Source organism: Polypterus senegalus, chromosome 11 (genome assembly GCF_016835505.1).
Source record: "Polypterus senegalus isolate Bchr_013 chromosome 11, ASM1683550v1, whole genome shotgun sequence".
Lineage (NCBI taxonomy): Eukaryota > Metazoa > Chordata > Cladistia > Polypteriformes > Polypteridae > Polypterus > Polypterus senegalus.
Genome location: NC_053164.1, coordinates 40,731,245 through 40,875,423, shown reverse-complemented (window position 1 = coordinate 40,875,423; position 144,179 = coordinate 40,731,245). Strand labels below are relative to the sequence as shown.

Sequence of the window (144,179 nt, the reverse complement as noted above, 5' to 3'; positions counted from 1 at the left end):
TTCATGATGTCGTCCCGTCGGATGAGGCCTAGCAACCATCTTCATTTCAAAGGCATGAAGGACCTGCTCATGCTTCACATTCACTGGCCAGCATTTACATCCATAAAGGATGAATGGATGGAGTAATGGAATAAAAATCAAATGTGGCAGTACAGGCCAAAACAGAAATGAAACAGAGATGGACAAGAGGAGCATGGAAATAAGTGGACATCAAGGAAACGGGACAACTCTCAATGGAAAGAGACTGATCAAACTGGACAATTAACAAAGCAGGAGGATTACTGGGAAGAGTCTATAGTCTCCATTTTAAATCAATGAAGCCTGTGCAGAGAATGGCAGAAAAACTACATGAATGTTTGTCAAGAGGCAATGGATCATTGAGAAAGCCACCCTTAGCAAACTCATGATTTGACAGTTGTTTAAACTCATAGCAAATTTCTACAGATGATTCAATAAAAGAAGACAGTGCAGTGTAGCCAGTTGGGGTGTAGTAAGGCATAGCAGAGGGCCAAGGAGTGTTGGCAAATCTTCAGTGTCTCCGAGTAGGATGGTGGCAGGCCTGCAATGTATGGTCAGGACCTCAGACCTGGTGATGGGTCATTTGTTTCAGTTAAGCAGGGGATTTTGACAGGTCTCACGGGGCAGAGCTAGCACTATACCCTGCTAAAAAATAATAAGAATGCTGAGGTGAAACCAAGGGATGGGGAGACATCCACAAAGTCTGAATGATCTGGGTGAAGTCAGATTGCAATTACACTAAATTTAGCGGGTGCTATGGAAGTAAATCTCATGACCGTCAGAGGACATTTTATAAAGAGTAAAGAAGGTAAGAAGATGGATGAACTTTTGGGCACAGCAGGCAAGAGAGGGGTCAGAAGTAGGGTCGGGGCCTGAGCTGTGAATGGACTGGGACACAATGTGACCTAAAGGTAGGCAACCCTGGGTGGGACTCCACCATCATGACAACACTGCATTACATAAAGTAATCAACAAGTTAGATTGAATTGCAGGTGATCTACAAATGACAAAGACGCACTCCTGGGTGTTACGTGACCCCTGAAGAGGAAATGATGGCAACATCAATAGCGGCACATAAACACAGAGATGTAGGTGGGTAGCACTCAGCAGCCTTAACGCTTATTCCTTCACTGCAATAAAAATCACAGGGTCCTTTAGAACCACGTCACTTATGTTGGGGGCAGCCGTGGAAAATCCAACATCTCTGCTTAATTACCCAGCTGTCTTGTCTTGGCGGGGGTAGCTGGTTTGCAAACTCAACAAGCGACGACAGAATATAAACTTATTATTGTAATTAACACTGACAAGCTAACGCGCGGCTTGCAGCTGAAATGTGCTAATGATCTAATTATTCACTAATTAAGTCATCTCGTGTTATAATACGCAGCCGGGAATCTGAGCCCACAGGAGAGCAGGCCTAATGGGCCTCTGATAGTAAAGCTCACCTCATGACCATGGGCCAAAGTCGACGTCTTCACATCTTTGGATCTCATCAACCTCTGTCCATCTTCTCACGTGCTAGTGGGCCTGCCAAGACACGTCTAGACATCCTCCTCCTCCTCCTCCTCCTCCTCAAGTCTTCTGCCATCTGGCTCTTAGTAACTTGTGTCACCTACAGACACCGATTAGCTCTGCTTTTCAGCCTGCAACCCATTTGCCAGTGTCTTCTGAGTGCCACCCAGATGCCGGCTCCTTGTACATTAGCATTGATTGTCTTATTCTCTTAATACTGCTGATTTCTGCCCAATTTCCCACATCCTCTATTTTCTCCTAAATTCGCAGTTTCTCATGCCTTTTGGATCCTCAAGACTTCTCCATTTCATAACATTGACCTATCTCCTGCCTGTTTTCTGTCCAGTTGTTACGTTTCTTTTGACTTTGCTCGGCCACGTCCCTCACATTCGGTTTCTTCAGTCTTCCACCCAGTTCTATTTGCCTAGTTTAGTTTCCCAGGTCTGCCCCAACTCCCCATTACTTCTGACCTTCGCCCAGTCCTGCATGTCCACTGACTTCCCCAGTTCCTCTATTCCTATGCTTCCTGTCCCTTTCTTCAACTTTTCTGCCCAGTTCTATCAAAGTTTGGTTGCCTTTTTCAATTTCTCACTCTTCTTCCCAGATCACCAAGTTTTCTGACTTCTCCCCCAATTGTATTCTGTCTTCCTGTCCACAGTTTTCCTCTTATCCATCCTCCTGGTTGTTTTGAGCTGCTCCTCCTTCTCTTTATGTCTCCTGATCTTCTGATTGACTGCCAGACTGAGTGCATTTCCTGTGCCACAACAATTTCAGATTTTGCCAAATATGTGGAGTTTTGAAATTCAGATAGATAGATACTTTATTAATCCAACCATCCATTATCCAACCCGCTATATCCTAACTACAGGGTCATGGGGGTCTGCTGAAGCCACTCCCAGCCAACACAGGGTGCAAGGCAGGAAACAAACCCCAGGCAGGGTGCCAGCCCACTGCAGGGCACACACCCACACACACCAAGCACAATTTAGAATCGCCAATGCACCTAATCTGCATGTCTTTGGACTGTGGGAGGAAACCAGAGTACCGGGAGGAAACCCATGCAGACACGTGGAGAACATGCAAATGCCACACAGGACCTGGGAAGCGAACCCGGGTCTTCTAACTGTGCCGTGCCGCCCCACTTTATTAATCCATCCATTTGCCAACCCGCTGAATCCAAACACAGGGTCACGGGGGTCTGCTGGAGCCAATCCCAGCCAACACAGGGCACAAGGCAGGAACCAATCCTGGGCAGGGTGCCAACCCACCACAGGACACACACAAACACACCCGCACACCAAGCACACACTAAGGCCAATTTAGAATCGCCAATCCACCTAACCTGCATGTCTTTGGACTGTGGGAGGAAACCCACGCAGACACGGGGAGAACATGCAAACTCCACGCAGGGAGGACCCGGGAAGCGAACCCGGGTCTCCTAACTGCGAGGCAGCAGCGCTACCACTGCGCCACCGTGCCGCCACAATTTATTAATCCCAAGGGGAAATTCACATACTCCAGCAGCAGCATACTGATAAAAAAAAAAACTATTAAAGAGTGATAAAAATGCAGGTATAACAGACAATAACTTTGTATAGTGTTAACGTTTACCACCCCGGGTGGAATTGAAGAGTTGCATTGTGTGGGGGAGGAACGATCTCCTCAGTCTGTCAGTGGAGCAGGACAGTGACAAAAGTCTGTCACTGAAGCTACTCCTCTGTCTGGAGATGACACTGTTAAGTGGATTCTCCAAGATTGACAGGAGCCTGCTCAGCGCCCGTCGCTCTGCCACAGATGTTAAACTGTCCAGATCCGTGCCTACAATAGAGCCTGCCTTCCTCACCAGTTTGTCCAGGTGTAAGACATCCTTCATCTTTATGCTGCCTCCCCAGCACACCATCACATAGAAGAGGGCGCTTACCACAACCATCTGGTAGAATACCTGCAGCATCTTATTGCTGATGTTGAAGGATGCCAGTCTTCTAAGGAAGTATAGTCAGCTCTGTCCTCTCTTACACAGAGCATCAGTATTGGCAGTCAAGTCCAATTTATCATCCAGCTGCACTCCCAGGTATTTATAGGTCTGTACCCTCTGCACACAGTCACCTCTGATGATCACGGGGTCCATGAGGGACTCATGAGAATTAATAAAATTAGTAAAAGTGATCAGATTTTCCTAAGTCCCAAAAAGTAATTGCAGTTTAAAATCATTTCTGCATTGGCTAACGGCACCTTGTGTCTGCTTTGCCTCATAGCGGATATCAAATGAAATTCACAAAGTCTTACTGCTCACCGCTGACCTCATATAATATCTCATATCTACAGAAAGAAATGAAAAATGATAAGTTTGTGAGGGGAAGCAAAAGTTCAATGAATGAAAACTAAGGATCGGCAAGTGAATAAAATTAGTAGAAATCTGGAGCCATCCAGGGAAGGTGACACGGTCTAAGTCATGGCGCACGAGACGAATCACTCAAGACAAGTAAACCGCCATGCTCTCCACTACAGCTGCTGGCCTGATCTCTCACATGATGTGGAATCGACACAGTCCAGGTCAGGGTGCTCAGACCTGCTCCAGCAGGAGAGCGTGCAAGGCCAACTCGGGACAGCTTACCAGGCCTTTGTAGGTCCAACTTACCAAAAAAAACAACAAAAATTGACATTTGGATCTTTGGGAAGTGGAGGGAATACCGGAGTATCAGGAGGAAAGGCCACAGAGACACAGGGAGAACATGCACACGCCACACAGACGACATCAACAATATATATATAGCAGACTTTTATACACCGGATGTAGCTGAAAGCGCTTTACAAGATGTGAAAGAAATAGTTACAAATAAAAAAAAAATAATTAAAAATAATAGCAAATAACATTAATACAAGCTTACATAATATCGATATACAATTAGTACAAAAGTAGATTCCTTATTTATAATACCATATTCTTAGTCTCTAAAGGTGAGTCCGATGTGAAGGTCAGATGGTCAGATGACGATGCGGGTTCACTCCATTATTCCCATCTGCCTTGAACCCGACACCGTCGGTAATGTCACTGATGAGCTGGGCAGTGAGGCACAAACATTAAAGCAAGGGGATGCTGCAAAAAGCGCAAAGTGCTTTTATTTCAAAACAGCAAACAAAACAGTGTTCAAATAAATAGGTGCAGTGTTTCAAATCTTCAATAAATAAATAATCCATTAAAATGAGTGAAATCGTGGAGGTTAAAACAATAAATAAATCCTTTAAAAACGGCGAAGTTAAAACAATGGCTGGAAACAGTCTCTTTAAAAACACAAAGCACGGTGCCTTCTTTTACTGGTGACTCCCCTGCTTCTCCCATCCAGGCTATGCACCAGGGGAGTCACCCTACATGCAGCTGACCTTCTTCTGCTCAACTGGTCTGGTGGCCCCCCGATCCCTGGCTTTGTTCAGCCCCTACCAGACCGAGACTTGGCTTCCCCCAACGGCCAGGACGCTCACACTGGAGATTCTACTCCAAATCTCTCACTCCTGCTGCCTTCGCTGTGGCGAGTCAACCTGCTCCTGGTCACTCCTGCTCCCAAGAAGCACTCAGCAGGAGCGGCCACTGCGGTCGGCCCTCGGGTGTCGGCCAAACACCCCACTCGGACTCGCCTCTCCCAGCTGCTTGTTATCAGCGCGAGCCTGCGCTTGGTTGTTCTCCTTCTCTCCTGCACCAGCTTTCTCCCTCCTGCTTCCTGTCGCCTTCTTCACCTTCTTCTATCCATCTTTCTTTCTTTCTTTCTTTCTTTCTTTCTCTACCCTAGCTGCCTCGCGTTTCTATTTATTACGGGGATGTGGATCAGCAGCTCCCAGGAACAATTACGGATGCGGACGACTCCTCACCTGTGCACTTAAGTTAGAACCGCTCAGCCACACACAAGTGCGGCGATTATTTAGTTTAAGAAGTGGCCTTTTGACATGAGCTGTGGACCCGCTACACCACAGGACTGGACCAAAAAAAAAAAAAAAGTCCAGGTAAGCTGCAGGGGTTTCATGGCCAAAAGACCACCCAGTCCCCCACTGGGCATTCAACCTAACATAAATGTTCTTACGTCATTCCTCATTGTTCCCAGGTAACAACTGGGTATGGCATTTGAATTAAGGACTGTGGACCTTAAGGTGGCAGCACTAACTAATGGGCCAGCGCCCAGCCCGTGGACTTGTAGTGCTATTTGATTGGCTCTCGTATAGCACCTTGTGATGATGTAAGCACTTAAACAGTAAAAGCAAACCAACTTCTGAGTGCATCCCAGATTTTCAAATATCCATCCATCCATCCAGCCATTTTTTTTTATTTTAGTGTTGTGGAGGGACAGGAACCAACCTCAGTAGCATCAGACTTGAGCAGGAACCAACCCAGGACTGGGTGACAGTCCATCATCACAGGGCATAAAAAATCAGTGATGGCCGATTATGGGTTGCCAATCCAGCCTAAACTGCGCTGTTTAAGTAGCGGGAAAATAGCCCACATGAACCTTGGAGACATAGAAATTTCACACAAAACTAGCCAATTTATGCATATTATATCCATACATGTACAGTATGTGAACAGTGCATTCACTCTCTGTACACTGTACATTTAATCTTAAATTGATAAAGTGTGCCATTTTTGCCCAGCAGCCTGTACTCAATAGCCCATAATGACAAAGTGAAAACATGTTTTCAGAAAGGTTTGCAAATGTATTAAAAGTCCAAAACTAAAGTGTCAGATTTATGCAAGTGCTCAGAGCCTTTGCTGTTGCTCCAGTCAGGTCCATCCCGTTTGCTTTAATTCTCCTCGAGGTTGTAGCGTAGCCAACATTTAAAGTGTGGCACTTTGATCTGTAAAGTTTTTTTCACTCTATCTGATTTTATTCATATTTAGGTGAGATAGCCGATAGGAAAACGACATGTGTCTCTCACATAACACACGGGGCAGGGAGCTGAGATGAGTCAAGTGTGGCACAAGGTGCCCTGTTTGGCCAGGGTCAACAGCTATTTCAAGGGTCTCCAAGCAAGCAAATAACTGCACCTATGTTTGGAGGTTGCATGTTTAAAGAGAATAAAAATCAAACAACTGCACAGAACTCCAGAGCTCACCAGTGGATGGATGGAAGACGTCGTTCTTGGCCGTTTCTAGGACACAATTCTTTCCTGCACTCTCTCTCAAAGACTGGACAAGCGCTGATCGCAGGAAACCTCAAGTGCATCGTGCTTTGCTCAAGTACCGCTCTCCTTTGACTATTGTTTAATTGTGAATGTTAAGCCGATAATTAAATGAAACTAAAATATCCATCCATCCCGCTATATCCTAACTACAGGGTCACAGGAGCCAATCCCAGCCAACACAGGGCGCAAGGCAGGAAACAAATCCCAGGCAGGGTGCCAGCCCACCACAGGGCACACACACGGGACAATTTTAGGAACACCAATGCACCTAACCTGCATGTCTTTGGACTGTGGGAGGAAACCCACGCTGACACTGGGAGGACTCGGAAAGCAAACCTGGGTCTCCTTACTGCGAGGCAGCAGCGGTACCCACTGTGCCACCGTGCCGCCTGAGACTAAAATATAATCTTCCTTTAGTGTTACTGATTTTTTCTTCCCTTTAGAATCACCGCCGCACCACTAGGGAATGATATTCCACTTTATTTTAGATATTTTTATGTAAATTAGTGGTATAGTAAAGGCTGCAGTCTCTAACGAAACCTCTTCCTAGGAAGCATGCGCCCCCTGCTGGATACAGAGGTGTGTCCAAAACCTGACTGGAGTCCAAACTGAATTTCATTTAGAAAGGTACACAAGTGCGCATGGAAGGATATGCAGTTCACGCTGCATGTCAGGACAAAAACCAATGAAGTCCGAGGAACTCCCACTGTGTGATCAGACCGTTGTGAAGTGTAAATCATGGTGAGGGGGCACAGTGACCTCAATAACTGTGACACCATCAGGTTCATTCCTGGAATTTGTTGTTTGGCCAAACTGAGCAACTGGGCAAGAAGAGCCTTGGTCAGGGAGGTGACCAAGAACCCAATGGTCACTCTAACAGAGCTCCAGAAGTCCTCTGTTGAGATGGGAAGACCCGGCAGAAGGACGACCAGCAGCACCCCATCAATCAGGCATTTGTGACAGTGTGACTAGATGGAAGACACTCTGGAGCAAATCACACATGACAGCCTGCTTGGAGTGCTTGAGGGAAAAGATTCTCCGGTCTGACGAGACAAAAAGTGAACTCGTCGCACAGAACTCCAAGCACAACGTGCAGCAAAGACCGGGTGCTGCTCATCGCCAGCATGGTGGTGGCAGCACCATGCAATTGAGGGGCATCTCAGTGGCAGGAACCGGAGAGACTGGTCAGAATTGAAGGAAGAAGTGCATGTGACCTCAAACTGCAGTGGCGGTTCAGCTTTCAGCAGGACAATGACCCAAAGCATACAGTCAATACAATGCTGGAGTGGCTTTGGGACAAGTCTCTTACTGCGCTTGGGTAGTCCGACCACAGCCCACACTTAAACTTCATAGACCATCAGTGGAGAGAGCTGACGATTGCGGTTTACAGACGCTTCCCATCCAATCTAATGGAGCTTGAGAGGAACAGCCAGGGAGAATGGGATAAACTGCCCAAATCCAGGTGTGCAAAGCTTCTAGAGACATAGCCAAGAAGACTCAAAGCTGTTCATTGCTGACAAAGGGGCTTCTGCATCATATTGAATTAAGGGTCTGAACACTTACAGGGATGAGAGATTTCAGTTTTTGATTTTTTATACATTTGCAAAACTGTTTTCAGTTTGTCATCATCGGTTGTTGAGTGCAGATCTATGAGTAAAAATGGCAAATGTACTGTGGATTTAATTTTAAATGGATACAACACAGTAGAGTGTAGGGTCTGAATACTTTCTGGATCCACTGTAGATAAACATATAAATATACAGATAAATGTAAAATCAAAACTACTCAATCCAATTCAGAACTTTGGGGGCCAAAGCTCACTCCAGTAGCACATCGGCTCACTCTATTGAGGATCAGCCAGGGTTGTTGTCCTTGACCTTGAAGTTTATTTGTTTTGTTAATATAGTTTTTTTTGTTATTATTAAATAGAATTATTCCTATTACTGTAGATTATTCATTCAGTTTTTGGTTTTGTCTTTGTTTTTTATAATACTTGGTTGGCTTCACCCCCTGCTTGCTTCGCTCGCCAAACCCCATTTTTGTTTTTCCGGATACACACTTTTAAGATTTTATTTTTTCTTTGAATTGTTGCTATTTCATTACTTTCACTTTTATTGCAGAACTTCTGTAAAAACAATTTTTGGAATCTTTCTAATGAGGTCAGTGAGACGTGTTTAATGATTCAGGATAGGTTTCTCTGTTAAACAATCGACATCATCAGCAGTTAATAATTTTTTTTTGCAAAGTAACCAATAAACGCATGTGAGGTAAACTCCATTTTTGAAATTCTCTTGACTTAAACTTCAATATTTACATACTTCTGACATATCACCTACTCTATGTCCATTGAGAAGGACAGGCAGGTCCCATGCCCGGCAGGGACGCCCCTGCTGCTTATGTTCCGGGGGAGCCGCCATGGGCAGTCCAATACCTCCCCCGGGATGCTTGGTGGCAGCCTCCCTGGCCAACAATGCTTTCCCAACCACTTGCAGTGCTCCATGGGAGATGGAGTCCTCCACAGCTTGGTTGGGGCCCGGGGTGGCCACTAGGGGGGGGCTGTCTGCTTCCAACAGCCCGGCTGGACGAGTCTTCAGCCCCTCCCGGAAGTGCAATCAGGACCAGGTGGTGGTCAATCACCTGGAATGCTTCCGGGTGGGCTATAAAAGGGCCCAGCCACCACCACTCGAGGAGCCAGAGCTGGGAAGAAGGAGACGAAGCTTGAGGAGGAGTGGTGGTAAAGGAAGAAGGGTGGTATTGCCTGTGGGTGACAGGGAAGATGTGAGCCCACGGGTGAAGAAAAAGAAAAGTTTGGGTATTTTTATACGTGCTTCCGTGTCCATCTGTGTCGAGTCAGGTGCCTATATAGCGCCTTTGTTACACCACATATTCGATCTCTATTCGCCTTTTCGTTATTTCTCCGAGTAATAATTTCTCTTTCTTTGCGCTAATGCGATGTTTACTTTCTTTGTTCTGACACTGTCGTTTCTTGCTGCTTTCATATTCTATATCTTGCTCTGCATGTGTTTCATTCCTACATTTTTTTTTGAGTCTTTTGAATTCCAGTTTTCAAATCTCTAACCTGCTCTGCATGTGTTTGGCCCCCTTGTTTTTTAACCTCTTTATGTCGTTTTACTTTGTTTTCTACTCTGTCGTTTATTTCTGACCTCGCTTTATCCTGCTTTTGTTTCAATGACACCTGGTCCGTGGTGATTATTTTCCCTTTTTCGAGTAATAATTTACGCTACTGCGATCTTTACTTTCTTCTTTTTATACTTTCTAATTTTCCTACTTTCATATTCTTTAACTTTCTCCACATGTGTATCATGCCAACGTTTTTTTTTTTTTTTTTAAATTCCACTGCTTTCATAATCTCTAACCTGCTCTGCATGTGTATAGCGCCAACTTCAGGATTGGACGTGCTTTTTTTTTCAATTCCACTTGTTCTGGGCTGATAATTACTTTCCTTATTTTCTGAATTTGCACCTAGATTATTCTTTTTCTTTTGTCTCTCCATCACTTTTGAGTCTCTTTTTTCTCTGCGCTGCTTTCTGCTTCGCTTGGTCATCGATGTTTCATTTATAACGTATTGTCCGTACACTTTATATGCGTAGAGACCCCTGGACCTGTGTGTGCTCCAATCCACACGACTGAGTGTGTTGCTGCCTGTGCTCTTATTCGGTTGTAAGTAGAGCGTGTCTTGCAAGAATCTCATGTTCTACGTCATCGCGAGACAGTCCTGGGTCAATCCCTTGGCAGAAAGTCTCATGTTTAAGGTCCCCGCGAGACGCTCCGTGGCCAATCTCTTTAGTCTCGTTGGTCTTTTAAGTGTCTTCCATGATCTTAACATGAAGATCACGTCTTGTCGCCCTACTGTTTCTCTCCAGGATTTTTTTAAATAGAGAGATCATGTTTTTCTTTGTCATTGTGTTTATTGATTATTTTGCTATTGCATGTCTTGTTAAGTTTCTGTGTAGTGTTTTTTGTTATTTGTCCTGTCTCCTGTTTGTGGAGCCACCTGATTGTGCACCGGGTGGTCTGACCCCGCAAGTATTTAAGGAGAGGCCTCTCACTTTTGGCTTTGAGCAAACCCCCCCACCCCGTTTCTTATATAAGGTATCTTTTTTGAATTTGTGTCCGAATTTGCTCACCTTAGGTTTTGCCTTTGGACAAATACATGTTTTGTAGAGTGATATTCTTTGATTATAACAGAATTTAATTAATTTGTATTTGAAATGTCATGGTTTTCCTCTTTTACATTTTCTGTGACATTCTGGTTCTTTTAGACTTTTCTTTCTGGGCATGTGCAGGCCAAAGCCTGCCTTATTAGTAGAGTTCAGGCTGCCTAGGGTGAGGCCTAGCCGGGGCCCACACCTAAATTAAAATGTCTGGTCTTTTGGGTGGCTTTATGGAGGCCTGCTCCCAGCAACCTTCAAGAAGTCACTTCACCTGCCATTATGCCCAGCTGAGCCAATGTGAAACCATCCTCCACCCTTAAAGTGCCTTTGAGTGGTGCAAACGTCACTGTATACTGTAGGGTAAAGGGTGGTGTGCCTACTTGAGGTCAGTTTTGTCAGAGCATAAACTACAGCTTATGACTCAGTTTGTGCAAAACTGCAAGCTACACCACCTGCCAGGCAAACTGTTCTGCAGACCTGTGATGTTAATAATGTGTGCCAAATAAAAAATAAGAAATTCAAATAGCAGTATGGTGTGGTAGTCATTCTGTGGCCCAGCATCTTGGGTTCAAACCCTGCACCTGCCTATGTCTGTGCAGAATATGCCTGCATTATGGGAATTCCTCCAAGTAACCTACTCACATATTGGCCCACTTGATCTAAATTGGCCTTGTGTGTGTGTGTGTGTGTGTGTGTGTGTCCTTCCAATGGACTGGTGTCGTCACATCTAGAGTTGCGACTGCCTGTCACCCAGTTGTGTTTGGAAAGGCTCCAGCGAGTTTGAAAACTGCTCGGTTAAATTCAAATATCCTGCAGATTGTGATTAATATGGGATGTGCTTGGGCTTTGAAATGTCTTGTCTCTCAGCACTCCAGTTCTGCATGATGGCTGCCAGCACTGGGGAGTTATTTGGAATTCACTTTTGTAACATTTTCTAGAACATTTAATCCTGGAATGTTAGTGATTTTCCACACCCTGGTAATGTTCATAGATAAATTGGACATTATGTTATCCATTATCTCAGGAATTAAGCTCAAAATGAGATTTTCTTTTAAGTGCTTAATTTCCGATCTTCAATTAAGCAGCACAAAGGAGCGGGGTAGTGACATCTGCCTCGCCAGGGACTGACTAACAGTTGGCCTTTATTTAATGTGAGAGTCACCAGCCGTAGCACAACGAAACGGTTCAAATCCTCGCACCCACACGTTACTCTCTCTGTTCATGGGGGGAGACTCCTTATTCAGCAGCAGGGGACTTGACAGTGGTGTGTGTGGGGCTTGTACATTAATAGTCTCGATGTGCCTGAGACCCTGTACTGTGAAAGGCGCTATAGAAAGAAGAGAATTCAGTTTGGCCGGGGGCTGTCATGTTCAATTGTGTTTAGCACTCTTCACCGAGTTTGATGTGACAATGTGCTCTCCCTGTCTTTCTGTCACGATGTCTCCCACCGTCCCACAGTAGGCCATGTGGCTTGCTCTAAAATTAGAGGCGTTGTGTCCTGTGATGGACTGCTGTCCTGTTCAAAGCCATCTGTGGCATTCCTATCACCAACAAATTTTACCAAATCTCTGCAATAATGGCAAGTCCTGGTCTTGGCTAAACCGTGACACTGATTTGTCAGGCACTTATGATAGACCTGCAGCAGTTTACCAACTCACTAACTCAGTTCGAGGTAAACATAAACTGGGGTCCATCCCAGAAGTACTGGCACATGGCAAGAACACAAGAAGAATATAAGAAATTTAACAAAGAGGAGACCATTCAGTCCATCAAGTTCATTTGTTTAGCTAGTAACTAAGCTGTCCCAATATGTCATTCAGATCCTTCCTAAAAGATTGTCAAGGTTTCTTGTTCAACTACATGTCTCGATAGTCAGACCCTCACACCACTTTGAGTAAAGAAGTGCTTCCTGACTTCAGTGTTAAATGCATGTCCCCTTAATTTCCACCGATGTCCTCGAGTATGTGAGTTACTGTTAAGATAAGAGAATTCTGCTGGGTCTACTTTATCAATGCCTTTGAGAAGTTTGAAGACCTTCATGAGGTCCCCACATGGTGTCCTCAGCTCAACACTAAACGGGCTGTCACAGTAGGACATGCCCTTGAGTCCTGGGATACACTTGGTTGCTCTCCACAGCTTCACGTGCTGCTATGTCTTTATTATAGTGGGGTGATCAAGGGTCTCATTTATAAAACCTTGTGTGGATTTGAGTGTGAAAATGTGTTCATCAAAAAACTTGGAAATACACACAAAGAAAATCTGATGTATAAAACCTGCCAAACGCACGTTTTTTAATGCACAGCTTCAAGTGCTGCTATGTCTTTATTGTAGTGGGGTGACCAAGGGTTTCACTTATAAAACTTTGCGTGGATTGGAGTATGAAAATGTTTTCATTGAAAACCTGGAAAATACACAATATGCACGTTTATACTCCATTTACTAAATCACAATAACCTCGTTAATGTGCGTACAAGAACGTGGCTGTAACTCCACTCGGCCGTCACCCTGAGACAACCCTATCTGGACTATGCTAATCAGCCTCATAGATATGCAATCTCGGCACCGCAGGCCTTCACTGGCCGGTTCAGCAAACTCCCACCGGACGCATCCTATGCTGCGCTCCACATCTGATCATGTGCGCTATTGTCGCACGTCTCCTCTGCATTCTGGGGGCCAGGGAAAGGCACCAGCATTTTAGTGGGTAGCTGCTATCACTTGGCACATATAATGACTTTATTAGAACACTGCAGACGAGAAGAGGCCATTCAGCCCAACAAAGCTCGCCAGTCCTATCCACTTAATTCTTCTAAAATATCATCAAGTTGAGTTTTGAAAGTCCCTAAAGTCCTATTGTGCACCACACTACTTGGTAGCATATTTCAGTTTTCTGTATAAAGAAATGTATGTGAAATTTGGCCCCTAATAAGTTTACCGTATTGCTGTTACAATGCATAGTGCAGGTCACGTGAACAACTGAGGGTTCTGGCAGCTACCTTACAAACAAGAGGGACACCACGTACAACACCGTCACGTCTGTCACAGTTACACTGCCTCAAATTGAATGAAACGTGGGTTGACCCAGGCCACCAAGCTGTCACGACGTTATGATTACAGTTAACTAAAACAGTTTCATTCTCACTAGATGCCCTTATTACAATATGAATGCAGTCGATTGCTCCAATTACGTTAGGAGAACCGGACACGGCTGCTAACTGCCTTTTTGTGTTGGTAAATAAACTTGCTATGTTTTATGTATGTGCACTCGCACCATATGAGAACCGAATGTAGTGCCTAGCCAGTCGGTTAACGGCTTCCAACACAGTGGGTAGTATAGAGTGACACTTGGCTGAGATATTCCTGACCTGCCAGCCAGTTCCACGAGAAATGACAACATAGAGCCGATACAAACTGAAAAAAACCAAAATCGCTCTTCAGTGCAGATACGCAGAACTGAAATGGAGACTGTATATTATATTCATCTCTTTTAAGGTTTAATATGTTTTGCCATCACTGCACATTATAATAACGCCTCAGTGATATGCATTTTTACATTTAGCTGGTTTGGCTGCATTTCCCTACTTTATCATGGGTGCCGTCATTATTTCCAGCTTCCATTGAAATGCTGAGTACAAGAGTTGAGTTGCTGTAAATGTAGACAAGTTCAGCCATCAACTTTTCTTTCATAAATTCCAGCTTTTGTGTTGAAAATCATGTAGGCACATTTTGGCCTTCTTTTTGTGTGTATGCACATTTTATCAATCTGACCCCAGAACTGTATGAACAGTTAAGAAATTGACAAGTTTTACGCACTGAATGGCCTCCTCTCATTTGTCAGATTTCTTAGTTGTTCTACATGTTCCACAGTAGTCTTAAGGTCTCTAACATGCTCCCTGAAGAGCTCTCATTGTTCACCTATGTAGATGGCTGTACTCTTCCTGCTACAAATGCAGAAAATAGGCAAGAGGTCCACTGTTTGATATTAAATTTACCTAAAGGATCAGACACAAATGTATTGTTGGTGACATATTTGCAAGTGACACAGTGGCTCCTGTTACAGCTCAAAGTGCCTGCTGGGGCATGTTACTCTCCTCTGTGAAGTGAGCTGTGAACAAGAAGTTTGGGTAGGCTAGCTGATAAACACAGGCAGGTCAAGGGTTAGGAAAAAAGGCTCCTGTGGAAGGATCAGTCTACAAAATGGAGAAAGTTTGTTTGATGTCCTGTGAGAGGGAGCGAGTGTTAGGGTGGAATGGAGGGACCAGTGGGATGTGGGTGTCATTATCTGGGTCTATGTCACAACGTCTGCTCTTGGGTTGATTGAGTACCCTGTCCACAATATGTCCTCTCATCAGTGAAGAAACTCCTCCTTCTGAGTGCTTGGCGTCAGAGGCCATCCTTATCACTTCAGACGCGGAGGAGCCTAAGGAACGGTGAAAGAGGAGGAGAGATTTTAGTGTGCTAGGGATGGACAGAGCTGGAGAGAAGGTAACTGAGTGGGCCACTTGGCTTGTAATACACAGAGCTGATTAATAGACTGGTATCTAAACATGGCACAGGAAACCTGGATTGATCCGCGATGTGCTGAGTCGACCGCGTCTCTTTAGCGGTAGTGTGGACAGTGGAGGAGTGGCAACAATTTGTTCTACAAGCTGGCATGTAAAGTTGGCTTGAGATACAGTTTCACCAGCTTTTTGCTTGTATAACACGAATGCAATCCAAATGCACCATTCCATCAGATGACGAAATATCTTTTTGTATTATTTGTTTTGTTGCCTCCCCATAGCGGGACTGAAAGCCAATTCTTGATCCACACGATCTACGCCGACCATTGTGCTATTGTAGTCGACCACAGCACAAGGCTTTGTAATCTGCTTGTTGCCTTTTGCCTGTACAGTGACCATAGTTGAATTACTTAAATTGCTAAGAAGACAAACATCTTTCTTGTCTTTCCATTTCTCCTTTTTGCCAAGACATTAGCGCACATCGCTGTAATCAAGCTCTGTCAAAGTCTTCAGGCATGCCATGATGGTTACAACGCACTGTCCCATATGTGTTAAGTCTTTCTTTGCAGCAAGATGTCAAATAGCTCTGGCGAAGTATAAAAATTGTAACCTTGATACAGCAGAGCATCTATCAAAGTCAGCACAGATGAAATAGCAATGCCGTACTGATTGTATTTTGGACAAAACACGGTCCATTTCCCTGTGTACAGAACCAAATTCCAAATGTATCCTGTTTTAGATTCACGAAGCTCGTAAAACTTGATGCCAAATCTTGCTCTTTTTGACGCGATGTACTCTATCCATGACAGTCTGCCGTTATAAGCAATGAGACTTTCATCGACGTTGACATCACGGTCCAGAACGTAAATGCTCTAACCTTTTGCTGCAATGACCTGGTATATCTCCCAAATTTTCTTCATTTTGGGTGTTGGATGAGTATTCTCATCAAAGTCTTCATTGTTGGATAAGTGCAGATATTTCATAATTAGTGAAAACCTGCACTCAGAAATGATTTTTGCAAAGAACGGCAGCATTGACAGCACTGTGATTCTCAGTCCTGACGCTTACACAAGACTCATCTGCACATTTGCCCGAGTGACAATTGGGACTAACACTTTTAGCACAGTTTTCACAGCCCGAGTAACACTCCGGTCTAACGCTAAGGAGGCTACGGCCCTGTCACATTGCAAGTACTCAGTCATGACAAGAATGACAGCTAAAGCCTATGTCACAATAGACATCCATTCCAGCATTTTTCAGTCTAATCTTAGCCAGACGGAGGTAGCCAATGGCACACTCCCATGAAGCCCTTTGTCTAATGCGACACACCTAACGACTGAGACCAACTAGTCTGTGATCAGCAAGGACAAAATTAAACAGGCTTGACTTTCTCTTTAGTTAAGGTGGCAAACACCTTACGTGTAAAATGTGAGACCCACGGAGTGTTAAGCCAGCGGTATAATACATAGAACACTACGACAAGGAGGCAGAACACACCATTGCTATCAACTCTCCACACAGCACTGGTACGGTGCCAACTCCATCAGGCAGCACGGGGGCTGTGGACCACACAAAGAGAAGAGAAGCTCATCTGTTTGATGTCTGGCATCTAACGTAACATTGCAGATTTGACAAAAAGAAATAAAGGGCAGAGATTGCAGCTGCCAAGCCGAGCAGATGTTAACACTTCGTAAAGTGGCAGCGCACAACTGGCCGTCAGTAAAAGGGGCGAACACGACTGTGCTGGAAGATCAGTCAGTAAGTGTGACGAGGGATGCAAATTCCAGTCATGGAATTTGACACAGTGCACCAACGGGATATAAAGAAATGCAAATCTGACAAAGTCCACGATAAAAAGTCGCATAACGCAACATCGGCTTAAGTGCTCGACTACTTGAAAGCAATGAATGATTCATTTACTTGTTGCCACTTCTTAATGTTCTGATGACAACCATGAAACGGCAGAAGTTTGGTTGGACTCTTTGTGCAGCGTCTCTCAGGGTCATACCATGGCTTACGATAATATACTTGCAGATCACTTCTCCTGAAGATAATTCAGGGCATGATTTTACCGTATAATTTCCTGTACTTTATAATGTCGGTCGTATAAGTCGAATGCAGAAAACTCACACTATTGGTCCAAGAGATTATGATATGCTAATGCCCACCTGAGAGAGTAACCACGGAGCACACTGCCTTTTTTTCTTCTATGTTTTGTGCCTACATGACCACACGGTAATACCTGAACTATTCCAAATCAACGTTTGCACTGTTTTGCGTTTTTTGTATCTCACACCCTCAGACACCTTTATCGAAAGAGCATCCCTTATCTATGATGGAGCATTTGATCAGAAGAAAATATGAAGCTGGTTTTAAATTAAACGTTGTTGAAGTAGCAAAAGAAATCGGTAACTGCGCTGCTGCAAAAAAATTCAATGCGTTTGAGAAACTGGTGCGAGATTGGAAGAGGCAAGATGTAAAAGAAAAAAAAAATTAAGCGTCGCATTTTTGAATGGGCGTACAAGTCGGGGTCTGATTTTATGATTGAATTTTCGGGTTTCAAGACCCGACTTATATGTGAGTATACACGGTAATATGATAAAGGCGCCTTTTGGACCTTCTTCTTCCCCTTCATCCCCTCTCCCTGTCTTGTGCAGTAACGCTTTTTGCCATTTCTGCTACTGTCCAACTGTAGTATTAGTGCTAACAATCTGTCCGCTAATTGACTCTCCTGGTAACAATGAAGTGTTTTGGATTTCTTGAACAGCAAGAGAATACCAACCAGGGACACCCAAAAAAGTGTAAGGAACTGCTGACTTTCTGGATATTACTTTCATAAAATCAGCCACCGTATCTGTACACACATATTGAGAAGCTTGTGACACCAGAGCCACCGGGCTGCTAGCAACCCAAAAAGACAATTAACATTCTAACAGAAATAAATAATTAAAGGACCTTTGCAATGCAAGATAAATGAAAGGAGCCGCAAGCAGGACCTGCATAATAAGTGCAGCTATCCTGCTGACTCAGCAACCAAGGGTCCCTTCATAGATCTTTACACAAAAAAATATATATCTATATCACCGGTGCTGGCACCTCAGATGTCTTTGGGAGGGTGTTGCAGGATACCTTGTTAGTGGGGAGGACTCATTAAGCCCACATTGTCCTGTCATCCTTTAGCCCTCCATAAGTAACAGTGCTTCAGGCGGCCAGCTTGGACTATGAAGGAAAATGCGGGTCCACAGCGGTAATAGGACAGCAATGGGTAGAAATAGAAGACAGCAGCAGAAGTAAAAGGAAACTTCTGTTACCAGTCTGCTGTACAGCCTTGTAGATTGGATGGGGTTCTCTTAAGCTGCCCCAATCCAAAATATGCCAACACCAGATGCTATACAAAGCAAATGGGTTTAATAAAACAAAAACACCAGCCACGAAAATCAAGGGAGAAGGTTAATAATGACAGAAGACGAGAGTAAAGTAAGAAACCTATGCCTCTGTGGGCCTGACCCCTAACTCCATAGTAGGGAAGGCCCCATTATCCTTCCTTCCTTTTGCCTGGTCACTCTCTTTTAGCTTCCTCCCATCACCAACCCTTAGAACTCAACAGACCACACTTGACTAAGCCCAATATGTGTGCTTGGAAGTAGCCACATACAATGGATTCAGAATTCATTCAGACTCCTTCACTCTTTTCACATTTTGTTAAGTTGCAGCTTATGCTAAACTCATTTCATTTCCTTTTTTCCTCCATCATCAAGTAGAATGTCAAACTGAAAACAGGATTTTTAGAAAGTTTAATAAATCTCTCTAATTAATAAAAAAAAATCTTGTAATGATACGTGATCTTTGGAAGAGAGACAGAGAGACACTTTCACATCCCGCAAGACGGTCAAGTCATGTCATACTTACAACCTTTGGAAGCAAGACCCATGATACACATGCAGAGCAGGTTAGAGATAATGGAAGTAGGAAAATTAGAAAGTCTTGAAAAAATGAGAGTAAAGATAGCATTGGCGCAAACAAATGAAAAATATTATTCGGTTAAATAACGGAACAGTGAAAAGAGATCGAATAGTGTTTGAGGATGTCGGGGGACAAGAGAGACAAGGCAGTGAGACAAAAGGACAGCTGCTGTACAGGCTTTTAAAAGTTTGCAGCACTGCACGAAATGCAGATCATGCGGCACGGCAGCAGCTGATCGAGCAAAGAGGAGGTAAAACAAAACAACTGTTATTTGTTTCCCATTGTATCACCATTTAAGAGGGGTTTTGGAGGCATATGTTTACTAAAAATAATAACGGAAAAAATCCCATTGACACGCATTTTCAGACCCTTTTGCTATGACCCTTGAAATTTGGCTCGGGTTCATCCCATTCTGTTTATCATTGAGATGTTTCTACTCCTTGTTTGGAGCCCACCTGTGGTCAATTCAATTGACTGGACACAACTAGAGTGGTGGGACACTCCTGTGATGGAAGGACCAGGGGAGAGGAAATATTCAGGGCAATACCTCCAATGGAACACGAGAGGGCAAGCCCCTTGGCACACAACTGGGCCAATGGCCATCGCCAGGGGGTGCCTGGACAGTTCCTGAGCCCTGGGATGCAGCACCTCTGCCACACCCAGAAGTGCTGCCAGAAGAGGGTTTGGGAATTACCTGGAGCACTTCCGGGTGCCTCATAAAAGGATCCAGCAGTCACTACTAATGAAGCCAGAGTCAGGAGGAGTGGAGGAGGAAATAGAGTGGAGAAGAAGAGAGAAATAAAGAAGCGTATTGTGCTGTGAGCTGTAACTCTGTTGTGCTTACGGGAAACAGGGAAAGATGATTAGCATGAAAGAAAAGGAAAAATATGTGTGCCTGTCTGTGTCGAGTTGGGCGGCGGTGAGCCCGCCTGGTAGTCCGTTCAAGGAAGGCACAAAACTATCTATATGAATTCCCAGACTTGGCAATGCGTATCAGAACAAAGAACAAGCCATGAAGCGGAAGGATTTACCTGCAGAGCTTAAAGGCACACATCTGGGGTAGGCTACAAAAAATGTCTGCAGCACTGAAGGTTCCCAAAAGCACCGTGACCTCCATAATTCTTAAATAGAACAGAGGTTTGGAGCTGGCTGCCTATCCAAACTGAGCAGTCAGGGCAAAGGGACCTGGCAAAAGGTGACCAAGAACCCAAAGGTCACTTTGGCTGAGCTCAGGAGAGCCAGCGTAGAGATAAAGAACCTTCCAGAAAGATAACCGTCAAAGTAAAACTCCACCAATCTGGGCTTTATGACAGAGTGGCCAGAGAGAAGCCAAGGCACATGGAAGGCCGCTTGGAGTTTGCAGAAATGAACCTTAAAAGACTCTCAGACTCTTAAGAAAAACAATTCACTGGTCTGATGAAACCAATATTAGCATCATGTCCTGAGGAAACCAGGCACAATGCCATTTCAACAGTGAAGGATGGCAATGGCCACATCATGCTGTGGGCTTGTTTAAAAGCTGCCAGGACTGGTGGACTAGCCAGGGTTGAGAGAAAGTTAAATGGAGCAAAGTACAGAAATATGTTTAATAAAAACCTGCTCCACAGCACTCAGGACCTTAGACCGAGATGAATTAGACAATGACCCTAACACAACACAAAGGCTTTACAGTGTGCTTGCTCGTCTGGCACCCACCAATACCACTCAAACACTTGGCTCTATTGCCTGGCAATGTGAATGAAACAGTAGTTACATTATGGGTGGAAGAGGGTAACAAAAAGGAGCTCTGGCATGTTCTGTTAGGAACTGGGAAGGCACCTTTCATCTGTGGAAACTTTATCATTGATACTTCTGCGTTTACTTATTTTTCTCATGTTTGTGAGCCTGCCTACTTCCACGTGGATTTTTCATGTGTACCACTGTTTTGTTTACAGTGCCTGTTGTTATATGGTCGCCAGCATCGTAACCTTATTTAAGACAGCAGGGCCCCAGTCTCAGACAAAAACAAAAGAAATATTAGTGCTGGTCGGGAAAGAATCCTGTGTTAGTGTAGGCTCGTCTGGTCATTTTTCATTTTTATTTCAGGTTATTTTGGTTGCAGTGAAAGATTCATTAGATTTAATTTTGATTAGCTACAATTCATGCCTGCTGCACTTAGATTTTCACATCCTTGTTAATTGCTAAATCTCCTTGTGGTAAGTTTGTTTCAAAATGTCTGGAATTATTCTGAGTTGGCAGGAGAAAGATAAATCACTTTCAAATGTTTTGAACTTTTAAGAAAGGGTTTTAAATGTCAGATGGTTTAGGCATAGAGGGCCTAGCTAATCTAAATTCACTGACAGCTACTTCAGTATGTACTGTATAAATTCAAATTATACAGATTAAAAATACGAGTACTAAATAATGTATGGCCATTCTCTGCCTTAAAATAACAACTGTGGCATTATACGCAAGTCCAGAACCAACAATGAACTGGAATAAATATCCTGGAGGCAGTATATTTAGAGTCACCGGTCACCTTTACATGCACATCTTTGGATTGAGTAAAGATAATTGGGAAACTTACAGAATCCCATTCAGATACGGAAAACATGTTAATCGAATATGGAGTTACAAAGTAAGGATTGAATGGGGGGCTGCTGAAGCTGACTGCAGTGCTAATTATATTCCATTACATAATTGTTATTGGTTCACTCTCAATTAATACTTAAGTAGAGAAGTACTTTATGTCTAAAGTGGCATTACACATTCTTCTAGCTTTTAGTGCTAGGCATATGCTTCCTCAGGTTTGCTCTTTTAAGATGAAAGACTTTAGAAGTGTCACATCCAGCTTTGTCATGGTCCTCCCTGTTCATCACTGTGTGTTTCACCACTTGGGCCTGACATGACTTTAAGGCTTAATTATTGCACTCTCTAGATCAATATTAGTGGATCATACAGAGCCAAACCTTACAGCACTTGGTCTCAAGTCCGACTCGCAGCTCAACACACACCTAACAGACAATTCCGAGCCTCCGTTCTACCTAACCTTTGCGATGTTGGAAGAAAATCATCATGCTGTGTGAATCAAATCACACACAGACACTGGGAGAACATGAATGATGATCTGTGAGACATGGCGCATTTAACTGCCAAAGGTTGCAGATTGGGCTATATTTGTACCTTATGCAAAAAATACAGTCTGTCTCAAAAATTGAAGAATATCTGTGAAATTGTTTGCTTAAGCCTGTAGCAGTGCTACCACTGGAAGGATGTCTTGAAATGGGTGCAGGGGCTGCTGGGGACAAGAAGGGCCAGCGGGAAACTTGAGAAGGGGCCAACGAAGCAGCAAGAGGGAAAGCTGTGCTTCTGTGTAACCCGTCCATTGTAACTACATTTGTACCCTGGATCATTGCTTGCAAGGATGAACTGACTGTCTCCTGCCTACCTGTTGTGTGCATAGTGGTGGATCAGTCATTGTGCGTCTTCAGAGGGAGTGCTCCCAAAAATCTCACTGGTCGCCGGTCAGGACTACTGTTAGGACTATTTCATTCATTCATTCATTATGGAAGCTGTTCCCAGGATCGTCATCTTTACACCATACCATTTAATCAGTTGCTGCTGCATTGGAACTGTGATAAGGACACTGACGTGAGTGCTTATTGTCGGGATTGATTGCTGTGTAAAAATTGGATCGCTGAAGGGAAGTCCGATTTTTGTTGTTTGTATTTGATTTTCCATTTAATGTATTATTTATTCATTTGTTTCGTGTCTCTGCAAGTGTGTGCGGGTCAGGCCAAGGCTGGGTGCGTTCCCGGAATCCCCACTGAAAAATTAAATAAGTCACCATCTGAGTGGCACCAGACCGCCAAAGGTCTTTTGCTATTTAGTATTTTCTTCCTTAATAAGAATGTGTGGTTTTGCCATAAGTTGGTCCAATCAATCGACTCTTGCCAAACCTCCTCTTACCATAACATTACCAGCAAAATTCTCTTTGTTTACAGAAATACTGTTGGCCACTGTGATGTAAAATCCACACAAAGTATCTCAGGATTTGAACCCAATCTTCTGGATCAGTGAGATAACAACAAAAAACATTTTTGGCATTCAACTGACAATCATCAGACAAAACTAAACTAATACCTGATGACTCTCAAATGGACTAGTGTCCCACCTAGGGTTGGTTCCTACCTTGCATCACATGCTGCTGGGATAGACTCCAACCTCATCACCTCACTACATTGGACAATGTTTTGTTATGTCACAAATGTTATTTGTTGAATAATGTAGTTTTACAGTATGTCACGCTGTTACATTATGTAATGTGTGAGCACTATGTAGTGCTATGTTATGAACTGGATTAAATCAATAGGAGTCTGCTTTTTAATTCAATTGGTTTTACTAAACAGCACCTTAAACATTTAATTCCTCTAATTGCCCTTTCTAATATTCATTAAAATAAAGACGTAACAATTCTTGATTGTTAAACTCATATACAGACAAGTCAGCTATCTTTTCTGGGAGAATGTATGTGCGAAGAGCAGATGCTGTGATCCTCATCTTGGTCAAGCCTGATAACTTCAGTCAACAGTTCTGAAAAGCCTACCACACATGAAGTAAGGGCACCACCTTGTGTCTGAAGCAAGAAGTACATGCACACAATTAAAAATCACAAATTTCCAGCAAAATTTGCATCTTATTATTTTTAAGCTGAAGAAAATACAAACAATTAAGGATTTTGAATTTTAGGAGGCAAGTTAATAAAATGAAGTATGTTCAAGAAGTAGGTTAAATTAGCAGCAGTAACTGAATATTAAGAAAGTGACTGGAACAAAAACCTGCAACCGCTGCTGGCCTCCAGTATTTGAGTTTAATACTCCTGGACCTACACTGTCACATTCTGCTTAATAAACGGCTTCCTTCAATGATGACCAGACTTCTGTTCTAGTTGCAACTTTAAAAGTTTGCCTTTAGGAAGACACTCACACTAAAATATATATGTTTAATAAGTGATTGGGTTTTTAGGGTACAGTAGAAATACAGATGAAGACTTAAAATATGTTAAGTCAATAAACACTGTTGTGGGACAAATACTTCACAATAAAGAAAATTACGACATAGACCTCCCCCAGACTTTGTCCAGTCCAGGCTGTACGTGTACAGTACTAAACACTGAAATAAAACACTGCTCAGTCTTGGTTACATCAGGTGTTTCATGAGACATACACATCTTATTTTTACTTTATAGAACATTAATACTATGCAAATATTTTAAATGGGGGAGAGGGGTAAAGAAACCAATTACATTAAATATCTGCTTAATACATCTCAAGAAAATGACAGAAATGTAAAACCAGGGTGAATAATTGAGAATAGTAAAATAGCTATTATATTCACAAAATGAAAAAAAAAAACAACTTTTTAACTTAAATATAAAATGTTCAGTATTAAATGAAGTGTCTGTCAGGTGAAATGGGACAGTATATGCATGTAGAGCAAGGCAGTTCCTTATAGCCACACCCTGTAAAACAGTGAATATTTAAGTGAATTAATTCAATGTCTTTCTTCTCAGAAACAGACTACAAAAATTATTCAAAGCTTGTCACCTTTGTTTAAAACTAAATATGTTCCTGACATACACTTCACAACTCTCAAATCAAACTAAAACAGCAAGCAATAGACTGCAGTTTTCTACCACCCGCATTAAAGGATGTGTCTGGAGGTTTAATTTCCTTTGGCTACATTCATCATTGTAGTAGAAGGTTCTGTTATCTGCAAGCTTTATTTATGATTATTTTGCCAGTGCAGACTGTTGCTGTGGATTTAAAAGCTTCAAGCATATATCTTCTAAAAGAACTAGTAAGGATAAGACAAAACAGGTTTTGGAATTGCACAGATCCGAAGCAAATGCTCTAAGTTGGCAGGGGAAGATAAATCACTTTCAGTTTTGTTTTAACTTTTTTAAGGAAAGGTTTTAAATGTGAAATGAATTAGGCATACAGGGTCTAGCTGATCTAAATTCACTGACAACTACTTCAGTATGTACTTAAAATTCAAGTTATGCAGATTAAAAATAAGAATACTAAGTAATGTACATCCTTTCTCTGTATTTTAAAATGACAACTGTAGCATTATACACAAGTCAGGAACCTACACTGAACTGGAGTAGCACTTCACTGCAGGCAATACTCATTCATAGGCAGTATATTTAGAGTCTCCAGGCTTTACAAGCATATCTTTGGGTCGAATAAGGAAAAACGGGATATTTGCAGAATCCCATACAGAAATGAAAAAATCATGCAATTGTATATGGAGTTATGAAGTAAGGATTGAATCTGGGCTACTGAAGCCGACAGCAGTGCTAACCATAGCAGCAATTAAGATACTTACATTCTGTTACGTGTTATTGTTTCACTCTTAAAAAACACCTATTAAGTACATAAGTACTTTATATCTAAAGAGGCATTACATGTATTTCTTTGACTCCTAGACATATGTTCAAAAGCAAGTTGTTCCCTAACCACACAAATATCACTAGGAATTGCTAAGCTGGGGCTTGGCAAGGCAACGGCCAATTGGTGTTCACTGATGCTGAGCTAAGCAGGTATTTGGGATTCATGTTTTAGGTGGCTTCATCTATGCTGTATACTGGTCACACTATTTTACTGACACAAAGTTGGTGAAAATTCATTCCACCAAAAAATGCCTTGCAATTATGTCATAAAATTAACTATGATATTTTAGGACTTGGATCAACACAATTTCCAATTGCTTTCCATGTCATCAACTGTGTTAATGTCCAGTTATTTGCAATGAATACACAATTGCTTTTAAAGCTAGCACCAGCTACCAAACAGGAAAAGAGTTACCTGAAATTACTATGCAGCTGGGACCAATATATTGCATTACTTAAAATATATATTCTGAATTATGCAGTGTAAGTTGGGATAATTTTAAGACAGACTTTAAAAGTATAAATATGCTTATTCTCACAGACATTACCCTGAGGTAAACCAAATCTGTTGTAGAGCAGTAATTCAGTTAAATGACTGGCTAACAGTACTTACCTCTCAAGTAGGAAAAAGTGCACAAATGATAAAAAATAGACCATTTTGATAATTTTGAGAGATTCTGAACTATCAAACAAACTGCATCAAAAAAGAACAATACAACATAATTCTGTGCAGAGCAACATACATTCAATTAAACAAACACTGGGAGAAAATACTCTTTCCTATTATAGCAGCAATACACATGGGAACAAGAGACGATTGATTCAAACCTACCAAGGGATACCAACTAAAAACCCAGAACATTTTGTTTTTTAAAACAGAGGAAGAGAAAATCTAACAATGAGATCAACAGATCAAAATGCTAGTACCTTGCCTTGCATTTAAAAAATAAAACTGTGATCCATCTTAATAGATTATGCCAGTTACAAAACAACCAGTCAAGAGCTGAAAATTCGAAATGAGTTTCATGATAAAATAGTTAGATCCTCATGGTATAGTAAGTCTTGAAAGAAAAATGATTCTGTGAATCAGAACTGAAAAATCATTAGCCCTCTTCTTTTCTGTAACAGTAAATGGACTAAGGAAGCAGACAGTGAAGTTCATAATACAGACATACTATACACAGCTATATGTATCTCAACCCCGAATCTGGATAGACCTTTCTCAGTTAAAGTAAGAAGATTCAGTTTTCAATGAAACATCTATGACCTAGCACACATTCTGGTGTGCTCATGAACACTAAAGGAATCTAAATGTGAAAACCAGGGACTCAGCCAACTACTAAGGATTATAAAGCAACTAACCCTGCAGGACGCATAACAATACATGGAAGCAGAGGCACCATCTGACACAGTCTAAATTACCACACTATCCGGGCAAAATAGAAATAAAATGGGTAAATTACAGGTAACTCAAACTCAGCTTCTTTTTATTTTCTTCTATATTATTAATGTGGGTTTACTTCAGAATTATTAAGAGCCCAGTATTTCAAAACCATGTATGGCCAACTGGCAAGTGTGTGGGGAAAACAAAAAAAAAAAAAATCAGTAACATGATTATGAAAAGCTGTGCTTCCTCGGATAGAGGAGATACAAAGTATGGAATAGAAACAGTTTAGTCATGTACTGAAGAACCAAAGGAGCTAAGGGTGCTCAAAATGCTGATCTCAGTGGAGAGAAATACCAGTGACTGCTGGACAAAGCTCTACAGTGTGCTCAGCACAAGCTGGCTGCACCATATATTCCACATGTCCATTGTGCAGATGTCCATATTCAAAGCGGAGGCGGAGTTCCCCAATCTTGGATTGAGGCAGGATGTCAGGGATCCACTCTATTACAAATGGTGTGGGGTCCTTCTGATCAGGAGTAGTGTTCCCTAAAGAGCACATAAAACAGTTGATAATTTAAGGATTTAAGGATATCAGAAACTATAACAACATCATTGCTTGTTCATTTAACTCACCAACTTTAAGAAATGTCTTCAGTTCTAGCGGTCGAATGGCGGGCTGCTTGTCAACTCGACCATAAGGATCTGTAATAGATTCAACCTGTACTTCTGGACAGCGGAACAATTCAAATGTGCCATCACGATTCTTAATGAAACTCTGAGTTACTTCTAAGGGCATCTGAGGCAAAGAATAAACAGAAAAATTAAAGTGATACAAGAACTCGACAAATTATGTACAATAATTTCTCTACCATTCTCAGACCACAGATTTCCAAAACAAAGTTGTTCAAAATTAGCATGTGTCCTTTAATGGTGAATACAAATCACTATTATTAATTACTTTATCATATTTTACATCTTTTGTATTTTTCCCCTACAAGCCTAATGTTTAGAGTAACTGTGCTTGCTGGTACACAACAAAAACTTTTCAGATAAGGCAGGTGTTTCTTTTCATACTGACTCTTCTAATATAAAACAAAGTTATGTGCTGCACTATATGGATACATAAACTTGGTAATGCCATGGGGACACGAGGCAGCACCATCAGGTCATTCCTGAAACAACACCAAGGAAGGAAGGATGATTAAAGATAGAATACTGTGTGCAAAATAAACCTACCGATAAAAAAAGTCTTGCATCTCATGCATCAGTTGGATTGGCTAGCCACTCATTTACCACAAAGTACAGCAGTAAAACACTTGCCTGTCACCTCCTATACTTCTCTTCAAATACAATATTTCATAATACTAAATAATAGTGAAAGCCTTGTCTAAACTAAGCTCCCAACTTCAAGTTCAATGGGTGCCCAACCTGGGATCCACTTCCCATTAAACATTTCAGACACTTTAGGGGCTAAGTCTTTACACTAAAAAGCCTGGAGCCATCCTGCTAGAATCCTGTCTATAAGCTCTAGATCCTCTTTCCATTCTATTCACCTTCTCTTTACTTTAAAACGGCAGTCAGATACCTTATTTTACCTATACATATAGCAGACATTCACATATAACATAGATGACACCTCTAGCAGTACAGGTGGGTAGACTGAGGATGTGTGGCTAATTTTAAGTTCCTTTTCAACTCTTGTCCTTTACCTAATTTGTGCCCCAAAGCTATTATTTCAAGGGTACTCATTTTAGACATTGGACTCAACACACTATGACTTGCTTCGTTCCTAATATCCAACACCATGCTTTAGCATACACTCCAATGTTAAATACTGTACACTTTGGCAGTCACATTCTGTAGAAGAAAGATTTCTGCAATATTCTTTGTGACTGATGATAGGCACTAGGTGCAGCTTGGGAAAGACCTATCAAAACTATATTCTTCTTTTTACTTTTTCTGTAGTTTTAATTTTTGCTGCATCCATGAGTAGATAATATATTGGAATTCTGTTTTCTCTTTTAAACATCCTGTGAGGATGTATGTGACTAATGTCACTTGTGATGGTTGGCCCAATCAAGGGAGGATGAGGAAACAAATGGTGAAACTTCAATGTGAAATATGCCAAGTATATGTGCTAGGTGCTCCCACAACCAATTGAATCTTCAATGCTCTCCAACCATTTTACATCTGAGATGCCAGGAGTGATCAACCCCCGTTTCAGAACAAGACTAAGAGGGGGAATACCAGAATACCTGGCCACCAAAGGCCACAAGCTAGAAACTTTGTACAATACAATGTTGTCACTCTGAGCTGAAGAGCTTTCCTGAAGCAATTTAAGGGCAACTAAATACTAAAGGATGCAGGATGAAGAACTAATTTAATTATTTGTTAGTAGGTACACATTTTTAGTCTTATGTGTCACAGTAGGAGATTAAAGAATAAAAAATGTGAGAGTAAAATAAGTATTTAAAATGTTTTCTTTTACTTGGACAAGACACACAGATACACTACCAGTGACCTAAAATAATCAGTTTAAGCAACATCTCACTATTTTAGTAAATGTATCAGGTACCAAATACAGCAGACCATTAAATGATAAAGACACCAGGAAGAAATTCTGTCAGGCCATTAGGTGTATTTATTTTGCATGTTGGCCAAAGTAGATAAAGTTAAAGTTAGTGATTTTAAAGTCATTAAAATAACAAAAAGAAAATTTGTCATATGGTTATAATTATCCATTGAAGTTGACGAGAATGCAAGCTACTTGCTGCTTGCTTGTTATGAAAGTATTTAAAGGTTTTAGTACAGAATAGACACAAGACAGATATGTCTATGAACAAACTATACTGATATCCACAAATACAATTAAATGGTCAAAAACTGTTTGGATTTTATTAGTCAGGATGTTCAATGACATAACACGATGTCTAGAAAACAGTTTTACTTCATTTAGAAAGTATTTTGTTGACAGCAGAATTTGTAAATTCAATGTAAATACAACATTTCCATATATTTAAATAATATCACATCACATAATTGAGAAGCCAAAGACCCTAAGAGCAAAAGGAGTGGTGGATGAGCTTAAACCAACCAAGCAAGTAAAAGGACGTTGAGATATCTGATACCTCAGCTCAGAAGTACTGTCAGACCTTTTTTTTAATGCACAAGTGTTCACTACTCCAATGACAGCTGCGAGCTTGTCTGTGGAATTCATTTTGCAACATCATATCAGCCCGACACATCAAAGATAAGTGGCAACATTCAGTCTTTATTTCTTCAGAAATTCAGAATTTTCTGAACTGATGCTTCAGTCTTAAGCAATAAAATGATTTCAATCATTTAATTTAGCAGAAATATAGTCAATGTGTTCTGTAGGGGTTTAACACACTTAACTGCAATGCCAACATTGCTAATCTACGGACTAACATGAAAAATTGGCCATTATTCACAAACTCTCTGGTCAGCAGTATATGTTGAAAAATCCCAAAAAAGTCAGTCTCTCTTATCAATATAGACAGAAGGACAAAACTTAACGATAGACTACAGATAATACTTTAGTTTATAGGAATGAAGAGAACAGACGTAAGAAGGTTTTATGTAGAGGCAGGACAAATCCTTTTAGAAAACAGGTGGAAACAGTGTGTGTATTCCTCTAGTGCTGGGTTACCAGGAGCCAACAGGAGTTTAAGCTGCGCATCTCTGGTGCCTGAAAGCCAGAACACCTTGACCAAGAAAAGGTAAAAAGCTATAGAAAGCCAACCACATCCACATAATCTCTGCAAAAGCATACAATGCAACTCAGTGGTAAACTACTGCTTTGTACCTTCGACTCCTCTGTCAAAGGCTAAGCCCACTGAAAACTGTGGAAAACTACTGTCTTGTAGTTAAACAGTTTAGCAAAAGGCTAGGGTCACTAGAAAAAACTTTAATTTCAGCAAGGATATACGGTCATAAAACCTGACACCAAACTGTAAGTCAAGACAGCAGATAGCAGCATTACAAATGTAATGGTGTTCCCTGTAGTTTAGACACACCCAGATTTCCCTACCAGCATGAAAGGTGGACTGGGGTACCAAAAAGAACACAGCTATGATTAAGGAAACAAGTGAAAGAGTAAAGTTAGCTTGGAGTGTATGGTCCATGATGGGTAAGTCAAGGACAGGAGCAGATGTACTTTGAATGCAGAAAACAAGGTGAAACTAAGTGAATTCTAGTTAGTTAGGGTATTACTTTAAATTAGTTTAAACAAACTGAATATTAGTAAAAACTGTTCCAATGTATCATTTTGTGAACACTCACCCTTAAATCATTTCCACAATAGTCCTTACATATAAATACAAGCCTCCTTTGTTGAATACCCTGATGACTAGTTAAATCAAGCACTCCTGTCTCAGATGCATGTTTATACAAATGATGCTAAACAAAGCAACCTGCCCAGAGCCTCTTCACACTCCACATTGACATTACAATTAAAAAAAAAATGCTCACGAAAGCTACTTCAAACCTAAAATGCACCTTTGCTCAATTTTTTCCCTACATCATTCTCTCTCTTTCCATTTTTTCTGTTTTCCCTTAAGAAAAGGAAGCATGTAATTGGCTAGTTAACCATTTACTTCATTATGACTTGTACAGAACAGAACAATTTGCAGTCTTCATTAATATGAACCAAACTGACCAACCAAAAAAAAATAATGTAAGCTTAAAATTGAAATTTGTTTAAAAATCTGCTTTTACAATAAGGGTAGGTCCAAGAGTGCATTGTTAAGGATTGTATTTAAGAAACAGAAGGCTGGGCTGCCTAGTTTACTAAAGAAGATACAAGCTAACCATTCAAAACATAAATATGCTGATCCTGTAAGGTATGTGCGAAAACAGACCTGTGAATTACCACAATACTGCACAGAGTCTGGTGTAATACAATAGCTAAATTAGTGAGAGGGAAAACAAAAAGTTCATTTATATTCTAATGTTACTTTTTGCCTTTGACTACAATTTATTAAACATGTATTCAATTTCACAGTTTTAACTGAGATGGTATGACCCATGCAGAAATGAGGGACAATGGTAGAAAATTCAGAGGAGTCACAGGCTCAGTTGATGGGACTGTGTTGGGAGGAACATGAGACAGAAGAGGTCTGGGGTGGAAGATGTGCTAAGATGGCAGAGATTCATCAAGGCAACTGACCCCTAGCAAAGGCATAGTACATAAGGCGAAAAAGACAATAACAACGAAGAAGAAGAAGTCAGCTGTGTGCAGAAGAAGGGCTACAGAAGGTGCATTTGGGAAATCTCTTGGCTGGCAGAAGGAAAAAAAGTGTTTAAAGAGACAGACACAGGAGATGAAAACTGTTAGGCAGGCAGGCAAACTAGGATACTTTCTGTTAATTTTACAGTTTGTCTTATTTCCAGTGTTGAAACCCCCTCGTGCATATGTTACTCATTAGGACCCATTATTTTTTATATATTTTGGTGTCTTTGGCATTATTCTGAGTATAAGATGGTACGAGAGGACTTGACCCCACTACACAGTATACAGTATTAACACTGAATAACTTGACAGTGTTAAACAGAATGTAAATAAACATATCAACAGAACAGTTTGCCAGATATCAAAATATAAGCAATTTTAAAAAATAACAATTCAGTAGGAATTACAGAAACCTAGTAATTAATAGATCAGTGTTAGATTTACACATTATAGAATTATTAACAATTAATACTACAATATATTTTTAATTGCCCAGAAAAGTGTGGAAGACATTTTTCATTGCGATTAGCTTTTACAGAATTCATTCAACATGCTTGTAAAATGCAAAATATCCTGACTGCATTTATACTACAATGTCTCTTGTCATTTTTAAAAGCCCTGTACCAACGAGGACAAAAGCACACGACACCTTTTTGTACCAATCTGAATCCTGTACTTGCAGCCACTTCTTGACTAATCTCATCTTCCCTGCCAATTTTGTACCCAAGGATAACATTTTTATTGGCTCCAAAGAATGAGAAATCTGAGTTTTATGACTGTTACGTTTAAAACATAAAACACCACATAATGCCTTTTAGAGGGCCAACTGTGAACGGACTTGGAAACAAAATGTTTTATGGCACTGCATTAACAAGTGTCATGTTGTAAATTAGCCACAGAATAAGTTGCAGTCATTTTTTGTAAATGTTTGTTCAGAAAGTGTTGCAAATTTTTGATACTGGTAAAAGTTTCGATCAAAGTGTGCTACAAACAGTTTATGGAGCTATGAAATTTTGGAACATAAAATGAGTGTTGTATATATTACAGGAATATACAGTATATACCAATCCATGACTTGGATTTGACTAATTAGGATTCACAATCATTTAACTTACCTCTGGAGTATCAAATATCTGCTTCACCTGCAAAATATTGGTGATATGCCACGTATATTTTGAAAATGTGCCTAGTGGTAGAGCATCTTTTCTAACAAATGCTGCAGCAGAAAAAACAGAATGAAGAAAAAACACATTTAGTCACAATTTGTTACATGCATATGCACAGAAAAACAAACAAAATGAAAACAAAATGAACTAAACAAATATTGCAGTCACTCAATATATTTAAACTCTTCTAAGTAAAATAGAATTCTGGCACCATGAGGGCATGAATTATGTTGAGTTAGCAGAACATTCAGACTATAGGATGGGATGGTTAATTAAAATAAACCTTAAAACATAATGAATTTTATATCACATACAAATAAAAAATTTAAAAAACAACAGTTTTTATATCACAACTTTCATACAGTAAAATATTTATTTAAAAAAAGCACAAACTTTAAATAAAAGCTTTCCAATATAAGGAAGCATTATTTGAAAAAAATAATGAACATGTGTTGCACTTGCACCTAATCTATGGATATCTACAACCTCCCCAAAATATAAGAAAAGCTTTTCCTGAGGTTAGACTTGAAGGTAACCTGAAATGACTTGTGGGTTCTAGCCATGTAATCACTCAGACAATTTAAAGGGGAATTCACAATTAGTACAAACTTTCCTGACAGTGTTACAGACTTCTGAGAAAACATATTAAAATCCCATAAGGCAGCAATAACCTGGCAAACTTTTTGGGGGTGCTAAAGTTAGCTGATAAATTTAACCTGATACAGCTGAAGACCTGACAAATAATAACATATATTGGGCAAAAGTACCTAAGCATCATTCATTTTGATACAAAATACCTTGTTTTTGCGAGTGTGTAGATTTTGCCATTCTTTCTGCAAAGTTGCAGCTCCCCAAGCCAACATATAACTGATTTTTTCCTTAACACTGTGGTGTCTTTATTTACACAAGTAACTACTCTTAATAGTTAATATAATTAGTATGTTATCTAAGAATATTCATAACTGGTAACAAGATATGTATATAAAATATATTAAATACATTTTATCACTGTGCCCCTTATACAACAAATATGTCTGTGCATTTCAGCTTGACAGTCACTCATACATGGAAACATGTTTTACCATTAAGCTAACACCTGCATATTGATGTATTTTCAAAACTGTATATAGTTTTTAATTATGAGTAAGACAAGATGTCAATGGAGTTATCAGTGTCAACGGATGTACTTTGCAAATGTGTTTCACTGACTTCATACTAACCACATACTATACCCCTTTCATTCTATGCTGCAACCAACTGACAGATACAGGTATTTGCTAATTAATAATGTTTTGTAGTTATTTGCTTGTAACTGTTGTACAGTGTGATTACATTTCTTTGTTTTAAAAAACACATGTACACATGTGATGAGCCTTAAATTACTAAAATATGTCCATCTGATAAATAAATATTCTATTCAACTTGGGTCTTATTTGTCTACCTTAATAGGGATTATGATGTTTTGCAATAGACATGGCAGTTGAATGCACAGTTTGTTCAATAATACAGTAGTATAAAAGCGAGGTTTAATTAATAGAAGGAGGAGGCAATCTATTAGCTATATTTCACACTATATTTATAATTGTAAGAAAAAAAGTGAGTACAGTTTCCCCCAAAAACTTGTAGTCTTGTTTGATTTTTGCTTTAATGGAGTCAAGCTTGCAAGAAAAACTGACCGCTACTCCAGATATTCAATTAAGAGTTACTTAACTTTTGGACAGAGCTATTCAATTACAATTACAGTTGGGCCAGACACTTTCAGCAGCGGTAAGCAGCAGGTAACAATAATTTTAAATCAACACAAATGAATGTATTTAAAAACTAGTAATGTTTATTGATTGTTTCCCTTTTATATTAGGTCTCATCTGGCACAGGCACATCAAAAATGTATTAAAAAAACAACAAAAACGCTATAACTGAACAGAATCTGAGGTAGTAACAATACTTTTTTTCCACTAATGAAATAAAAGGAAATTAACATTTTGCTCATATCTGACCCGGGTAGTACATAAAACCAAAAAAAGTACACAGTATTAGCAATAACATTTGTTTCCCTTCTGAAATATGAGATCCTCCCCCAATTTAAATGGGTGGTTATGACAGGCAAGGGATTTCTTTTTTCATAGAACTTAAACTATTGCATTCACACAGTTTTAATCACTCATATGACAGAGGTTATGTTTGCATTACACAACAAAGCCTTTCCTGTTGAAATAGTTTCCCCGCCCCCAGAAACAGAACTACCTGAGTAAATGTTTAAGAGCAAGGCACCATGTATGGCGTGAAAGTTGATTGGTATATCTGTTTTAATGATTTGTCTTTAAAATGTCTTTGTACAGATTTCTTGGGTGTCAAGTAATGAATTTTTAATTATAATTATTACTATTTATTTATTTTACTAAATCTTATTTTCCATGTTTCTTTGTTGATGAATTCCTGTTGAAGAATTTATTGGTAACAGAACATATAGTGCGCACACCAAAACAACTGAAGTAACAACTAACAAAGTGACATTTTTGATACCATTTTAACAAAGTTCACTGTCCACCATCAATCATAGAGCAGCCTGGTAAAATTACTTAAAATGCAGCCTTCTTCACATCACTGTGCAAGATGAAACACTGGGCAGACGACTGCTCATACATGTTTACTGACGGACAGGCCAATATTTTGCATGGAGGATGTGTTAAATCAAAACAGAAGCAGTATGCAAAGATGTGCAAACACAAGGAGATTTGTGACAACATCACCTTAGTGTGCCACACCAAATCAGAAGAAACAACTGTATTCCACAAGGCACAGATACATTCATAACAGGGAACCTAGATAGACAGATAGACATTTTGTTATGTTACAGCCTTATTCCAAATGGATTAAATTCATTTTTTTCCTCAGAATTCTACACACAGCACCCCATACAACATGAAAAAAGTTTACTTGAGGTTTTTGCAAATTTATTAAAAATAAAAAAACTGAGAAATCACATGTACATAAGTATTGACAGCCTTTGCTCAATACTTTGTCGATGCACCTTTGGCAGCAATTACAGCCTCAATTCTTTTTGAATATGATGCAACAAGCTTGGCACACCTATCCTTGGCCAGTTTTGCCCATTCCTCTTTGCAGCACCTCTCGAACTTCATCAGGTTGAATGGGAAGCGTCGGTGCACAGCCATTTTAAGATCTCTCCAGAGATGTTCAATCGGATTAAAGTCTGGGTTCTGGCTGGGCCACTCAAGGACATTAACAGAGTTGTCCTGAAGCCACTCCTTTGATATCTTGGCTGTGTGCTTAGGGTCGTTGTCCTGCTGAAAGATGAACCGTCGCCCCATTCTGAGGTCAAGAGCGCTCTGGAGTAGGTTTTCATCCAGGATGTCCCTGTACATTGCTGCAGTCATCTTTCCCTTTATCCTGACTAGTCTCCCAGTTCCTGCTGCTGAAAAACATCCCCACAGCATGATGCTGCCACCACCATGCTTCACTGTAGGGATGGTATTGGCCTGGTGATGAGTGGTGCCTGGTTTCCTCCAAACGTGACACCTGGCATTCACACCAAAGAGTTCAATCTTTGTCTCATCAGACCAGAGAATTTTATTTCTAATGGTCTGAGAGTCCTTCAGGTGCCTTTTGGCAAACTCCAGGCAGGCTGCCATGTGCCTTTTACTAAGGAGTGTCTTCCGTCTGGCCACTCTACCATGCAGGCCTGATAGGTGGATTGCTGCAGAGATAGTTGTCCTTCTGGAAGGTTCTCCTCTCTACACAGAGCACGTCATGAGCTCTGACAGAGTGATCATCGGGTTCTTGGTCACCTCCCTGATTAAGGCCCTTCTCCCCCGATCGCTCAGTTTAGATGGCCGGCCAGCTCTAGGAAGAGTCCCGGTGGTTTAGAACTTCTTCCACTTACGGATGATGGAGGCCACTGGGCACATTGGGACCTTCAAAGCAGCAGAAACTTTTCTGTATCCTTCCCCAGATTTGAGCCTCGAGACAATCCTGTCTCAGAGGTCTACAGACAATTCCTTTGACTTCATGCTTGGTTTGTGCTCTGACATGAACTGTCAACTGTGGGACCTTATATAGACAGGTGTGTGCCTTTCCAAATCATGTCCAATCAACTGAATTTACCACAGGTGGACTCCAATTAAGTTGCAGAAACATCTCAAGGATGATCAGGGGAAACAGGAGGCACCTGAGCTCAATTTTGAGCTTCATGGCAAAGGCTGTGAATACTTATGTACATGTGATTTCTCAATTTTTTTATTTGTAATAAATTTGCAAAAACCTCAAGTAAACTTTTTTCACATTGTCATTATGGGGTGTAGTGTGTAGAATTCTGAGGAAAAAAATGAATTTAATTAATTTTGGAATAAGGCGGTAACATAACAAAATGTGGAAAAAGTGATGCACTGTGAATACTTTCCGGATGCACTGTAGATCGATAGATCGATAGACACTTTATTAATCTCAATAGGAAATTCACATGAGTGGGGACATCTTGATTTAATACAACTACTGGAAGCTCTGCAATACCAGGATCAGGCCTTCGTCCAATGATGTGAACGTCACACAGCAGGACCAGAATTCCCAAATATCTGCTTAATATTGAAAAGACAACCTCAGACGAGAAAGTCAATGAGATATCAAACTGACCGGAATAAGACCGCATATATAACTGCAAGCCAGTAAACACCAAGATGCAAGATTAATGGGCAGAGGAATTTCAAATGTTTTGCATGCCTACCTTTTGTTTTGATGACCTGTTGCGTCATATTCAGTACTTCGTTCATTATTCTGGCACAAGCGTAACCACCATTGTTGAAATTCACCATTTGGAATTTACGACCATCCCGTCAGCAGCTCCATGTACTTAGAAATATTTTCCCACGCACGTCTCCACGTCTGACTTGATTTTCACATTAATGCCTCTCCAGAAAATGCAAGGGGGAGCCCTACCGACACACATGTTAACGGCACATCCGCTTAACAATAAAAAAAAAAAAATGGCCTTTTGCATCTGTTACAATATAATTAGTTAACACTAGAATTACCAGAGCCTACGAAAAAACTCGTAAATGCGTCCCACCTTAAATCGCTTCTTAAAATCGTTCACAGCTCTCCACCAGCGTCTTTTGTCATCTAAATGCGCTGATAAAAATCAGGCTGCAAAGCAGCCGGCTATTCCATCCCCCCACCGACTTAGAACGTGCACAAACTTCTCCCAGATCATGCCTTGATTGATTTTCTGGGAGTAAAGTGGAATTTTAGAGTGGAAATAATAGATCGCATTTCATGTCTGTTCTGTTTCTACAGTAATCTGTGTAAACACATTTTTAAAACAGAAACGTCTTTTATATTCTACTAGTAGATGACAAAATGTAGGCATAAACTATATAATGTATGAAGCCTGAAGTATCACACAAATACTTTCACAAAAGCTACAAATCTAACACAGCAATTGCACTTTTATTTAAAAATATAACTGCAGAAACAAAAAGCCGCCTTAACATGCGACATTGACACCTGTTTATTATGACTGCCCCCATAGTGCAATAGAATCAGCCGCCAACTGGGAATCAAAACGTTGTGAGTTCGATCCTGCACCACTCCGTTTTGAGAAGTAAACTGCTCTTAGTCTTACTATTTTAGAATAAAAACATACATTTGATTTCAGTCTGTAACAGCTGGTGTACTTGTGATGATACTTGTAAAGGTTAGCTTTGTTTTTTTAGTCAGTTTTATTATCCCAGCCACGTTCACGAGCCCAAACACACCCCACCCCCGCATCTGATACTGCTGTTTTCACATAGACGCGCTGTAACAGAGGTAAACTCAGCTCCTTCTACATCGGAGCAAGAATGCACATACCATTGCTTGCATACTAAAGTGTCAGCAGGCACTTTTCGTGGCATTACACACAGTTTTGAGCATGCCCTCTGCACACTACTTGCGACTTTAGGCTTTAGGAAGTAAGTAAATAAATAAAGGTAAGTCATGGGGGGATGGAATAGCCGGCTACTTGCAGCTTTTCTTTTATCAGCACATTTAGATTAACAAAAGACGCTGGCGGAGAGGTGAGAATGGTTTTAAGAAGCGATTTAAGGAGGGACGGATTTACGAGTTTTTTCGTAGGCTCTGGTAATTCTAGTGTTAAACGTTTCACTGATTTCACTCGCAACTGGCGAACTAAGTAGAAAAGGTAATCATCAAAGCCTATTTTTGGTTATATTTGAGACAATTTTAGTTGCTGTCTGGAGCCCTGGTAGGACCACGGGCTGGGCCACTTGGAGGTTGCATAGGCCTACTTTAGGACATAATTGTTCTGTGTTATAATAGAGGACTTAAAGGTTTGCCGAAATATCCTACAAAACAATGGGAGTTTACCACAAAATGGGGTGGGAGGAGACATCAGTTCGAAAACCTAAGCACATCTGGGTTATAATCAGATTTAAGCACAAGATAAAACATGCACAATATCCACTGGAATCTAGCTCAACTTCAGAGGAGTCCAATAATACAACTCTGATATGCATGAAGTACTAGTCTGGTCTTTGGAACCTTACAGGGACACCTCTAAAACCACCTCCAAAAAAACCAAAGTACTTATTGAACAAGAATAACACAAGTTTGCTTCAGCGGCAAGGAATGTTATATGGCCTATTGCTTTTCAAACAAATGGGTGGACTCCCTGTGTACAGATGAGCTTCCTTCCAGAAGAGGGGTGGATCTTACTGTCACTGACAGTTGCACCAAATGACAAAGATAAAGCCTTGCTGCCAGAACAAGTAGAAAGAATTTTGTGATAAGCTTAAAAGAGCTAAAAAGACGATATACTCTGATGTTCTATCTCCACAGTGTACCATGAAAGATAAGATTGAGTAGATCTGAGGATTTACTGTGAGGGGAAAACCATGGCATACGATAAAGGGGTAAATTCTTTTTTGTTTTGAGACATTAGGGAATCTTTTGGAACTAATGAAATATATACCTTCAGAACATGTTGCATTTGAGCAACACTGACACTTGGTTAGATGAGGATGTTTAAAGTATGGATGGGGTAGGAAATTTAGCACAGGGAAAGTTAAAATGTTAATTTCTGGAACTATATAGTAATATTGAAAAAAAAAATGATCACCTATTATTATTAGTTTAGGACAAAGTGAACACTATCCCATTTTGCTAAACCTTCAGTGGGTATAAGACCTTTTAAGAACACAGGCTTAACAAGACTGCAAAAAGCCAGCGGCAACCATATATCACCCCCAACATACATTCCAAAAAAAAAATAACTCTGAAGTACTACAAACAGTTTGTCAGCTGGTTCTCAGTGCTTTTGTGTAACGCATTCAAATCAACAAAAAGAATTGTAACCTCTATGCAAAATACGTGACATACTGTATTAAAAAGAGAGATGCTGTATGAAGTGAGGCGCATTTGGGAGTTCATGAGTAGATTATTGCTTTGATGTGGCATATGGTGTGGCACACAATGGAAGTGGCTATGAAGAGTAATGCAGTGTGAAGTGAGTTTCCCCATCTTCACTGATAACTCTGCAAAGTCCAACCTACTAAGAGATTTGTAAGATGGCACCAGTGCTTGTGGTCAACCAATCAGTATAATTCATCACCTGATACTCACCCATAATAAGTCCAAGTTGAAAAAAAAGAACATAAACTGGATTAGGACCTAAAAAAAGGATAGTCATGACTCGATTTACATTGTCCTGACTAACGATGTTGCACTTTAATGACAGAGCTTACAAAGAGATACAATAAATGAAAACTAATAGCATTGAAACGCTAACATCAATATTGGTATTAATGAATTATTACTACTCTATTTCAATAATTATGAATTTATGTGATGTATGTATAATGCTAATGTTAGGTTAGGGTAGGTTATGTCAGGTCAGGTGTATACTTACATCAATGGCAACAAATTACAAGGCATGTCCCTGTGTGTTGCTGCTGCATAGCTTGTTTTTTGCTGTGCATAGAAAGCAATGATGCATGCAGTATCCAAAGTCAGTGCAGCAAAAATATCATCAGACATGAAGGCACATTTCTGCCTCCTTAATATATGTCAACACGATAAAAAACAAAATCGGCTAATAATGCACTGGTTGGAACCATATGCGGCATTAAGCGAGACACGGCTATACTAGGAACTACCCTAATAGGAGCTAAAACATGGCCCCAACTTCCTGCAATGAGAATGCTCCAAAAGTTCTTGGTTTCCTAAAATGTCTCTGATTCTTGTAAAATGTTAATGCGGTTGGAAAGCCCCTAAAGATGAGCTGACACATCTGCAAAGACTCTTATAGACAAAAGTCCTCAAAAATGCATTACTTTGTAGTTATAAGTGCAAGCTGAGATTTGAGCCAAATGTACAGTAACATTAAGCATGCACTGGATCTGTAATTGTGACAACACCTAACTTTACTGACTAGGAGCATATGCTTTTCCATTCTCATTGTTGAGGAAGCTGAAAATCTATTTGTAACAGGAAAAGTGTCTATCCTTTTTGGAACAAGAAAGAACTTTCTTTGCGCCAAAAAAGCTAATCTCCACAGACCCTTGGATGCCCTGATTTAGCTATAAGATCTATTCCTCCAAAGTGTGTGCTTGTCACTTGCCCCATTTTGAGAAGGCTAAGAAAGGAATGACAGTGTCTTGACTACACTGTTCCTACACTAGACAACAGGTAACAGGAAAATATGGAATCAGTAACAGACTGGAAATGCATTGCATTAGTGCTGGAAATATTAAAAATGAAAGAACTAGAGTTATAAGTAACAGCATATAAATACAACTTTGCTGAATACTGAGAAAGTACACAGTAAGTCATACACTGTATGTTATTTAGAGAGGCAAACAAGTGAAAAGGTAGAGGAGTTTTTCATTTAAACTGGAAAGAATTTAAATACAACCTTGCTTCAAACAAGAAGGTAAAGCCAAATCTTTTTGGGGATATTTTTTAAAACAGAAAGCTGCAAGGATAAAGGCATGACACTGGGAGCATAATTACAGAATGCTGAAAAAGTGTCAATATGCTATTACAATACCAAAAAACCAAACCTTTTGATAGAATTATTACAGTAACATAGTGCTTAAATTACCCAAATGCATTTTGGAAAATTCCTGCAAACAGAGGGGTAAAGGAACAGGGCTTTACAGTAATCAGTCACTGGTGTAACCTACTATGTCAAAATGCCAATATTCTGTAATAATCAAGACAAAATACAGAACTTATTAAAACATTAGGATCTAGAAATCATAATACAATGGGTTTCAGTACAGTGACACAGAATGTACTCAAAAAGTAATACTATTAAATTTTAGTAAAGCGACTTTTGAGTAGATGCTTTAAAGTCTTCAAAAACAAACCGGAGTCCACTTTAAAGTATAAAAAGTAGTGTTGCTAGGGTTATACTTTTTAGCAATTAAAGTTGTAATATCTAATGTGTCATTGTCTTTTTGAGTACCTATTGTGGTGAAAATATTATACACCTTATCCAAATTAACAAAGTAAACATACCTTAACATTTTGCAAAGTAACAAAGTATCTTGAGGTCCTTGGTGTGTATATAAAATGCTCAAAAAAATTAAAGGAACACTTTGAAAACACATCAGATCTCAATAGGAAAAAAAATCATGCTGAATATCTATAATGATATGGACTGGGTAATGTGTTAGAAATGAAAGGATGCCACATTGCTTGATGGAAATGAAAATTATCAACCTACAGAGGGCTGAATTCAAAGACACCCCGAAAATCAAAGTGAAAAAATGATGTGGCAGGCTAGTCCATTTTGCCAAAATTTCATTGCATCAACTCAAAATCATACTCAGTAGTTTGTATGGCCCCCCCAACGTGCTAGTATGCATGTTTGACAGTTTGTTGGGGATGGATGGGGGTTTCATGCTCCTAATGAGATGACGGATGGTGTCCTGGGAGATCTCCTCCCAGATCTGTACCAGGGCATCACTGAGCTCCTGGACAGTCTGAGGTGCAATCTGGAGGCGTCAGATGGATCGAAACATAATGTCCCAGAGGTGTTCTATTGGATTTAGGTCAGGCGAGCGTGGGGGCCAGTCATTGGTATCAATTCCTTCATCATCCTGGAACTGTCTGCATACTCTCACCACATGAGGCCGGGCATTGCCGTGCACCAGGAGGAACCCAGGACACACTGCACCAGCACAGGGTCTGACAATGGGTCCAAGGATTTCATCCCAATACCTAATGGCAGTCAAGGTGCCATCATCTAGCCTGTAGAGGTCTGTGCGTCCCTCCATGGATATGCTTCCCCAAACCATCACTGATCCACCACCAAACCAGTCATGCTGAACAATGTTACAGGCAGCATAACATCAGGGTGAACCTGCTCACATATGGGAAAAGCACAGGGCGCCAGTGGAGGACCTGCCAATTCTGGTATTCTATGGCAAATGCCAATCGAGGTCCACGGTGCTGGGCAGTGAGCACAGGGCCCACTTGAGGACATCAGACCCTCAGGAAGTCTGTTTCTGATTGTTTGGTCTGAGACATTCACACTAGTGGCCTGCTGGAGGTCATTTTGCAGGGCTCTGGCAGTGCTCATCCTTTTCCTCCATGCCCAAAGGAGCAGATACTGGTCCTTTTGATTGGTTAAGGACCTTCTATGGTCCTGTCCAGCTCTCCTACAGCAACTGCCTCCATGCCCTTGAGACTATGCTGGGAGACGCAGAAAACCTTCTGGCAATGGCACGTATTGATGCTCCATCCTGGAGAAGCTGGACTACCTGTGCAACCTCTGTCGGGTCCAGGTATCACCTCATGCTAACTACCAGTAGTGACACTGACCGTAGCCAAATGCAAAACTAATGAGAAAACAGTCAGAAAAGATGAGGAGGGAAAAATGTCAGTGGCCTCCACCTGTTAAACCATTCCTGTTTTGGGGGTTGTCTCAAGGTTGCCCCCTCTAGTGCACCTGTTGTTAATTTCAATAACACCAAAGTAGCTGAAACTGATTAACAACCCCCTCTGCTACCTAACTGACCAGCTCAATAGCTCAGAGGTTTCATTGACTTGATGCTATACTCTGATTAAAAAGTGTTCCTGTAATTTTTTTAAGAGTATAATAACCACCTAATATCGTTAAGACTTTTAGGTTTCATTTTCAAAAAAAAAAAAGCTTAGGAAAAGAAAGAATCCAGGGGATTCCAGGTAAGGTCCTTGGTTTTCTAGTAATATTTATTGATCATGGAAAATTCTTAGTGGATTAGTAAAGAATTTGGAAAGAAATGGGCAAGAGAAGTCTAAAACATATAGACAAATTATTCAACATGACAAATAAATGTGACCAAAAGTTAAAAGTAATTAGGATTGGTCTTTTTATTTATTTAACATTTATCTGTTAAAGTACAGTACTACTTCTTAAACCATCCTTTCATTCAGTTGACCTGCTTTATTTCAGTGAGTGTAACCTGCCAACTCCACAGTAGATGTACCTTTAATATACTGTAGATATTTAATTTTAGCAACATGTAGTGGAAACACATATTACAAATTTAGTGTTTTTATTTGAAAACATTTATTTAAGTAAGATCTCAAATTTATATTGCTTTACCTATCTTCATCTTTTTCGGTGGTTTTGCAGCCTCCTCTTTCAAATACTTACAGCTTGGTTCTTACATTTTCTCACAACAAACATCATTAGCAGATTTGTTTGTCTCATTCTGCAATTTTTCTACATACATTTTTCAAATATCCTTAATCTCTGCTACTAGCAATCATAAGGCTCATTCAGCATTTTTCAAGCTATTCAACCTACTACATGTGTTTGGTTTTTTGCATCTGCTTTGCAGTCTTGCACACATTTCTCTTTACTTCTTCACCTCTTCATCTCACTTGTAATACCTCATCTTTTGGCTTCTTGAGCTCTCACAACTCCTTTTAGTGTTACTCAGTGACATGTTAAATACCATTACTATTATTATTTTACAACTGAAATAATCATCAAATGTACGACAGAATTTCTTCATTTTGCTAAAAGAACCTTTATCAGGCAGTTTTTAAAACACTCTATATGAAAGAAACTGGATAATGTTAACAATTATATAATACAAGTTGACACTCATATAAATTTATAGCTCACCCGTGGTAGAATTGGGCAGTCTTTTTTTCCTGCTTCCAGAAGATATTCTTTGCTGGAGGGCTTCAAAAAAGCTCTGTGGAATATGAAACACCAGGGGTTCTGGTTTTCCTAAGAGGGTAGTATACATTTTTATAAATAGTTTATCCAGTTTTCCTTTGGCTGCTTTATAGAATTAATCTGTTCATTTTTTTTGCACTACTCTTTAGTACAATGCAAAGATATCTTACCATCAAACTGGAAATGCATGGTCTGGTGGATTCTCTCTGTAACACTAGAAAGCCACTGATGGAATGGCAGAGTGATATGGGATTCATCCACTGTTTGGCTACTTCCTATAAGAAAATACACCTACACAATGAAAATGGCCAGTGTTACATGTTGAAAATACTACAGACAACTTAAACATTTGGAAAAGCTGTTTGTCAATGAATTCATAATCTAATGTAAAATGTTTATGTTACAGTTTTATTCAGAAATGAGCATTATGCATTTAGCAATTTTTTTCTTGTTTTAGTTTTAATCAATGATTTCTTACATGTAATAAACAATGTACACCTAATAAAACATGCAAAATCTAATTTTAAAAGATACTGAAGCAAGGGCACTTATTTACCCAACAATTACATTACAGAGCAAGGATGTTAATAATTGCCGAAAGCAACTTATCACTGTCAGTTTATCACTAAATATATCCTCTCTTCAGATTTTAAAGTTAAAATGGACACCTTTTTTGTTTTTTCCTAAATGAAAGAGAATGCTAGTGTGAGTTTCACCTAATTATGGGTGTTTTGTTGTCAGCAGTCATAGACACACCATTACTGGCTCAGTTCTCATACCAACACATCTCTTGGTACAGCAGTGCCAGCAATGGCTGCGAAAACAGCAAAAGCTAGCCATTCGGCTTTTTCTTTCACCTTCTTGACCTAATCACGTACAGCTGACAAACTGTTTGCTATCTTCCATAACAAAATGCGATGCATACACTAGTAACTAGTACATTCATTTTTTCAGTTTTAATACCATGAGTCATCTCTCAAATATATTTTTATTGTTGGTGATGCAGACAACTTGTGCACAAAGTATATGCATGCTATTTCACTTTTACTTATGAATGTAAACCATCAAGGTAGACAAATGCGATCAGAGTAAAAAATCGGAATTGAGCAATGAAGGTTTTGATTTGAACGCAGTGATAGTGTGCTGTATTATAGCATTTGTCAAGTTGTGCTTCTGTGTATGGGAAGAAATCACTGCTCATGTTGCACTTGTACAAAATGCCATACTATGGCCCTATGGATGGGACTCTAGTCCATCAAAAAAGCAGTCAAATGTTAAAGTAAAATGTAAATTTTTGGCTATAAAAAGGATAAAGAAAAAATACATCTAGGCAAACCTATTAACTGTAATTCAAAACATTTCAGTGACATGATATAAACAAAACGTATGGAATATGCACATATTTTAAATGCGAAAACTCACCTTGTCTCTTCAGCACTGAAGAGAAAGCATTTTTTTTAGAAGTCGACTTTCTTAGATTGGTGTTTACCCCCTCTTGTCCAGAAAGAGCATGACTGCTTGCTGTAATCAAAAAAATGAAAATATGTTTATACTGTACACCTGTATTAATATAAAACACTGTACACCGCACTTAAATTAAGCATTTTATTAGAAATAACATGAATATTCATTTTAAAATGACATTTTAAAATGTATTTTCTGGTTACTTTGCTAAAACAATTACTTGAGCAGTAATTTTATAAATAATAAAGCAAAATCTAGGGCTTTGTGCCTTTACAGTTATCTTTAGAGAAAAATGGCTAGAATCTAGAGACTGACTGAAATTTTATTCATTTATTTTGTTTTGTTTACCCCTAACCCTGAAAATTAGCTGGAACCTTAACTACTACACACTTCTGGGTAGGTCAAGGATGCTTATACTTGGTAAAAATGCATACATGGCAGAGAAAGTTTAATCTACAACTAATTCTGTCATTGATTATTAGTTACAATTACCAATGTACAGTTGATTTGCGAAGGGAAATAAGTCAGCCTACTAGGCTTCTAATTAGTAACTGTTACAGTTTGAAATACACAGCGAAGTACAGAGAACCTACCTGCACCTCAGCCAACCTAAAATTCAATTAGTAGGATTAGGTCTTTAAACAGGAATATCTGTTATGAACCAGATCAGAAAGGGCTATCTAAAGAAGGGTGAATCTGCAATATACAAAACAGTAATATCTCATGAAATGTACAATTTTGCTCATTCTTTATTATTTTTTTTCAAACACAATCATAAAAGTGCAGATTTAAATGTAGATTATTGAAAGTTACTATTAAAGTAAATATAATTACACATTTTCATATTCTGAATAAATTAATCACTCTCTTGCACTCTTAATCTGGAGCCCAGCCACTCTTATTCCTGCCAAGGAACTCTCTCCTCACTTCATCCAGGCTATAGAGTAGGAGAGTTTAAAACCCACGCCACCTCCCAATGGAGGCAGTCTGTCATGGGACCTCCCTAGACACCCCTGGATATCCACAGTACTTACAAGGCCATGCTTGTAAGTCAGTTTATGAGCGGTCTTTCTTAACAGGACCAAAAGGTCATACTCTTTCAGCACAGGGAGCACCCACTACAACCTGACAGGCCTTATTCTTAAACGGACAATATAGTCCTACTGCTCCTACTCTTGACATGCTCTTTGTTGTCATGTTCTCCCACACTGCATAACCTTCCTACAGCTTTGCTTTCAAAACTGTAATTGAATCCAGACTGTTCACCAACCTCTTTGACATAAGTCTCAGTGCCTCTTTGTGTAACTGGATATCTCAGACCCCAGCACATACAGACTGATAAGCACACCTCCTCCACACTAATCCTAAACTCTGGCACCCCTCAGGGCAGTGCACTAAGACCCCTGCTATACTCTATGTCCGTCCATGACTGTATGGCCAGAAAAAGTTCCAATACTTTCAAATATTTTCTGAGAATTTCTCCATTATAAGCTTTATCACAGACAATGACGTGACAGTCTACCAAGAGAAGATTAGTCCCCTATCAGAGTGGTGCAATAACTTCTCTCTGTTTATAAGCAAGAATAAGGAGATGTTCATTGGTTTCAGGAAGCCGGGGGTAATGATCATATTTGAACTGAACACACTACAGAAGTTATCAAGCTGAACAGAACACACCACAGTGGTCATCCAGATGGTCCATCAGCAGGTGTACTTTCTCAAACTTTGTTGAAGGCCATAATGTCTTCAGATGCACACACTAACTTTTTTGTCCATCCTAACAAGCTGCATGGTGCAGAGGGTGTTAAAAGCAGCACAGATAATCACTGGCACATGAATACTCTGCAGGGCATATTTGCTAAGCACCAGTGTTAATTTTTTTTAATAAAAACTTGGAAGAAAACTACTCATCAACGACATTTTTTCTATGATGAAAACATAACAAAAACTAAATAAAAATGTGCCTTTAATGAGGAAAACTAAAACAAATGTTTTTAAAATCATAGTTGATGAAAAATAAAGAAAATGTTACAAACAGACAACTAGATAATGAGCGATGTGAAGCTTTTTGCACATCTCTGTCAAACATGACACAGCATGTATATAGCGGTGCAATATATAAAACTTGTATGCACTTTTGTAATTGGATAACACTAGTTTGGATGCCATTAGGAAATCAACCAGACACTCCTCTACAGGGAGTGCAGAATTATTAGGCAAGTTGTATTTTTGAGGATTAATTTTAATATGGAACAAACACAGTGCTATCAGTCAATCCAAAATGTTAATAAACCTGAAACCTGAATGTTTCACAACGGAAATGTGAGTGTGAACATCATCAGGGGAATACATATGTGCGCACAATTATTAGGCAACTATTAGTGTGCAGATTTATTATGCAACTAAAGGAAAAATGAAAATTTTCCCATCTCACTTGTTTATTTTCATCTGTTATAGTGAGAATAATAAACAAACACCTCAAAATTTACAAATAAACATCTCTGACATTTCAAAAAAAATAAATCAATCAATCAATGACCAATATAGCCACCCTTCTTTCCAATAACAGTCATAAGCCTTTCCATTCATGGAGTCTGTCAGTTTCTTGATCTGTTGACGATCAGCTTTTTGTGGAGCAGTGACTACAGCCTCCCAGACACTCTTCAGAGAGGTGTATTGTTTTTCTCCCCCGTAAATCTAGCGTTTAAGAAGTGCCCACAAGTTCTCGATAGGGTTTAGGTCAGACGAGGAAGGGGGGCCATGTCATTATTCCTTAATCTTTAAGGCCTTTACTGGCTGGCCACGCAGTGGAGAACTTCGATGCAAGTGATGGAGCATTGGCCTGCATAAAAATCATGGTCTTTTTCCTGTATCACTGTTTGAAGAAAGTGTCTTCGAAAAACTGGCAGTAGGTTTGGGAGTTGATTTTGAGTTCATCTTCAATGCAAAAAGGTCCAACTAGCTCATCTTTAAAAATACCAGCTCATACCAGTACCCCACCTCCACGTTGGAGTGGAGCTCTGTGCCCATTACTGATCCACAGGTCCATCCATCTGGTCCATCAAGAGTCACTCTCATCTCATCGGTCCATAAAACCTTTGAAAAAAATCTGCCTTCAGATATTTCTTGGCCCAGTTTTGACGTTTCAACTTATGTTTCTTGTTCAGTGGTGGTTGGGTTTCAGCCCTCCTTACCTTGGCCATGTCTTTGAGCACTGAACACCTTGTACTTCTGGGCACTCCAGGTAGGTTGCAGCTCTGGAATATGAAAGTACTGGTCTCGTCCGATGCGAGAGATGGACGTCTGAAGTGGAGCTCCGCTAGCAGTGGTGCTATTTTTCATATTATTTGCTTATTATTCTGAGATATCCTGTATTTATTCAACCCGAGAGGGACCGCTACAGTATATGTAAACACATATAAACATGGCCAACAAGAAGGGGGGTCCGAAAGAATCAAGACTAAAGCTACATCCAAGCTGCGATCAGCAAGCCCTAGTTCGAGATACGGCCTCTCAGAGACAGACCTGGATCAGATGGGCGAAAGTACAGACTCCTCGGGACCACGGTCCGCTACATCGTCGCCTGCTGAGAGCGAAAAGGGGAGCGAAGGTGCGATCGTGAGTGCAGATGTGGATAGCTCGCCGATTGGAGAGGATTACCTGAAACTGGAAAAGGCGGGAGGTCCGCGGCTTCAGTTACGCAATCACGCGGGACTGGAGCAGCGGGACACCGGCTTCAGCAGAGTCTGCTGCTTCATCTACGGTACAAGAAGGCACATTTGAGCTATCTGAACTGAAAGTGTTGCTCGCTGACCTCAGGCAAGATATAAAGAAAAGCGAGAAGGCTAATGAGAAAGCAACGGCAAAGGCACATGAGAGACTGAAACAGGAGATGAAACAGGCCAATGAATGTCTGCGACAGGAAATCCAACAGGCAAATGAAAGGCTTCGTCAAGAGGTACAGCTTGAACTTCGACAGGTGCTGGGTAAAATTGAAGAGCGCATTGAGAAAAACTCGCTAAACTGAGCACGCTTGCTGATCGATTGGAGCATCTTAGTGAGACATTCACGAATCGGATCGAAATAGCCGAACATCTAGCTGCCAGTGCCGAGGAAAGAGCAGTAAATGTCAGTTCGGAATGTAAAAAACTCGGAGAAAAACTTGGAGACAGACTGGCTGCTTTAGAAGATGGGAATAGAAGGTATAATGTCAGAATTGAAGGCTTGCCGGAGAATCGAGAAAGTTTAAACCCGGTGAAATTCGCAACTGAACTTTTTTCTAAAATAATCGGGGCGACTTTAAAGCAGAATCTGAGATAGCAGCGGCTTACAGCGTCGCGGATCAAACACCGTCAGACCCGACCAAGATCTTTTATAGTCCGTTTTGAGCGATTATCATTTAAGTTAGAGGTGATGGAACTCCTCAGGAAAAAAAGGAAGATATTATATATGAAGATTGCCAATTCGCGTCTTCCCTGACTTCTCTCCAGCAACAGCTATCAAACGCCGCCTTCTATAATATTAAACAGCGCTACGGAAGCCAATGTCAAATCGGCCTCCTGTATCCGGCAAAACTGAAAGTGGAATGGCAGGGCATTTCTATGTTTTCGCTAGCAAGGAGGAGGCAGAAAATGAGTTAAGAAAGCTGATCCCGGGACTATTCTGATACATAATTGTGAGTCATGGCGGTAAATGATAAAGCTAGGATTAATAATCTACTGTCTGATCTATTTGTTTTAAAATACGGGTTTTTATCAGCATATATTCTCATATTCTTATATTATTATTACTTACTTATTACTTATCATTACTTAGTATTACTAGGGCCCTAAATGTTTGTGTTTTATTGTGCTTAATTCCGTTTTCCTCCTTTTTTTTTTTTTTTCTTTTCTAATTATTTCATGTGTACCCTAAATGAGACTGTTCAATATCATACCCTTGGTTTGCTGTTATTGCTATTACTGCATTAAGACTTGTTATGCTTGTTTTGGACACATCTTTAACACCATCACCTGGGTTTATTATCTGGGGATATCATCTTAATGCACTAAAATTGATGAAGATTATATGTATGTATGTATGTATATATATATGTGTATATATGTATATATATATATATATGTATATTAAGTGCAAAATTCTTTTCTTTTTTTTTTCTTTTCCTCTTTTAAAGACTATATTGGTAACAGATATCTCTATCTTTTAACCTTAAAGCGCCACTGCATGGGGGCTTGATGTGCTTTGGGCGTGCTCTGTCTCTGGGTATGTCAGAGGACTGGGACTGCATGAAGTGGGTTTTAGCCTCACCTGGGGAGGCAAAAGGGAGGGTGGGGGTTAAGGGGGGAAGAGAAAGAGAGCAGGCTTGATCTATATCTAATCTATCATCTCAATCTTTATAATTATAACTATCAACGTAATAATAAGCTGCATGGCAACAACTCTTGGGGAATAGGAAATTAAGACCTAAACTATTTCACTTCCAGTTAAGACTATAATATGACACCAAAAACTCAGAATCAGTGTCTCCATGATGGGACAGTTAACCGTAAGCTGGAATGTTAAAGGCCTGAATCACGAATTAAAGAGAAAGAAAGTACTTTCTCACCTAACAGGTCTAAATGCTAAAATAGTATTTTTACAGGAAACCCACTTACTAAGTAAGGATCAGTTCCGGCTGCAAAAAGACTGGTCTGGCCAAATGTTCCATTCTAGTTTTACAAAGAAAACTAGAGGGGTGGGAATTCTCATACATAGAACAGTACCATTTGTAGCATCAGATGTAGTATTGGATCCTGAAGGGAGATATGTGATGGTCATGGGAGACTTATCTAACTGTAAAATGATTTTGATAAATGTTTATGCACCTAATGTTGATGATAAGGAATTTATACAAAATTTATTTGCATCCATTCCCAATCTGAACACTCATAAACTTATAATGGCTGGGGACTTTAATTGTGTTCTAAATCCACTTTTAGATAAGACTTCCTCCACAGGGGAACGCAACTAACACCGCAAAGATAATTACAAAGTTTATAACTGATCACAACTTATCAGATCCCTGGAGGTTTTTAAACCCAAATTCAAGAACATATTCTTTCTACTCACCAGTACATCATTGCTACTCAAGGATTGATTACTTCTTTATAGATAATAACTTCTTGCCTAAGATTAAATCTTGTAAATACGATGCTATTGTTATTTCAGACCATGCTCCGATGATCTTGGAGCTGAAATTACTAAGCCCCATACACTCACCCGCAGATGGCGTCTCAATCCGCTTCTATTAGCTGACGAGAATTGTACTGAATTTATATCCAAACAAATTGAATTCTTTCTAGAGACAAATACATCCCCTGAGATCTCTGCAGGAACACTCTGGGAAACTCTTAAGGCCTTCTTAAGAGGACAGATTATCTCATATCTTTCCCACAGAAATAAATCCGAAGCGAAGAAAGTAGCAGAGATAAAAGCGAAATTACTAAAATAGATGAAGAACATGCCAGACTACCAAGCGAGACTCTACATAAGAGGAGGCAGGCTCTACATTCAGAATTAAACCTCTTGACAACTAAAGAAACCGAACAACTAATTTACAAATCCAGACATCATTATTATGAACATGGAGAGAAAGCTAATAAGCTTTTAGCGCAACAAATTCACAAGCAAGAAGTGCGCAACGCAATCTCGGTAATTACTAACACGAATGGAGATAAAATCATCGAACACAAAAATATAATGTGCACTTTTAGAGACTACTATAAATCCCTATATACTACTGAGTTTAAAGAAGACAATATACAATCTAATGCATTTCTGGATAAATTACAGATACCACAAATTGACGCTATTAGTGTGGAGGAGCTCGATAAACCTCTGTCATTATCAGAATTACTGGATGCTATAAAGTCACTCCAAGGTGGAAAAGCAGCAGGCCCTGATGGCTACCCTGCAGAGTTTTACAAGAAATTCTCCGCTCAGCTAGCTCCCCTCCTATTAGCAACATTTACAGAAGCCAGAGATAACCAATCTCTTCCACAAACCTTTCGCCAAGCACTAATCACTGTCTTTCCAAAACAAAATAAGGACTTATTACAATGTGCATCATACAGACCAATTTCACTTCTGAATAACGACGTTAAAATACTCTCTAAAATCATAGCTAGAAGGATGGAGAAAGTGCTCCCTCAATAATATCACAAGACCAAACTGGATTTATTAGGGGCCGACACTTATCTTCAAATCTTGACGCCTGTTTAATGTAATATACTCACCAACTAAATCAAACACCCCAGAAATATTATTATCATTGGATGCAGAAAAAGCATTGACATGATTGAATGGAAATACCTTTTACTATTTTGGAGAAGTTTGGGTTTGGCCCGAACATTTGTGCATGGATTAAATTACTGTATACTAACCCAGAAGCTTCAGTTTGCATCAATAACATTTGCTCAGACTACTTTAAACTAGAACGTGGCACAAGACAAGGATGCCCTTTGTCACCACTGCTGTTTGCAATTGCCATTGAACCACTGGCAATACATTGTCGAAATACTGATCAGATAAAGGGGATTAGCAGAGAAGGACTGGAACAGAAAATCTCATTATATGCAGATGACATGGTACTGTATATATCGGACCCAGAAAATTCTGTGCCTGCAGTCTTAGCAGCACTCACAGAATTTCAAAAGCTCTCTGGTCTCAGAATTAATCTGAATAAAAGTGTACTCTTTCCGGTGAATTCAAGCATATAATATTAGATTAGACACCCTTCCTTTTATCATTGCAGAACAGTTTAAATACCTCGGGTAAACATCACAAGTAAACATAAAGCTCTTTATCAAAAAATTTCGTGTCTGTATGGAAAAAATTAAACAAGACTTGCATAGATGGTCAACCCTTCATCTCACACTAGCTGGAAGAATTAACACTGTTAAGATGAATATTCTTCCTAAGCTCCTTTTTATTTCAAAACATACCAATATACATTAATAAATCGTTCTTTAAGCAATTAGATTCAACAATAACCTCATTTATTTGGAATTCTAAACATCCACGCATCAAAAGAGCGACCCTACAAAGACAAAAGGCAGAAGGCGGCATGGCTCTACCTAACTTCCAGTTTTATTACTGGGCGGCAAATATACAGTCGATAAGAACCTGGACACAAATAGAAGAACATACACAGGCATGGACCGCAATAGAAGTAAAATCCTGCAGTACTTCTTTGTATTCCTTGCTTTGTGCTCCAATAAACACACGTTATCGGCAATACACTAATAACCCAATTGTGCTCCACTCACTTAGAATCTGGAACCAATGTAGAAAGCATTTTAAGACGGAGAAGCTTCTTTCTGTGGCACCCTTGCAAAAGAACCACCTCTTTCAACCCTCACAAACATATGCAGTTTTAATATCTGGAAAAATTTGGAATTAACTTGCTTAGAGACTTTATATAGACAACGTCTTTGCATCCTATGAACAATTACGTTCCAAATTTAACATTCCAGCTACAAATTTCTTTCACTATCTTCAAATCAGGAACTTTGTTAAACAGAACCTTCCAGATTTTCCTCATCTTGCACCCTCATCCACGCTGGAAAAATTATTGCTCAATTTCAAGGAGTTAGACTCCATCTCTACAATATATAAAATCCTTTTACAATCCCTTCCTTTCAAAGATCCAAGAGGACACTGGGAAAATGACCTCTCAATTAATATATCAGAAAAGGAGTGGAAAGTAGCAATGCAGAGAATTCACTCAAGCTCCATATGCGCAAAGCATACAATTATACAACTCAAAATTATATATCGAGCACATCTGTCTCGACTAAAACTCTCCAAAATGTTTCCAGGGCATGATCCAACCTGCGAGCGTTGCAACCAAGCCCCAGCCTCACTAGGTCACATGTTCTGGGCCTGCTCCAAATTAACATTATTCTGGACAAAAATTTTTAATTACCTCTCAGACAGTCTTGGACTCACAATCCCTCCTAACCCATTAACAGCTGTGTTTGGGGTTCTTCCAGAGGGTCTTAAAGTGGAGAAAGACAAACAAACTGTGATTGCATTCACTACACTGTTGGCACGCAGACTTATTCTGATAAACTGGAAGAACCCAAACTCTCCTCTTTAAGTCAGTGGGAAACTGATGTGTTATATTATTTAAAATTGGAAAAAATCAAATACTCAGTTAGAGGATCTGTGCAGACTTTTTCAAAACATGGCAGGATCTAATCAGTAATATTTTGAAATGATTTTATAAAGCACAGAGAATTTGTTGATTTAGGTATTTTTAAAAGCCTTAAATTTTACACCGTTTGGCTTGCTCTCTCTCTCAAGGGTGGGGATCGATCTGTTCTTAGCATAATTCTTTTTTTTTGTAAAAACTTGATTGCTATGTATTGTAATAAAATTAATAAATAAATAAAAAAAAAAAAAAAGAAAGTACTGGAGGATAATGGGTTCCTGGTAGCTTCACGTTTGATTCTTCTCAAATCTTTGGCAGCTAATTTGCGTCTTTTGTTCTCAACACGTTTCTTGCGACCCTGTTGACTATTTGCAACAAAATGTTTGATGGTTCTGTGATCACACACCAATATCTTAGCAATTCCAAAAGTGCTGCATCCCTCTGAAAGACTTTTTAAAATTTTTGACTTTTCAGAGTCAGTTAAATCTCTTTTTTGGCTCATTTTGCCTGAGGAAAACTAGCTGCCTAATAGTTCTGCACACCTTGATATAGGGTGTTGATCTCCTTAGGCCACACCCTCCCTCATTACACAAATACACATCACCTGACGTGCTTAAATCCAATAAGCATTCAAGTTAATACAGCTTGGAGTTGGAATATACGCATTAAAAATGATGATATGGTCAAAATACTCACTTGCCTAATAATTCTGCACTCCCTGTATGTGTGCCAACATGATTCTCAGATGAAAAAAGTGGTCAGACATGTGGACCAACTTTAATTACAATGCTGACAAAAATAAAACCCTGTGTAAATTATGTGGAATGAAGCTCACAGGAAAGAACATCGTCTTGAGGCACGTCATCTTAAGATTCATGACAAGGTATGCAACATTACCTAGGTGGTGACTTGCCAGACACTAAGAACGCTACCACCGGTTCTATTTCACCCCGCTAATACTAATGCGTCAAATGTTATTGTGGAAAACGTGCTCATTAATGGGGAAAAAAACAGCACACAGACACACACAGGATTCTGTTGTGCCAATTTTATCCCTTTAGAAGTTGCTCAAGAAACAGATTTGTGCAGCTTTAAAAGCGCAATCAGATGTGCTCAGCCTCAAATGTAAGTTGTAACAGTTTAGCGTGTAGTGTCACACATTTGTAACAGCAGACGAAATGTAAGGGAGATTAATCGCTTTTAATACAGTGTCATACACAATCCCGATAAAGGAACAGAATCTTTGCATTTGTTCTTTGATAGTAATGTGCATGTGCATACATGTTTGTCCGCACATCCATCCATTTTGTAACTTACACTTCAGGAGTGCAGACGACACCACTTTACATGCATCCACTTACACATATGGGCACAGTGGAATTGACAAAACAGGCGTAGCAATTAAAAATCGAGTTTCAAACAAAGTAACATTTTGGCGTGTCTGCATCAGCGATGAATTGAGCTTCCCCATGTGTTAATACTAACATAAAATGAATTTAAGATTTTAATGTTTGAAGTGCATCTACCAATTAATATGATATATACATGTACGGTAAAACAGCACTGCTTCATGCCTGAAACGAATCTGCAAAAACAAAATTTGTTTTATTCATTTGGTTTTTGAAGGAAAACTAATTTTTACAAGCATAACCATTAAAATGTGAAGAACGTAGTAAAAGCACTTATGTCATATATTAGAATGGTACATTAGCAATTGTGATGCAGTATCCCAGTTAGGACTAATTAACTACAAGTAGCTTTTTTAATCGTAGATTTGCACAGATGCTAAGCAATAACAAAATCTATTAACTTATGTGACACAATTTGGAAAAAGCACAACAAAGGCTCTTTTACAAGAGTTCTGAAATTCTGGATTAATGTAAAAAATTGACTCATCCGTTAAATGTTACTCTTTAGTGAGTTTTTAAAATGCTAATGATGTAAATATAAATCTTACAATAGCAAATGTTGCAAACCTAACAGAGCGATTCTCTGACAAAACAGATTTTAAAAGTATTTTATTACAAAAACAACTTTTAAGGGTTTGTTTAAATGTAAATTACCTACATTTTGGAATTCACCTATTCAACAGTACAGACATAACAATGTTTGAATTTTTACTTTGTTAAGTGTTATTTTAATCAGTATTTTTTAGTTGTTATAGAAAAACTATCAGAGAGGAAATTTAAAATGTATACCTGGTCAGATAAATCTGATAGACCATGATGATCTCATTATTTCTAAACCCTATGCAGAAATTAAATGTGTACTGCTTAGTCTAGCCTTTTTAGGTAAAATCTTAGAGCAGCATAACTAAGGCATGTCGAAGGCCAGAAAACTGTGGTGACAGACCAGAACTGCAATTATCTGACCAAGATCTTTTGGAGTAAATCCTTTCTACAGCTACTTTTCATTTTATGTTCAATAATCACTACATGGGATTTTGCTCATTAGTGTACATGTTAGTATAATAGTTTAGAGGTACAATATAGTCTGTGCATACTCATATGTTAAACAAGATATCCATTTGATTTTAAGTGTTTGAGTAATTTACTTTTAATTTTAGTCGACTAAAACAGATTTACTTTTCCTCAACTAAATAAATTTTTTGTTGACCAAAACTAGACTAAAAATAATAATTAAATGACTAAAATGTGACTAAAACTAAAATGCAATTTAGTCAGAAGATTAAGACCAAAACTAAATCAAAATATATTGTCAAAATTAACACTGCTAAGCACTGTCTGGTAAAGGTAAAACAGATCATGAAGGACCCCAGTCACATTTTTCTCCCTCCTCTCATCAGTCAGGCACAACAGAACTATTAAAACCAGAACTGTGAGATTTGACAACAGATTCTACATCCAGGTAATAAGGCTGCGCAACTGTCATATGTGACAAACTGTCTGTAATGAGCTAAGCGAATCAAGTACAAATGTTGTGTGATTCAACAGTATGCAATGTAGTATTTAGTGTTATTTACTGTGATTATTATGTTAGATTTAAGTTTGACATGTTTTTGAGCCTGATATTTTATGTTGCTTATTGTGTTTGCAAGCAACATTACACAAGTATGAGTTTCACCGTACATGTGACAATAAAAAGACTTTGATCTTCCGTGTCTAGTAATATTAAAAGACTTTAAACCTTTGGCCATCAAATGCCACATTTATATCTGACACTAGATGCAGTAGCTTAATCACAAATTCAGAGTTTAAAGAATTCAACTGCCCACTTTACACAGTAATTCCAGGCAACTTTTTTTGCACTCGTCAATATGCTCGTCACAACATTCCCAAGTCAAGCAAAACATGCACCCCCACTCTTCAGATGATTCACCAATAAAAAAAAGCATTTGCTACAGCCCGCCTGCTTATCTTTGACAAGTGAAAGTGTTAGTTTTAAATTCAACCTGTACTTCATGTTGCATTCAGAGGAATATTACTGATAAAATTAACTAAATAAGCAAACAACCAAAAACATATTCCATGACATTTATTTACAACCACATTTCTACTCTTTTTCTTTACTTATTGTCATATTCCACAGTACTTATTTGCACATTTATTTATTTCATTTAATCTTGTCCAAAATATTCCTCCACTTTTGCCATTATATTTATGGTGCAGAAAAAATGAACTCTGAATATATTTTGCTAAATTTAGCTTACACTTTTCCTTTTAGTGTTTAACTTTCAGTTTGTGACGCTCATATCAACACAAAGTTTGAAAAACCATCAATGGCAAAAGCAAGCAATTTGTATGTTGGAAGCAAAAAAAATTAATTTAGAACTACAGAACATTAAGTTATACACCACTTGATGCATGGTTCATAATAGAACCAATCCCAGTGTAAATTACAGCTATTGCATCATATTAATCAAACTCACCAAATCTCTACAGATTATATAAATGCCCTAGGGTGAACATTCCAAGTTGCCCATTACTACCCAAATATATAAAATATCATACAAAGGGTTTGATGGCTTTCTGGTTTCCAATACCCCATATTTATCCTCTATTACTGGATTATCATTATTTACCCATTCTGTATGACTGTGTTGATTATATTTAAATTTTGTTATATTTTTCATTGATTCTTCAAATTGTACCATGACGTGGGGTATAGTATCATGGACAAATGGCTATATATAAAGTTAAGTTTAATTATTTGTTTTAAGCAGAAAAAACATTCACAGTAAACAAAAATATAACTGCCTAGAAAGCTATTAAAATATTTTGGTACAAATGGGCATGTACATTTACATTCAGATCAAAATTTTAATACTACACACACTTTCCTGTAGTATTTGACACATTAGCATATATTAACTGAGGGCTCACATACACTTTTGCCAAGGAACCTAGTATCATTTTCGTAGGTTATTTCTGACATAACTAGTAATTATAAAATTAATAAAAATTAATATAAAAGCATAAAATACTATTTTCTAAACACACTTAATCCTCAACAGGTTTGCAGGGAGCTGGAGTCTATCCCAGCAAGCATAAGGTAAAAAGCAGGAACAATGCCTGGTTAGGACACCAGTCCACTGCAGGGATACACACTCACACACATGCACAAATAACTGGTAATTATTATTTTCTTAATTCTGATTAATTTTATGTTTTCCAAGTTTTTACAACACTATTGTACTCTAAAAGATGTTTATTTTTTATGATTTAATCTTTGTGACATTATCAGACCTGCTCTTGTGAAAGAACACTGTGTTACAACTGCACCCTCTGTACAATAAAACAGATAGTTTTTGATTATCATGAACCTGACAAAACAAGTGTACAAAACACAACAAGATATATTTAATTATATTCAAGATTCACTGTGAAACACACATTCCCAGGATCTTACGTAAGGGAGAAGAGCCAATAATAATTTGCACAATCCAAATTTTGCACAATGGTCCGTCAGAATACTGTACAAGGTGTGACAATTTAATTCCTGAAATGCCACACTTATTTTTAATACATATTCATTATGGAAATTAAATTGTTACACCTTGTATTTATGAATGACATTTATCATCTAAAATGCAAAAATGTTTTAGGACTCTTATAATACTCACTTATGCAGCCTTCTTTTTTGACTTTCTTTGAATAAGCAGGAATGCAGGACTTTGTGAGCATAACAGCATTAGGAAAGCTTAGTTCAGCTTCTGGCTTTACTTGCAAACCTATAAAAAATATCAAAGTTAACTTCTTTATTATTAAAACAGACTGGCAAAAATGTACTGCTGTTGCCCTTCAACAGATAAATTAGGCGACAATACAACACTTATTTTAAAGCCATGATTAGAAATGATTCTTCATGTATTATCAGCATAATGTTTTTGATAAGAATGCAGACTAAGCATCCCTTATCCAAAATGTCTGGTATAAGAAGTATTTTGGAATATTTCCATACACATAATGAGATATCTTAGGGAAGGGACCCATGTGTAAAAATGAACTTTACTAAATTTCATACACAACTTAATACACATAGCCTAAGGGTTATTTTATAAAATATTTTTAATAATTGTGTACGTGAAACAGTGTTTGTGCACAGTAGCATACCTATGTCAGCTGTTAACAACAGCAAAAACAAGCAACATTAGGCTTTCAGACTCTACGTATGATGCTGTATTTTGATGAAACGGTTACTCTAAACAGAAAATAGGCAAAAAAAAAAACCACCACAGCGAGTAATGTATTTAGGTCCGGGGGTAATAATGGCTGATAACGAACTGGCAGCATCAGAGTGTCAGAGCCTATGTTCCCTCTTAGCTGCATGGGTGCACAGCCACACACCTTTTCTCAGTGTGTCGCACAGCACTTCTGAACTGCCACACAGGTGTTATTTTACTGCTCCCTCAAAAAGAGCAGTCTGCAAGTGCTGTGCAGATGTTACCGCACCTTTTACCCTTTGTTAATGAACCCATGGGTCCCGAAACTCCAACTACACTCTGCTCGTGCAATAGTGCTTCACACCAAAGGGTGATTGAGGAAATCAGTCGTAAACTGTATATAACAGCTCATGTGATATTTATTCTATTATATTATATATTATTCTATTGCAAGTACAGGTATAGGCAATGTTTCATATTGAGGAAAGAAAGGTAGAATGAATTGAAATGGGTGTTTTCATACTGTGAGTAATAAACAGGTAAACCATTTGCTTTAGTGAGTCTACAGTGTCTGCTAAATGAAGGTCTCACTACACTTTCCTCTAAGGGTGCTGCACAATAAAAATACACTGCATGAAAGGATTAGCCTGTTTGCAGTGAATTACTTAGCTTACAAGAAGGTTAAGTAGTGTTAATTGATTATAAAGATTTGAAGAATACTACCTTTTAGCCATTCATCCTAAAATTAATTTTGGCATTATAAAATTTCAAAATAAGGTAGCTAACCATATATAGCAGTGTTTCCCAGAAAATTACAAGAAAATAATTACTCAATTTTTATTATCATCGATAATCGAGTAACTTAAGTTTCCCCAAATTCCCAATCAAACCTTCAAATTTTATACTATAATTCTTACAATCAACAAAAGATGCAAGACAAAATATTTTTTTCTGCTGTATTTAAATATACTAATTATATTTACTAAGATCCATGCACACAATTTTCTGATTCTTTTTGTTTTTTTCTTTCAGTGTTTAAACTATGTAGTGTTTCTTTTCCTTCGTTTTTAATTTCTATGTATGAACATGAAAGAACACTTTTTTCTGAAATATTGCAGAAAATTGGGCATTAGGCATTTTTCAAATTTTTGTTTGCCTTTTCGTACAAATCTGAATGTAAATCTTAGTTCTTAGTTGAGATTCCATTTCTCCTCTTCAAGTTGATAAATGTATTATCTCATTATAGAACTATGCATGTATATTCTTACTAATTTTAAAATTAAAATTTTATTCTGTGAAAAGTGGATACTTTATGAATAATTAAACTTTTTTAATGTTATTATTTGTTTCTATAAAATAAACTTTAATAATATGGTAGTATGTATTGCTCATTTTTTGTGTTAAATCTTATAATTTTTAATAGGGATTTAATAGGGATTCTGCATGCATTCTTCAAAATGAATTGGCTGTATTAAAAAGACTATTGAATCTATAAATTCAGCACTAGAAGTATAGCGCACCTAATAAAACTAGTGGAACAATTGTCTATAGAAGTCTCACTTTCATTTTAACAGATCTGCAGGTGCAAACCATGTTCTTACGTTAATCACAGATACTCTATGGTAAATCTCACAGCTGCTAATAAAAACAAAACCATGAAAACAAAGAAGCTAAAATCCATCTCTCAGAAAAACATGTATCTTGTGACCTGCACACATCCTGGAAAACCCTGTGGTATCAGCATTAGGTAGAAACGGGTGTCTTTTAAATATCAGAATTCCAATGACAGCAGCACTAATCATTCTTACACAATGGTAAAGAATTAATGTCTATTACTAGGGGGATTTGCAAATATGGAGCACATGGGAGAAAGCCAAGACCAGGGATTCATTCTGGGGCATTTATCTGGATTAAACTTTACTGGCATTTAACCCAAATTGACTCTAAGGCACCAGTATCAAATGCATAAGTGCAATGCCATATGTTTGGGATAGGATTATGCAAATAGGAAACATTGCATTACCTACATTAGATAGTGAAGACAGAAACCAAAATGAACAAAGCCAAGATAAGAGGAACTCTACATGGAAGCTTGTTGTGTTCTGCTTTGACACGGGATTTCAAGAAAAACTTCAAAACATTTACTTAAAACAACACCTGAATAACTTAAATGCCACGTGTTAATATTCTGGAGTAAGCCACTTTAGTCCAACAATAAACAAACTGCACAGTGAGAGTGGAGTTCAAAACTTCTCTTTAACAATGGTATCATTTATAAGAAACATATGACATCAGATGGGCAATGTTTGCAGGGACTGATCTTTAAATACTCAATCCATACATTAAACCATATTCTGAACTTCAGTTTTCCACTGTAATGACAGCACCTCAACTAGGAAGTGATGTCAAAGATCCATTCATAAATCAATACCACCCACCCTGCTAAAAGACTTCTGCCTGTAACTTACACCCGAGGTAATTTTAACAAACATTGATTCGTCGTGGGGTGAATACATGAGTTTTCAGTTATTTACTTTTTAAGTTTATATTTGATTTCACTTTAACATTAATGTAGGCAACAAATACTGATTTATATTAGATCCAACATTGTTTCACAATAAAATGTAAAAAGTCTAAATGGGAGGTAAATACTTTTATACCCAATGTTGATTTAGTGCTCAGTCCAAAATAAAACCATTAAAATGACTTCTGTATTGTATGTTTAAACCCTTAGGAGCTCCAATCTGATTCTTGAAAACTTACATTAGTCAGATGATATTACATGATCTCCACATGACAGGTTTCAAGTAATATATTGGTTGTATTAATTTCAATAGTACATCCTAAATATCTAATGAAAACATTACAACTTGGGCACAGCTACAGTCCAAGAGGACACTGCATGATACTCCTGTAAGGTTTTGACCTATAATGCAAAGAAATGCATTATATATGGTTAATGGTTCCATATGAGTATGTATGGTTGCGTGAATGAGTGTAACCTTTGATGGGCTTATACCCAATACTGCCAAAACATTTTACAGGGACTAAACAAAATTATAAAATTATCATTAGAAAGTACTCAGGTTTAACCAAAAAAAAATGGTTTGCCATGTCTGCAACTGTTGAAAACTGTCTTGTTAGACGGCCTGACCCAGAGTTGTTACATCTGGTTGTGAGCAAGCACTTATGATATACGATGCTGAGTTGGTTTTGTGCTTACACCAGCGTCTATCCTGCAACCCTGACAAGACACTCGAGGTATACATTGTAGTGTAAAATCATAAATTCTGTAGGTTGTTCAATGCTTCAACAGACTTTTGAAGGCTTTGATTTGTACAGGCCTTATCAACGTTCTGTCTTCCACTTTTTGATATTGCTCAAGAAAACAAAGCCAGGAAAAACATTCTTTTTCTTTTTTTGTAATGTGACCCAATGTCCACTAATCTGGTCCTCTGAACATGTCGATCAGCACAACTTAACCAAATTTCTGGAAATGAAATTTATATGAATAATGCAATAGATTATATGACAATTATTTCAGATGTATTATTCTACATGAATTATATGGAAATGCATTATTCCAACAATTAAATTGTTACAAGTAACTATCTCATGCAAATTTAAGTAAACTTTTGAAAATTGACATAATCAAGAAATCTTGAGGCGACAGAAGAATTCATACCGTTTGTGCTATAGTTGATAAACCCAGAGAACTCTTCTGCCAGTTGTTCATCACTGGCAAATGCACAGATGCAGGCATAAAAGTGAATGCAGTGCTGCTGTGGAGCACTGTCTCCCTCTTCAAGGCCACCTACCAAAGACAGGCCTATAGAGCCTGTCTTGCCAGTTTTAGAAATGTTACATGGGCACTGAAACCTGAGTTCCATTACTTCCTTGGCCTTACTCCTTTCACTGAATGAGACATGGAGATAACCAAGCAAGTGTTTGTCACTGACTTTGCATTTCACCACCATAACATTTTTAGAAATTCTCTGCACCAGTGGTCCAGTGGATTCAGTGGCTAGCTGCCATATTGTTTGCTTTGTTTCCGGAGTGATCTGGAGAGAGCTCAGGACAGAGCTTTTCAAAGTCAAAGGGGTAGCTTCACTTTGGCATTCCATAGCAGTCTTCATGTGCAAACAAGGACTTTCTGGATTTGCCCTTCTTGTAGCTTTACCACAGGATGACACAAAGCAGTGTCCTGAGCTGATCTGGGTAATTAATGTGCCATCAGCAGTCTCAATGCTTGTTTCTGTTGTGCTTAACTCTACAAATCCCCTGTACTCTGGACCTCGGTCCCTGTGACGCACAGAGAACACCTGAGCATCTGAGCCAGTCAAGATCTTAACAGCATCCATGCATGGCTGCGGTTTGCGAGCCCCATCTCGAAAAACAGCCCCACATGTCTTGTTTTTGCAACTGAGACCCCGAGTACCATTATACATTCCACATTTGGGGCACTTTCGGATGCCTCGCAGGGTTGGCTTGCCCAGGTTTGAGAGAAAAGATGGGGTTTTTGTCTTGTCTCTCATCAAGGCTGACACTGTAGCAGCAGTTATGACAGCTGAGCTGGTGTCCATCTTGTGCTCTACAAAAGAAACAAATGAAAATAACTGATTTTAAGCACTGGGAGAGTCAGAGACAGCCCTTTCAAGTTCCTTCTGAAATTGTATTGCTAACATACACAAAGAGTACCAAACGTTTAGAACCCTAAAAATATATAGTGTATGCAATGTTTTTTTCAATTACATTGACAAATTTTAATGTTTGTTGAAATACTTCACTTCATGACCGGTGGGGGATTTGAGGTTATCTGTGAAAACCCTAAAACTGAAGCGTTAAGGGCATTTCACATTATGTGACCTTTAGAGAGATTTTCAGTTGCAGCCTTTACTTACATTATTCTAGGGAGTCAGAAGCAGTCATGGGGCAGGCTCTGTGTTCATGACAGCTGAAACCCAATAAACACTTCACATTAAAATACAATGCATATGATGCAGCAGCAAGGAATAATGAGGAAAATAGAAAAAAGGGCAGAGATTGCAGCTGAACTCACAGCAGCAGTTAATCCTTTCAGGCAACACATTTTTGGTAGTCAGAAAAACGGGTGAACACAACTGTGACAGAAGGTGGCACTCAGTCTTTAAATGTAAAATAGATATTTGCAGTCATTTTAGTTGACATGGCCTGGCGACAAGATCAGCAAATGCAGTCGGCAAGTCTGACACATCCCATGACTTAACATTGTGTAATGTGACATCTTCTTAAATGGACCTTGCAATATAAACGCAAAACACTCAAGCAAATCCACAAAAGAATGGGCCAAAAACAAGAAATGGAGGTTAATGCAATTGCCAAATAAAATCTCAAACCTCAACCCCCTAGAAAAATTGTAAAGGGGGTGCTTGAGGTGGGCAGTACATTCAAGAAACTCCTCAAGAATTACATAGTTGAAGGAGTTGGAATTGGCAAAAATTTCTCATAGACGATGTAGGAAACTAATAAGACTATCACAAGAAATGTTTACAAGAAGGTATTTCTCCCAAAGGAAACAACAGCAGCTGTGTATGTGTGTTCACCGTCTGATGGGCTGGTGTCTTATCCAGATGTTGTTCTCTTCAGGCACTCTATGCTTTCTGGGATATGTTCCAGCTGCTCCACAACCCTGCTCAGGTTAGGTGGGTTTGGAAAAATGACAGATGGAGAATTGTTTTAACAATACATTTTTTCCCACATTTCCCTTTTAGTAATACTCAGGTGGGAAATGTGCTTGAAAGGAAGCAAAATGATTAACTTTTTTAATTATATATCCATTTTTATTTGTCTCTTTATGACTCCACCTTCATTATGATAATAATCCTCATCTTGGGTCCCAATATGGCACTGATTTTCTAATTTTCTAAAGCTTAATGACTCCTGCTTTACAGCAATATGTCCAAAATAATATCCAGTTTCCATTTTGTCTCTCTATGACTCTGCAGTCATTATGATATAGATAATAATCCTTCTCTTGAATCGCAGTACGGTACCAAAGTTGGTTCTTCAAATTAGAACATTTAAGAATCCCTGACATACAGTAATATGTAACAAATAATTTCCAATATTTTATATATTAAATTAGCACAAGCCAAATGGTATTACAGTACACACACAATTTATACTACGTGACCATCATCATCAGGTCCTTCCATGAAAACCCTAAATACAAAGAGGACTGTTTGATTTATGTTAGGTAGATTGCCCAGAGGGGACTGGGCGGTCTGGTCTCATGGTCTGGAACTCCTACAGATTTTATTTTTTTTCTCCAGCTCTTGGATTTTTTTTTTTTCTGTCCACCCTGGCCATCGGACCTTACTTATTCTATGTTAATTAATGTTGACTTATGTTTATTTTTTATTGTGTCTTCTATTTTTCTATTCATTTTGTAAAGCACTTTGAGCTACATTTTTTTGTATGAATATGTGCTATATAAATAAATGTTGATTGATTCAAACAGAATTCTAATAAAGATGCTTTCTTTTTTCCAGCATATAGGAACAAGCCAGACCTCATTTGGGTTTTCATGAGCTCAGATTGGAAGCTCATGGCTCAAATATTGTTTCACAGTTCAAATTTTATTTTTCTTTTTTCCAACTATAAAAATGTAAAAACTCTTTACAAAGTTCTTGTTATTTATAAACCCTCTTAGCATCAGCTACTACACACTGGAACATGATAGTTTACTTCTGGCCACCTGTCTGTTTAACAGATCACGTATCTTTTCTATTTAACACCTCTCTTCTTTATGAAGCTGTGCTTTTGAGAGCTTACACTCTGACTAGCATGTACCACTGCCACATCACAGCTCGACAGGAAGCCTGTTTAAAGTCGATGCTAGGATGTCACCTTTGTGGCATTTATGTTTGCCAAAGTTAACACCCTTGGTTTTCGATCACAGGGTTCGAAGAACTGCGCTTAAAACTGACTAAATGGGAGAGTGGAGTGGGATTTTGCCCTTTGACAGACCGTACACCTTATGTGACAACTACTCAAATATATATTTTGTGAAAAACATTATAAATAAGGCGCAAACTTAAAAGGTTCAAAACGTCTTTTTTGCATTTAAACTTGTACTAGACAAAACATTAGCTTATTAGTTAGTTTTATTGGAAAAAGGCGCTCTTAGACTGGGGGTTGCGAATATTTTTTGCAACTGGATTAAAGCAGGGAATTTTCACAGGGAAATATCCCAAAGAAATGTTTTATTGCAATGTCGTAATCTGTTTAATTTATAAAGGGGGGTCGAGCACTTCCATAGCACGGGCCTCAAGATCAAAAGTCAGCAAAGCAGTCGTTTTACAGTTTATTTTACGGTGTTTCTGAGCCGTCGGCACCAACTTCCCGTTCACACACTGCTCTTCAGTTTAGCTTACTGCTTACATTTCTTTAATGCAAATAAACCATGGTTTCCTCGCGACTGCCTATGTCGCTTAACTGACCTGGCTCTTCTGTACCACCTGGCTCGTACCTGAAGTTTCGCCCCACCCGTTCCCCCCGTCTTGACTCCGTTCGGCCCGTCACCATTGAGTAGCATTGATTCTCACAGCGTCGCCATTATTGTTGCTACCAGCCCCAGCAGTGCGCATGTCATTGGTCAACAGCAGTCACCTGACAGAGTGGATAAGAATTCTGGATGTTGAAGTCTTTTCCACATGATTATATATAGCAAGGTGCTTAAACTTCTTAAACCGAGGACCCAAATAAGACAGAGTATGCCTTACTGAGACTCAAGAATACGATTAATACCATAATAACAGCAGAGATATACATAGACAAATAACAATGGCCATACAACAAAAAATATATATTTTATTTCTATTCAAGCACATTTCTCACATGAATATTAATGAAAGAGAAAAGTGGAAAGCAAACATGTTTAAAAAAACAATAATTATCATTCAAAATATGGCAGAGATCTCTTCCAGTGTAAATGCTTAGTGTATGGTTTAGTTAAGCTCAAAGAATGTACTTCTTTCTAACAGGTACAAGATGAGGAAATTATGACATCTGAAAGGATAATATCAATAATAAAATGATAATTATCAAGCTTTTCCTAGATGGCCTCCCATCCAAGTACTGGCCGGGTCCAAACATGCTTAGCTTCAGGTGGATGACCTCTTCTGAAGTGTATGTGGTACATTCACTTAACTTAGTCACAGTACAGCAGTAGAGACAGGCTGCGGGCAAAGGGGAGGGAAGGCAGGACCTCAAGAGTAAGAAGCCAGGCAGGGTCCTCCTCACTCACACGCCAGCCTCCATTCGAGTCACTGTACCTCTCACCACGTGTTGGAGCATACCTTGCCTCTGCTTAGCTAGCAATACCTGTTTGTTCAGCAGACATTATCATCTACAGATTGTTAAAGAGTAACATTTGCCATTTTTGACAGAGAGATCACAACTATGGGTGTTTTAGATGGTGCCTGTTCATCGGCAGAGATATCACGGCCACATGCTCTTCTGCCCACGTGGGGAATGCTCTCAGCTCCCAGCTGAGATCACAGCTACATTCTCACTCCGATAGCAAAACCAAAAATATTATATATCAAAATTGATAGTTGTCAATATAAATTCTTCTCAATACAATTTATTAATTTAAAAAAAAAATGTAATTGATTTTTAAAGTTTGTCCTGTTTCAATACTATGTGGATGGAGCTACGGGGGGGTGTCGTTGGGAGGACAGCTAGTAGTTAAAAAACATTCACTTTTCTCCCTAGGCATTCAAATGGGCAAATTATATCTGTATTTCAATGACTAGAGAACACATTTTAGTTTTAATTGTAATGTACTCGTTTTTTCACCATTGCTCATTCGCTCAGTTCCATACCTCCACCTGCCTTTTGCACTCCATTTAATCATAACAGGTGAAAAACCACCCAGCATTAAAATACCACCTGAAATGAAAAGTTTAAGTTGGTTCTCCACAATAAACAAACTTATTTAAAAGCGTCTGAACATTCCACATTTATGGAGAAGGGCCTCTTCTGAGTACTTTTTAGCTTACTTGTATCCTCGATACATATTCTTTCCATCTTTGGATGAGCGGCTACTGCGGTGAGGTGCAAAGGGCAGCAGTAATCACAGTGCTACTAGCTGAGTATGGAAACATTTAATACAGTGGTTCTCAATCTTCCCGGTGACTCTGTAGTTAGGATATAGCTGGTTGGATAATGGATGGATGGATGGTTCTCAATCTTGTCCTGGCAACGCACAGAAAAAATGAAAATAGAAATTCCACTAATCTATACTAATAAAAGGCAAAGCCTTCACTGACTCACTCACTGACTCACTCATCACTAATTCTCCAACTTCCCTGTAGGTAGAAGGCTGAAATTTGGCACGTAGCGGTCATAACGGTCAACAACGTCCGCCATGTTGAACTTTCTTATTTATGGCCCCATCTTCACGAAATTTGGTAGGCGGCTTCCCTGCGCTAACCGAAACCAATGTACGTACTTATTTCGGTGGCATGATGCCACTGTCAACCGCCATATTGAACTTTCCAACGTCACTAATTCTCCAACTTCCCGTGTAGGTAGAAGGCTGAAATTTGGTACTTATTTCGGTGGTATGATGCCACTGTCGGCCGCCATATTGAACTTTTCAACAGTCTTTGTTACTTATGGGCCCATCTTCAAGAAATTTGGTACGCGGGTTCCCAATGCTAACTGAATCCTACTAACGTACATATATATGTCCATAGCTTGCACCTCGGGCACCGTGTGAGGCGGCGTTGGGTCCCCCATCCCAACGCCTCCCGTTGTTGGCTGCCTGCCTATATAAGGCCGTCCGTCGCTCCAGTCTCTACATTCCCTTCCTTGCTTCGCCACGGGATTCACGTTTCCCAGCTGATAATTACAGCCTTTTTATTTAATCCACAGCTTCTCCACTGTTTTATTGTTCATTTATTATGATTATAGTTATTGTGTAGGTATTTTAGACTTACTTTACATAGTTCAGGGACCCATTTCCTTTATCATTCCAACCGTACCCCCATTAACATGTCTATCAAGGTGATCACCATCGATCAAAGAACTGTCACTTACCGAGTGGTTTCCATGCCCAGTGATGGCACCTGCCTTTTCCATTCTCTGTGCATTCATATTGCACGGCCATATCAGGCTCACTCTTGATATCCGGAGGAACATTGTGTCTTATGTATTGAGTGACTGGGACAGGTTCAAGGTGTGGACCGATGACGGTACAGGAGATAATTATACTACACAGGAGCACTATAAGAGTGAAATGCTTAAGCCCTTCACCTACGGTTCTGCATGTGAGTTGATGGCTGCCGCTGAATTGTTCGGTTGTCGCTTTCAAGTGTACCGAAACAGCCAAATATTTTACACCTTTCGACAACCGCCAATGCCTCTTAAACATCTTAGATTGACAGGTGACGATTTCAGTAGTGGACACTTTGATGTTTATGAATGTTTAAACTCTCAAAAGCTGGATGTGAAGTTATCAATGAAACCGGTTGTATACTTACAACGCTTGACAGATGCCGAATGTCTCTTCAACACAAGTCCTACAAATACTGTCATAATTGAAACAAACCATGAAACTCAAACCGATTATGACAGCAGCAATCCAAGCTGTGAGATTTGAAACAAGGTTACTGTTCACATGGCCAACTGTACGTTGCATGCGCAAGAGTAAGCTCAGCGCACAGCTTGGTCATATTACAATCGGAGGGCCGAACTGACAATGTGGTATACAAAGAGATCCTTAACAAATAATTATTGGTATATTTTCCCTCAGTTTAAAAAGGTTTAATTTTCTTTTTAATAAAAATTTTAAGGCAGTACTTCGCCGCTGCGAAGCGCGGGTATTTTGCTAGTCTATACTAATAAAAGGCAAAGCCCTCACTGACTGACTGACTGATCACTAATTCTCCAACTTCCCGTGTAGGTAGAAGGCTGAAATTTGGCAGGCTTATTTCTTACAGCTTACTTACAAAAGTTACACGTAACAGTCATAACAGTCGACAACGTCCGCCATGTTGAACCTTCTTATTTATGGCCCCATCTTCACGAAATTTGGTAGGCGGCTTCCCTGCACTAACCGAAACCGATGTATGTACTTATTTTGGTGGTATGACGCCACTTTCAGCCGCCATATTGAACTTTCCAACTTCCCGTGTAGGTAGAAGGCTGAAATTTGGCAGGCTGATTCCTTACAGCTTACTTACAAAAGTTAAGCAGGTTTCATTTCAAAATTCTCTAGGTCGATTAAAACAGTAGTAGGATTCATTTCATTCAAACAACATAACTTTTGAGAATGTATTTGCCACCTCTTCAATTTACTCTTTGACAGTGAATGTTTTCAGATCTTCAGCAGAAGCGTAATATTCAAAAACGTAATACTTATTGGTTCTTAGGTGCATGTCATTTATTGAATTAACAAAGATGTCTTACAAAAACTGGCACTGCATAAAAAAAAAAAATATTATTTAAACTTAACAAGAGGTTTAGCTGTAATGGCTACAAGCAAACACTTCTTGTACTGTAAATCAATACAAGTCTTCAACACTGTAGTTCCTTGTAGATCGGTTTTAATTCAGCAAGACTGGTAGGATTTTCAGCATGAACTGCTCAGTTTTTGGTCCTGTCACAACATCTCTTCTGGGTTAATTTGAGACTTTGAAAAGGCCAGCTCAAACCCTCAGTTTCTTTTCAGCTGTTCTCATGTAGTTTGGCTTTTGTGTTATGGATGATTGTCTTGCCACATGTCCAAACTACACTTCAGCTTAAGTTTGTGTAAATCCTACTTAACAATTTTATGATATGAAATAGAACTCGGAGTCCCTTCAATTATAGCAAGACATGCAGTTCCTGTCACCACATTATCGGGTTTCAGGACACTTTGTTTGACTGCCAGTATGGTAATCTTATGGTGGAATGCTGCGTTTGCTTTATGCCAGATATAATGGAACCTAAGCTGTCCAGAAACTTCTTCTTTTGTCTCATCATCCATTAGACATTCTTCCAAAAGGCACAGGAATGATCAACACTCCATAGTCCAAACACCATAACAAACATCATGGTCTTTATGTGATGGTGTGGTGCCAAGACCTTCACGTTTCTTGTTATAACTGAAGGAACCATGGATTCTGCTACAAATCAGAAAACTCTTATGGATAATGTCCACAACCTTTACCTGCAGTGTAGTTTGGTCATGTGGCATTACAAAGGTAAGGGAATAATCCAAGGGAGAGACAAGCATTTATGTTCTCTTTGGTTAGCTGATGTTTTCAAATTGTTACTCCCCAGCAAGCACATTTTTGCCCAGTGTCAACTGATTGTGAAGTCACAAAGGAATCCTAATACTCTTTGGATAATTTTCACATACTGGTCACTCCTGGGAAGAACAACTACTGCACACATGTGCTTTCCATTACAGGTTATGGCTTTCCATTGATGTTCAGTGAAGTCCCGCAGCATTAGACATAGCTTTACCACTATTTTCTGAACACTTCAACAATTTCCTTTAACTGGACCTTGGTAACTTGACCACGACAGTAATAACCATGATTTAAATCAAGCAGGGCTGTTTTTAGTCAGTCATCAAAGCCCGATTTTCCCTTTGCTTGGGTCAATCAACTAGGGACAAGTAAGTTTTTATTCACACAGTTCCAGTTTGAAAACATAATTAACTCAGCAAATTACTAGAAACCAGTCTATTAATACTGAGTAGGGCCCTCTACAGTACTCAAATAGGACATGACATTCAAGAGATAATTAATTAGTATTAACAAACCCAACGTGTGTTGAGAAAATGCAATTACAACACCACCAGACAGGACGGGTGCACGGATTCCTGCTGTTGGTGTCAAATTCTGACCCTACCATCAGTGTGCCTCATCAGAATATCAATTCATCAGACAAGGCTAAACTTTCTAGCCTTCAGGTGTCCAATTTTGGTGAGCCTCTGCCCACTGCAGTCTCAGCTTTCCTTTCTTGGCTGACTGGTTCAGGAATAGAACTTGAAATGGTCTTTTAATGCTATAGCCCATCCATGTCAAAGGTTGATGAGTGAAAATCCCAGGAGATCAGCAGTTACTGAAATATTCAAACCAGCCTGTCTGGTGCCAACAATCATTCTACAGTTGAAATCAAATTTTTGTTTTCCGTTCTCGCGTTTGATTTGAACATGAACTGAAGCTCCTTCCTTGTACCTGCATGACTTTATGCACTGCATGACTTTATGCATTGCACAACTGCCACACGATTGGCCGATGAGATAATTACAGGAATAAGCAGGTGTGCAAGTGTCCCTATTAATTTTGCTCAGTGATTGCATAATGCCCTTTATCCAGACCTAGGAATTGTACGCCTCACGGAGGGTGCAGAAGGCAGTACTTACCTGGGTGTGTTCAGTGTGCATCACAGTTAGATGTGACCGTGCAGACACAGGTCAGAATTAATATGTATGGGAAACTGCAGGAGATTGTGTTAAAGAAAGGGGTGATACATTAATCATTCATGTTAATCTTTATACAGTGGTACCTCAGTATAAGTCCTTAATCCAGATCCTTTGACTTATACCAAACAGGACATATACCAAACGCATTTTTTCCATAAGAAATAAAGGGAAAATGATTAATCCGTTCCCATGAAAAAAAATCCCATTGTTATTGGCATATTATACATTGATGGGGTTGTATAAAATAATTTAAACACTGGTTAATACTAAAATACATAAATACAAAAGCAATTAGAGGAAGTAAATGAAAATTTAACCTCACTTTATTATTTAATAATGTCTTTGTTTTTCACAATCATAGATAACGTCGTTCTCGGCATACGGCATGCAGCAGCCATGTCCCGGATACACATGCCACGTTCATACTTTTCAACAATCAATTCAAATTTACGCGAAAAAACACAACATCACATGAAAATTCACAGAGAGTTAGAACGCGGGATGTTTACTTAATTCTAGCAACTGCCGCACTGCCGCTCGTGGGCAGTCATGGCTTTGTCTCAAGAGAGGTAAACAAGGGTAGTATAGTGTTCTCTAGACTGAAGTAGCAACACACTCAGAATAACGTTTCAAATGCTGTTTATTTTGAACCATGTTTAACCAACTCTCCATACAGCGTGCCTTCTAAACCACACCCTTCCCTCCGGCAGCCATACGTCTCAAAAGACGCAAACCATAGCAATCAACCCCCGAACATACAGCAATGGACAAAAGCATCATTGAACAATCATATACAACAGGTAGCACGCGGGTTTGTCACTGAATGCTAGCAACCGCCGTACTGACGCTCATGGGCAGTCGCGGCTTTGTCTCGAGAGAGAGAGGTAAACAAGGGTAGCACGCAAGTCGTATTCCAAACAAAGGTCGTACACCAAGCAAAATTTTTCATGTCCAAACAGGACGTATACCAAGTTGGACTTATTCCAAAGTGGACATACACCAAGGTATCACTGTATATAATACACTACTGTGGCTGTCCATTTGTCTGTTCAGGATTTTAAATCACCTGTAGCTCGCAAATTGTTTGACCTATCAACCAGAAATTTGGTACAAATATACTATGTGACATCTACTATCCGCTTTCGGGTGATGATTGACCTCCAAGGTTATTCCTCTTTTTATTTTCATTTTATTTTATTGTAGAATCAACTCTTAGCAGCGGGCAGCATTGCGGAGGATGCGTATGGGAGCCGTTCTCACCCCTACCACCTTCGCCGTCACTTCCCCTACCTCTTCATATCTTAAATCATTCTTGAGGCAGATTGAAGACTTAAGTGCCAGCTTAAGTGAAAAATTAAAGAAAACGTACTAAGTAATTGCAACACAAACACTGACTTAATCAGTTTTCAATGCGAAAAGATGCCGACAGAAGAAGCGGGCTGCTAGGGTGGGGAAAAGAAGAGCTGCTCAGGAAGCAGCAAGCGCATCAACCTCTGAGCAAATGAATGCTAAATGTACAGAGAAAGAGGAGGAAAACTATGAAGTCAAGTGTATTTATTGCATGTTATCGTACTGTGTGCTGTTACTGGTATTGAATAAAGGAAGACGACACCTGTTTAATCTGCACCCCATCTGTATTTTCTGCAAAATGACAAAAAAAAATGAGCTGTAAAAAACGAAAAGTTGATACAGAAAACAGATCATTCAACATATGATCATTTCACTGAGCTTAGCAGTAAAGCAATCTGTTTGGTATGCAAAGAGCACATCGCTGCATTTTAAAGACTACAACTTGAGCTGTCCCTTCGAGACAAAGCACACTGAAAAATATAGACACCTATCTGCTGAGGAGGAGGTGAGGACTACAGAAGAATTGTTAGCTAAACCAGGAAAACAGCAAAGTCTTTTTACAAAGCTTAATACAGTTTAGAAAGGAACAGGTAAAAAAACAGCTACAGTATATATTAGCTCACAAAATTGCAAAAGAGGCAAAGCATTTTCTCTACAATTGATAGTCTGCTAAACCCAGGTCACTCAATGGAATGCATCCAAAATACTTCCAGTGAAACTTGTGAGGCTATTGCTGTAGTTTTTAATCAAAACATTAATGATATTAGAAATAATATAGTACATCTCCCCAATACTGATTCTCTTAAACCTCGGTACTCCATTTTAAACAAATTAAATTCTTTCTCCAGGATAAATTTACCTGATTTATATAAAATCATTTCTCAGCTGAGACCCTCCACATGCGTCCTTGACCCAATACCAAAAATTTTTTTCAAAGAAGTATCGGGCGTGCTAATTGATAATATTCTTGCCATAGTAAACTCATCATTAGATATGGGGGTCTTCCCAGACTGTCTTAAGACTGCTATAGTTAAACCCCTGCTCAAGAAAAATAATCTTGACTCCTCTGCTTTTGAAAATTTTAGGCCTATTCCTAACCTGCCTTTCTTAAGTAAAATTGTAGTGAAGGCAGCCATTATGCAGCTTAATGGCCACTTAATAAACATGCTATTCTTGATAAGTTACAGTCGGGTTTCAGAACAAATCACAGTACAGAAACTGTACTCATTAAAGTAGTAAATGACTTGCATGTAAATGCAGACAGAAGCCGTTTATCTGTTCCCATCCTCTCAGTTCTGAGTGCTGCATTTGACACCATTGATCATAATATTCTTAGAAATCGCCTTAGTCAGTGGGTGAGCCTCTCTGGCAGTGACTTAAATTGGTTTGAATCCTACCTGGCAGGTAGAAAATTCTTTGTTAGTGGTGGTAATTATACTTCAAAGACCCATGATATTCTATATGGTGATCCACAAGGCTCTATCCTGGGTTTGCTGCTCTTTTCGATTTACATGCTTCCCTTAGGTCAGATTATCTCAGGGCATAACGTGAGCTATGACAGCTATGCCGATGACACACAGCTGTATTTATCAACAGCACCTGACGACCCAGACACTCTTGATTCACTGACACAATGTCTCACTTGTGTTTTTGAATGGATGAGTAGTAATTTTCTCAAACTAAATAAAGAGAAAACAGAAATGTTAGTGATCGGTAATAATGGATACAATGAGGCTATTAGAAATAAACTTGATGCATTAGGATTAAAAGTCAAGACGGAGGTAAAGAATTTAGGAGTAACTATTGACTCTGACCTGAATTTTAAATCACATATTAATCAGATCACTAAGAGAGCTTTATTTCACTTAAGAAATACAGCAATAGTTAGACCTCTTATATGATTGAAAGATAATGAGAAATTAGTTCACACTTTTGTTTTCAGTTGGCTAGATTACTGTAACGCTCTTCTCTCAGGACTACCCAATAAAGACATCAATCGATTGCAACTAGTGCAGAATGCAGCTGCTAGAACATTAACTAGGAAATGAAAATCCGAGCACATCTCTCCAGTTTTGATGTCACTACACTGGTTACCTGTGTCATTCAGAATAGACTTTAAAATACTGCTTATGGTTTACAAAGCCTTAAACAATCTCGCTTCATCTTATATTTCAGAATGCCTTTCACCTTAAACTTCAAATCGTAACCATAGATCTTCAAATGAGTATCTACTTAGAATTCCATGAGCTAAATTTATAAGAATTGGTGAGGCGGCCTTCTGCTGTTATGCACATAAAATCTGGAATAGCCTGCCAATAGGAATTCACCAGGCTAATACAGTGGATCATTTTAAAACACTGCTGAAAACACATTACTTTAATATGGCTTTTTCAGAGCTTCATCTTAGTTTAATCCGGACGCTCTGTATATTTAATCAATTATTACCATGGTGGCCCACATAATCCGTATTAATCCCTACTTTCTCTTCTGTTCTTTTTCTAGTTTTCTGTGGTGGCGATCTGCGCCACCACCCCGATCAAAGCACCGTGATGTCCCTACATTTATGGATTAAAGGCCAGAAGTCCACATGACCGTCTTCATCAAGTTCTTCCATGTGAACCCTGAATACCATGAGGACTGATTGAGGTCATTTCTGTTAGGTAGAATACCTAGAGGGGGCTGGGTGGTCTCATGGCCTGGAACCACTGCAGATTTTGTTATTTTCTCCAGCCGTCTGGAGTTTTTTTTTTTGTTTTGTTTTGTTTTTTCTGTCCTACCTGGCCAACGGACCTTACTTTTATTCTCTGTTAGTGTTCCCTAATTTTAATTCTTATTTATTTTTTCTCTTTCTTCATCATGTAAAGGACTTTGAGCTGCATTGTTTATATGAAAACGTGCTATATAAATAACGGTTGTTGTTGTTGATGGAGAATTTGTTGAAGTGCTTATTGGCACGGCAATCCTCTGCTCAGAGAAGAAGGAAGCATTTGAACATCTGTCCCTCTCACGGCAAACAGCTATAAAACAGATTGAGGAAATTGTGGAGAATGCAATACTATAGCTGAAACGCATGGTGGAAAATGTCGACTTGTTCTTCTTAGCCTTGGATGAGAGGGCTGAAAATTAACCTTGTAGTTGATGTTGTAATAAATACTGTAAATTTCATGAGGGTTAGAGCATTACATCGTGGACAATGTGTTACACAGTTGGAGGAGCAGAAGACTGATCACAGTGATTTGGACTATCAGGCCTCTCTCCCCTGCATTGAGGACATTTTTAAGAAATTCAAGATGCAAGAAGAAAGCCCTTTGCATTGTGAGAGACTCCTCACACCCCTCTCATGAACTGTTCGCTCTGATGCCATCTGGTAGGAGATATCACTTCATAAAATCAAGAAACGCTAGAATGTGCAATAGCATCTTTTCACAGGCAATATGACTGCTAAACGTCCTGTACCATGCACATTATAAGCCATTTTGTATGCATGTATCATTATTTATTTTTAGTTGTAGTATTTGACTATTTGACGTAAGAGTTTTGGTTGGACTTGAATTTAGCACTTGGTCTTGGTTTACTTTTTTGTGTGTATTTTTTTTTTCTTTCTCTCTTTCCATTTTTGCACATTTCCTCATTTTAGATATGGCTGAAATGACAAAACGTTGAACTACCACATAGTTGTCAGGTGGCTAAACTTGGGCAGTGTGCTTAAACAGGTCTGGGATCTGAAATCAGAGACTCGGGAGGTTTATCAGATCAAAGGAAAACCCATCCCTGAACTAAGCAGCACTGAGTGCCAATCAGATTGAGCATTTGCTATTGATGGGACTGCACTTATGAATGAACTAAATACAAAATGGCCAGACAAAGGTCTTTTAGCACAAGATGTGCAAAGCCGAGTCAAGGCCTTCATGAGGAAGCGTCTGCTTCCCTCTCAACAAGTAGAGAGGAACACGTTGGCACTCCTTCCCACAGTGAGAGGGAGGAATCTGCTGATCAGCTTAACAGAAACATAGTCATGCTTTGGGCTCTGCGTAGTGAGTTTTCCTGGTGATCTGAAAACTTCAAAGCAATGGAAACTGAAATGTTCACCATTTCCGCTCCTTTTACATGTGATGTGGACAGTGCCCCCACCGAGTTACAACTTGAACTTAAAGACCTGATGCATTGTTGGCAGAACACTTCAAGTCAGTATATTCCTGACATTGTACAATTCTCTCAAAAATGAGAAAACTAGCTCAGAGAATGCTTGTCCTCTTTGGACCAACATATACTGTATATGTGAACAGACATTGTCAGTAATGAAATTCAACAAATTCAGGTACAGACCTTCTCTCAGTGATGACCAACTGTCTGCTGTACTGCAAACAGAAACATCAGGAATTATACCTGACTTCAGTGCACTAGATGAAGCTCATCAAAGACTCCATTCTTCCCATTAAGTTGTCAAAGCTGCAGAAACAGTAAAATACTTTATCAGTGATTAATGCACTAATATGTTATTTTACATACACAATCAGGAAAAGTAGATAGTGTTACAAAGTATGCTATAGTATGCTTATGTTCCATGGTTCAATAAATCAAACACAATCCGTGAATATGTGGTCTACATTAATTTTATTATGGTGGAAAAAACAATGTGTTTGCTGTAATGTACATCATCATTTATTTCTATAACACATTTTCATACAAATTATGTAGCTCAAAGTGCTTTACAAGATGAAGAAGGAAAATAGAAAAATAAGATTAGGCAATACTAAGTTACAAAGAATAAAGCAAGGACCGATGGCCAGGTAGGACAGAAAAAAAACTCCATAGGGCTGGAGAAACAAATAACAAAATCTGCAGGGGTTCGATGGCCACGAGACCACCCACCCCCCACAGCTGACAGAATGTGTACAGCCCCTCTCAAGAAGATGGTTTTTTCACTCGACCCGTCCCCCCAACCCGCTTAAAAATAGCTGCCTAACACTGCAGCTTTACCCATTAATAGATAGTGGTTGAACACCTATAAGCATTCAGTGTTAAAAATGTGCATTAACAAAGGAAATCTATATGCAGTGCTGCCAAAACGTTATGTGTTTGATATTATACACAAGCAACACTATGATGCTGAACGGACTAAGGAAATGTGGATTTAGGGCAGGGGTCCTGGAGGGCTGCAGGTTGTTGCTACAACCCAATGGCCTAATAAGAAGAACTTACTGCTCAAAGTAGATAGATAGATAGATACTTTATTAATCCCAACGGGAAATTAACATAATCCATCAGCAGTATACTGAAACCAAAACAAAATTAAAGAGTAATAAAAATGCATGTAAAAACAGACAATAACTTTGAATAATGTTAGCGTTTAAACACCCCCATGCCCCCAAGCCTTCCCCCCACCCCGTGGAATTGAAGAGTCGCATAGTGTGGGGGAGGAACGATCTCCTCAGTGTGTCAGTGGAGCAGGACAGTGACAGCAGTCTGTCTCTGAAGCTACTCCTCTGCATGGAGATGACACTGTTCAGTGGATGCAGTGGATTCTCCATGGGTCGGTCGTTAAGATGTTAAACACTTATTGCTTATTTTAGTCTTAAACAGTTGTATTCTTGGTTTTAAATTGCTCCTACTTAGCAATAACATGCAAATGACCACAGAGAGTAGCATTTCCCCATTTAGCTCGATTCCATTTACACCAGTGTGTTATTTATCATGAACTAGTTGGCTTAATTAAATACTTGGAAGGAACGTGAAGAAAAAAAAAGTGAAGGACTGAGAATTACTTCTCCATTTTAGCCTTCAAATCATTTGGATGATATTCTTAGAAAGGGGAAGAAAATCTAGGGTGTGAGAATGACAAGACATAGCAGAGTTAAAGCACTAACAAGCCATGAAATTAAATTATTGCCAAGAATTGCTTTCTAATTAGGCAACCGGGTTTGAACAAAAACCAGCAGCCACTGCAGCCATCCAGGACTGTGATTGAGGACCCCTGATTTAGGGACACACACACACACAATGGTAATCAGCATTGTGACAAAAGTAGATATAAAGTTAAAATAATACTTTTGAATGAGAAAAAGATTATAGGTTAAAAGATAATGAAAGCAAGTACTGTTTGAGTATGGGTGGCATGGTGGCGCAGTGGGTAGCACTGCTGCCTCGCAGTTAGGAGACCCGGGTTCACTTCACGGGTTTTCCCTATGTCTGCATGGGTTTCCTCCCACAGTCCAAATACATGCAGGTTAGGTGCATTGGTGATTCTAAATTGTGCCTAGTGTGTGCTTGGTGTGTGTGTGCGCCCTGCGGTGGGCTGGCACCCTGCCCGGGGTTTGTTTCCTACCCTGCACTCTGTGATGGCTGGGATTGACTCCAGCAGACCCCCCATGACCCTGTAGTTAGGAAATAGCGGGATGGATGGATGTCTGAGTATGACAAACTACATACGATTATGTGAACAGCAGATTAGCATGTGCAAACCCATCTTCACTGTTACAGTCACTCAATGCAAACACAAATCATCCAGATGAGGCCAGTCATAAGGCATCATTTATTTTGGTTGCATTCTAAGATTAAGAAAGAAAGACGTCAAAATCACACAAAAACCCCACCCATTTTTGAGCAGTAAGGGGTCCATAAAAAAAAACAAACATCAGCAGTGTGTAACTTGACTCTTGTAACTTTGCATGTTGTGAATCTGGCTTGTTGAACACCCTGTCCAGGATTGGTTTCCACTTTACCCAATCTTAGGTGTCACTTCCTTGAAAATCTGATTGGACTAAAGAATTACAAATTTTTAGAATGGTTTATGACATAGCTGTCTCAACCTGGCAAAAGATATTTCAGTTTTTTCATTTCAATACATTTTCTACCATGACCCACTCAACAGCCCAGCACACAGTGTGTCTATTAAAATCATGTTTGAAAGGCATACATGGTAAACACAAAACTTTTTTAAATTCCATATTGCAACTGGCAAATACTGTCATTGTCAACATAATACTGAAACATCACAGATCACACAAATATTACAGCAAAAAGCGGCCGCTATTTCACTTGTTGCAGAATTCATGCTTAGTTAATTTTACTCCACAATCATCTCGTGACCCAGCATAAACACTCCATAGTTTAACACCACACTGCATGGGTTTTGCAATTTTTGAAAATTCCATATTGCAACTGTCAAATTCATCCATCCATTTTCCAACCCACTAAATCCGAACACAGGGTCACGGGGGTCTGCTGGAGCCAATCCCAGCCAACATAGGGCACAAGGCATGAACCAATCCTGGGCAGGGTGCCAACCCACCGCAGAACACACACAAACACACACTAAGGCAGTTCCATACAAACCTCTGTCATTGTCAGCACAATATTGTTGCCCAACAAATCCCACACCCAGTGACTGTCTGTGGTATTTGCACATTCTCCACACATCTACATGGGTTTTCCCTCCTACATCCTCAAAGGTGTGTATTTTGATTAGCAATGTTAAACTAGTCCTGTGCTAGTATGGCCGAGCATGAAAGAGGACCAGGCAATGGACTAATAATGCCCTGTACAGAACTGGCTCCAACCTTTAAGCCACTGCTTCAAAGGGAGGGCTCTGGCACTCCACTGTTAATTACATTATAAAAGTGTTTTCCTACTGCAGACACCTACAGTTCAAGGTGTTGTTAACAAATGTCACTTCCTAATGCAAACACACACAGAAATGACTTGTCCCAGCACTGAACTTCAGACACCATGTCTAATCATGGATAGGAATAAAGGAGAACTGAGAACATACCGAATATGAACTGATACATAATTATTACAGGCTACACAGATCCCGTGCCCAAATAGAAGAATGTCATGTTCAAAAGTAATTGGGTTTTTTCCAGTGTCAGAGATTAAATTATCATTAACAAAGCTGTTTTCATCCAGTACACAGAGCATGAGGCACAGTTAAGTATCTTACCAAGACCGCTTTTTTTTTTTTTTGAAGCTTTGGACAGGTTATGCCACGTGATAGGTACATGCTGCTGCTGTAAAGTTTTATTCACTTCTGCGAAAACCAGAAGTAAATCCCAAGGGGTGAGCCAGGCTATAACTCCATGTATAAAGTTCAGCCCCGCTTGACATTGTGAAACCAACATATAAACAATTTTATCAGCCTGGCCGAAATTTGTCTGTGCATGAGTCTATGATAAAACACAAGGGATGCCTTTTTTCCACCAATATATGCCAGACAAGCCCACAAAGTATGGCATAAAGGATTTTGTACGGGCAGAAGCAAACACTGGTTTCTGCCTGAAAGTAATTACATATACAGGAAAGTATTCCTTTCAAAGAGTGAACTGTCCCTTGACAAGTCAGGTTGTGCTGGAGCTGCTTCAGGGCTGTGAACATTTGGGTCATGCTGTGTACATTGACAATTTTTATACATGCCCAGAATTGTTCATGGAGCTACAGAGCAGGGGAATTGGAGCTTGTGGCACCGTGCGGGTGAACAGGAGACACATGCCTTCACAGTTGAAGCCAGACAGGGTGAAGATGAAAAGAGGTGACAATACGGCTTTCTGGCGGTGGGTGGTGGCAGTGGCATGGCACGATATCAAATGGGTGACTTCTCCCTACAGTACACACTAACAATATATGTGAGAAAGTGCAGCACCAACTGAAAAGGAAACACCAGTGCAACACTCATTGTAAGCAGTGCAATGTGGCAATGCATGCAAATGGCTGCTTTGAATGATATCATACTTGCAGGACTTTGCTGTGTAACATGTATGTGATATGAATGTGAAATAATTGTATGTGAAATCATAGTACGCAGGAACATACAACATGCAAGACTGTAACATTTGTCAAAAGCAAATATTTTTTGTTGATTTAATATGTTAAACAATTGCTCTTTTTTTTTTTTTTTAAAAAGTTACGTTTTTGGAAAAATATTCAGCCCTGTGAGATGGGAAAAAAAAACTAGCCCTAAAAGAGTTAAAATTATGGTGTTAGAACCACAAGAAAGACCACTTCAAGAATATGGGTTGCAACTCTGGTCATAGGATCAGAAATGACAGAGAAAAGCAACCAAGCCTAAAGATACTGAACACCTCTAGACTTGATGAACTGCAGGCACATGCAAGCCCTCCTCTTTCGCTTCCATCAGCTGCTGTTTTATAGGTAGCTTCAACAGATGTCTGTTTTACTTTATTGATAATTTTGTTGTCTTCGTCCGCCCCTACTTCCTTCCACATATCTGCACAATGCTTTAGATGGTTATAGTTTCTCCCCCATTCATATTACAAGCCCAAACCAAAACAGAACATTCAGCTAGTGTTCTATTCTGCTTTAGCATTTCCCATTTAACTACACTTCCCATCTTATTCAGGATTTTCCCAATTTTCTTTTCAACAAACTAATTTTTGCAACAAACATTTTCTTCTCATCGGTCTTCCAAAGACACCAGTACTCTGATCCATTCATGAAACAATGGGATTAAAAGTGTTTCATTTTTGGACAGATTTTTCAGTTTCCTAAATCTTGCTCAAGCTGAAGGCAACCAATTGTGTGCTTTATATTGTTTATCCATTTCAATTACTAATCTTCCAAGAAATGCAACTTGCTTTGTCTTGTTCCATCACTTTTTAGCTTTGGCACTTGGTTGATTTCACTAGTCATTACTTGACTTTTTGCTTGTTTTTCAAACTCACTTGCTATTAACTTTTAATCAAAAAATGATCAGGTGATTCTGCAATTAAGACAATGTCATCCACAAAGAGTTCATTCGACGCTTTACCTGTCCTGTGATACTCCAGCTTCAACCATCTTCAGTGCCACACTCACTGCCTCTAACAGTAGACTTAACATACCCTTACAGTAAGTACTTTTGAGGCTCAAAACCTCTGAAACCTCCCTACCCAGTTCTTCAAACTAAACAGTTAAACTTACCCAAGAACATGGATGAAAACGAATGGGAAGGTCTTCTTTATACTGATTTGTTTCAACCCACACAAAGGCACTAGTTAAATGTCAATTCCATCTAAGTATGAGGCACCCAGGATTGGTTCTAGTCCAAAATTGACACAACATGCCCAGATTCCTTTAGGATTCAATTGAGACTCATAGGTGGTCATAAAACTAGCCTATATGCAGTGGATCTCAAATGTTCACTTTTCTGAACATTTGAGGTGTTCAAATTCTCTCCAATTTTTTCCTATAACAAAAGCTAAAACGCACATCTGACGAAGATTTCACCATTTACCTTTCATTTAATATTTTGTGGCATGCACACTATACAGCAATTACAAATATGAAAGTTTAGACAAAATGGTGATCATAAACTAAGAAAAAATTATGCCCACATTTCAAGTCAAGAGTGCCATCAGCATTTTAAATCTGCCTCAGTATAGTTTATTCTGAATTAAACCTCTAACTCATTCTGAATATTAAATTCCAAGCATGTATATACTAGACAGTGAAGAATTTTAAAAGATGTCAGCTTAAAGGCAAATTATAAGTACATACAGCATTAGTTCAAATTCAAAATTGGAAAATGCAGGGGAGATCCCCAATTGTGTTCAGCTTTCAGCTCACAAGACGAGTGTACATAATGAAGTAGCACCACAATCTGCAGATACTCGGTTGATGTATGCTGCTTCTTACAGTATAACCAGAAAGCTACAAGACGGACAACATCGACATTCAGCATCCAGAGACATTCACCTGTCTTCAGTATGGTGTTTAACAACATTGGTTCTCTTTTTATTACTCATCCACCAGCCAGATTGTACCATTTTCATCCTCTTGCTGTGGCAAATTTCTCTCTCATGCTCAAGGCATTTTTATCCCAGGTATAGGTAATCCATTTCCTGAGCTTCTGCTATAGTCCTCAGTATTGCACTCCAGGGAACACAGTATACGTTACCAGCTCATGCAGATCTAAACTAGTTTTTCGAATTTGGTGGGAATCTGTAGCACGGTTCTATGATTAGATAAAGCCATATTTCCACAAACGTTCTTCACACTTTGTGTCCTCAGAGAACACTGTCATTTACTCCCCCACAGGTAACGCGAACCATCCATACAGCTTCTGCTACTGTCCCACGTGATTTTCTAATACCTTGCCAAACACTCTTGTCGAAGGAAGTGGTTCAGTTATCACAACAGGCTTTCTTTGTAACCGTTTGCAGTATCTAGCAAGATATGTCAACAACTGCAAGTAGTCTTTCTTAGGATTCTATACTATACACGGTAAATCGCTGGCCATATCCTGTGTATATTTATCAAGGATACAAGTGTTAAAGACCTAATTGAAATGTTTGGTTGTGTGTTTCAGCATGTTACAATTAACTACCAGAAATGTCTCAAGGTAATTTAACAGTATTTTAGTAAAATTACATGTTTGGAACATGGTGGGTATACAACTGTATAAACTGTCCAGTCGATTACATTAAATTTTTTTCCTGAAAAGTTTTATATCGATTGCTGTTGTCCAACATTGGTCACCACAGACATCAATTCTATCAAAAACTTTAGATCTGTTCTGCAAGACTAAAAAAAACCACCACCACACCCTGTGGAAAATTCCTTTAAGCAAATGCAACATATGAACTACCGATTGCATATGCCAAGGGTCCACAACAGCAATTTTAAGTCAAGTGGAAAAGAAAAACATCTTCTCAAATGTTTTATAAATCGTTGGTCAATATAACAGTGCTATAAACAATGCGCTCCATCACAAGAAATCATTGATCTAAACACCTGACAACAGCCATAAGTTCATTGAGCATGGGGAAGGCAGTAAATAAATAAAATGTATCATAGTACCCAAATTAAGAACCTTCCCACTGCAGTTCATTCAACCATTTTTCGGAATACAACTGAATTTCTGTTAAGATGACAAGAGGAAACAGACTGGGTTCAGGCACCTGTCCAGTTCATCTACTGCATGAAAACAAAAAGGTTAACTTCAAAAGTAATAACACATTTTTGTCTTAAAGTTTTAAGCCGCCCAGCCTTTATTAAGTGGCAAAAGTGCCAATAATGGAATTCTTCAGTATTAGTTACAAAATACCTTTCAACAACCCCAACCCTCCCACCCCAACTCCCAATCTTGGAAAACAAGGCACCCAAACATACATTGGCATGAAATTTTTAACTAAATTCAAATGTACATGCCCCTAAGGTTTAATGACCACTAGTAAACAAAATATGAAATGCTGCAAGATGCTATGGAGGAAAAAAAAAAGTTAATGACCTTTAAGAATCTTGCCAATAGTCCAGGTTCATTAAATGCAGTATTGCAGTCATAATAAATACAAGCTTACAGTTTGTTTTCAAATTCAATTAAAAGTATCCTGGAATGCAGAATTAAAATTTTACCATAAAGTGTAATTATAAAAAAAAAAAAATAAAAAAAAAAAAACTTTGAAATAGATCTGTGCAATATATTTTCTGTCCATAAAAAATAAGGGAAAAATGGCAGCAGTCCCTGCAATTTATTAAACATGTACTCAAATAAGAAAATAAAACAATGTCGAACATTTTCAAAACAAAAGTATTGACAATCTGAACCCCTTCATCTATTCACTCTATCCCCAAATACTTTTAACAATGACAAAGTTACAGTGTGAAGTCATGATTTTCTCAATTTTTACATTAAATTCCTCTGGCCTGAAACTTCAGTGTTCCATTTTTTCTTCTGCCCCCTCATTACAACCCTCATATCAATTATAAAAAAGCGCAAGCACACACACAGACACACACACAGATAACATCTCAGCTCAGTGTTAAACCATACTAAGTAGTAAGGCAGTGTCTCAACATTTGAGCTAATCCCACCTACTCTCCCCCCTCTAATCTGGTCAGGCTTGAAGAATTTGGTTCTGTCCCAAATTAGTTGGGGATGAAGACTTAAGTTAGCATTAATTTATGCTAACAGTTTGGCTTTATAAATGGAAGGGCAAGGGGTGTGGGGAGGCCACTAAATAAAACTGAACACGATTAATTCCCAAAATGGCAGAACAGGGCCCTGAAATTGACATCCTCTTTCTGAGTTCAGTGCTGAGCTGTGCTAAAGCAAAAATCATACAAACAAAAATTCTTCTGATTCCACGTGAAACTGAAGATCGTTCATTCCATTAGAGGGGACAGGCAGCACAGATGTAATTTGTGAAATTGGAAAACTTGAAGTTAGGCGGTGTTGACTTCTATTGATTGGCTTATGGTTTCTTTGAAGAATCCAGCTTTCATTCAGCTTGAAGCATTGTTCAGCTACAAGATTAAAAGAAAAGCAATATTATAAAAAAAGTCTACACCAGCTGTAAAGAAAAAAGTTAATTTGTAAAAATGACTTGCACGTTCAATTACGCAACAAAAAGTCTTTCCACCCTGCTACGTGCTTTTGGCAATATATGGAATTCTGACTGGGTGAAAATGTTTAAAAACGCATACAACCAATACAATGTTTGCCTAATAATTATGTCTGAAAACTGCAAACAGAACTTACTCCAGCTACTTTCAGTGTTTAAAATGTAGTCTCTAATACAATTAACAACACTTTCAATACCATCACATGTCGGCAACTCCCCAGATAAAACTAGATGGCACAGAAGCTTCAAATTGGTGTCCATTTTGCTGACACCTTAAACCATAACTTACCACCACAACAGTTCACCTTCCCCCACAAACTTGGCAAATAGGCAAACTAAGTGACTTTCTCAGAACTGAATAGTGAGACAGACCTAAATCAGCAACCAGCAGTTTATGGCTCAATGCCTTAGTTACCACAATACACTGCCCACTATTTGGCAATAGATCATACTGCATTTTTCTAAAAAGCCTAGTGTTGGATCATTTCAGCACTGTGATAGTGTCTAGGGCGACTGCTTTTTCCATGAAAGTTTCTTGTTGCATTCAATTGCACTACTATAATGAGGTATTGTACTATTTGTGTACATACATGTGAAGCAAAATTCACAGACATATTCTGTAGCCTGTATTGATAGCTCTTTCACAGCAATCTAACAAAGGACCTGCTGGCTTTAACAAATTCATTTGCTGCTTTCAACATTTCAGAACAATCTGTCCTCTAACCAGATAAAATTGAGCTGGATAATTTTTATTTTTAAAATGAAGCAAGTTTGCCATTTGTTCAAAGTGCACCATGTATTACAATAAAAACACCAATTGTTAGTTATTTACATACATTTTATTTTATACACACACATATATATATATATATATATATATATATATATATATATATATATATAATATATATATATATATATATAATATATAATATATATATATATATATATAATATATATATATATATATATAATATATAATATATATATATATATATATAATATATATATATATATATATATATAATATATATATATATATATATATATATATATATATATATATATATATATATATATATATATATATATATATAACTAGCAGAATACCCGCGCTTCGCTGCAGAGAAGTAGGGTGTTAAAGGAAAAGGAAACATTTTAAAAATAACGTAACATGATTGTTATTGTAATTGTTATCTCATTGATATGAGTGTTGTTCTCATATCTATCTATCTATCTATCTATATATATATATATTTATTAGAGATGCGCCGATCCGATATTCTGGATCGGTATCGGTCCGATCCTGACCCAAATTATTGGATCGGAAATCGGGAAGCAATAAAAAATTTAATTTGATCCTTTAAAAATTACGGAAAATAATTACCGCATGCATAACGTGATTTGGGACATGCATCACGTGATAAGAGTTTCTGTTGCGTGTGAGACTTGCCGACATGTCAGCAGTTTGGAGTTACTTTCGACTCAAAGAAGAAAAAGCCAAGACTGCGAATGTAATTTATGCAATACAAGTGTTTCGCGGGTGGTAGCAGAGTTGGAAACTAACACAACGAATCTGATTAAACACCTGCAGAAATATCATGGAAAGGAGTACACGGAATTTATTAATTCCACGAGCGCCAAGAAGAAAATGGTGTCGCATCAACAAACACTGTTTGAAACAATTCAGAAACGCGAGAAACTCCCTCCAGAAAGCAACAAAGCAAAGCTGATAACAGAGAAAATCGTCGAGTTTGTTGTGCTTGATGACCAGCCCCTTTCTGTTGTTGAGAATGTGGGGTTTCGGTGCTTAATGGAGCATTTGGAGCCTCGTTACGCGCTACCAAACCGACATTTTATCTCCGAGACAGCCGTTCCAGATAAGTACAAACAAGTGCGCAAGTTCATTTTTGAATGCTTGGATAGCGTTCCCGCTTTAAGCTTGACCTCAGATATTTGGAGCTCAGACGTGTGTCCATTGTCCTTGCTAGGTCTAACAGCACAGTGGATAGACTCAAGTTTTAAGTTGCAAAAGCAGTTTTGCACGCTAAGCAGCCGTGGCTCACACTCAGGAGAGTGCATCGCACGGCTATAGAGGAAATGTTAAATGAATGGAAATTTTCAAAATCAAAGTTCATGTTGTTTTACGAGACAATGGCAGCAACGTAATAAAGGCAATGGATAGACTAGGAGTTCCAAGTTTAGGATGCTTCGCGCACACTTTGCAACTCGTGGTGAATGAGGGACTGTTATCGCAACGTAGTATTAGTGATGCAGTGGCTGTCGGAAGAAAAATAGTGGGTCACTTTAAGCACTCTGCACTTGCATATTCACGCTTGGAGAACATTCAAATTGAGCTCAATATGCCACCGGCGCCTGGTACAAGATGTGCGAACACGGTGCAATAGCACATATTATATGATGGAGAGCCTCATCGCTCAAAACGAGCCTTGTGTGCATATTCCGCGAGCATGACCTGCCAGCCACACTGTGTGCACGTCAGTGGGGCTACTTGAAAAGATCGTAGCAGCTCTGGCCCCCTTTGAAGAGTTGACAAGGGAGGTAAGCTCCTCATGGTCATCAGCATCTGATGTTATCCCCATCGCTCTGCGCCCTTAAGCGCTTCTGTCTCGACGAAATGAAAGTGACGAGGGAATAAGGACGATGAAGATCACCCTTCTCGAGGCTGTTAACAGACGCTTCAAAGATGTAGAATCTGAGCCACTATATGCAGTTGCAACACTGCTGGATCCAAGATATAAAGACAGGTATGGAATTTTTTTTAATGTGTGCGTTTGTGAGAGGGAGGGGGGAAGAGAGGCAGAGTGTGTGGTGAGAGAGAGAAAGAATGGGATAGAGAGAGAGAGAGAGAGAGAGAGAGAGAGAGAGAGAGAGAGTGTGTGTGTGTGTGTGGCGTGTGTGTCAGTGAGAGAGCTAAAGACATTTACTCACAAATCCCACACTTGACTGTGAGGAAGTTAAATTGTAATATTTCATCAGCCAACAGTATAATAATCTCTTAATATTGTGGTTTGGCTATTATCGTTCCAGATACTTCACAAGTGTAGAAATCTCAAACCAGGCAAAAGCAGCTTTGATCGTAGAGGTGAAAAGATGGAGGAAGTGTTTAAAAGAAGCACATCAGATTCCTCAGAGCCAGCAGAGGGGACATCTTGTGAATCAGCTGCTGTGGAACCAGCAAGCAAGACTCCACGGATGGAAACTGCAAGCCACAGCAGACTTGAAAGTATTTTTGATGAAATCCTAAAGGAAAGCTCTGTAGAGCCTGCTCCTCAGTTAACCACCTCAAGTGCATGTATTGAAGTGCAAACCTACCTCAGTGAGCCAACTATTCAGCGCTCAGACAATCCACTGTTGTACTGGCAAGTCAACCAGCCTAGATTACCCACTCTGGTTTGTACAGCAGCTAAATTTCTTTGTGCACCTTCAACAAGTGTGGAGAGCGAGAGGCTCTTCAGTACAGCCTCCATCATTATTGATGAAAGGAGAAGCAGGCTGACAGCTGAGAAGGCTGAAATGCTGATCTTTCTAAAGAAAAACCTACCCCTTATGTTAAAGTGAAGCAAGAAAAGAGTTCCACAAGTTCAGTAAGACATCCCACTGTAGGTGTATATTTATGTTAACCATTAAGTAAGGGTCAATTCTAGATTTTTTTTTAAAGTATATATTTTATGTTGCATTATTTTAAATTGCAGTTCCTGTGTTGGTTTGGCATTAAAAAGCACTTTGAATTTCATTATTAATGTTTCTTTAGATACTAAGCTTTTATGTCATCTTATGTTTTATTTTCGTATACAGTTGCTCTTGTCTTTTTGGATTTTTTGGATGGTGCTGGTCCGTCAAATGCTGCTAAAACTGAGGACATTTAAATAAAAAGAAGCGGTTACTAAACCATGTTCTCTTTGCAATGTTTCTTCCTTATTATATCACAGTTATGATTTCTGTATTTGTGTTGAGGTATATAAAATGTATCTGGACATTTTTTTGAAAGCATTAATTTTTGTTTTCTGTTTAAAAAAAAGACTCAATGACTGTATCGGATTTGTGACGTATCGGCAGATATCCAAATTCACAATATCGGTATCGGACATAAAGTGGTATCGTGCCATGTCTAATAGATATAGATATAGATATAGATATAGATATAGATATCTATCTATCTATCTATCTATCTATATCTCTATCTATCTATATATATATACATACCTGCGCTTGGCAGCGGAGAAGTAGTGTGTTAAAGAAGGAAAGAGAAAGAAAAGGAAACATTTTGAAAATAACGTAACATGATTGTCAATTGTTTTGTGTATTTGGCGGCAGCGTCACGAAGTTGTTTTCGGTAGCTGCATCAGAAAATGTACCACGACGTCTGACACGCCTCCTTTTTACTGTTTTCTCACAGCTTGGATTGCTGCTGACACACACACACACACACACATATATACATACATACACACACACACACAGTGGAACCTCAGTTCACAAACGTCCCGGTTCACGACCAAAAAGCTCGCAAATTTTTGCCTCGGTTCACAACCACACACTCTGTATACGAACAAGCCAGTTTCCCTTGCCTGTCTGAGCTGAGAGAGAGAGAGAGAGAGAGAGAGAGAGAGAGAGAGAGCAAGAGCGAGCGAGCACGTGCCTGCTGGGGGCGGGGGTGGGGTGGAGGAGGATATTGCTGCACGTGTTTGCCACCCTATCTGTAGGCTGTAGTCAAGCGAACCACAACCACCACCACAGGCAGCCGGAGAAAGAGAGCTGCCATGCTTTTTCATTTAAGCAAAGCCGCTCCTTGTTCATTGTTTTCAATAAGATGTGCACTCTCTTTGTGCTCTACAGTATTTCGTGTGCTTTTGCAGTTATCTATGGCTTCTAAGCAAGTGGAGAGTGGTCAGAAGTAAGTTTTGAAGAAAATTGAAATCGAAGTAAAAAAAAGAAATTACAAGAGGTGGAAAAACTGTTTACCAGTTTACTCATTTACCAATCTGAGAACCCTCGTCCTTTCAAGCAGTATAATGTAAACAAAGCCAGACTGCCAGTAATGTGGAGGGCAAAGACGAAGGGTTGGGTCACAAGAACTTTATTTTTGGAATGGCTGCATGAGGCTTTCACTCCCACCAGCTAAACAGCTAAAAGCACCAGAAACCCAAGAAATCACAACAGAGAAAACACCTGAAGGAAAACACTTCATGCCAGAACTTGTTTCATGCAAGGTTAGTTTTCGTGGTGGTTTTTGTATTACGGATTTTTCAAAAGTTTAATTTTTTAGTTCATAATGCGATTTGTTGCAATATTTTTCTCTTTTTTCAAATGTTCCCTTTTTTCCTTGTGCTTAAAACTCATGAAAGTGTTTACAGATGGAACTTTTCATAGCGCGATTAGGTGCGATGTTACATTTCTCTTTTTTCAAATGTTCGCTTTTTTTCCTTGTGCTTAAAACTCATTAAGAAAATTGTTTACATGGAGGACTTCATTGTGTGATTTGTTGCAATGTTACTTTTTTGTTTGCTTGCGAGTTGGTTTTTGCAAGCGCTTCGGGTTTGTTGTTCTTTTTTTTCTGCTGTGCTTAAAACAAATTTTAGAAACATTGTTTACAGCGATCAGGCTTTAGGTTTAATGGCGTGATCTCCTGCAATCTTTTTGGTTTGCTTGTGAGTTGGTTTTTGCAAGCGCTTCGGATTTGTTGTTCCTTTTTTTTCTGCTGTGTTACAGAGATTAGAGAGCGCCAGCGAGCAAGCGCAGAGAGCGCACAGGCAGCTGACAGGGAAGGGATGGGTGTGTGCACGCGCTACAGAGAGAGAGAGAGCGTGTGAGCCAGGGGCTTTGGTGGGGTGAGAGAGAGAGAGAGAGAGAGAGAGAGCTCGTGTAGCTGATCAGGGAGCCTGGGTGTTTTGTGTCGGTGTTATTCAATGTTTTTACATTAGTTTACTATTACACTGTGGATTCTATGGTGTAATTAACTATATTTGTGCTTAATCTTTACGTATTTTTACAAACAGTTTGTACGGTCTGGAACGGATTAATTGTACTTACATACAATCCTATAGGGGAAACTGCTTCGGTTCACGACCAAAGTTCTGGAACGAATTATGGTCGTGAACCGAGGTTCCACTTTATGTGTGTGTGTGTGTGTGTATATATATATATATATATATATATATATATATATATATATATATATATATATATACACATATACATATACACATATACATATACACACACACACACATATACACACACACACATATATATATATATACACATATACATACACACACACACATTTTATATATATATATATATACATACATATACACATACATACACACATACCCCCACACAACCGCACACCCACCTATACAATTTATGTGGACAATTTGTGTGCCACATATGGTGCATGTGTTGAACATGATGGCAAACAGGTTGAGACATTCCTGTAAATCTTGCACATATGAAGTATGTTTTGTGAATTGTTTCCTCCATTCAAATGTTAATTTTGACTCACCCTGTATTTCAATAGACTTCTAGTTTATCCATTCTGACCTTCCTATAATGGTGCATTTCATGAATTCAGATCACACTACAATCACGTTTTTGCCTTTTAATTACATCACCTTTGAATCATATCAGGTACTAGCCCACCTCTGAGCATATGAAACAGTAATCAATAAACAAACATAACGTTTCAATGTATTTTGCACCTGTCAGGATGCCCAACTTACTTAAATCCTTGTTGATTCCAAGCTTGTCCATACATTCCATAAGCAGGAACCTGCCAACCATTGGGTACATACTGGCCAATTTGCTGAGCATTGCCATACCACTGCCCCCACTGTCCATATGGCTGTGCAAAGCCTACTTTGTTTTGCTACAGGAAAGAGCAGAATGCAGATGTCAGATTTCCAAAGTGGCCTAGATGCTTATGTACTGCCAGAAGCTAAAAATCAGTTATCAAACTATGCTGTAAACAACTCAAAAATATCTACCAGAAAAAATACTGCCATAATCACCACATGGCTAGCCTACATTGTCAAATACCACCCACATGGAATTGAAACTTGTGTTAAAATATTTTGATGTAGACTATACAGCTAGGTGCATAATATACACAAAGAACACATACCAATTTACTGCTATTAGAAAATTATCCAAAATAAAATTCACAGAAAAGAAAGCTTTGGAAGGTATATAGACTTTTAGTACTACAATTTAACAGTTCACAGGGCAAGGCGGATTATGAAAATTTCACATTTTGGAAAATAAAATCCAATATTAAATAAATTAATGGTAGACCTCACATGCTCTAGCACAATAATGCAACTGTATCCTAGACCCATTGGGAAGCAAGACAAAGTTTAATTATACAGAAAGCCAAGTCTGACCCAAGACCGAGTACACTGCAGTTGGCTACAAGCTACAATATAGCCAAATTGCCAAGTACATTATCTTACTTTACGCTAATGATGACATTGCCTAACCTAATTACATTCCATAAAGTGTAGAAGAATCCAATTTGGAACGATGTAGTATAGTAAAGACAGGTGAAGTCGATATTTTGATTAAAACTGCAGAGTATATACAGCTACAGCAACACCTCAACCAATAGTCTTAAACTCTGTGCATGTCTAAAGATGTGTACATTAAATCTGACATACCAATGTTAGTAGCCAACACTGCAACATACCAAGAACACAAGTCTTTTTTTATTACTACTGAATGATTTGTGATGGTCTCTCACTAACACATGGAAATGTTACATGAAATACACAAGACAGAAAAATCAACATTTGCATAAAAAGTTCCATTTCAACACTCATTTTAGATTAGGTATTGAAATTTAGGTTGCTCAGTGTGGTGATTGCTTAGTAAACAGATGGCGCACACAAGTCTAGCCAATTTGATATGTATGGGGAAAAAGCATTAACTAACCCAATTTTCTAGTACGCCAATAAAACAGTCTGATAACGAGTCTTCAGAGGGACTCTAAACACACATTTGGGTACAAACAGGAAATTTAAATTAATGAAAGAGGTAGGAACATCTCAAATGAGAAATTTCCTTCCTGAAAAGCTCTGCCTGTAATGTAGAGTTCAATGAAAGCTGGATTTAACATTCTTTACTTATTAGAAAAAAATATTTACAAACAGAAATGTGCACAATCATAATTGAACGATTTGACAACAATCCTTACATTTTGTTATGACAAAATCTGAAGGGGGTTGAGTAAATACCAGTATCTCCAAATCTACTCCTTGATCAAATAGGAATAAAAATGTCATTACAAAGGAAAATAATGTGAACCACTTACTTGAACTTGCTGCATGGGGTTCATATCAGGAGTCTCTTTACCCCAGTAACACTTCACAACATGTCCTTCAACAGAAGTCCCATTGACAGAAACAATTGCATGTGCAGCACCTTCATGCGAATTAAACCTAATAAAAACAATGGCATTAAAAATTGTTTTCTACACATTTAACACTCAAATGACTTGTGTTCACACAAAACTGGGGTAAGGCGAGTAATGTGGCAGAGACAGGTGGCACAGTGGTAGTGCTGCTGCTTTGCAGTAAGGAAAATGTGGAAGATAGTGGGTTCGCTTCCCGGTTCCTCTCTGTGTGGACAGCGCTTTGAGTACTGAGAAAAGCGCTATATAAATGTAATGAAGTACTACTATTAATTGGTTTCTTAAACTCGTTTGCATGTACATATTTCTTTGGCAAAAATGCTCCGTCTTAAAGATGTGTTAAAAAAATAAACAGCTGCTGTGAATGCAAAAACAAGCAAGAAGATTGTCTGTGGAGATTATGATGCTGAGCTTAGCACTGTACACCCACCTCATCAACAAATTTAAATTCTTAAATATTGAGACAATTTCATCAAGAGAAAGGAATAATGTGATCTCTCAAGCATTTGCCTCAGAAATTCTCTCTGTGGACGCTTCCAAGTGTGTGAAGCAAACATGTGCAGGGTAACCAAGTGCGATGGACATGTGCAGGCTATGAAATCCTTAGCTGTACCCTGGTTAAGTGGCCGCAGTTCCCCACAAAGAAACCCATGTAATGCCAACAAAGTTACTCATTGACCGATACCACCCATTTCTTCACCCTGAAAAGGGTATAGCAAATGACTTCTAAGAGAAAAAAAAAACAATCAAGTCTCTCTGAACTTGGTGTATAAAAAGTCAACATGCTAAATAAAACTAATGAATTAACCCTTGTTAAAATGCCAAACATTTCATTATGGTAAGAGAAAACAGGATTCTGAAACAATTCAAAATCGTAACTGTTGCTTTTTTTTTTTTACATACCTAACAAAGGAATATCCTTTATCTGGGAAAACTCTTATCTCCATTATCTGTCCAAAAGGTGAGAAAGTCTGTCTCATCAATTGTTCTGCAGAATGGGGTAGAAAAGTGGGATTGGGGGTGGGGTACAAGGCAAAAACAGGATTAACGGAAGGTCTGAACAACATGCAATCAAAATAAAATCCAAGACTGAGAGAAAGTAACATTGACAATACCCCAAGAGAAAAGCCCTAGGAGAAAGTCACAACCAAAAAAAGACCATGTTGCTTCTTCAAAACTTTTTGTAGACTGATTTGCCAAAAAGCATTCTTTCAACATTCTTTATCTGTACAGAAATCCCTCGCTATATCGCGCTTCGACTTTCGCGGCTTCACTCTATCGTGGATTTTATATGTAAGCATAACTAAATATATAATGAAGATTTTTCGCTGCTTCGCGGGTTCTGCGGACAATGTGTCTTGTTACTTCCTGTACATGCTTCCTCAGTTGGTTTGCCCAGTTGATTTCATACAAGGGATGTTATTGGTGGATGACTGAGAAGCTAACCAATCAGAGCACGCAGTTAAGTTCATGTGTGCTGAATGCAGTGTTAACCAGGAAGTCTCGTCTCGCTCATTAAGCATCAATGTGTTTCGCTGTGTAAAGAGTTAACTTTTGTGCTCTTTTGTGTTTATCTTTGTGCATAGTCAAGCCCTTCATTATGGCTCCAACACGATCTGCTCCTGCTACTGCTTCAGGGGCCGTGCCCAAGCTCCAACGGAAGATATTGACGATTGCCGATAGGGTAAACGTTTTGGATTTGTTGAATGAAGGGAAAAGCTTCCGCTGTAGGACGCTATTACAGCATCAATGAGGCTACGATTCTTTTTATTTAAAAAGTAGGAAAGGTATATAAGATCTACGGCCGCAGTGTCCTTTAAACCAGGGTGCAAAACGAGTTGTAAGTGGATGTAATAAGGCAGTAGTCTGGATGGAATCTGCTTTAGGGATTTGGATTGAAGACTGCCAGAAGAAGAACGGCAGTGCTACACAATTGCCTGAAGTGGCTCTTTTAGAAGGGCTGTAACTCTCTCCTTTATTGTGCAGTAAAATTAAACTCATTGTTATCGGACAAGTCATCGTTGGTTAGTAACCATAATTAATTTTCTACTTACAGTACTTGGTACATGTACGCACGTTTAGTGTCAGTGTACACACATTTACTGTATACTATTTTTTTTGCATTGTACGTATTTATTGCTGTTGGCAATAAATAAATGGATTATAGTTATTGTGTAGGTATTTTAGATTTCATGTATCCATTTCCTTTATCGTTCCAACCATACCCCTATTAACATTTCCATCGAGGTGATCACCATCGATGAAAGAACTGTCATTTACCGAGTGGTTTCCATGCCCGGAGATGGCACCTGCCTTTTCCATTCTCTTTGTTACATATTGCACGGCCATATCAGGCTCACTCTTGATATCCGGAGGAACATTGTGTCTTATGTATTGAATGACTGGGACAGGTTCAAGGTGTGGACCGATGCTGGTACAGGAGATTATACTACACAGGAGCACAATAAGAGTGGAATGCTTAAGCCCTTCACCGATGGTTCTGCATGTGAGTTGATGGCTGCCGCTGAATTGTTCGGTTGTTGCTTTCAAGTGTACCGAAACATTATAATATTTTACACCTTTGGACCACCGCCAATGCCTTTAAAACATCTTAGATTCACAGGTCACGATTTCAGTAGTGGACACTTTGATGTTTATGAATGTTTAAACTCTCAAAAGCTGTATGTGAAGTTATTGATGAAACCGGTTGTATGGTTACAACGCTTGACAGATGCCGAATGTCACTTCCAACACAACAAGACCTGCAAATACCGTTGTAATTGAAACAAACCATGAAACTCAAACTGATTAGGACAGCAGCAATCCAAGCAACTGTACGTTGCATGCTCAAGAGTAAGCTCAGCACACAGTTTGGTCATATTACAATCGGAGGGCCGAACTCGCAATGTGGTATACAAAGAGATCTTTAATTATTGGTATATTTTCCCTCAATTTAAAAAGGTTTAATTTTCTTCTTAATAAAAAATTTAAGGCAGTACTTCGCCACTGCGAAGCGTGGGTATTTTGCTAGTTTAACATAAAAGGATAAAAAGGGGAAGGTAGGCTGCAGTGAGAATGCTTAAAATGTAGAAGAATGAGGGAGCACGGGAATTACAAATAGTATGGGTTGTTAATGCAATACAATAAAGACCTTTTAGTTTTCTCTACCACAACCCAATGCTGTGGTACAATAGGCAAGCTTTCGAGGCAACTCGGGCCCCTTCTTGAGGCCTGAATTGCCTCAAAAGCTTGCCTATTGTAATCTTTTTATAGTTAGCCAATAAAAGGTGTCATTTTGCTTGACTTCTTACTGCATTCATAATGGCTAACATGGCACAACACCCTAGTACTACAGCAAAATCATTAGAAAATATAAAAATGTATATACAATTGTTCCAAACACTTTGGCATACAAGGCAATGAAGTACAAAGCACATGGAAGTGGTGTGAATTTATACCCTTCCTTTTTAAATTGTGTATTTCAAAAATATGTAAACAGGCAAAAGTCAGAAAGAACACATAAAAGATATAAAAGTAAGAAGCTTTCTAAAAATACTGAACCCAATTCCCCAATGTTACAATTACACGTGAATGCATATGGATGTGTCTAACCTGTCAAACCAGACGTCACTCCTCCACAATACACAGTACAGTTGCTGGGGCTTGATTGGTTTACTACATCCTCAAAGGACAATTGCTTCGTATTTGCTGAAAAAAGCGGTTAAACATTGTTTAGCTAAATTTAAGAACAGATGAAATTAACATATACAAGTGAGTACCAATGACAGGTTATTGGGATTGTGGGACATTGTTAGAGTATCCCCCCTTCCCCCAATTATTTGCCTACAGATTCACACAGCAGCAAAACAAACTAAAAATTTACATTTTGGTGCAGCTCTCAAGTCAAACTGGCAATTTAGCATCATCAGGTTTATTACATAAATTAAGTATACAAAGTTGTGATCAACAAGTTATTTACAAGCTTGCTATTAGTTCATAAATGCTGTGTTCACATACAGAAAGGATAAGAGTATTATACTAAGTGTCGATCATACATTTTGAATTCAAGTGAGAAACTAAAAGCAAAATAAAAACAACATTAATACATTAAGATACAAGCCAATATTCTGAAGATCAGATAAATCTACAAAATAATCTATGCAAAGAACTTAATTAAAAGCAACACTCTACTTTCTATCAAGATCAACTGCAAAGAAAATTTGCAATCACAACTGCCTTCCTGGGTTAATTAGTAGACAGTATTGTATGATGGGAAAATGTTCTCTTACTTTCCCCCTCCCAAACCCCACTAAGGCGTCAATTTACAACCGAGTATCCAAAGCTTAGACCACCATTTTTTGGCATTTGGCACCACCAGTAGATTTTTTTTCTCCCCATCTCAGTGATATTTTGAATATAGAATGTGAAATTTGTTAAGTGAAAATATTTAGAGTGGAAATAAAACATCTCTTTTGGATGTGCACATTAAATGCTACAGGGGTCCTTTTCATTTCCCTCAATATTCCAATTACTTTCTGGGGACTCCAAATACACTGTAAAAATGTCCAACTCTAAAAATCATGTACACTAAACAGAACCCCTTCTGTAAACACTAAAAGAATTTTCTTACCTTTGAAAGTCTGATTTTCCTGCCCAGCCTGACTACCTCCTGTTAAAAATAATGCCATACGATGGAAGAATCTAAATGTGCACAAACTAAAACTGGTACACTAAATAAGCATACCAGTGATCCTATAAACATTTTAAATTTTTACAAAATTTACATTCATTTTTAAATGCAAAAAAATTAAACCTTGAAAATTCACATGTCATTTCAGTTGTTTTTGCTCTACTTCAAAAAAGGTCTGAAACAAGCGAACATAAAATTAGCAATTCAAAATGAACAAGTCTACAAAAAACTGGTGCAAAAGTGTACAATTCATATTTACTGGTATTTAAATACACACATGCAAGATACTGATAGTACTAATTGCAGACATCATTAAAAAAAGGTTAAACATTAAGTTGTAAATGTCCTTCCTCAACCTTGTATTCCTCCAAATCTCTCTCTCTCTCTCTCACACACACACGGACAAAATAAAATCAGGTAAGTCTTCAGTGGTACTATTATTAACCAAACATCAATTTACATCTACTGCTTTGAAACATTATTGCTTGGTGAAAAACATCAAAAAGTAGTATTTGTTCTAAATGAACTCAAGGAATATACACTAGTTAGCTTTACAATATGACAACTGAAGAGGAATTAAAAAGATTGCCAAACCCCTAAAATTTAACCCAAAAAATAAGTTTAAGCCCTAAATAAAAAGCAGCAAAAATTCCAGATAAATTATATATAGGTAGTACCACTGCTGGTTTTTGCTTGCAAGATCAGCAATACGTACAGCAACCAAATAAGTGTAAAATCAACAAGCAGGCCCACTTTTCCTGACCAGATTAATTACAATTGGGAAAAAGAGCTTACGCACTCATCCTGCACAAACTTCAGAGCACAATGCTACATATGTATCAATTTCTGTAACATAAATTAAATCCTTGTAAATAGCAGCAAGCATTTGGTGTGTACAGATTTTTCCCCCAAAATCGCTGGATACTTCCTCCTTTACAGAGAATGTAAATATAGACTATAATACAATGTAAGAGGATCACAGCAGATAAAACTGGTCATGCAAATTTTACATTATGGTATAAAGACATGAAAAATGTCACTTGACTAAAAATAAGCAAAGCATTTAAACAGAACATTAGCCATTATAAGGGGCAGACTTACTTTCATAAGTAGTTTTAGGAGCTGGAGGTTTTCTTGTTGCCCAGTTTGTTCGGATCTGTCGTCCACCCAACCACTGCCCACCCATCTGCTGAATGGCATTTTCTGCATCCTGACATGATTGAAGAAATGACTATATTAAAGATAACTTAAGGATATCACAATAGTTTAAATAAAACTGACTGATTACAACTAAGAAAAAAAGTACAGATCCACAATGTTATCCACAGCAATGTTCCTTGCCCAAGACTACATTTAAACACTTCTTAAATTAGTTTAAAGCTTGTCCATGCCATTAAAGAGTGGGCCCAGTAGCATGAAGTGGCATTTTCGTCCTTACTGACAAAAGGGATTAAATTCTCAAAAACAATGTAGTTGGAACTAAAACACAAACAAAAGCATTGGTGCCTTAAACTACTATACAGTGCATCCGGAAAGTATTCACAGCGCATCACTTTTTCCACATTTTTTTATGTTACAGCGTTATTCCAAAATGGATTAAATTCTTTTTCATCAGAATTCTACACACAACACCCCATAATGACAACGTGAAAAAAGTCTTTTTGAATATGATGCCACAAGCTTGGCACACCTATCCTTGGCCAGTTTCGCCCATTCCTCTTTGCAGCACCTCTCAAGCTTCATCAGGTTGGAATGGAAGCATCGGTGCACAACCATTTTAAGATCTCTCCAGAGATGTTCAATTGGATTCAAGTCTGGGCTCTGGCTGGGCCACTCAAGGACATTCACAGAGTTGTCCTGAAGCCATTCCTTTGATATCTTGGCTGTGTGCTTAGTGTCGTTGACCTGCTGAAAGATGAACCGTTGCCCCAGTCCGAGGTCAAGAGCGCTCTGGAGTAGGTTTTCATCCAGGATGTGTCTGTACATTGCTGCAGTCATCTTTCCCTTTATCCTGCCTAGTCTCCCAGTTCCTGCTGCTGAAAAACATCCCCACAGCATGATGCTGCCACCACCATGCTTCACTGTAGGGATGGTATTGGCCTGGTGATGAGCGGTGCCTGGTTTCCTCCAAACATGTTGCCTGGCATTCACACCGAAAGAGTTCAATCTTTGTCTCATCATGCCATGTGCCTTTTACTAAGGAGTGGCTTCAGTCTGGCCATTCTACCATACAGGCCTGATAGGTGGATTGCTGCAGAGATGGTTGTCCTTCTGGAAGGTTCTTTTCTCTCCACAGTAGACATCTGGAACTCTGACAGAGTGATCATCGGGTTCTTGGTTACCTCCCTGATTAAGGCCCTTCTCCCCCGATCACTCAATTTAGATGGCCGGCTAGCTCTAGGAAGAGTCCTGATGGTTTCAAACTTCTTCCACTTATGGATGATGGAGGCCACTGTGCTCATTGGGACCTTCAAAGCAGCAGAAATTTTTCTGTAACCTTCTCCAGATTTGTGTCTCGAGACAATCCTGTCTCGGAGGTCTACAGACAATTCCTTTGACTTCATGCTTGGTTTGTGCTCTGACATGAACTGTCAACTGTGGGACCTTATATTGACAGGTGTGCTTTTCCAAATCATGCCCAATCAACTGAATTTACCACAGGTGGACTCCAATTAAGCTGCAGAAACATCTCAAGGATGATCATGGGAAACAGGATGCACCTGAGCTCAATTTTCAGCTTCATGGCAAAGGCTGTGAATACTTATGTACATGTGCTTTCTCAATTTTTTTTATTTTTAATAAATTTGCAAAAATTTCAAGTAAACTTTTTTCACGTTGTCATTATGGGGTGTTGTGTGTAGAATTCTAAAGAAAAAAATGAATTTAGTCCATTTTGGAATAAGGCTGCAACATAAAATGCACCAGATGCACTAACTCGACAGTTTAAAAAAAAAAAGCAGAAAATGTACATGTTCAACTTAATGACATAGTTTTGCACACTATCACCAGCTGAGCCCTTATCAAATTCTCACCTCTCAACTACAAGTTTAAACCTAGAATAGTTGGACATGGCTTTTAAGCCTACTTCAGCTCAAGCACAGATAGTTTCTAGGGATTCTAGATATGATTAAGTCTAGGATAATACTCTGGTGCTCATATACTTCTGTATTATAGATGAAGCCAACAGTAGTAAAGACTTGATTTTATTATCAGACACTAACTGGGTCTCTACTTTGTCTCTTAACAGCTTGGGAAATGTATTACATACAACATGCCTTACTACTTTACCCATTATACATTACAAGAATCTGGACTTCAACTCAAGAGCTTTGCTTGTGAAAATGACTTTCGGCTTCCTTACTGATATAGGGAGAGTGATCTTCAAATTTCTGAGATCATCATGGAATGTAAAAAAAAAATCTACATTAATAAAAATACAAATTAAGGAGTTTTGAACATCCCAAGTTAATTTGAGGACTGCTAATATCTGTAACAGTATGCATTTGTTCCTCAATTATCCCTATCCATTTCAGCAAAAACTGTGCGGGTGCATTTAACTTGTCACCAAGTTTTAAAAATATGCTGCTATGCTGACTGGCATTAATGATTTATTGTAAATGAATGACAGAATGTATATGTCTCTATATGCTGCTTCAAAAATCAGTAAGAACTCCAAAAACAACTTATGGTCAATAGATAGCAAAATGGACATTTCTTGACAAACATTTTAAAAGGACACAGCTAAACCTTTCATAATAAGCTTACCCATTTGTTGAAAAATGATACAAATCCATAACCTTTCGATTTTCCCGTTGTCATGTCTTTAACCACGCGAGCATCACTATTAAAAAGAAAACAAAAACTCACATTAGATAAATTGCAACACTTAAGGCAACACAAATACCAAAGTTCTAACATTTTTAATTTAACCCAATTTATTCCACAAAAGCAAAAAAAGTCTACACAGTATCAAAAAGGATATGGATTTCCAACAATTTGAAAATGGTTAGAATAGAAACACAAAACAGGCCCAATTTAATTAGATATTATTGAATTTTTAATACATGGTAGGGAGTTTCTGAACTGGCATCTTGAAACCTAACATTTTAGGACATAAGCAAGCAGTTTACCTACATAAACAATATTACTGATGCTGGACAACCAACAAAATAAAAGCACAGCTCGGCATTGATTAGTTCCTGTCAAAAATTATGCAAATCCAATTAAAAGGTTGGACTTCTGACAAACTGCCACTATAAGGTTTCTGAAAACTAATAGAACGAGACAAATTCAGTGACTAAATTTATATTAAGTAAACCAGTCTCCACAATTTTGTGGTATAGCACAAGTGGTGCGAAGTTGGTATTTGCATTCTCATTTAGTAACGTTCAGTGACAAAAATCTTACTGTTAATGACATGTAAATAAGAAAAAAAATTAACCTAGGGTTACTATTGCTCCTTATTTGAGTTTACAAGGTTCTTTATTACTAAAATATACAAATGGGCAAATCTTTCCCGCAACATAATGCTAAAGAACACATGATCTTAAGACATAATTCACCTGAAGAGCTGCATAATGGTAAGAAAACTGAAGGAATTTTAACCTAATTATGTTAGACACTGCATTCGAATTTAAGTTATTTAAAAATTATACAATGTTGCAATGTAACATTTTGTAATGAGGAGGTAAGGTACTAATGTTGATTTCTAAGCTTAAAAAGATGCAGCCAGAAACAAAGCCAGATATCCAAGGAATTTTAGAGAATATTCAGTCTTGGCCAATAAACAAAAACACCTCTTTTGAGTTGGTCAATGAGAACTTTTAAATGGTGAATTTTAGGCATTCATATTTAAGTACACTAATGACCACTGTACAATAAGTATATATGTATTGTCTACATCATCTTGATTGTTGCTTTAATGAAGTATGAGCAGGTCACTCACTTTGCAAAAAAAAAAAAAAAAAAAGCCCTTAAGTGTCCACGCATTCAAGGTCTCATATAACCTAACTGGATAAACTACAGCAAGTTAGGGAGGCAAAGCTGCATAAAAATGAGTGATTTTGTTGCAAAATATAGGTCCTCATTCACGTGGAGGTGGTGTGGTTTTGAAAAGACTGATGTTGCTTAAAAATTGTGTCAGAAAATGTTTACCAAGGACAGCTTGAAAACTTTTGCTTCACCATCTGCAATGTAAATCTAGTACAGATGGTGATGTCAGACCTGAAATCAGTTTGAACAAATGATGTTCTATCAAACAGATTTATTTCCAAAACAGCACATGTTTATTGCCCTTGTTGGGGTCCTCAAATCCAAAACACATTATTTTTCTTTCATTTAAAACATTCATACAGATCACATCCTCCACTCCTCACTGTGAAGCCACAAGGGAGGAAGCAGAAAGGTCTTAGCTATTTAAAAAAAAAAAAAAGGTTACACAAGTGGAATCTCTGCACACTGTCTTCGAAAAAGACATCAAGAGGTACTTGATACCTGACATGGAAACTGATGTAAATCCACAAGAAAACATGAAGGCACTTCCCCAAATTTTGGGATATGTGTGGGGGTTGTGGGGTAAGGTACCTGGGCGTCACTGCCTCACACAGCCCTTCTGAGAGGTATCTTAGCACTGGAGGAAATTTTCTAACCTGTAACTATGCTGCTCTGAAGCCAGATGCTGTGGACAGACTGGGGATTCTGTCACACAACTTAAGTTTCCTCAGTAGAATTGAACATTTTTTTTCCTGACATAGTTCTGCAGTATCGGACAGAACTTGTTTATAAATGCTATAGTTTAGCATTAGTACTTTCCTGTGTAGTATTTGACAGAACTTTGGATTTTTACACTAGAGTAGTAGGCAAGATTTTTGTTCTTGCTTGTATATTGAAATGGTTTACTCATGCCTGCACTGTTTGATCTCAGTAATACTCTGACTGGTGATTTTAATGTTTGTTTTATTTTACTTTAGTTTTAAGTAAATAAAGACGACCAATTTTCCTTAACTTTTGATTCCATTAATCTCACTGTTAAGCTACAATTAATGCCCTATTATTAAAGCCAAGCTAGATCAACGAGACCTTTGCAAACATTGTTTTTAAAGGATGCAAAATATTATCCAATTATCATTAAAGTCCCAGAAAATAGAGATTTTTCTCCCAATAATCACACAGCCCTAATGTACAACACTGCATACATAAAATGTCTGGATTTCTGGGGAGACCATTATGCTCAGTAATGTTGAAGTAGCAGTTACAGCAAAAACCTTGTAAGGATCCATTCTAAGATTAGCAGAAGCACTCCATGCAATTATAAAGATCAGGACAATAAACTGTTCCCTTATGTACAGTTTATTTAAAGCCAAGAGATTTGGAATCTGGGTATGCAATGCTATTGTGCTCCTTTACAGAATTACATCAATCATTTTCCTCCTTACAAGCTTTTCTATATGCAGAGCCTGTCTGGTGACATCTACATCAAGTGGCATAAGTTGTGGTGCTAGAAGCATCCCCCGAAGTTTAAACATACTTTGAAAAAAAGAAACAAGAGAAATGTGGCTGCAGCAAAAACCACCAGAAAGCAGGTAAGGGGGAACTAACTTTGAAAGCAATGGTCTAAACACAGAAAGATGAATGGTCACATTCCTAGATACAATACTTACGATATTCTACCAAATGGTGCAAATGCTGCTTTGATGTCTTCTGTGGTTATTTCAGGACTAAGATCCCCAACAAAAACATGAAAATGATCTGCAAAAAAATAAATAAATAAAAACTTCTGCAAACCAACATAAAACTGTTTAAATGTAGTAAAGCTTACATAATTGACATTACAATCACATGTAAGAACACACTTAAACAGTTCAAGACATCCTTCAGAACTGCCTCAAAGAAACCTCTACTATGGGATTGACTATCACTATTTTTTCATGCCAGTATAGCTCTTGTAACTTCTATAAAACTGCATCAAAACATTTTATCTTAATTTTCTAGTAAAAAGGACAAATAACGAAAAACTACTTTTGCCATGCCTAGTCATGTGAAAAAAGTATATCCCTATGAAATGTTTCTTTTCTAGTACATGTGGATATAAAGATTTGATGTACATTTAAAAACTATATTTGCACCACATGTATATTTTTTGTAGTCCTTTGTATAATTTCAGCAAACAGTTGCATATTTCAATGTCTAATTCAACCTTACACATTTAATTTGGCTTGCTCTTGATGTTGAGGTACAGTAATCCCTCGCTATATCGCGCTTCGACTTTCGCGCCTTCACTCTATCGCAGATTTTATATGTAAGCATAACTAAATATATAACAGATTTTTCACTGCTTCACGGGTTCTGCGGACAATGTGTCTTTTTACTTCCTGTACATGCTTCCTCGGTTGGTTTGCCCAGTTGATTTCATACAAGGGACGCTAATGGCGGATGACTGGGAAGCTAACCAATCAGAGCATGCAGTTAAGTTCCTGTGTGCTGAATGTAGTGTTAACCAGGAAGTCTCGTCTCGCTCATTCAGCATTAACGTGTTTTGATGTGTAAAGAGTTAACTTTTGTGCTCTTTTGTGTTTCTTTGTGCATAGTCAAGCCTTTCATTATGGCTCCAAAACGATCTGTTCCTGCTGCTGTTTCAGGGTCTTGCCCAGGAACCAACGGAAGATGTTAACAATTGCCGAAAAGGTAAACGGTTGGGATATGCTTAAGGATGGGAAAAGCTACACCGCTGTAGGGCGCCATTACGGCATCAACGAGGCTACGATTCTTTTATTTAAAAAGTAGGAAAGGAATACAAGATCTACAGCCGCAGTGTCCTTTTAACCAGGGTGCAAAACGAGTTGCAAGTGGATGTAATAAGGCAGTAGTCTGGATGGAATCTGCTTTAGGGATTTGGATTGAAGACTGCCAGAAGAACAACGGCAGTGCTACACAATCGCCTGAAGAGGCTCCTTTAGAAGGGCTGTAATGCTCTCCTTTGTTGTGCAGTAAAATTAAACTCATTATCGGACAAGTCATCGTGTCATTTTTGGTGAGTAACCATAAATTAATTTTCTACTTACAGTACTTAGTACATGTATGTACATTTAGTGTCACTGTACACACATTTACTGTATACCATTTTTCTTGCATTGTACGTATTTATTGCTGGTGGTCTGTCTATCGTAATGGCTGTAACGTGATATCGGAGACACTAGATATCTTTAAAATAATATTTAGGTTTTACTGTATATAAACAGTGTGTTTATATACATAATTTCAATGAATCTTACCTAATATCTAAGAGAATACAAAGGGATTATGCTGTATAACTGTGCGGGGAATATTTATAAACAGTGTGGGAGAGTTTATAAGGGCTTAAAATATATAAAAATAACCAAACATATGGTTTCTACTTCGCGGATTTTCACCTATCACTGGGGGGTATGGAACGCAACCCCGCGATCGAGGAGGGATTACTGTTTATGGTATAGCTATAGCCTACAACAAATGAAAGTCTTAGGGGCCTTTGGGAAGGATGTTCTAAATGCCTAGGAGTTTAGAAAGGTATTTAAAAAGATCTCCAAAAAACTGAAAATGAACCACTCCACTGTCCACAGGGTCATATAAAAATGGTAAAGTTTTTAAACCATATGCCAGAAGGTTGACACTCAGCCTAAAGTGGTCCTTGAAATATGACAAACAAAAACACCATGTTTCCTCGAAAATACGACCAACTCTGAAAATAAGTCATTGCATTATTTTCAGGCTGCTCTGTAATATAAGCTCTACCCAACATTGTCAGTTGAAAAATAAGGAGCTTAAGTCCAGGTTTATACTTCACGCAATGCAACGCATGTGCCCAAAACATTCATTAAATTCCGTGGACACCTTGCCACAATATCTCGGAAAAGGATGTTTAATGATTATATCCCTCCATCCGGGAATGCACCTATTCCAGCAGCATCAGCGCACGTCAGAAACAAAATACTTGGGCGGGGCATCAGCTTATCACAAGGTGAACACAAGCACACCCACATACACTAATGTAATTTTAGCATCACCAAATCCCCAAACCTTCATGTCTTTGGATGGAAAACGAAGCACACTGTGGAAACCCACCAGGAAAACATGCAAACTCCAGGCAGGGATCACAAGGGACGGGACTCCCTGCAAGACAGCAGCACTACCGCTCTGCCACCATGTCACCCCAACATGTGTAACTATTAACAGTATTCATTATTTTAACAAAGTTAACGATCTATAAAATGTAACATACATATTTTAGTGCATTTCATCATGAAAGTGATATCAAGTATAAATCTAAAAATTCTAAATGTGCAGAGAACTAGAATATCAAATTTAAAATGTGCTCTGTGTGACGATCTATTGCTACTGTCAGGTCAGGAGGAAGCCCAAGCGATTAACAACTGGATTGGTTTTAAGATTGACGTTTACGAGGTTAAATCCAAAATTTCCACTTTAATCACAAAATAGACATTTTCATTATGTCCTAAATTTTCTTCTCTATGGCTCAAATACACTACCGTACATTCTATTCTATTGTGAAGGTGCAAAAAAAAAAAAAAAAAAAAAAAAAAAAAGGCACAGAAGATGGTATAGGAGGTTTAAAATATATTCTTTCATTACATTGAGGAATATACAATGCTTGAATATAAAAGCAGCATGAATACATTTGTATGTAGGCATTTTGCTTCACCACACCAAACCATTCAAACATCAATCCTGGATGATCCTATAAGCGGCTGGAGTAGCAAGAAATTCAGGCTGGAATTCAGGGTTTGAATGTGGAGAGTTATGATGATGTTCCAGAAGATGACATGGCTATATTTGGATAAATGTATACTTTTGTACATGAATAAATAGGAAATTCCTTGTAAATAAGCCCTACTGCATCTTTTGAAGCAAAAATCAATATAAGACCCGGTCTAATTTTCGGGGAAACGGGGTATTATGCAAACTGGTGACCCTCAGAAACTTTTCTTCGGATTAGGTCGCAACTTTGGGTCTGCCAGATCTCTATCAGAGTTTATTCTAATTGCCTTTGGATTCAGTATTTTGCAGAGACGGATGCAATTTTTACTGCTATAAAAAGCAGTATATATTCATGAAAACAAAATATTACAAAAAGTGTTTAATACCCCCAAACTGTACCAAAATATTTGTCATTCTAGATCTTCTAGCTTATAAACACCAAACGTTTTTTTAATCAAAATATTTGACTGAAGTCTCAAAGCACTTGACACTTACAGGCTCTTATACTATTAGAAGTCTAATAAACCTTAAAAGACCCGATTTTAATACTTAAGAAGTGAGACAACTTTGGTGTTGCAGTGTAAATTAAAGGTGGTTATCTGCTTAAGCAGGCAGGTGGAAACCATTTCAATGGGAAAAAGCCACAGTACTCCGAATTCACTCACTCCAGCATGACCATGAGACCAATAGATGCACACCAAGTGTCACTTTTGTGAACCGATTTTTTCTTTTCTAAATCTAGTTTTAATAACTTGGGGGAAAAAAAAAAAAAAGTGCTGTGCCTGTCTCAGCTGTAACCTGAATGTAATTGCACTGACGCACATACATACTGTACATACATATTCAAAGGTATTAAATTTGCTGTTATTTTAGGGGTACACCCAAGGATATTTCACTATTTTAAAATTTATACCATGTAACACAACCTTAATAAAAACAAACAAGTTAGTCACATTTGCACTGACACTAAACTACAAGAAATGGCAGAGAGTATCAAACTAGAATCAATAGATTCATTATGGACACTCCTTGCCAATTCACAGTTAACCAGACTTGGGGATTTAACATTAAATGTAAACAAAAGTATCAGGTGGAGGGTAAAAAAAATAGCGTGGAATAATCTTTGGGGGTTGGGTTGTGATATCAGATAAGATGAAAGTACATCTTAAAAGGACTTGAGATTATAGTGTACCCACTTTTCACAGTTATGCTGGACCAATTAACAAGGCTAATACGATACACTGAATAGCACAATGTGTACAGTACAAGCCAAGGGAGGTTATCCTTCAGATACACAGCACACTTGTTCTACCTAATCTGCAAGTGTTTGATGGCTATCTATATATAAATCATTTGCTCCAAACAAAAAAAATAAATAAATTGGTTGCAGCTAAGAAATCTTTCTGGAATTAACTCTACTTCCCCTTTAGGTTTTTTATTTCTTTTTTCACTCACACATGAAGATGGTAGAGTGCTTAGAAACATACTTGTGTTCAGACTTGTAGCGTATGCATGGGGATAGAATAGAGAAAGTGCTTGCACAAGCCAGCAAGTCAGGGAGTAAATAACTAGTGTCATACCGATGACTAGTTAAGAGTAACTGCAATTCCTTAGTGGGTAGAAATTAAACAAATGAATAATTTGATACAGCAGTTCACAATAATGACAGAAAACATAAGCACTACAAGAGAGCAAGGGTACAAAACTATTTTAAGAATGATCTATCAGGTTAGAAAGAGGTAAAAGAAGGGGCTCTGCAGTAGGTGGAGTCATTTAAGTGACAGTGGAGCAGTGCAAGTAGTGGTGGACAGAGGCAATTAAGTAAATAATCAACCTCAAAACAAAAGGATGAAAACTACACTATAAAATTCATACAAGACTGAATGTGACAGCAGCCATTAAGAAAGCCATCAGGGAAGATAACAGAATGTAGATAAAGCAAAAGATGACCCAAAGAGATTCTTCCAATATTTTAGTTGTAAAAGAACAGCCAAGAAGTAGGTGAAGTGTATTAAAAACAAAGGCCATGTCACGTTAGATGACTTTTCCAGGAATTTTCAGACATAACTTTTATGAACATAATCTTAGCAAACTGGTGGCATTCAACAGTGCATTCCTGTGAAGCCACGAACATACTATCCCATGGCCAGGGACTCGTTCCAACAACTCTACCACTTGCTCTATCTTCAGTAGTAGGGGTAGGCTCTATATGCATGAGATCCAAACAAATGAACATCAAGAAGCACAATGTATTTCAACGCAGCAACAAGGAATAAGGATCATGGGTGTTTTGTTGGACTTCACAAATAGAAGTTGAGTCCGATGCCTCATGTTTTTACATACCACATCAGAATGGAGAAAGAAAAAAGACATTGTAACTGAACTCTATTGGTTGTCACAAAAAAAACTCCAAGCATGAATTTGCTAGAAGGTTACTGCACAGTTAATAATTCTACATTTAAAAAAAAAGTCTATCCCATGCTCAAGATACTTGCTAAATGTAACATAATGTGACATCTATTTAAGGGTGAAAATAAAATAGTGAAATTAAGTCTAAATTTTTCTAAATATTCACATGTGAAAAAGTAACATCCCAGCAATAACTGGAACAGTTCTACTAAGAAGGTACTTGGCGATTTAAAAATTGTAGAGGGAGAAGAATTTCTTAAATAGGCTGAAACCTAACAAATCAACAGGACCAAATAAAAATCTCCCCTCCAGGAGAAATGTTAATATATAAATAAATGATCTAGACAAGCTGGTTAAGTATATAGATGAATCAAGTGAATTTGAGGGATGTAGACAGTATACAGGCTAAGGCAGATTTGTGACAGATGAAATTTCATTCAAGTAAATGTACAATGAGTATGAAGTAAAAATGTTTTTGAATACACAATGGATTATCTTAACCTCAGTATTCAGAAGCCATTAAAGCGGCTAAGAAAATGTTAGGTTACGTAGCATGAAGTGTAGAGCATTACATTTAAGCTTTATCACACACTGGTGAGGCCTCACCTGGAGTAACGAGTGTAGTTTGTGTGTCTGGGCTAGGGAAGGGAAAGAGAAAAAAAAACCCTAAAACTAACAGTGCCAGATCAGGTGGAGCAAGAGAGTAGAATAAAACTGAATAAAAAAAAAAATTCTAGATTTTACAAGTACCATAACTTTACACAGGCTGTTATGACTAACTTGTGAGATTTGTTTTAATCTATACTAATAAAAGGCAAAACCCTCACTGACTCGCTCACTCATCACTAATTCTCCAACTTTCCGTGTAGGTGGAAGGCTGAAATTTGGCAGGCTCATTCCTTACAGCTTACTTACAAAAGTTGGGCAGGTTTAATTTCAAAATTCTACGTGTAATGGTCATAACTGGAACCTATTTTTCCTCCCTATATTGTAATGGAGTTGAGCTCGATGGCCGTGGGGGGGAAGAGTTTCATGTGACATCATCATGCCTCCCACGTAATCACGTGAACTGACTCTGTCAACGCAGTACGTAGAAAACAAGGAAGAGCTCCAAAAAGCAATGAAGAAAACATGCATTATACAATTGAGAAGGCAGCGAAACAATAAGAAGCGAGCGACATACAAGCATATTCATGAGTGCAGCTACTTCGGAAACAAAGCACAGTGTAAACTTAAAGTTTAAATTAAGTTCATAGACAGGCTGCCGCTGGCGTTTGTCATACCCACGGCTAATGCGGGATACAAGTTTAATGAGAGGACGCAGGATATAAACGAGAGTTTTGATCATTTTGTAACTAAGTTAAAATTGCTGGTGAAGGGCTACGCTGATGCAAATTCTGAGAGACTGTTTGTGGGGGGACTGACAGACAGTTAAGGCGGGTGGGGGGAGTGACATCATCTCCCCTCCCATTCACCTCATTTCACTCTGAGCTCCGCAGCTAACGCAGTCTTGCGGAAGCAACTTTGTGACGCTGCCACCAAATACTCACATAAAAATCCACAAGTTAATACACACGCTGTCTCTAGAGTTTCTCCACACTCTTAATCCTTCAGGCACTACTTACAAAAGGTTACATTGACAATCATGTTACGTTATTTTAAAAATGTTTCCTTTTCTTAGCACAAGCACAGCTGAGAAGCTTTGATGCATGTGCTCCATAACGCGTTAAAAAATAACGCATTTAATCACACTTTGCATTCCAAGCAAAGGGGAACTTCTGTCAAGGCATGATTTCCTGGTACACGGATTACATTGATGCACACATCAGAGCTACAAAAATGTAAGAGTCGGAAGAAAGCGCGTTGCTAGGACCGATTGGAGGAAAATTTCCTTTCAAAAGACTACCCGACGGATGCCTTGATAAAAGCGTGGTTTTGTGCACACATATATATGCATATATATCTCAGCAACACTCATGACAATGACAATCATGTTACATTATTATTAAAATGTTTCCTTTTCTTTTTCATTACTTCTTTAACACACTACTTCTCCATTGCGAAGCGCGGGTATTTTGCTAGTTGTTTATATTCACTTTTACTTGTGAACAGCACACTTGTTTCGTCGATTTGTTAAGAGACTTAAATCAAATGTACGTTTTTATTACATAACAGCAGCAGGCCACCACGTAAAACACTAAATGCAGTAAGGCCCCAGGATTGAATGGCAGCATTGTGAATATGAAGCTGCAGTTTTTACCCCAGGCACCAGCGAAGCAGTGAGAACGTCGCGTTTCCACTGTCACAGCAACATGTAAATTGAACAATTTATTTTTCTTCGGTTTAATTCTTGAATAAAAGCACTTGGTTTGTTATACCTTTCGTGAAAGTGTTTGATATTTGGACTTCAGTCTCACATATACACTTCACGTCAACATTTTCTCATCACTATAACATACGGGAAAATTCTGTTTTAGTTGTGTTCAACATTTCTCATCTTGCAAGACATGTCATCGTACACAGATCTTTGTAGACAAGGAACCCAGCTTATAGTTAACTAAAACCAAAACTATAAAATTAAACATTTTCATGAACTGAAAAAATGAGTCAAAATTAAAAACAAATTAAATGAAACTATTAACTCTTTTAGGGCAGATGTCAACTTTTGTCAACAGGAGGGGTTGAGGGTGCTTGTCAACTAAAGTCGACATCCAGAGGTAGAGGGCGACAATCAGCTATTAATGGCGACAAAACTCACTGTTACATCACAGGTATTCCCTCTCTGCTTGGAGGAATGGTAAGACTCATTGACTCTGCATCTAATCCTTGCATGTGCATGTTACGAAATGTAAACAAAGACAAGATAGCATTGTAATCTCACAAGGGAGCGAAGCGAGTGCAGAAAAGAAAATATTCAGCAGACTATGTTTTGCGCATTATCGTCGAGTCAGGCTCTAATTTTGTTGACAGTGATCAGGAGATCAAGGAAGAGAGTGAGGAACTGGCATCAGCTGATCGGACACCAGCCGATGCACCTCTGGCAAGATTCATGTGGGAGGAACATCCAGACATTGATCCATGGGAGCCAAACTGGCTACCAGACTTCACAAGACAGCGTGGCTTGCTGTTGGACACGACAGATTACTAGCTGCTGGACTACTTCAGGCTATTCTCTCCTGATGCTTCTTTTCAGCTACTGTCAGACGAGACAAACAGGTACGCAGAGCAATTTTTTGAATCGCGGGCTGCGCTTGCACCGCATTCTCGTTTTTCCAAGTGGAAACACGCAACAAGAGACAACATGAAGGGCTTTGTTGCCTTACAAATAGAGATTGGACTAGACTGGTGATACAACTTCGGGTAGCATTGGTCCATATGTGCTTTGTCCCCTGGTGACTTTGGACGGGTTATGCCACGTGATAGGTACATGCTGCTGCAGCAAAGTTTTATTCACTTCTGTGATAACCAGAAGCAAATCCCAAGGGGTGAGCCAGGCTAACACCCCATGTATAAAGTGCAGACGCTGCTTGACATTGTGAAACCAACAAACAATTTTATCAGCCTGGCCGTGATTTGTCTGTGCATGAATCTGATAAAATAAAAGTGACACCTGTTTTTCCACCAATATGTGCCAGTCAAGCCCACAAAGTATGGCATAAATGATTTTGTACTGGCAAAAGCAAACACTGGTTTCTGCCTGAAAGTAATTACATATACAGGTATATATTCCTTTCAAAGAGAGAACTGTCCCTTGACAAGTCAGGTTGTGCTGGAGCTGCTTCAGGGCTATGAACATCTGGGTCATGTTGTGTACATGGACAATATTTATAAATGCCCAGAATTGTTCATGGAGCTACAGAGCAGGGGATTGGAGCTTGGTGCACAGCGAGGGTGAACAGGAGACATATGCCTTCACAGTTTAAGCCAGACAGGCTGAAGATGAAAAGAGGTGACAATACGGTTTTCATATGGGTGGAAAACTTGATGGCAGTGGCATGGCACGATGTCAAACGGGTGACTTTTCTCTACAGTACACACTAACCATATATGTGAGAAAGTGCAGCAACAGACAATTGAAAAGGAAACACCAGTGCAACACATATTATAAGCAGTGCAATGCGGCAATGCATGCAATTGGCTGCTTTGAGCGATATACTTTGCAGGACTTTGCTGTGCAACATGTATGTGATATGTATGTGAAACCATAGTACGCAGGCTCATACAACATGCAAGACAGTAACATTTGTCAAAAGTAATATTTTTTGTTGATTTGATATGTTAAACCATTGCTTTGTGCTCTTTTTAAAAAAAAAAAAAAGTTAAGTTTTTGGAAAAATATTCAGCTCTGGGAGAAAAGCTAAATTAAATAGACAACCCAGCCCAATATTTGTGAAGTCTGATACAACGGTGAATTGCTGTCACTCGATTGAGACACCGGCTTCAATTGGAAAATTGACTAAAGATATTTCACACACACACAAAGCAGCAAATGCAAGTTTTACAAAACTGGTTCTGTGTATTAGATGTTAGATCTGATTAGTAAGACAGTAAGAAAATACTTCCCACTCACACTACCTCTGGTCTTTCCTCTAAATCAAATTGGACATCAATCATAGGGAGCTTTACCTCTGCACACTTCGTTTCAGAGCTTAAAACTGCAATCTTTTGTAAACAACTGTTCAGAAAGGTAACACAAACAGACCACACACACACACTTCTAACACTTTGCATAAATGTAAACAGTACACAGTGCATTTTGTGTAGATAAAAAATGTACTAAATTTTGTATTACATGTACTAAACTAATGTACTAAATACACACACTAAAGCACAATAAGATTGGCTCCCACAATTTAGTTTATTGGCTCTCACAATTTAGTTTTAATTTTTCTAAAAACACTCTTAAATTTAGTTTGTGTTTAATTCCTTCTGTTCATATTGTTTATACAGTGTTCACTGTATTCTTGTGCATATATGTATTAGTTATTTAGGCTTGAATGTTGGTTTACAGGTGTTTATGTACAACTTTATGCATCTTGTGTCACACGTGTGCAGGGGAGACATTTTGAGGCCTTAAGTAACTGCATTTCTCCGCCGGACTCAAGCTGGCGCTATACTCTAAATCTCCACTTTCCCACTGCAGACCAGCAGAAGTGCCCACCTTTTAAAGACATCACTTCCAGTCCCGGTGAACCCTGCCTCCTAAAGATGTTAATGTCACTTCTGGTGCCCGTGAAACACATCTTCCTGTCACCCAACTATTTTAGCGGCCATATTTTCATTATGTACATCAATTTCTCTCTTCATTTACCATAAACCAGAATTATTTCGGGATACCACTCTAGCTGCCTTCTATCACTTAAGAGTGCTGGTGAAGACTCTGAAGCTGTTGATGGAAATGAGGCCACCGCAAGCCATGGTGAAACGGAAGTGGCTGTAGAATCAATACCATGTTAAAGGAAGTACTGTATCAATTTTAATTTTAAAAATCAATATAGATTTTCATTTTCTGACAACCTGGACACTAATTAAAAGGTGTCTGTGATTACATTTTGGTTTCTATTGCCTATTCAATACAAAATTCTTCATTATTGTTTTGACTAGTCAATATGAAATCAATTTCAAATGGTGAAAACGAAAATGATACCCAGGATGACAAATTAGCACAAGGATAATTGATTTGCCAATATACCTGAATTTCAAACAGAAGTCTCTCACCTGTATATAATACAAAAGCACATTGTCAGTATCTAATTTGCATCCTGTTACTAGTTAAAACTAAACTGTAGGAATGTAATTTTCTTTGCATCAGTAGTAACATGGCAAACAAATTCCTTTCTCGTCAAAATATCTAACATTTTCTAGAGTCAAAATTATACCCACCAGTTAAAACATTAAAGTGTGAGATTAAACACAAGTATGCCAATTATGTTCAGGAATAAACCACAATTTAAAAGAGCGGCAGATTAAAAACACTAGAGATGCCATAACTGCAATGGAGGCAAGATGGATATAGGAAAAGCAAAACAAGCCCAGAAGAAAAAAAAACAACAAAACAAAACATGTAAACCACACCAACTTAGTTAATTACATTCCCTGTTATTATATTAACTGAATATAATCTACTAGAGACTCAAAGCTAGAAGTAGTATGGCTTCTGTATTGCGCCTGCATTAAAACTTGAACTGTTAAAGGCTGATTTATACTCCCGTGTTGAGGCAACACCGTCACTATGTGTATAGATTACAGCACTGAAAGCAGTGTATAAATCTGCACTGCGCTCCAGATGCATGCTCTAACATTAGTTACCAATGTTTGTGGCACTCAAGAAAAGCAAATGATCAGTTAAAATGAAGGGAGCTTTTGCCATTCAGGATCACTGTTCCCTTTCTACACATTTTCTTCTGAGGTTAAATTTGTCCCTCATATTTTTCCTTTTTTTCCCCCATACATAGTCTTCCAAACTAAAAAGGCAAAAAGAAATTTTTATTTACCAAACTGGCAAATAAGTGTCATAGGGGTGCGAGTAGGGTTGGTGTTAATGTTGTGTAGTTATATTTTTGAGAAAGCGCGCCTACATGTAGACTCGACACTGTTACCTTAAGGCAGCCAAAAAAAAAAAAAGACCATTACACTGTACATGAAGCTACACCATCAGATTAAAACTAAGTGATATTATGCACAAATAGGGCCCTATAGAATCCATTTTATTTTTTCACAAATTCCTTTTTTTGTTTGATTTTCTGTTTTCACCATTTTATTTTTCCTTCATTCGGGTTTTTACTATATGAAAGTATCAACAGCTACAACAAAATAAATAATGAAATGACACTTAACATTCATTTTAATGAAACAGCACACTAGTACAACTGAACTTTTTTTTGCAGTTCCATTCATCAGGTGGGAGTCCAGGATGCTGTATGCTGAGATTGAAGTAGGACAGTGAGTGCCCTCCAGTATTGTAAAAGCAGTTACTAGTTTGATCCATCGTTCTGAGATGAAGGTTAACTTCACTTTTAGGGTCTAGGATATTCGTTACAGCCTGAGCTGATGTGTTCAGAGCCAGAAAGAACTCTTAGAGGTGAATATGTTCAGCGTGGTACCCTACTGATTCAAACCAGAAGGTAATCCTTGATCAGCACAATCTTTCAGTGACAAAAAAGTTGCCCATCTATTCCAGGCAGGCTTCTTGAAGGCGGCACACTTTACCCACATCACTAGTGATGCAGCCTCACTGAAGTATTCATAGTGTTGCCAAGGTCTCTCCCACCAAAATGACATGACACAAGAAGGTTGAATTTACACCACTAGGCATAACCCCTTTTAAAACTTCCTGGTATGCTTTCAGGCAGTATGATGCATTATCTGTAATCACTGCTAAAATGTCATTAAGAGTCAGCTGGGTATTGTGAAGGGACTTGAGAACTGCCTTAGAAAATGTGAAAAAGTTGCAGCTCTCCATAAAGATAACATCTGCCAAAAAGTACTGGTCTTCAGTACCCTTTATTGTAATTATGTAAATTTTAACTTCTACTGCATATCTTAGAATAATTACAAAGCAAAAGCAAACTAATTTGAAAGATGCTAAATCCAGGAATTGAACAGGAAAAAAAAAAAGAGAGTGACCCGCTTTTAAAAGCTGTGGACCTTGAGTTCCTCATCACCGCGAGGCAAAACATTTATTTAATCCTCAAACATCGTTAATTTTTTAAAAGGGAACCCCTTAACATTTTTTCTAAGGGAAAGACTAACACCAGTTAAATAGAATTTAAATCGGTTAAATGATTCATAGTAAATACATCACATACAATTAGATCTGCTTACATAAGAATTACAATACAGCCAACTGTTTACTCACCTATCACTATGTTGAGAAATACGTGGTCTCAGCGATCATTAGTTTCATCAAATACAACATGTATTTTCCTGCCACGAATCAAATGTTGTTCAAAGACATGTCGCAAATGAGTTTCATGAAGACTGCTCTCATTTTCTAGCGGGGCGCCGCCTTGTTTGCAATGCTTAATAAAGGAAGCATCTTTTGTCATTTGTTCGAGCAGTATGTCTGACTCATGTCCACAAACTGGCGTCTTGCACCTGACGATTGTTGTTTCCACTGCCTTCAGTCTCTAAATTTCGCACATCTCCATTTTTAAATCTAAAATTTGATTTTAACCCTTAAACCGTCAGAACCGACTATAGTCGGTTCCCAATGCAATTTGCCAGCATGCCGGAGACGAGAATATTCAGCGACATATATTCACTGAACGCCTCAACCGGCTATAGTCACTTCACAGAGCAATTTGTCAGCACACCGGAGCTGATCAGTCAGTACCATATATTCGTTGAGCAGCCAGCTGATGACCACTGCCAACAGAACTGCAGCACCACTGTCCCTGGGATTCAGCCGCTGCACTAGACTAGCCTGCAAGCATCACCGCTTACCTCTGTGTCCTTGCGTGCAGCTAGTTCAACCATAGTTGGCTTGGTGATTTACTGAATTTCATCAATGGCATCAGTTGCACATTGTATATATAGTAATTGAGTGTGTAACATGATCAGTGTTGCAGTAAATGTGACACTCTTTGCATGGAAAAAAGAAAAGTATCCCATTAAAATTTTACATTTTAAATAAATGTCACAATTCACAAAGAAAAAGTGCAGCAATAAAGTATAGAGTTGTCCAGCTCTAATTATGCAGATCCAGATCGTCTAGATGATGTATCCTGGGACGATTCCAGTTCTGCGCAAAGACAATTCTTCATGTCATCAGTTCGTACACTTCTATGGTTCGGGATTTTTTTGTGATTTTCTATGTAATAAACTTAAGTTACAGGGTAATGAAAATTGCATAATTAAATCTGGACCACCCTGTATTTGGCGCCCAGGGGTCCATTAACCCCAAGTATGTGATAGTTTAAGAATTAAGCATTAATTCCGTGATTCCATCCATGCTTTTCACATCGCAGAAATCATAGGGCCCTTCATAAACCATGATGTAACTGGTGCTCAGATAATCACAACACAGCTAAACAAGATCAATAATTTGATTAGTTTATTTGAAAATTTGGGATGTGGAGATTTGGCCAAGTACAACTATGATGGCTGAAAGCTCATTGTTAAACAGGGTTGTACACACAAAAAAAGTGACCTCGTAAAGACTTGTCCAATGTGTAGTGTTTGTGACTGTTACAATCATTCTGATAATGTAACAATTTATTCAGTATTTCTGGTAATGAAATAAGCACAATGACCTTAAAAATATAAAATGCTAAAGGTTAAACTGACTCTTAAGATGAGAGGGCCAAAATGTACAGCATTGACAAGACTAAAAATGTACCTAACTCCAGTGCAAGGTGGATATAAGTAAACACTACACAGATTGTAGCGCTGACACTGGAGGTAACTTACTTTATAAAGATACAGTTAAAGACATACTTAAAAAGACTGAACAATTCACTGTTTTAGAAACTGTGTCAAACATTTTTAAACCCATTTTCCATACAACAATTTAAAAGTCAAAAAAGGTGCAGAAGTCTTGAAGATGCAAATTGGCTTATGATGCAATATTCACTTTATTTTTACATAGAGTTACTTACTACTTGTGTCTTTTTTCTGGCTACTTGGTGTTGTTGCCCAGTTCACTTTAACCTCCTATAAAATTAAACAAAAAAGGAACAAAATGAAATACCAAAAAAAGTTTGAAAATACTGAGAAACCAGTGGGGTGCATCCTATTAATCATGGCACTGCCTGAACAAATGCAGATGTGCAAGGAAATATATATAGAAAAAATAAAATTCCAAATCATTTTTCCACACAAGTCATCTACGGATAATTCGATAAAAAAAAAATATATATAATCGGATGGAAAAAAGGTCTAAATAAGTAACTTACAAAAGTGTAAATACGAACGTGTTAAACTCCTCAATGGTCCTTCATTACCTGTTGAGGATAAAATATTTTAAAACTGAATGGGAATTACTGCAGTTTCTAAAAGACCTGACTATAATAGGCATCTGCATTATAAAAGGAAAAAAATCCAGATAGCTAATTATTCAAGGGCAAGGATGCGCCTATCCAATTTAGTAGTATTCATGTCTTAAAGCAAACAGACTTTAAAATTTGCTTTTAATTTAGTGTGGCTAATGTGGTATTTAAATAGTGTGCTGTGTTACTTTACATTCCATTCCTGGCAATTTAAAAAATTACACTATCAAACAAAAGAAACAATCTGGTATATTTTAGTTTTGAAAAATCTGTAAATCAAGTATTGAGTATTAAAATACTGTAAAAACTACCACTAAATAATGAAGTTATGGCAAAAAAGAACGAATAATTCAAACAATGTTTGAGTCTGACTTTTTTTATATATATATATATATATATATATATATATATATACACACACAAAAAGTACATCAAGCACAACATCCGACACTTGGTTGCTCTAAAGAAACCAGCAAGCAAAGAAATTTAAATATAAAAAATCAGCTACTCTATCAGAGTAACCACACGTATAAATGATTTAATTAGAAAAAAATCAAACCATTACAATATGTTAAGTGGAAATATTTAGCATCCCAAACGTCTAATACCAAAATGCAGTTTGTTGCTCACCTGGCATAGGCTAAATCCTAGTACTGCCATGTACTCCAAACAAAGCTTCAGGAAGTGTGTTTTCAGGACAAACTGCTTTAGGTGCAAAACACTTCACTTTAATGCCCAAATCTGCTTTCTAAACAAGCAGAGGGACACTAAACCCTCCAAATCCCAACAATCCCCAACTCACCCTTTAGGTATGATAGCTTACCTTACCCATTATTTTACGTCCATTCATTGCAGCTAATGCAGCAGCAGCATGCCGATGCTCATAAAACTCTACAAAGCAGTATGGGTCATTACCAGCGGTCTGACAGAAAAGAAAAGAAAGTTAGTACTGCTGAAAATGAGGAGTGCTCATTTGGCACTCTGATCACCTTTGGACTGCTATGACCCAGCATGGATGGTTTGTAAGGAGTGAAACTTCAAAAAGAAACCATGCACTACAAGGCAGTATTTTTAAAAACACTACATAGAGACACAAATTAAAAGTGGTGGTAATTTACTAATTACTTTTGCTACTTGAGAAGTACAGAAGGAAATAAAATTTTATTCTAACAAAATTACTGATTCCAAATACTAATATTAAATCCTTGCATCTAAATTTATAAATAAAAAACACTTACATCTACAATCATTTTACAGCTTTTGCATGACCCAATCTGACTAAACAACTGCAAGATGAGCGCTTCAGTTACATCACGTGACAGATTCCCAACGTACCTGAAACAGTAAATGATGAGAAGATGAAAAACAGACCAAAAAAAGGTGTCTTTGCAGAGTTAATTTACTGATACAAACTATACCAATACACTGTTCCAATCAACCAAAATATTTAAATATGATATGGGAAATTACCAAATATAAGACTGGTGATTAACAATGAGGAGTCAATAATTTAAGTCTCTGGTAATACCCCCACCTCACTAATGACAATCAGCTTTGGGAAATTGCAACAATTTTGTGGGTACAAACCACTGAAGCAAGTCTCACCCTCTGGGTTAAAAAATTAATTTTCTGAGAGAACAGCTTACAATAGAGCTGCAGTCAAAAGTATTTTTTTTTCAGTGTAAGGCACTAAAGTACAAACATTTCGACCTTTTAATGATCTGCAAAAGCCTATTCATGTTTTCACTACATCCCATTTAGACTACTAGATGTCCCTCTGTACTTTTGTTTGACACTCATCTCTGTCCCAACTAAAACCAAATCAAAATACTGCTTGTCCAGAACTTGAGAAGCATACCCACAAAAAAAACCCTATATCCATGTTAGTTTCTCTTTACAGGATCCCTGTAAAATAGAGGATGGATTTTAAGGTTGTACTGTTTCTATTCAAAAAACACACATTAGTCTGCTACTGCCTATCTTGATGATCTCCCCTGCCCCTACTCCCAGATCATTGAATCAATTATTGTTTCTTCCACACACACACACACAATTGAAGCTGCTGGGCGATTGTGCTTTCTCTGTAGTTTGTTGATTATTTTAAATTAGTAAAATGTATTCACTTGCTTCAGGTCATACTGACAGCCTAGCTTAATTCTAGCTGTAACTATTTTACTTTCTTAGGGTATACTATTTTTATGTCTGTTAACTGTCAGGCATTACTCTTGGCTATGTATTACTTTTCCCTTTTTATTTTACGCTTTATTAAAAGTACTATATAAATAAATTTACTTGACTTACCTATAGAACACCTAGACTGCTGCAAGGTTAATTTAAAAACCTACAATACTACTAAATAAGTTATTGAATTAATGGCATAAAGAATAGGAGATTGCATACTTAAAGACTCTGTTTCATGTACCTGCTAACTTTCAGATCACGATTCACAGGTCTTAGGGTAATCCCACAATTTTTATGGGGAACAAAAACATAACACATGGTGATTTCTTAAAACCTACAGTAAAGGAAATTCACATAAAATCCAAATTTTCTCTAATCCCAACTGCTTGATGAAACCATCATCCAACAATAACCAACTGAACCGCCATTTGTAATTGCTCCACCCATTCATTTCAAAGCTCATAAATAATTGGTTAGGGGTCAAAATTGGGATTGATAGCCCATCTGAGATTGGCATGCTTACACCACCCTAGCCAGTACTCAACTTGTTTAATTTAAAAAGTCAGCTCCAGCCAATCATAAATGCAAACCTAGATCTTGTATTAGCTTGCAGAGTTCTGCGAACTTGCTGGCATAGTTTCGCAAGATCAGAATTGAAATCTTTTGAATACATTTTAATAAAACAATTACCATTTGTAATGACAACTCCCAAAGCACCAAGCCACGAGCAGAAATTGAGCAGTAAATGGAGAACACTAGTTTACAGGTAGTGTCTTTATTTGAATCAATACCTTTTACTTTTCTAAGACTTTTGGCTTGTAAATGAAACCGATTAAATACTATATTTATTAAATATATTTTGAGTTGTTTAATTTAAAATTAAACTGTTCATAGCAGACCCAAGAACACTACCTTTTATGTGTTTAGCATTTCGTTTACTTATTATGAGCAATTTTACATGCATTAAGTTCATTAAACAATTAAAGAATGCCTTCACTGTGTTTTTTCACTAGTCATTTGTGCAGTGTAAAAGACTGCATTATTTTATCAACTGCATACAAGAATGCACACTGAAAGTAAGAAGACACTTATTGTTTTTTTGATAATTTACAACATTTAGTCAGTCAACTGCTTTTCCTTTGCGAGTGTCACAGCTGCAGTAGGCCAAGCAGGTCAACTCAGCCTTCCTTGTCTCTAGCTACAGGTTTTAGTTCTTACTAGGCCTCCCAGGCTTTCCCTCCAGTGTGTCCTTGGGTCTGGCTGCAGGGACTCCACTCAATGGAGTGTGCCCGAAAGCTATAGGTGGAACCACTCGGGGGCATCCTTAAGACATATCCAAACCACTTCAACTGGCACATCTCAATCTGGAAGAGCAGAGACTCAGCTCTGAAGCTCTCCCAAATCACTGAGTTTCTCACCCTATCACAGAGCATCAACCCAACCTCCCTACAAAGAAACAATTTTAGCCACTTGTACATAGGACGTCACTAGGGTGTCAAACATACTAAAATATTGATAAATAGCTATTTTAACATTTTAAAACTACTTCACTCATTTTTCATGGTTCATCATGGCTAGAGCTGCAGTCAGATTTCTACCCACTCACAGATGTTAATATGGCAACTCAATTGTCAAAGTGGGCTATTGGAGTGGCATCTAGAATTACTTCATCTTTGTGGCAAATGGGCAAACCACAAGATAATCTACAAGCCTGTATACAAGATTACACAATATTGCACAATACCAAAGAAAGAGGCCAACACAATTTAGTCAAATGCTTACAGGCAGCAATGGTTAAAGCCCATATGTAGCCCTAAGCGGAGGTTTGGGTTAAGTCCATCTCAATTTCCAGGGCACGTCACATAAGTTACCTCAGCATCACTCCTTGACATCCTGAGCATGCCACCCTTAACTTACCTAAGCAGTGTCCCCAGATGACAGCACCCTTGGCAATCACCGAAGAATTAGACCAGTTCTACTTTAAGGACCATCACGCATGTCAAAACAAATAGTTTTGACGGATATTTTGCTTCCAAATCATAGAATGATTAATATAAACCTGCAAACCGTTATGTTTTAAGTATGGATGAGAATTTTTTTCTACAGGTTAAAATTTTTTTTGTCAACAGTTATATATTTTACCTGTGGGCCAGTTTACTCTTTGCTGTTCATCTAGGGGCAAAAGTCAGGGCTCTTTCGATTTTTAAATAGTTGTCAAAAAGTGTTCTGCTGTGGTGCATTGTTTTAGTATGTATGACTTAAAGTTATACATTATCACATTTATTATGCAATGTAAGGTGGTATAACTTTCAGTGCTCAACTTCATAATCAGTGTTGGGACTCCTCAGTGCATTCCTATACTTCCATTTGTGCCACTGTCCGTTGGCATACTAGTCTTTCTTGCAAAAAATTGGAAGTTACAAAGGCAACGCAGTTTGTTTACACAAAGATTCAACAGGCACCATTTACATTCTTGCCAAGTCATTAAAAGTGTCACTTTTCAGAACAATTGTTTACAAAAGGCCACATTAATGTTAGTTTTACTTGAATGACTTTAAAACAATCTCTATATATAATCTTCATTTGGATCTTGATCTTTGTTTGCCCGCAAATGAATTAGAAGCAGCAGCACTAGATGGCAGTAGAGAGACCGCTAAAACATAGGCATTGCATTAAGAATCTCCTCCAGGCTTATACTACTGAAGATTGTAGTACTCCAGTCACACCTTAAAAACACAGACATTCAAACTAAACAAATTGTTGTGCTTTAAATTAACTAATCTTTATATATAATCGTCATTTAGAACTTGATCTGTGTTTGTCCGCGAATTCCACACACGCATAGACCACCTTCCAGTTTAGTGCGTTGTTGTTACTCACGGATGTCAACAATGTGCCGGAACAACAAAAGGGGTGGTGGACAGTGTTACGCTGGTTAGCTCCTGATGCCTGGTTAGAGAATGAGATTGCCGAAGATAAAAGGTACATGCCTACGTAACATATGAATGAAAGAAAGACAGTGGGTAAAATGAATGACAACGTAACAGCACGTTCCAGAAATTATTATTGTTACGTTGCAGCCGGCGAGTGGTGCGCGTCTCACAGTTGTACCGTGGCTTGCTCACATGTCACTGAAGAGATCCCTATTTATGCTTTAAAGAGCCTGGATACTTATGTGTCCCCCTTTTATAACCATTGCTCCATGTATATTGCCTTACTCTTTGGATTGCCACAAAGCAACCTGCGAAACTGGAGAAAGATTGAGAAGAGACTGTGAGAAGAAACAACAGAGTCGTGAAAACGAGATGGACTGTGAACGGACAGAAGCAGAAATGCCCCTACACCACTACCACATAATTACTATTCGGACAGTAATTGCGAGTAGGCCGTTCCTATCGAATCAATGTCCAAGGGTTTCCTTTTGTAATTTTGTTTCCCTTATAAAATAATCATAATGCCGTGCGACAAAGGGCTCAGTTCACGACTGGCAGCCGCGTTTAAACAGGGAGCCCTGCGCAGACAACTTTTACATGCACAACGTAGTTGGGCGCACATGGCTAGTAATGTATATTGGTTACAAAAGATTGCAATACTTACTAAAATTTAATGACATTAGTAAATTTAACTTATTACCTCAGTGACAGTGTTTTCATCAATAAAAAAAGACTGCTTTTAAAACTTCTTTACTATTGTTGACAGAACTTTACTATTGCCTTTTTACAAAAGATTGCACTAAAAGAATCTGCATTTAGGTGATAAAACATTTTTTCACTAATGTAAAGATACATAATTGTAATTTAAGCTTATTAGGTTGCATAACAGATTGCATTTCAATATTTCTCTTGGTATTGAAGCAAAGTTTGAAATTTTTGCCCTTGTGACAACCATATTATTTTTGTCATTACCCAAAGCCCATGACCATAGGCAAGGATAGGGATATAGATCAACAACCAAGAGTTTGTCTTTAGCCTCAGCTACCACTTCACCACGACACATACATTGCCCACAGAACAGCTGCCACCACTCTAATCATTGATCTCACAGTCCATTTTACTGTCACTCAGCAAGATCTCAAGACTCTTGAACTGCTCCACTAGGTACAGCTTCCCAAAAGATTCTTCATAGAGTGAATGCTGGCGTCAAACTGGGATGTGCTTATTCTCATCCCTGTCACTTCACACTTGTCAGTAAACCTTTACATGGTGATGGAGCCTTTGCACCTTACTGCTAGCTAGTTGAACCTTCTGGAGATTTGTGCTCCTGGTAGTGTCTCACTTGGCGTACAGGTTTGGACAAAGAATGGTTCACATGGACCCTCACAAAAGGTACACGTTGTGTACCCTGCCTGCACAATTATACTTTATGCTGTCTGTTACTTATCTGCTACTTATTTATGCTTATCTTTATATGTTGGTTTTGTCATTTGGTGTGGACAGCAAAGAAAGAATTTAACTGTACTGGGAAACGTGTTTCCTTACTGTGCACATGACAAACGTGGAACTTGAGACCCAATTCTGGAACCAGAGCTAGCAGTGGCAATCTATCAGTGGATGGACAACTCACATAACCCAGATGGGCTCAGCTAGTAATGGCAATGCTGTGCCTTCTTGTGGGCTCACCACCCCTAAGACGAAGGTCAGGGGCGATGACAGATTAGTGGCAGGCATAGGCAGGAAAGACAGATGGTCAGGTAATAATTGCTAAAGTGTACGCCAAGTGACAAAACCTTTTATTACAATAGGTCAATGCTAAAAAAAATTTAAAAACAGTTTACTAAGCATGTAAATAACTAAATACCGATTTTTTATTTTTTTTTTTTTTAAAGAATGATGGAATTTTCTTAAAATGGGGGTTGGCTTGCTTATTGAAGGTTTCTAACTGTAGTCTCTAGCTAGCCTGTTACTGCAAAAGGTTTTGGCTGGGTTTGAACGTTAACCAACCCGTCCGGCGTATCAAAACCAATGAATTTCTTACTATACCTCAGTGGCATCAAAACACTTGGTACAGACCGCAGCACCATCACTTCGTGTCAAATACAATAGCCTTCCCATTCGGAATACAATTCACCAAGCAACGCAGGCACCTTAAAATGTATTCATATTAACGCGTGAAGATACTGAAATTTTAGCTGCATTAAAAATCTATCGATGTCAAGTTCATTTATTCATGGCTCTATGGCATTTTGGGGTTATATCTATTATCCACATTGCCAAATTTCCGTGTCGATTATGCTCGAGGGTTTAAAGTCATAATGTTTAATAAAAGATCCTTCCCGCCAGTGCCACAACAAAAAGCATATGATTTGTGTCGCTGTTACATGTGTACAAATACGTGGCTAAAAACTGACTTTACCACCTTTGGAGCATTGCAACGTTATGTCATCACAAGAATCAATCGACCTTCTTCATCACTAAATTAACATTTTACGTAAAAAATATTCACGCGAACAGCTCCTTGGAAACAATGCTTAAGAAGAAAAATAGGCGGTGGGCGCGAATGGTGCGGAGTTTGTCTCTTGTAACGTTGACGCATGAATGATGGACAAAGAAGCATGGCAAACTTTTCTCCCCAGACATTAACATGCATACTTCAACCTGCAATATTGGCCAAAAATCGGTGATCAGGCAGGCAAGGGGCCTAAAGGCCGCCTCGTTGACTTACGGCAGACGATAACCGCGCGCGTGGCACTAGGACGCTCCGGCCTAGCCGAATGGGCCTCAAAGAAAATAAAGGGGAAAAAAATGCATAAGCTCGTTCAGGATTGCGTCATCAATCGCTTAACTATCACCAAAATGAAAGACTTTATAAAACACAGACTATAATCATATATTTAAAATATTAAGGCACATTTTTCAGTGTAGCCCCGGTCAACCACTAGTCACGTCATCAACTCAAAACCAACCCGAAACTCTGCCGCCATATTCGAGAAATTAACAAAATGACTGGTGAAAACTTTCAGTTTGTAATCCACCATTAAAATGTGCCTGGGTGCAGGAATTAAAACAATAAAGTTTGCAGTCTGACACCTTAGGAACTTTAAAACCTCATCACTATAAAACAAGAAAAGCCCGTGCGTAAAATTAAAGATACGCATTACTTTCAACCCGGTTAACTAGAACATAAAAAACACAACCAACCACAACAGAAGATTTGAATGGACTGTAAAACTCACAGAGTCTTGGGCTGCTCGTCGTCCATCGTTGTTCAAGAACTGTTACACACTCTCGCTTGCGCTCCTGTACACAACACTAAAATGTTACTTTAACAAACTATCACTTTAGGGTAACAGCTTACATTAAACGATTACAGTGAATAAAATCTACAACTACGCTAACAGTTCGTTACGCCGCTTGTCTCTCACAAACAAAAGAACAGCGACATAAAATGGCGACTATGTGGGAACGGATATACGAGTGCGCGTGCGCAGTGACGTAATGGGCGGGGCTTTCTAGTAATTTGCAAGTTGGTCTATTTTCATTTCTTCGTCTTTTGCGCCCGTTGGCTTAAAACTCCATGACATGTAATGAGCGCATAGTGAATGTTTGTCTTAAACAAAGTCCGCGTTTTAAAATAGTAGTGCGCCGCCCGGGAATCGAACCCGGGTCGCAAGAATGGGAATCTTGCATGATACCACTACACCAGCGGCGCTCCTGTGCATGATGGTCGAGGATTTCTCTTATCGAATCTTGGTATGTTAGACTAATAAAATATGTTACAAAATTGTGTACTATGGCTTTATTGTGACTTTTAGATTAAGTCACTTAGATGGTTACTAACATTAAATTGTAGCGCCGCTGGGTCAGGACTTGACGAGTATCTTTCACTGTGAGGGATACGTTAACTCTCATTGCTGCAGACTGTCTGAGGGGTCGGGAATACCTGCAGAATAAGGACAGCCGGGAAGGCTTTAGAGTCTTAAGCCCTTATCCATCCATTATCCAACCCGCTATATCCTAACCATAAGGTCACGGGGTTCTGCTGGAGCCCATCTCAGCCAACACAGGGCGCAAGGCAGAAAACAAACCCTGGGCAGGGTGCCAGCCCACCGCAGGGCGCACACATACACACACACCCACACACTATTTATTTATTCTTTTTATTTGTATTTATATTTATTTTTATTTATTTATATTTATATACATATGTATACTATTTATCCTTTTAAATAATTATAACACCTGACATAGTTTAACACCTTATTTTAACACACTCAAAACCCCCAACCCCCTACCACCCATTTAAAGTTATGTGCCTAAGAGTGTTCTCAGAAGCCTTAGGGGCTAAAGACTAAGGGCACATCCCCTGTGAAACTAATGAAGCTTAATGAAATTTAAATGCCCCTAATCCTGGAAGAGCCCAAGAAGTGACTTTAGTCCACATTTCTTAAAAGGTTGGGCGTATACTGTAAAGAAAGGTTTTTAAATAATAATAATAATAAAACATCAAGTCACATTACCAAAAGGTAGTTATTAGTAAACATGCCCTATATCTCAAAAGAGGATGAGGTTGTCTGTGCTGTCAGAATAAATGACATGACAGTCTAAATATTCTATCCAAAAAAGGCTGTCAAATATTCTACTCCAGACTTAATCTGAATATGAAAAAATTAACTGAAGAGGAAGCTAGTATATACAGTATATACATATATATACAGTATATATATATGTCAATGTGCGTGTGTATGTATGTTCCAGCATCACGTCCGAAAGGCTGGAGCGATTTTCATGAAACTTGGTACACATGTTCCTCATTGGTCAGCTAAAAATACTGTAGGGTGAAATCAGCTATAATCCACCCCTTTTGGGTAGGGTAGGGGGTGATCTTGCGGTCCTGTATGTATGTTATCATCCAGTTGACACTCGGAACGACCACCAGAAGGCGAACTGGAGGCGACTGCCAACATCTATATCTATATATAATCTTCATTTGGATCTTGATCTTTGTTTGTCCGCGAATGAATTAGAAGAAGATGCACTAGATGGCAGTAGAGAGACAGCTAAAACATAGGCATTGCATTAAGAATCTCCTCCAGGCTTATACTACTGAAGATTGTAGTACTCCAGTCACACCTCAAAACACAGACATTCAAACTAAACAAACTGTTGTGCTTTAAATTAACTAAAGAGATCTTCATTTAGATCTTGATCTTTGTCCGCGAACTCCACACATGCATAGACCATCTTCCAGTTTAGTACATTGTTGTTACTCACGGATTTCAACAATGTGCCGGAATAACGAAAGGGGCAGTGGACAGTGTTACGCTGGTTAGCTCCTGAGGCCTGGTTAGAGAATGAGATTGCCGAAGATAAAAGGTACGTGCCTACGTAACATATGAATGAAAGAAAGACAGTGGGTAAAATGAATGACAACGTAACAGCACATTCCGGAAATTATTATTGTTACGTTGTAGCCAGCGAGTGCTGCACGTCTCACAGTTGTACCGTGGCTTGCTCACATGTCAGTGAAGTGATCCCTATTTATGCTTTAAAGAGCCTGGATACCTATGTGTCCCTCTTTTATAACCATTGCTCCGTGTATATTGCCTTAGTCTTTAGATTGCCACAAAGCAACCTGCTACATTGGAGAAAGGTTGAGAAGAGATCGTGAGGGGAAACGACAGTGTCGTGAAAATGAGACGGACTGTGAATGGACAGAAGCAGAAATGCTCCTACACCACCACATAATTACTATTCGGACAGTGATTCCGAGTAGGCCATTCCTTTCGAATCAATGTCCAAGGGTTTTCTTTTGTAATTTTGTTTCCCTTATAAAAAATCATAATGCTGTGCGACGAAGGGCCCAGTTCACGACTGGCAGCCGCATTTAAACAGGGAGCCCTTCACAGACATCTTTAACACGTGCAACGTAGTTGGGCGCAAATGGCTAGTTCTTTATGTTTGAGCACCACCACACCCCTGTTGCTTTTGTAAGTAAGTAAGTAAGTAAGTGAACTTTATTGTCATTCATACCATACAACAGTACAACAACGGATGCAGAGCTGAACGAAATTGTGTTTCTCCAGGCTCAATGTGCAGACATAAAAGACAAGTGTATAAAAGACAAGTGCACGCAAGGCAACATACAGACATTACAAACATTTCACTTCTTACACAGAAAGTAGGTAAGACAGCTTAAGACAGCACAAGGCAGCACAGTACAAACAATAAATACAAAAGATATATATATAAATTATATTAATGTAAGCCAGTCAGTGGGTAAGATATAATATGAAAGAAAATATTGCACATCTTTTCACAGTGATTGTGTTCTTGCACTATATGGATATAATATTTATACATAATATATATAATATATGCAATATAATATTGTACAATATTACAATACAGTATAATGTAAAGTTAAGACCTATGTGTGGTAATAAAATGCACAGTAACTAAGAGAGCAAAAGGTCAAAGATTATTTAACAGAGTTTAGTATTCTGATGGCCTGGAGGAAGAAGCTCCTGTTAAATCTGGTCGTTCTGCAGTGTATACTGTGGTAACATTTTCCAGAGGGCAAAAGTTCAAACAGCCCATGTGCCGGGTCTGGGATCTTTTATGATCTTAATGGATCTCTAGCAACGTAAGTAGTATAATTTTTGAACAGGTGGGAGAAAGGACCCGATGATTTTCTCTGCTGTCCTCACCACTCTTCGAAGTATCTTCTGTTCAGCGGCAGTGCAGCTACCATACCAAACTGAGATGCTGCTGGTCAATATACTTTCTATAGTGCCTCTGTAGAAAGTTGTGAGGACAGGAGAGGCAAGGTTTTCTCTTTTCAGCCTTTGGAGAAAATAAAGTTGCTGTTGTGCCCTCTTGACAAGAGAATTGGTATTTGTGGGCCATGTCAGGTCATCTTTGATGTGAACTCCCAGAAACTTGGTGCTTCTCACTGACTCCACGATGTTTCCATGGATTGTATGTGGCCGGTGTGACACGTGCTTTCTCCTGAAGTCAACAATGATCTCTTTTGTTTTGTTGACATTCAGTGCCAGGTTGTTTTTTTCCACACCAGGCAATGAGTTGATTGACTTCCTCTCTGTATGCAGAGTCATCATCATTACTGATGAGGCCCACTACTGTTTTGTCGTCTGCAAATTTTATGATGTGATTCAAGTGTAATTGACACAACAGTCGTGAGTCAACAAGGTGAACAGTAGAGGGCTTAGAACACAGCCCTGGATAACCCCAGTGTTCATGATGGTAGTCTCAGAGGTGTTTTTCCAAGACAGACTATCTGGGGTCTGTCTGTGAGGAAGTCAAATAACCAGTTACACAGAGTGGTGCTGATGCCTAGTGGCTCCAGATTCTTTACCAGGTGTTGCGGGATGACAGTATTGAAGGCAGAGCTGAACTCAATAAAAAGCATCGTCACATGACTGTTCTTATTTTCCAGATGAGCCAGTGTCAGATGGAGTGCAGTTTCTATGGCATCATCAGTGGAACAATTTGAGCGGATTGCAAATTGAAGTTGATCAAATGTAGCAGGCAGTCTAGATGTGATGTGATTTTTGACCAACACTTCAAAGCACTTCATCATGATGGGTGTGAGTGCTATAGGGCGATAGTCGTTCAGTGATGATGTTGGTGATTTCTTTTGCAGCGGAATAATGGTAGTGGCTTTGAAGCACTGAGGAACAATAGCTTATCTTAGGGAAATGTTGTAGATGTCTGTGAGAACAACTGTAAGTTGGTCAGCACAGTCTCTGAGTACACACCCTGGTATATTGTCAGGACCTGCAGCTTTCCATGGGTTGACCCTGCACAGGGCTCTCAGAACATCACTGTGGTTGAGAAAGTGGTACAGAAACATAAAAACACGTACCAGCAGACATAAAGACAGCTTTTTCCCCAGAGCTGTGAAGTCCATCTGCCCCTGCTGATACACATACATGCATCTACCCCTAACCTGCCCTCTGTAGACATGCACACGCACTTTCCCTTGTAATCAAACACACACACTAGTATTCCTCCCCTGCAGACCCACGTACACAGATCACTGGTCTCTGCAGGCGTACTACCTCAGGAAAAGTCTGGACTTGATGATGTCTTTTTGCTGCTGTCCTTTAGATTTATTATATTTATTTTATTATTTATAGTGTATTGTGTATTTTGAGTATTCTGCCTTGAAGCCGAGTCCTACCAACAAAACTTTCGTTATGTGTATGCATAGTGACAATAAAGAATTCTATTCTATATTCTATTCTATTCTATTCTACATAAGACAAATCCTCAAAATACCAAAAGAAGGTAGTTTGTGCCTCCTATGTAACAAATGTGATGAGACCATTCATCACATTGTCACTGTTTGTGAAGCACTGGCGAATATGTCCTATCTATGGCATCACAACAATTTGGTATAATATATCCATTGAACTCTAGCTAAGGACAATTTTCAAGTGCCAAGGCAATGGTGGAGATGGAGTTTGGAGGAGCATAAAATCCTACATCTAAGATTCTCAAGGAGCTCCCTGTTCAAACAGATGTCACAGTCAATGCTAACCAACCAGACATCATATATACAAATCTATCCACCATCCATCCATTATTCAACCCACTAAATCCTAACTACAGGATCACAGGAGTCTGCTGGAGCCAATCCCAGCCAACACAGGGTGCAAGGCAGGAAACAAACCCCAGGTGCACACACACACACACACACCAAGCACAATTGCCAATGCACCTAACCTGCATGTCTTTGGACTGTGGAAGGAAACCCACGCAGACACAGGGAAAACATGCAAACTCCACGCAGGGAGGACCCAGGAGGCAAACCCAGGTCTCCTAACTGCGAGGCAGCAGCGCTACCCACTGCGCCACCATGCCACCCTCTATCCATCCACTTGGTGCCATTAGACTATAATATCTGTCCAACAGGAGAGCCTAAATTAGAGCACTACCATCAACTCCAAAATTACATTAAAAGGCTTTGGAAAACAGACGCAGAAGTAGTCTTTATCATTATATGTGCTACTGGGGTTATTGCTAACTCCATCAAGCGATATACTGAAATGATCTCACCTAACATCAACATCTCCATTCTACAAAAGCAACCAGCAATATGCATGAGATCCATCATCAGCAGAGTCCTTGTCACTGTTAGCAGTAATTATTACCAGATATTTTCCATTTAGATGACCCTAACTAGGCAACCTAATCCAGACTAGACCTAAATTATAGAATTTACTCCTACCCTACACTTTCAACTATGCCCTCTATCAAGAGGTCTGTTCAACAGACATAACTTTCATGCCAGCTGAAAGCCTGTGAGATCCAAAGAAATCAAATGTAATAATAATAATAATCTACTCTCTTTATATATAAAATCTTAAGCCTAAAAGTGCAATGATTTTATGTGACTTTTAATGTCACGCTTTTGTCACGCTTGAAATCGAGCTTATTTTAAAACCTACATATATATATATATTTGGTATCATTCTTTTCAGAATTTAATGTGATGTTATATTTTCAGATTCTTATTCCATTTTTAAATTATAAACTAAAATATCAAGTAAATCGTGGTTTTTATTTTTGATCGAGTAAACTTTCTTTCACAGGAACAAACTAATTAAAAAAAGATCTATTCATAACACCAATGTTTGTATTTAGGTCATTTAATTAGCTGAACGTCGAGTTACGATGACCCATTGCATACCACTTTAGTTTTCATATGATTTTTCCTGTTATTTAAATGAGTAGTTTTTTTTATAAAGGTTCTTTTATCCATAAGAATGTCAGTTAAAACGAATGGATTGTTTATTTAGTCTCTTATAAATACTCATCAAGCATAGTGGACCTCAGTTTAATGGGAATGCTCCAATTGGTAAGAGAGTAAATACAGTATCTTATTCTCATTTCATGATTTTTACTCCTTTAAATAATAATTAATTTTTCTTTTACATGCTTATAGAATTTTGTGATTTTGACTCTAATAAATAATCATTTTTCTTTTGTACATTTACAGATTTTACTAATATTCCGTCCGCAACTCGGGCTTGGTCCCCCTAGTTATAATGATGATAATATAGTGTGATGCAATACAAAATAATAGCTAAAATTAAAACTAAAAGATTACTCAAATTTCAAAAAAATATACTGGTAAAGAAACAGCCCATACAGTTCTGGACACAGCTTATTTCCTCAGCCCAGTTTCAGGAGTTCTCCCCTTTGATGTGATATATCACTCTTGCTCAGTGAGGTTTTCCTGCCTTCAGTGAAGCTGGAAATCTGTGTTCTGATCACTTCTCAGGCCAGTATATAGCACACAGGGAGTCACAATTGTATTTCTTAGATTCAGTTTGAACAAAGCAATGACCACCCACCCCCACCCCCATCATCTATTTGCATAACCTACAGTCTTGGCCATCTGTCTGGGTTAAAATGTGTATAGGACTGGGTACAAAAGCGCAGTTCCAAAGTTTCTCTATACTGTATTGACCTTTTCCTTACCCTGAAAGAAGTGAATGATGATATAAGTGCAGACCTTCTTCTTCTCCTGTGTTTGTACAAGTATATTTGCGTACAGAGGCAGCTTTTTTGTCAAAGAAATGAATCACATGTCTCCTCATCTGCCTTTTCATGCACTAGATTTTCACTAATGTACAACACCAATTGCAAAAATGTTAGGACAGTATGCAAAATGGTAATTATAAATAATAAAAATAAAACTGATTTATAAACTCTCTTTCTATTCACCCTGTACTATACTAAAACACCACAATGCGGTATAGTGTTTAAGGCTTTGGACTGAGGTTGCTGGTTCAAATCCTGCTACTGACACTGTGTGACCATAAGCAAGCCACTCAACCTGCCTGTGTGCCAATTGGAAAACCAAGGTAAATGTTACAAATTCAGCCAAATATGTAAATGTACAACAACATAATTTGATGTTTTATTTTGTGCATTTTTTCATTTTTTAAACTATACAGTCATGTCAAATCAGATGTTTGCAACACTCTCCAAAAAAGTTGAGATAGTCAGGTGTTTCTCACTGTGTAACTTCACCATTTCTTTTAATAACACTTATTAAGCATTGGTGCACTGCAGGCACACGTTGTTTATACTCCATTCATCCATTATGCAGATCTTTAGCTGCGCAGTTGCCTTTTGTATTTTGCGCCACACAGCTCAGCACTGCAGGCAGGCCAATCTCGTAGCCGCACTCTCTACTTACGAAGCCATGCACTTGTAATCTGACCAGAATGTGGTTTGAGATTGTCCTGCTGGAAAATGCAGTGACAGCTCTGAAAAAGCCAGCATTTGGGTGGTAACATATGTTGCTTCAATACTTGTACATACTGTATTTTTCTGTATATAATGATAGCCTCACAGAGGTGTAAAGTTACCCACACCATAGGCACTGACACACCCCCATACTATGACAGATGCTGGTGTTTGGACCTATTGTTGATAACAGTTTGGATGTTTTTTCCTTCCTGGCCTGGAGAACACAAAGGCTGTTTTTTTCAAAACCTATTTAAAATGTTGACTCGTCACACCACAAAACACGATTTCACTGTACATGTAATACTTTTCATCTGAGATGAGACTGAACTCAGAGAAGTTTCTGGGGTTCTGGACAGTGCTAATATTTTGCTTTAGCTTTGAATAGTTAAGCTTTAACTTTCATCTGTGGATGCAATGGTGAATGGTGTTGACTAGCAAAGGTTTACCAAAGTATGCTGAAGCCTATGTCATGATATCCATTACAGACACATGAGGGTGTCTGAAAGATCAAAGATCATGTGCATTCAGAAGTCATTTTTGGCCTCATCTTTACACACACTTGTCCAGATTAATTGAATCTTTTAATTATATTATACACTTTAAAAGGTCAAGTCAAGTCAAGTTGGAGAGCATGCACTAGTACAGTGCGTTGCTACACCCACTACAAGGCGAAACAACTCGGGATCCCGGTTTGCAACCCCCCAGGCAGACACACGGTCCAGTCCCACCCTCCGAAAATGACCCTCTATCTGCCGCAACCAGGTGTTACGTGGGTGACCCCTTGGTCTGGTCCAGCCACTCGGGTCCCCAACAATGAGGATCCTGTGATCCGGATCACCCTCGGAGAAACGCGCCACATGGCTGTAGTGCCATAACTGATGCAGGTGATGTGCCTTATTCGTGACAACTTGAGCAACCGCTCATTCGACACAAAGTCAAACCAGAGGTACCTAAGGATTTTACGGAGAGACACAGTACCAAAGGAGTCCAGTCTTCATCTCAGTTCACTGGATAGCGTCCATGTCTCACAACCATATAGCAAGACAGGAAGCATCAGGACTCTAAAGACTTGGACCTTCATCTTTTTGCATATAAATCGGGAGTGCCAAACACCCCTTTCCAGCGACCTCATGACCCCCCATGCTCTCCCAATCCGTCTACTGACTTCACAGGAAGAGTCACCAGAGACATGAATGTCACTGCCAAGGTAAGTAAACCTCTCGACAAGGTCAACACTCTCTCCGCAAACAAACACACTGCTAATGGCTGTGCCCAAGAGATCATTAGAGGCCTGGATCTTGGTTTTTATCCAGGACACTCGCAAGTCCAGACACTCAGACTCCTTGCACAGTCTCTCGAGCTCCCCGATTAGAGCCTCCATTGATTCTGCGAATATCACAGCATCGTCAGCAAAGTCAATCTTTTGTGAATCTTTCTTCACCAACAGATGCCCCACAGCCACTGGACCCCATGATCTTTCCCAACACCCAGTCCATACAAGTATTGAACAGAGTAGGAGAAAGAACACACCCCTGACGAACCCCAGAATCAACTGGGAAAAATGCAGAGGTCCTGCCTCCAGTCTGCACAGCACTCACAGTACCAGTGTATAGGCCGGCCGTGATATCCAACAACCTCGAGGGGATCCCGCGAACCCTCAGGATGTCTCACAGGGCAGCTCGATCAACTGAGTCAAACGCTTTGCAAAAATCGACAAAGGCTGCAAAGAAACTCTGCCAATATTCGTGTTTGCTCTGCATGAGAACCCTCAGTGCCAGGATGCAGTTGATGGTAGAATTCTTAGGCATAAAACCAGACTGTTCCGGTCGCTGGTAGGTGAGCAAGTGATCACGGATCCTATTGAGGGCGACCCTAGCAAGGACCTTACCCAGCACCGAGAGCAGTGTTATCCCCCTGTAGTTGCTGTAATCCAGGCAATCACCCTTCCCTTTCCAGATAGGGATGATAAGTCCCGTTTTCCAGTCAGTAGGGATGATGCCAGTCTCCCAAATGGAAGCAAAGATTTCTTGCAATGCCAGGAGGACAGTCCTACCACCAGCCTGGAGAAGTCCATCCATCCATTATCCAACCCGCTATATCCTAACTACAGGGTCACGGGGGTCCACTGGAGCCAATCCCAGCCAACACAGGGTGCAAGGCAGGAAACATACCCTGGGCAAGACGCCAGCCCACGCAGAGCCTGGAGAAGTTCACCCCGGATACTACATATCCCTGCAGCCTTTCTCCCCCTCAGCTGGTTCCCACCTGTGCAATCTCAGTGAGATTGGGTGGTTCACAGCTAA

At 38.8% G+C, this 144,179-nt stretch overlaps 2 protein-coding genes and 1 non-coding gene across 5 annotated transcripts; all 3 read right to left on the bottom strand.

Moving 5' to 3' along the window:
• Positions 1-24,300: 24,300 nt before the first annotated feature.
• c11h2orf42 (chromosome 11 C2orf42 homolog) lies at positions 24,301-69,667 on the bottom strand. Of its 2 annotated transcripts, none has more exons than XM_039768452.1 (9): positions 69,528-69,667; positions 65,732-66,637; positions 61,507-61,614; positions 47,189-47,287; positions 45,937-46,041; positions 45,710-45,817; positions 33,523-33,623; positions 27,790-27,952; positions 24,301-27,702 (listed from the first exon to the last, which is right to left on the bottom strand). In XM_039768452.1, the coding sequence occupies exons 1-9, from the start codon at positions 69,610-69,612 to the stop codon at positions 27,494-27,496; spliced, it is 1,884 nt and encodes a 627-aa protein (XP_039624386.1). In that variant the 5' UTR covers positions 69,613-69,667; the 3' UTR covers positions 24,301-27,493. The 2 variants fall into 2 exon arrangements, with proteins under 2 accessions (XP_039624386.1, XP_039624387.1); XM_039768453.1 differs by having other exon boundaries at positions 69,557-69,640.
• A 19,154-nt stretch (positions 69,668-88,821) lies between these two features.
• On the bottom strand, positions 88,822-134,054 carry LOC120538875 (nucleolysin TIA-1). 2 transcript variants are annotated; one of them, XM_039768450.1, is made up of 13 exons: positions 133,824-134,054; positions 126,709-126,805; positions 126,294-126,392; positions 125,081-125,135; positions 109,979-110,066; positions 107,085-107,160; positions 104,421-104,529; positions 103,260-103,298; positions 102,242-102,337; positions 99,533-99,617; positions 98,531-98,657; positions 96,945-97,090; positions 88,822-90,100 (listed from the first exon to the last, which is right to left on the bottom strand). In XM_039768450.1, exons 1-13 carry the CDS (start codon positions 133,847-133,849, stop codon positions 90,097-90,099), a joined length of 1,047 nt encoding a protein of 348 aa, XP_039624384.1. In that variant the 5' UTR covers positions 133,850-134,054; the 3' UTR covers positions 88,822-90,096. The 2 variants fall into 2 exon arrangements, with proteins under 2 accessions (XP_039624384.1, XP_039624385.1); XM_039768451.1 differs by lacking the exon at positions 103,260-103,298.
• Positions 134,055-134,228: 174 nt separating this feature from the next.
• Positions 134,229-134,299, bottom strand: trnag-ccc. The gene has a single exon. It is a non-coding gene; the product is annotated as a tRNA-Gly (tRNA).
• Positions 134,300-144,179: the final 9,880 nt, after the last annotated feature.

Bases quoted from the DNA above. Each gene is read 5' to 3' on its own strand.
- c11h2orf42 (XM_039768452.1), bottom strand. From the start codon at position 69,612: ATGGTGACGGGCCGAACGGAGTCAAGACGGGGGGAACGGGTGGGGCGA. The intron at 66,638-69,527 runs GTCAGTTAAGCG...TTTCTTTTGTAG, and splicing joins AGGTGGTACAGAAGAGCCAG to AGCACAAGATGGACACCAGC. The intron at 33,624-45,709 runs GTGAGCTATAAA...TTTCTGCTGCAG, and splicing joins ACTGCCCAATTCTACCACGG to CATTTGTTAGAAAAGATGCT.
- LOC120538875 (XM_039768450.1), bottom strand. From the start codon at position 133,849: ATGGACGACGAGCAGCCCAAGACTCT. The intron at 107,161-109,978 runs GTAAGTATTGTA...TCTTTTTAATAG, and splicing joins GCACCATTTGGTAGAATATC to TGATGCTCGCGTGGTTAAAG. The intron at 104,530-107,084 runs GTAAGCTTATTA...CAATCATGTCAG, and splicing joins TATCATTTTTCAACAAATGG to GATGCAGAAAATGCCATTCA.